The sequence below is a fragment of the Nuphar pumila genome, chromosome 15 (assembly GCF_984573655.1).
Source record: "Nuphar pumila chromosome 15, dmNupPumi1.hap1.1, whole genome shotgun sequence".
Taxonomy (NCBI): Eukaryota; Viridiplantae; Streptophyta; class Magnoliopsida; order Nymphaeales; family Nymphaeaceae; genus Nuphar; species Nuphar pumila.
Window position 1 is genome coordinate 440,189 of NC_143263.1, and position 134,607 is coordinate 574,795.

At 38.4% G+C, this 134,607-nt stretch overlaps 5 protein-coding genes and 2 pseudogenes across 11 annotated transcripts in view; 5 read left to right on the forward strand and 2 right to left on the reverse strand.

Annotated features, from left to right (window-relative positions):
* LOC149814024 (putative complex I intermediate-associated protein 30) overlaps positions 1-55 on the reverse strand; it is an 11,955-nt pseudogene extending 11,900 nt beyond the window's left edge. Inside the window, exon 1 of the transcript XR_016427901.1 lies at positions 1-55. This exon is cut by the window's left edge and continues 67 nt beyond it. The product of XR_016427901.1 is annotated as a putative complex I intermediate-associated protein 30 (transcript).
* Positions 56-13,245: 13,190 nt separating this feature from the next.
* LOC149814025 (uncharacterized) lies at positions 13,246-36,988 on the forward strand. 2 transcript variants are annotated; one of them, XM_089988360.1, is made up of 11 exons: positions 13,246-13,692; positions 13,827-14,020; positions 14,262-14,580; positions 25,048-25,146; positions 33,433-33,499; positions 33,643-33,720; positions 34,230-34,282; positions 35,792-35,928; positions 36,015-36,090; positions 36,194-36,252; positions 36,623-36,988. In XM_089988360.1, exons 1-10 carry the CDS (start codon positions 13,597-13,599, stop codon positions 36,236-36,238), a joined length of 1,164 nt encoding a protein of 387 aa, XP_089844486.1. In that variant the 5' UTR covers positions 13,246-13,596; the 3' UTR covers positions 36,239-36,252; positions 36,623-36,988. The 2 variants fall into 2 exon arrangements, with proteins under 2 accessions (XP_089844486.1, XP_089844485.1); XM_089988359.1 differs by having other exon boundaries at positions 36,026-36,090.
* Positions 36,989-46,163: 9,175 nt separating this feature from the next.
* On the forward strand, positions 46,164-51,815 carry LOC149814026 (small RNA degrading nuclease 5-like). Of its 3 annotated transcripts, XM_089989311.1 has the most exons (10): positions 46,164-46,495; positions 46,918-46,978; positions 47,106-47,373; positions 47,659-47,840; positions 47,942-48,237; positions 48,442-48,629; positions 49,570-49,650; positions 50,050-50,175; positions 50,720-50,878; positions 51,398-51,815. In XM_089989311.1, the coding sequence occupies exons 5-9, from the start codon at positions 48,147-48,149 to the stop codon at positions 50,783-50,785; spliced, it is 552 nt and encodes a 183-aa protein (XP_089845437.1). In that variant the 5' UTR covers positions 46,164-46,495; positions 46,918-46,978; positions 47,106-47,373; positions 47,659-47,840; positions 47,942-48,146; the 3' UTR covers positions 50,786-50,878; positions 51,398-51,815. The 3 variants fall into 3 exon arrangements, with proteins under 3 accessions (XP_089845437.1, XP_089845438.1, XP_089845436.1); XM_089989312.1 differs by lacking the exon at positions 47,659-47,840; XM_089989310.1 differs by lacking the exons at positions 49,570-49,650; positions 50,050-50,175; positions 50,720-50,878; positions 51,398-51,815 and having other exon boundaries at positions 48,442-48,568.
* Positions 51,816-60,991: 9,176 nt separating this feature from the next.
* LOC149814027 (glutathione transferase GST 23-like) lies at positions 60,992-62,390 on the forward strand. The gene is made up of 2 exons (XM_089989313.1): positions 60,992-61,699; positions 61,888-62,390. Exons 1-2 carry the CDS (start codon positions 61,385-61,387, stop codon positions 62,293-62,295), a joined length of 723 nt encoding a protein of 240 aa, XP_089845439.1. The 5' UTR covers positions 60,992-61,384; the 3' UTR covers positions 62,296-62,390.
* A 14,223-nt stretch (positions 62,391-76,613) lies between these two features.
* Positions 76,614-86,759, forward strand: LOC149814028 (pentatricopeptide repeat-containing protein At3g03580-like; annotated as a pseudogene).
* A 2,187-nt stretch (positions 86,760-88,946) lies between these two features.
* Positions 88,947-93,334, reverse strand: LOC149814029 (putative arabinosyltransferase ARAD1). Of its 2 annotated transcripts, XM_089988649.1 has the most exons (4): positions 93,275-93,334; positions 91,512-93,122; positions 89,293-89,840; positions 88,947-89,125 (listed from the first exon to the last, which is right to left on the reverse strand). In XM_089988649.1, exons 2-3 carry the CDS (start codon positions 92,433-92,435, stop codon positions 89,325-89,327), a joined length of 1,440 nt encoding a protein of 479 aa, XP_089844775.1. In that variant the 5' UTR covers positions 92,436-93,122; positions 93,275-93,334; the 3' UTR covers positions 88,947-89,125; positions 89,293-89,324. The 2 variants fall into 2 exon arrangements, with proteins under 2 accessions (XP_089844775.1, XP_089844776.1); XM_089988650.1 differs by having other exon boundaries at positions 88,947-89,840; positions 93,275-93,333.
* Positions 93,335-110,991: 17,657 nt separating this feature from the next.
* On the forward strand, positions 110,992-113,227 carry LOC149814030 (gibberellin-regulated protein 4-like). Of its 2 annotated transcripts, none has more exons than XM_089989614.1 (4): positions 110,992-111,116; positions 111,235-111,285; positions 111,438-111,471; positions 112,764-113,227. In XM_089989614.1, exons 1-4 carry the CDS (start codon positions 111,054-111,056, stop codon positions 112,943-112,945), a joined length of 330 nt encoding a protein of 109 aa, XP_089845740.1. In that variant the 5' UTR covers positions 110,992-111,053; the 3' UTR covers positions 112,946-113,227. The 2 variants fall into 2 exon arrangements, with proteins under 2 accessions (XP_089845740.1, XP_089845739.1); XM_089989613.1 differs by having other exon boundaries at positions 111,003-111,116; positions 111,232-111,285.
* The last annotated feature ends 21,380 nt before the right edge of the window (positions 113,228-134,607 follow it).

Consider the following 134,607-nt stretch of genomic DNA (forward strand, 5'->3'; position numbering starts at 1 on the left):
CGCTAGGAATCTCAAAAAAAAGTATATCGCAGCTAAGAACCCTCACCGAGTGACCAACGACCAAACTGGGTCTATCTTCTTAACGATGAACTAACGAGATGCTGTCAAACAGTTGGAAAATGGATGAAGCCGTTTATGTTAGGGTTTTTTAGAGGAAGGACGGGACTGGGATCAGGTCATGTGGCATATGACGGCAACCATCATATATCGATCCTAACCGTTGAAACAAAAGCTAAGATCGTGTACATATGAATGTGCGAAATTGATACGTGTTAAATGAAGTGCTAAATGGGTTTTTTCTGTTCTTTCGGTATTATTTTGTAGTTTCAACCTCATAACCTGATAAATGTGTTGGACATGATCGATTTACTCAGAATTCACACCCATATCATGTATTTTTTATGAAAAGTAATATTTAGAGCCTCAAAATTTATAAATTTTAGAACCTTATAAAATCTCATTCATGTGTTGGAATCGAACAAGAGTTGATCCTAAATCACATCTTTACCATCAGAATTTACAAATAAAATGAAAAATCTTAAAAAACTCATTTAACACCTACTTTTACTATATATATATATATATATATATATATATATATATATATATATATATGAAGAAGTTGGTAACTGCTCAATCGTTACTTACTAAATGTAAACTCGATTATAGCGGGCCGGGCTCTCCCCTCTCTTTCTCCTCTCTCCCTTTCCCTCTCGTTCCGTCGACGATTAAGTCTCCTCGGCGATGAGAGAGGGACTAAATGAGGTAGGGTGAGTCTCTCTCTCGTCTCTTTCTCTCTCCCTGCAACCCTCTCTTTCCCTCTCTCAAAACCTTTCTCTAGTTGTTGCTGCCATTATCTTCCTTCGGCGAGTTTGCCACCATCACCTTCCTCCGGCGAGTCTGCTGCCATCAACATCCCCCGACGAGTCTGCTGTGCCATTACCTTTATTTGGCGAGTCTGCTACTGCCATTACCTTCCTACAGCGGGAAAGGCTGCACTATTACTGTCTCTCTGGTGACTACTCGGGCCATCTGCCTTGTCCGGCGTCAAAGGTAATGGCTACAAACGGGTGTCCTCTCTCTCTCTCTCTCTCTCTCTCTCTCTCTCTCTTTAGCCCCAAATTTTTGGGGTTGCTTGGGGTAATATCTATTTTTTTGTTGATTTTTCCTTGTGTTCAAATTGGAACTACCCCCGAAAATGCTTCACGGGATTCCTAATTTTTCCTGTTTAAATTTTTCTATTTTCCTAGCCTTGTTTTCAATTTTTCTGTTATGCATTTGGTACAGGTGTTTTCTGCCTTAGGTCGAACCTTATGTGGTATATGGGGTAGGCTAATTGCTATGAATCTTTTATCATTTTTATGGTAGCCACTTCCACCCACTAACTCTCTAATTACTTAGCTGACTAAGTGGCCTACTAATGGTGTCAAATTGGGTCATCCAATGGGTTAGACCCAAATCTGTTAGGTCTAACATTCTCTCACTTGACTCATTGACATCAAAAGTTCACTAAATCGAGGTTTATACCATTATCTCGATTTAATTCTTTATGTGGGTTCAGATGCTACCCTTTATCACAAGAATGAATCATATGAGTCATGAATATAAACACTTCTTTATGAAATGTTATTTTTCATGTACTACACTATAATTTATCTTCAGTGCTTTAGCATTTTGAAATTACTTTTATGAATAAGTTGGTCTCTTACCTATTTTATTGGTCTTTTAAATATTGTTATTCTGCTATTCTTTCTAACTCATATGAGATCTTTTATGTAAAATCAACAATTTACAAAATCATAAAGAATCAAATTCATATAAATAAATGTGATCACTTAATGTATTATCATACATCAGAAAGAATAAAAGACTCATCCCCTTTACAAGTTGAGAATACAATCTCGGTGTTAGCCCTTTATTAAGGGGATTCATAGTCATTTTCTTCGTTTTAATTGTATCAATATATACTAGATGATTCTTAGTCATTTCTTTAACAACAAAGTATTTTAACTCCATGTGTCGACACGAGATTGAGCTCTTGTTGTTATTTGAAAAGGACACAACTGCTTCATTATTACAAAAGATCTTTAATGGTCTTTTAATAGAGTCCACAATACCAATACCTATAATGAAGTTTTTTATCCAACTGGCCTGTGACAAATTCTCGTATAAAGCAATAAATTTTATCTTCATGGCATAAGCATTAGTGGTAGACTGCTTTCCACTTTTTCATGAGATAGCACCGCTCGCTAGTAGGAAAATGTATCCAGTAGTGAATTTTCTACTGTCAATACACCCTCCTAAGTCTGCATTAGAGTATTCAACAACCTCTAGGTGGTCAACTTTCTCGTAGGTCAACATATAGTCTTTCGTTCCTTGTAAATAGCGCATGACCTTTTTCGTTTCCTTTCAGTGCGCAATGCCTAGATTTGACTAATATCTACCAATCATTCTCACAACAAACGCTATATCATGTCGAGTGCAGGTCTGCGCGTATTGCAAACTCCCAACTGCCGAAGCATATGGGACAACTGACATCTAAGCCTTCGCAATATCATCCTGAGGACAGTTCTTTAGGCTCAATTTATCCTCTTTCACTATAGGTGTCGAACTAAGAGAACAATTCTTCATCCCATATCTTTTAAGAACCTTAAGAATATAGGATTTCTGAGAGAGGCCAAGGACACCCTTAGTTCTGTCACGACGAATCTCGATTTCAAGGATATAAGTGGTCTCACCCATGTCCTTCATATCGAAATGAGAGGAAAGAAAATATTTTGTCTCATGTAATAGACTCAAATCATTAGTCGCAAGAAGAATATCATCAACATATAAAACCAAAATTATGAACTTACTCTTACTAGTCTTTATGTAAATGCACTGATCAACTATGTTTTCAGTGAATCCAAAGTTCATTATTACCTGATTGAACTTTTTATACGACTGGCGGGAGGCCTGTTTAAGTCCATAAATTAACTTCTTCAATTTGCAAACTAAATTATTCGAGTCATCTATACTGAAACCAGGAGGTTGTTTCATGTATACCTCATCGTCCAGATCCCCAATGAAGAAAGACAGTTCATCCATCTGATGTAGCTCTAAATCAAAATAAGCTACGAGAGCCATGATTATCCTCAACGATTCCTTAGTTGAGACAGGAGAAAAAGTCTCATTATAATCAATGCTCTCTATGTGTGAAACTTTTTGTAATATGCCTAGCTTTGTACATTTTCACATGACCTTTAGAATCTGTTTTGGTCTTGTAGACCCATTTACAACCAACAGGTCTGACTCCATCAGGTCGAGGTACAAGATCTCATACTTGGTTCTTTGCCATAGAGTCAAGGTCTTCTTTCATGGCATTAATCCAATGTGTTGATCTTTCACTTTCAATGGCTTCTGCAAATATGAAGGGATTTTCATCAATGTCTATGAAATCATTAGACTCTTGTAAATACACCACATAGTCTTGATGGGTAACAAATTTTCTGATTCTCGTGGACCTCCATACAGGTGCTATAAGTAGTTCAAAATGAGACTATGTATCCTATTGTTATTGTATATCATCATCAACAACCAATTCTAGTTGGGATTGATGTTCATTGACCAGACTTTCTCTTATATTATCCAAAGAGACATTAATAGAAAAAATCAGGTCTTTATCCTTAGCAGGTGTGAAACCTAAATCCTGCATTTTCTCAAAATCAATATTTTGAGACGCATCTATTCCAATAAAACCATTTTCAAGAAATCTTGCCCGTAGCACCAGAAGCGTGGTGGGCCCATAACCCAATGTTGGCATTTTCTGCAAAATCAAATACAAAAAGCATACCTGAAGACGCCATGATATGCGAGTGCGGGTGTTCGATGTTTTCCTCAATCGGTCGACGCCCACGATGAGCCCAGGCCTTAGGTCGACGGTGAGCAGAACTCTGTACCACGTAAACCTTATGTGGTATATGGGGTAGGCTAATTGCTATGAATCTCTTATCATTTTCATGGCAGCCTACTCCTTATATAATGGGAGAAAGCGACAGTTACATGAATGTAGGCTCTCCACATTCACGTAACTCCCACCCACTAACTCTCCATTATGTGGCTCACTAAGTGGCCCACTAATGGTGTCAAACCGGGTCACCCAATGGGTTGGACCCAAATTCGTTATGTCCAACATTTGGATCATGGAAATAGAAAGATACAGAAATTTCAAGCATAAAGTCACTTTGAACTTTTATGCTTGAGGTTTTAAGAGAACGAACAGGGTATCTATAAGGCCTTAGGTGATTTTTGTTTCTTCAGTTTGAGATTTTAATTTCTTTAATGTTATACTTCCATCTACTGATTTATATAAAGATGCTATTTTTTTATGTATTATTTACATTTAATATTATAGAATATTAAATTATGAAGAGATGGACCATTAAATCGTGAAAATCCGGTTTAGACCGAATCTGATTTGATATAAGAGGAAAATCTTAATAAAGGATCTTCCTGAAATTTTCAAAAATCATGGAGGCTTAATTTGGCAAGGGATAAATTAGGTAATTGATTAAAGGAATTTGGTTTTATTGAAAAATGACACCATTGTAAATAAATTGACCAAACGAGGCAAAATGGGTATAGTAAATGCATAAAGGCCATTTGGTAGTTTGGCCGGGGCAACTGTCCCCACTATTTTATTTGGTTTTAACAGGTATTATTCTATTCTAAGATGGGTTAAAGAAAGGAGTTTTATTTAAATCTAAACTCACTCTCACTTTCTCTCATCTTCTTTCTTTTCTCACTCTCCTTCGTCTCCCTCACCTGCACTATACTCTCACTCTAATCCCACCTCATTCTCTCGCACTCATCTCATTTGAGTTGTGGTTCGAACTTAGGGTGTTGATCGCTCATAGTTGGCAAATTTTCTAGTTTCTTACATCAACAAGGTGTGATTCTTCTAGTCCATTAACTCTAGGGCAAGCAAACATGTAGATGATGTTTGTTTGAAAAACATGTTAGATTAGGTTAAATCTTGGCATGTTGGGAAGTGTTTAATTGTGTATCATGCATGTTTTCTATTAATAAGCTCATTGAAATGCTATAGAGTTACTCAATCATGTTTTAGTTCGAGTTTTTCGTAATTTCACATACCCATGATGGTTGTATACTTAGGAAAGGGTGTTTTAAAATCATGCATGTGTTTTTTAGTGGGTATAAAGTTTAATGTCATTTTAATTAGGTTTTCTTATTGAAAATCCTGTTGGCAATATTCATCTTGTATTTTAACAGGAGAATTTATGAATTTCCATTGAAAAAATCTAGGTTGAAGTTTGGATTTTAGTTTGAGGGTTGACTCCTACTGTCAGGAGCCAACTCCTTCGTGTATGTGCTTGTTGCTCTGTTTGCAAGGGCCGAACCCCTGTAGATAAAGGGTCAACACTTCATTTTCAGAATTTTGTTGGACGTTTTTTGGAACAGAGAGTCGACCCTTGTATTCTGAGTCAACTTTTTTTTATAAAGAGACGACTCCTGCAGGTAAAGAGTTGACCCTTGAGATAAAAGAGTCAACTCCTGTAGGTAGAGAATCGACATTTGAATAAAAGAGTCGACTCTTGAGACACCTGAATGTGTTTTTCTTGAAATTTTGACTTCGGATATGGGTTGTTAAGCCTGGGGTTTGATGTATCAGCCAAAGAATTGTTGTGTATGGATTGCAATACCTATATTTAGTGTTTTTAGAGTCACTTTTGTACGATGAGGCACTTATGTGAGTATGGGTGGTCCAAGATGAACTTATTTAGTGCATTGATGCATATTGTATGTTGTGTGATGCATTTGGGATATGAAATCCTGTATATTCTAGTTATGGGCATTTTCAAACTAAAATTTTTAAGGTAACTGAAAGGGATGTGTGTACGTGCTCTTTGCATTCTAGGGTAATGACCCTAAGGGTATCTTGTTACAAAGCATGCTTGGATGTTGACCCAGAATACCAAGAGAGTATTGTATGATAGATAATGAATTAATATTTAATAACAAGCTATACTAAATGGTTGTTTATGTTTACTAGGTTTTCTTGTGGCTTGAGCTAACTTGTCAGATATGAAAAAGCTTGCACCAACCTCGTGGGAGAATTTTTAGGACAGTTGAGCGAGATCCTGTCATGTAGATCTAAGATATTTGTTTCTCACCACGAGGCTTAGGGAACACTTGAGGCGGAGGTGAAGCTGCTGCAATATATATATATATATATATATATATATATATATATATATATATATATATATATATATAGTAGTGTACACTACGTTAACTATAGGGAGAGGGATAAGGTCTCGGACTCTAGATCTTAGAGAAATGAATGCCTTGACGAAGGGTTCTGGACTCAGGTGCAAGCTTAAGGTAACTATGTGGGTTTTATAAATGAAATTGATGAATGAACACCCATTGAATGGTTTGGTGATGCCCAAGTGGTCAAGGGAGTGGTGACCCTTTGGATAAGCAAGATTAAATTAATAAATATGTATGGAGCATGACATGTAATGCAGTAGTAATTAAATAAAAATATTCATGCATACAGGTAGACATGGCATGAGTTTGTGTGTTCGATGCATGGCACACCTGAGAATCGAACTCTGAGTTGGGCGAGTCGACTTGTATTGGCTTAAATTGGTGTTGTGTTCTGCATTAAGGGTCGACTCCTAGGAATAAAGAGTCGACTATTCTCTTGTTATATATTATGTCATACTTTGAGAGTCGACTCTCAGATGTACTAGAGTTGACTCCTTAGTCGTTTATGATGGATGGTTTTGTTGAGCTGAGAGTCGACTTCTCTTCTAGTTTTGAATATTAGATTATATTTTTTAGAGTCGACTCTCGATCGGATGTATTTGAGTCGACTCCTCCTCGTTAGTTAAGGGTCAACCCTTGAGTTGAAAGAGTCAACTCCTCTTAAGATCTTCCTTGTATATGTTCTTTTAGTCCCCGAGTCGGTCCCAAGGTGTGGTGAGTCCTCCTTCGAGTTTATTTTCTTGAATGATAATTCTTTTGAAGGTAGACTTTTGGATGAGTAATAGATCGATTTTTCCTACTTAAAAAATGATTTTTAAGCATAATGACTTTTTCGAACGGACTTGATCTCGTGCTACTACCTCGTGACGTTTGTATGAGTAGTTGGTTGACACTGAGACTGATTTGTCTCACCACACAATTATTACTATTTTACATGTACTCAGCAGTAGGTTTGAATAACATTTTGTACAAGTTAAATTTTGTGAAATAAAATGATTTTATGTTTTGCAAAAGTATGCAATTGTCTTGTGAAATTTGAATGCTGCTTTGAAACTTGAATTTGAAAAGGGATTTTAAAGTAAGAACAGTCTTTGGGCTGTGTATTTAAAAAAAAAATTATTATAAAAAAAAAAATTGGTAAAATTTGGGGTGTTACCGTAAGTAACAGGTATAATACGTTGGAAAAGGTTCAAATGAACTTTGATTGAGCTTTCGCTGAAGGATTGTGGGCCTGCCGTCCTTGCTTTCTCCAAGACCTATGAGCATTATTATGTACGGAGAGAAAATCCGATGATTCCATCTTTCACTATTAAAAGGAAACTGTGTAGTCCATGGTCCATCTGTGGACCCATGATATTTTACAGCTACTAATCAAATCTGTAAGGCTATAAAATGTTTTATATACTAAGCATGAATTAATCTCTTCCATTTCTGATCATTGTTGTGGAGAATCAATTGTGCAGTTGCCTTGTTTATCTTTGAAAAACAAGCCACCATCAATTTCCTTGCTGCCACTCCTAACTTATATTTTCTCAAATTCCTAAAGCACCACCAACTTTTTAGACATGCCAGATTGAATTTTAGACTTCACATCTGCTCTATGTTGCTGTTCAAACAATTGACTTGTTGCTATGCATTAAGAATTCTTTGATCTTTGTCCAGAAGCAGGTGAAACCATTTTACGTCATTTTCAGGGACTTGGTTATCAAACTTTGACTTAGAACAGCTGAGAAACGCAAGTTCGACAATGTCCATGGGTAAATATGAGGGTGAATTGACCAGTTTTTGTGGATCCTTCTCCTGTGTTATTGCCAGTTGAATTCTGTTTGTCACTCAACATTTGTTCATAATGGGGATTGATTAGGTTGTAATCGATTCCATTTTGGAATGTATACTGGTAAAAGTAAACAATTTTTGCATTTTGCTGTGTCGCTGTAAGTTTGTGGCTCCATGTTAATCAAACCAAAAAAAAATAATGTGGCTTCATTGCCGCTGCAACATAGTCGTTTTTTGAACACTAAATATGCCTAAAACGCCGTAACATCATTTGAATTTCAGAATGAAAATAAAGGTATTTTGTTTATCTTTTTCTGATATTTGTCTTCTTCGGCCTACCTCCATCTCTTTTGACTAATATATTTTTCCATTTGTCCCTCATTCTAACTGGAGCATCATTAGGCCCGCTTTATTATATGGTACGGCATGTTGGGCGGCCAAGAGACATCATATTCAAAAAATGAATGTAGCTGAGATGCGTATGCTTCGATGGATGGATGAAAATACAATAAAAGATAAGATTCGAAACGAAGAGTTACGTAAGAAGGTAGGCATTGCATCCATTGAAAATAAGATGAGAGAAAATCGTTTACGGTGGTTTGAACATATTCGGCGAAGGCCTAATGATGCTCCAGTTAGAAGGATGGACAAATGAAAAAATATATTAGTCAAAAGAGGTCGAGGTAGGCCGAAGAAGACTTGGATGGAGATGATAGGAAAGGATATGAATGCTTTGAACCTCACCGAGGACATGGCATTGGATAAAAACGATTGGAGGAGAAGAATTCATGTGGAGGACCCATAATGATTTTCTTTTTTGGTTCATATCGCCGACCCCAATTGTTTTGGGTTGAAGGTTGTTTTGGGTTGAAGGCGTAGGTGTTGCTGTTTCTCTGATATTTGTCGAGGGGAAGCTTGGTATGGTGGTGAGGCCTGGGAGACGCTCTGTCGTATGGCCCACTTCCAAGTGGTTAAAACCCTTGGGTCGGCCGCCCACTTGCATTCTCTTCATCTTTTGAAACAAGCTTGTCAGCATAATTCGTGTCTATGGGTTGCTTAGCCAATGACATTATGCATTCGTCCCCATGCATGGAAATGGAAAAACAACATTCATCCCATTCAACAACTTCTCATTCAGAGCCACAGTTGAAATTGTATTTCTTATAGAGGATTGTCCCCATGCATGGAAAGGAAAGGAAAAAAAAAGCAGCACATTCTCACTTGGCTGAGTGGGGTTTTTGCTTAAAGGCGTTTAAGTTAAAGGGCCCCAAGAGTTGGACACATGGGTGCACAAGGCTGAAGCAAACAAGAAGCTATCCTAGGGGCAGGGGGAGTACTCGATAACTTCTACACTGCAGACACCAAAACAGAGTCATAGTCAATGTGACACCTATTTTTGAAATATCTCTATGTTTTTATATATGATGCAAAGACCTATCAGAACATCAATAATAAAGTTTGACGCGATGCAAATAGAATGAAATTTCAAGAAAAGTAAATAGAAAAATTGAAAAAATCAGTAGTTTCCCGCGAACTTTACAAAACTAGGAAAATAGAAAACTTGAAACAGTGGGTACGACCTAACTACATATGGCATAATCATGGCGGAAATAAAAGTAGTGATTTATCAAAGCATTCAAACTTGACCAACAAGGATTGAAAACAATGTAAAGTAAAAAGAGTCTGCAAAACATCCAAATCAATCCGAGCTCTCCAACCACTTTGGTCATCCACAACCAAGTTGAAACTAATAAACATGATAAATAAATAAACAAACAAAAAGATAATTTATTACCTGTCTATGGCTTGCAAGAATAGCATTCATGCTGAGCGATGTTGCCGGCGAAGAAGAAGACGACGACTATGATAATGAATTACCGGATATTTGCCTTTTTCCAATAGAATTATACAAAACAAAATGACATCGTACTTCGAATGACCAAACTCAAGGAAATAGTAGACACCCACAAAAAATATCGCACTGGAAAATGAAACAAAAGCGAAGGATGGCACTGGAATCGCTCTTACCAGTTTGTAGCCATTACCTTTGACGTCGGACAGGGACAATGGCCAGAGTAGTCACTGGAGGGACAGTAATAGTACAGCCTTTCCTGCTGATGGAAGGTAAAGGAGGTTTGCTGTAGAAAGGTAATGAGCCAAAGAATGGCAATGACACAGCAAACTTGTGGAAAAAGTTGATGGCAACTAACTCACCCGAGTATGATGAACTTTATCCATCACGGGCTGAAAGTGACTCACATGTGAGTGCGGGTGCGGTGGAGCCTATGGTGACGCACATGTTGCTAAGTAGAAAACTCATGCCTTGGCTATGGCATGCGGCGTCAGCACGAGATAACAACATACTGCTCATAAGCAACTCAACAAGCAAGCCTAAGTGTGCATGCTACTTCTCATGTGTATATGCTCAGCTCTTTGCTACAAGCTACGGGGGTCTCTCTGGCCACCCGCGATCATGTGCTATGCCACTCGCAGCACGTCTAAACTTCAAGCCCGCAAATGAAAGCTTTTCATACATAATTCATGTGCTACAATCGAGTCTTTTTCTGCACAATCATACGTGAGGAATGCATTCGTAAAGTCAAATCATAGAAAGAAGCTACTTCATCCGAAGGTTTCATGTCACTGCCCACACGAGCCTGCCTAAACTTTAGAGCCACACATCTTCTTTCACATTGAGAATTATTGAGCCAAAATTGAAATCTCATTGACACATTCATACATGACGAAGACCCTGGTGCAATCGTGTCGGTGAAATATAAAGTCTACGTTCGAGAACTCTATTAGAAACAAAAGTGATATTTTTCAAAGGATATTAAGGTTCCTCTTATTGGCAAAGGTCAATGCCCATAACACCTATATATGTGAGTATTCTCTTGACTTGCATTGGTGCACCATCGTCTGTAACACATCGGAATGCACGGGGGTGCTCATGAATATGTAGATTTCATATGAGCATCAGTATGCATACGCAGAGCCCACTCTTGTCGCTCAACCTCGCATCCTTACGAGGGGTTCGATGAGTACATATCAAGCGACGATGATTCACCTTGGTTAAGGAGTTTCACTACGTCAAACTACCAACTGACTTAGGTTGATGGCCGAAAGGTTTTCTCCATCACAATAGAGGCTTACTTGTGGGATGCACGTTGCGTTCTACGGGGCCTGCAGGTGCCAAAATGCAATATGTCTCTCGTTCAGTATAACTCAAAAACTCGATGATCACTCTAAAGTCTATGATGTTTATTTGGACAAGTAGTTGGGCTATATCGACCATCAACTGTTCGTGCGCTTGTCATAGGAAAGCAACATACATGTGCCTCATAAGCTTAAACGCTCATGTGCCAAAGACTTTGGCATCGTCCAATTCTATCATCTCTATGCTTCAGATATTTCGTTGTGTTAAATGTGCATGAGATATGCACCACCTCGAATCCGTTTCCACTAAACTTATATAGCTTCTCGCCTAAGGCAAGTTGTGCAGCTCAGACAACCCATCAATCTTCCTCTCTACACGAGTCAGGAAGGTGTAAAGAAAAAACTCTTGATAAGAGAAAAATGACGGTAGCAAACTCACCTAAGGAAGATAAAAGTAGTGACAGCTAGAGAGAGGTTTTAGAGAAAGAAAGAGAGGGTTAAAGAGAGAAAAAGAGAGGGCTCAAGAGTTTTGAGAGAGAGAGAGAGAGAGGCATAAACCATACGGCGATGAGAGAGAGAGACTCGCCCTACCTCATTTAGTTTCTCTCCGAGCAGCCTCAATAGTGGACGGAACTATAGGGAGAAGAGAAAGAGAGGGGAGAGCCCGTCGTTTAGGGTTAAAGGCCATTTTAAATACCACCGATGCTTACTCCAGTTTTCAATTAGTAAGTAACGATTGAGAGAAACGAAAAAAAATTATTTAATCTTTACTCTCCACACGTCCCATAACATGTGAATTATTAGTTTTTTCTAAATTTGGAGAAATGGTTGAGTGGACTAAAGCGGCAGATTGCTCGCAGGAGAGGCGATCAAAGGTATGACAAGCATAGTCCAGTGCAACCAAGTTTTTCATATGGTTTCTCTATTTTATATAAAAATATTTACAAGTATTATAATTTTCAAATTTTTATTTTTAATTTTTAAGTATATGTGTGTGAGAAATATATGGAAAAGGAGAGATTACAAGACTCTTTAAACCACCAAGAGAGGGTAAAAAGAACATCATATTATGCAATGGTAGCTGATCCTCAAAATAGAGAAATTGAGAATAAAGTTTTTTTTAGAATAAAAACTGACATATAAACAGAGTATCAATGACAGGATTCGAACACCAGACTTCTAGAGAATAACACAGTGTTGTAACTTTTTTTTTTTCACATGGTGGATTGTGTTCCTCTTTTTTTTTTTTTCTGAAGTACTTTTTACATAAATTGGGTGTATTCTTTGCTTACATTATTTGGATTATGTGTTTGGGATAGTGGAGGTGGTTGCATAAGATTTATGATGTGTTCAACTACTTCAGTTGTTAAATTCAAGGATCTGATGTGACATGGGCTTGGCGTTCCTATCTTTGGCAATCAGAAAACGTATTTCATCATTTATGAAGAAAAAATCACAAATATTCATATTTATGAGCAAAAAAATCCAAATACACCTTATTGTTTTCGGGTTTTATTGCATATGTCTGCCATGCGTTTGTTGAATTTCATAAGATGTTCACAAAGAAGAGAAGCTTTTTACCTCTTTCTTGGTTTCTTATCAAACATGTGAACTTTGTACACACACTTCTAAAAAAACTGGTTGGTTTGGAGCATTCTATCGTCTATTGATCTTTCTCTAAATTTCTTGCATGGTGAATGTATTTATTGGTTGCTTAAGTCTTGTTCAAATTATTTAGAAAATTTCTCAATTTATAGACCATTGATTTTATTTTTGTCGGTAATCCAAACCACCACCCAACTGAAAGAAGTTCCCATGAGATACCATGTGCCACTGAGTTTTAATTTTTTTCGTAAAAAGCAGAGAATTCAAAAAAAAAAGAAAAAAAGGCCTTCAAAATTGATAAAAAAAAAACGGTTAGTCAGGAGTCCCACTTTCACCTTCAGTTTCACAAGCAAAGCAGAGTCGAGGGTGCTGTTGCGAGTCAGACTGACTTATGATGAAGCAAGCAAAGCCGACTCTCAACTGGACAAAGGCCTCTCAGTCCCAGTCCCGGGCGCCCACTGGCGACGACGTTTGGTGTCATCGAGCAGAGCACCACGTGTAACGGGCGATGGACGGTTTGCCTTCTCCCGCTTCCTGTCGTCGCCTCTTCCCTTCCCTTTCGAAACAACAAAGCATATGCTTTCCCTCTTCCCTTCTTCTTCTTCTTCTTCACACGAGCCAGTTGGTTCCTTCACACCTCTAATTCCCGAGTCAAAAACCCTAATCTCTCTCTCTCTCTCTCTCTCTCTCTTCTTCGATGCATTTTAACACGCGATCCCCTCTTTCTCCGAATTCCCAAAGATCGAAAACCCGATATAAATTCTACCTCCTTCCAGGGGATCAATAATGCTCTGTTCTTCACCAGCATGGTCGACAGTTCGGTCATGGCTTCGCGACTACGATAGGATCCAATCCGTCGCTGTCTTCCTCATTTACATTCAGGTAAGCCCGATCGCCCTCACTCCGTTTTTTCAGGCTTGTGAATTTTGATTCCTTCTTTTTTCTCGTTTGAATTCGTGCATGGATACGATTGAATCTTTCTTCTTTCTGAGACATGTGGTGTTTTCGATGTACAGATCGGCTGTGCTCTGGTCGGATCCATCGGAGCTTTCTACAATGGAGTGTTGCTGATTAACCTGGTGGTATCGCTGTTCGCGCTCGTTGCAATCGAGAGCAGCATCCAGAGCCTCGGACGAACCTACGCCGTTCTTTTGGTCTGTGAGATTGTGCTCGACATTTATTGGTTCGTCCTCTTCTTCCGGGAAATATGGTACCGACGATATCTCGAATTCTCCCGCTACTTCTGTTTTCACATTGATCCAATTGTTTCGATTGCCATATTTTCCCCAAATTGTGTCCACCATTGGATTCTTTTATCTTCTCTTTTTTCCCTGTTGATCTTTCGCCGATTTGGAGGCTCTTGAATGCATGTGGAACCCACGTTTTAGGGTTCAAGCACGTAAGATTTTGACTTTGCTCTCAATTTGTAATTGATTCTGTGGTCTCTGCAGGAATGTCCCTTCGGAGAAGTATGGAGGCGTTATTATTTTTTCGCTTAGAGTCGCCTTGTGGATGGAAATTATCGGGTTCTCAGTGAGGTTGTTGTCGTCGTTTGCATGGATTCAAATGTACAGATTGGGGGCTTCGTGTGTGGATATGGTTTGCCGCGATGCGAATTTTGACTTGAGAACTAGTTTCCTGAATTCTGCAAACTATCCGATTGTTAGGCAGAACTCTGATAACTGCGATGCTGTTGGAGGTTCTATTTACGATCCTGCTTATTACTCCTCTCTCTTTGAAGATGTTCAAGATGGAGGACATGCACGCCGGGTAAAATTTCCTTTTGTAGTTTCACCTTGATAAATGTTGCATCATTCATATGAGTGTCATTCGCTGTATTGGTTGCTTCCAAGTTTTCTATACAACCCATTCACACTTTTGGTGAAGTTGCATATTTGACTTCGTTTGCCTCTTGTTTTCATCACTGCAACCATCTGGAGACCGAATTGGTTGTCTTGAACTGTTCCTTTTTTCTGATGTTTCTCTGCCTAGTGTTAGTCCACATCATTTTTGTAATAGGCAGGCATAATGGGAGCCATTTGAGATTCTTGATTCTCATCATGCTGATGAACTGTATGGTTGTGTCAATTTTCTGATTCACCATGCAAAGACCATCTCTCTCTTATGGCTAATACAATCAAGTCTTCGGACTGCCCTACCATTTAATACATAATTGTAACAAATAAACTACATGAATGACTTTTGTCTGACCTCCTTAGGAATCAACAATTTTAGAAACAAATAGCCTATCTGGTTGCTTGATTTTCTGTTTTCGACTATCATGTTCCTTTTTTTTTGAGGTGCTCATTGAGAACAGATGTGGTTCTCACACCCTGTTGGATCTCCTTCTGTTACCAATGTAACCATGGTCAACTTCATTTTTAAGCCTTTCACAAAGAGAATCTCCCATATAAAGTTCTCTTTCAGACAAATATTGAGAATCGACTCAGCTAAGCTGTAACACCCCGATCTGGGACCTCAGGAGTCCGAGTTCGGTTGGTATTACTTCCCAGAGGGAAGAGTGCAAAGCTTATACAGAGAAAACGTGGCTAAAAAACAACTTTTCATTTCATTCTCATAAATAAACTTTTTATTACAATGTTCATCATTCATAACAGAATAAAAGCAATTACAATTTATTTTCAATGACAAGGAAAGTAAAAATACCAATGCTCTACTGTAGACTGAAAAAACTGCTCCCAAGCGACTGACCTAATGCCTGGAACTTACAGTTGTAATTAAACAAAAATGGGGGTGAGTCTACAACCCAGTAAGAAATAATCATAAGTAAATAAACAACAATTTACAACTGTAGTGAGCTCTAAGCCCTTAGTCTTATTTTAATTCTCCATACACCACACATGTTTGTATATTTTAATTTTCTCCCATTATCATTCTCAAATACTCTCTTTCACACAACTATTTCTAGGTTGGCTATACCGGTAATAGTCATCTATGGGCGTAGCAACCCTGTAGAACACCCCAATTCTACGTGTTGGCCAAACAATGAACCATACACTCCTAGTGGTCCCCAGACCACCAGACACTGCAGTGAACCACCACGGGGACCCCACCGGTAGCTAGCCGAGAGGTCAAGCTCTCAATCTCGGCATGGTTCATGCTACATCCTAAACATGATGGTTGTCAACCATCCATGATCCTCTAGAGTCCCAAACCAGTGTGAGTGAAATCCTAAGTCATAACTAAGTTCACACATTGAACAATATTCTCACATGCAAAGTTCACTCGTTCTCTCACGAGTGGTGTCTTGACTAATCACAACAATCTCATTCTTAATCTCATAGTGACATTAGGACTCACACCTCTCTCACTTAGCATGCATGGCTGCACTCTAGCCGCGAACCAGGTAGCCCTTGCCACAGGTCGCCACTTCCGGGATTTAAGGGGTCATGCATGCTGATCTCAAAGTATCTATTCACACGTGAATAGATTAAATGAGACTCTAAACTAAACATGGTCTCATCACAATGCATGATATTTAACAATCATATAAATATGCAATCACAATTCGATTTTCTTTTCATCATGCATGACATATCAAAACTAACTTGCATATCACATCAACAAGTATATAAATCAACTCTAAACGCCAAGCATGAAATTTATGTATGTCATGGTCTCTCAAAACTATCATGCTAATCAATAACAATATAATAACAACCAACGTAAAAATGTTTATTTACATCTAAGATTACTTATAATATCCCTTACCTCAAGTGCTGACTCTGTGCTCTCTCCGAAATCGAGTCTCACGAAGCTCTAACACTAGGATCTGGTCATTAAGGTAATATACTTTAATCAGTTCACAAACTTCTTACTAAAATTACCAAAATACCCCTCTCAAATCTTATTAAAGAAACCACAGTTTCTGTAATTCAAGTTTGACTGAATTTCATAGACTATTGGATTCCCCTCTTCAATACGAATCCAACGCACCAAACCTCACTCGATTCCGAGTTCGGAGTGCGAAGATATGCCCGTTTTACTGAAATGGATCTCACAGATCCAAATGGATCTCTTGGTACATTTCAGATTTCGGGCCAATCCGAGACTATCTTATGATCCAACTCTTATCTGGATCCAAACCCTGTCTGTTTGGATTCAGATCCATTTCATAACTGGATCCAAAACTGCTTGAGTGGATCCAGAAAGTCTAAATGGGTCTGAACTGGATCCATTCCATTCTGACTGGATCCAGAATAGCCTGACTGGATCCAAGACAGATTGATTGGATCTGGGCCTGTTGGGCTGGATCTTGGACAGTCTGATTGGATCCAGATCTGCCTGACTGGATCCAGGATCATCAGACTGGGTCCAAACCTGTCTGACTGGGTCAAGATCCGAGACTGATCCAGTCAGATCTAGACCTGATTAATCTGGATCTGAGACAGGTCCAGACTGAACTGGGTCCGAACTGGAAACCTAGATCCAGACCCGAATGGTTCGGTTTTGATTTTTTTTTTCAACCGGATCGGTTCAGACCCGATCTGGTCTACTTAAACCCACAATTAACTGAATCGGTTTGGCTTGAACCGGTTCGACCCAAACCGTTTCGGCTTGAACAAGTTCGGCCTGAACCGGTTCGACTTGAACCGGTTCGGCATGAACCGGTTCGACTTGAACCGGTTTGGCTTGAACCGGTTCAACTTGAACCGGTTTGGCTTGAACTGGTTCGACCCGAACCGGTTCGCCCAATCCACGTGACCCGGCTTGGTCTGGGTGCGACCCGGACCAACCCGGTTCGGTCTGGGTCGCACCCAGACCGAACCATTTTTTTTTTTAAACACTCGGTCTGGGCGCGACCCAGACCGGTGGGCTCGGTCTGGGTCGCACCCAGACCGAACCGGTCTCCCCAATTAAAAAAGGCGGAAGGGGTTGCGCCCCTTCCGATCTGATGCAGAGGGTCTGCCTCTGCCGACCCTCTCTCTCCACCCACCTATCTGAGTCGGCCTCCGGGACTGGCCAAAGACGTCGGCCAGTCGCCGGGGTCGGCCGTCGGAGTCGGCCGCCATAGGGGCCGGCCGACCCCTCCCTCTTTCTCTGACTGTTTGATTTTTTTTCCCTTTAACTGTAACTCGCCGGCAGCCATGGCTGCCGGCCCTCTGATCTCTTAATAGGAAGGAAGAACGAAGAAGAAGATGGGGAGGTCGGACTTACCTCACTGCCGCCGCTGTCGCCGCTACTGCCGCCGTCGTCGGTAAGTCTCCTTCTCTCTCTCTCTGATTTCTCTCGATGCGGGGTGCGTAAAGAGGACCTGCGTGAGGGTTTTTATAACCCTCACGCAGGGTGAGGGGATAACCTCGCCCCCCCCCCCCCCTCTTTCCGCGGATTTTGGGGGGTGAGGTTTATCCTCACCCCTCTCGTTACGCGGTTTCCCTTTTGGGGAAACCGCAGTTTCTATTTTTTTTTTTTTAAAAAAAACTTAATGTTTATCCCCTCCGACGACTATGCCGGAGGGGGTTTTACAATTCTACCCCCCTTAAAAGAAGATTCGTCCCGAATCTTACCTGAAAACAAATGTGGAAATTGCTCTCGGATATCAGATTCACGCTCCCAAGTAGCCTCCTTATTATTGTGATGACTCCACTTAACCAAAACCAGAGATAACTCCTTGTTTCTGAGTTTTTGCACTTTCGTGTCCAGGATTTCGATGGGTTTTTCTCTCATACTCAAATCATCTTGTAAATTTAATACAGTCTCGACTATATCCAATATGTGAGAGGGATCTGACACGTACTTTCGTAACATGGAACACATTGTGAATTCGAGATAAGGAAGGAGGTAGAGCTAACCGGTATGCTGCCTGACCAACCTTCGCAAGTATCTCAAAAGGTCCAATATATCTGGGATTCAACTTTCCTCTTCGACCAAAACGCATTACTCCCTTAAACGGAGATATCTTTAAAAACACGTGATCACCTTGCTCAAATTCTAACTCACGACGTCTTTTATCCGCATAACTCTTCTGACGACTTTGTGCTGTGAGAAGACGCTCTCGAATGAATCTCACTTGATCTGTCATTCGCTGAACCATCTCTGGTCCTAACAAACTCCTTTCTCTGACTTCATCCCAACACAATGGAGTTCGACATCGTCGACCATACAATGCCTCAAATGGAGCCATGCCTATACTTGTTTGAAAGTTGTTGTTGTAGGCAAACTCCATTAATGGCAAAATATCATTCCACGAGTCGCTATACTCCAAACTACATGCCCGGAGCATGTCCTCAAGGGTCTGAATGGTTCGCTCTGACTGACCATCTGACTGAGGGTGAAAAGCTGTACTCATTTTTAATTGTGTCCCCATAGCTTCTTGAAAGCTTTGCCAAAATCGTGATGTGAACTTCGATTCTCTATCTGAGACAATTGAATCAGGTACTCCATGAAGTCTTACAATTTCTCTAATAAACAATTGAGTCAGTTGGTCACACGAGTGAGTTGTCTTACAAACTAAAAAGTGAGCTTACTTAGTTAGCCTGTCGACAATCACCCACACTGAATCCATCCCATTCTTCGTCTTTGGAAGCCCCGAAACGAAGTCCATTGATATGTCCGCCCACTTCCACTCGGGAATGGGGAGTGGTTGCAAAAGACCACCTGGTCTTTGGTGCTCAATCTTCACCTGCTGACATACTAGACATTTGCTAACAAATTCATCAATGTCTCTCTTCATACCATTCCACCAAAACGTATCTTTCAGATCTCGGTACATTTTGGTGCTACCGGGATAGATGGCATATCTAGAATGATGTGCTTCTTCTATCAACAGATTTCTAAGTTGATCATCTTTGGGAATGCAAACTCTCTAACGATATCTAAGAAGTCCTTCATCATCAATATTGAATTCTGATTCTACACTTTCTGAGATCTTCTTCCTTAATTGCATAAATTCTGGGTCTAAGAGATGCTTTTCCTTAATTTGATCCCACAATTCTGACTTCAATGTGGTTTGCACAAATAATAATCGACCTGGTAAGCATTGAGTTTTTGCCTTCTGATGAGCCATCGAGGAAAATAACTCTCAATCTGCAAGTTTAGCTAGAGCTCCTGCCTTTCTGCTAAGAGCATCAACGACTATATTTGCCTTAGCCGGATGGTATTTTAGCTCGAAATCATAATCTTTCAGAAATTTCAACCATCTCCTTTGCCTCAAATTCAAATCTTTCTGAGAAATTAAATACTTAAGGCTTTGATGGTCGGTAAAGACCTCAAATTGCTCGCCATAGAGATAGTGCCTCCATATCTTAAGGGCAAAAACCACCGCTGCTAACTCCAGATAATGCGTCGGATAGTTGACTTCATGAGTTTTGAGCTGACGAGATGCATAAGTTATCACATTTTCGTGTTGCATCAGAACACAACCCAATCCTTTGTGAGAGGCATCACTATAAATAGTGAAACCTTTAGATCCAGAAGGTAAGACCAACACTGGAGCAGTGGTCAAACGCTTCTTTATCTCCTGAAAGCTTTGCTCACATTTTTCATTGCACTCGAACTTTACATCTTTCTTTGTGAGCTTCGTCATAGGAGCCGCCAACAACGAAAATCCTTCAACGAATCTCCGATAGTACCCAGCTAACCCCAAAAAGCTGCGAATCTCAGTAGCATTCTTGGGTCTTGACCAATTGGTGACTGCTTCAATCTTTGCAGGGTTCACCATAATCCCGTCTTTAGAACCAATGTGTCCAAGAAAGGACACTTGTTCTAACCAAAAAGTACACTTAGAGAATTTGGCATAGAGCTTATGTTCTCTAAGTGTCTGCAGAACTACCCTCAGATGCCCTTCATGTTGCTCTTTTAAGGTAGAGTATATGAGGATGTCATCGACAAATACCACGACGAACTTGTCCAAATAAGGTCTGAACACTCTATTTATCATGTCCATGAAGGCAGCTGGTGCGTTGGTCAGACCAAAAGGCATGACCATAAATTTATAATGGCCATATCTTGATCTGAATGCTGTCTTGGCCACATCTTCCTTCTTAATTCTCAATTGATGATAACCTGATCTCAAATCCAACTTTGAGAAGCATGCCGCTCCTTGCAGTTGATCAAATAAATCGTCAATTCTCGGCAACGGGTATTTATTCTTTATGGTTACTGCATTCAATTGACGATAGTTTATACACATACACAGTGATCCGTCCTTCTTCTTCACGAACAAAATTGGAGCACCCCAAGGAGATACTGAAGGTCGAATAAATCCTTTCTCCAATAACTCCTGTATTTGCTCCTTGAGTTCCGCAGGGCCCATCCGATAGGGAGCCTTCGAAATGGGTGTTGTTCCCGGAACTAGATCGATTTGGAACTCAGTCTCCCGATCAGGAGGGAGACCTGAAAGATCTTATGGAAAGACATCATCATATTCTCGAACTATGTCTACATCTGATATGGTGAGATCTTCTTTCTCTTCGGTTTTCATGTACGTCAGGAATCTCATGCATCCTTTTTCAATATATATATTGGCCTTTAAACACGATATGATAGCCGACTTATGTAACTTTCTAACACTCTGGTATGTGAAAGTTGGAGTATGGGGTATTTGAAAGCTGACACACTTTCTTCTACAATCTATAGTGACATGATGGTCTGACAATCAATCCATGCTAGAACAATATCTAGATTTTTGAAGTCGAGTTGCAACAAGTTCACAGGCAACTCGTGATCTTCGATTTTTACAATGCAATTAGGATACACAGTATTCACAATGGTGGTTGCTCATATGGGTGTCTCTATTAAGTAAGAAACATTCAATCGTGAAGGTGCCACTGACAACCGTTTTCCAAAAGTTGAAATGGTAAAACTATGTGTAGCTATAGAGTCAAACAATTCATATGCTACATTAAATTAATCGCGTAATAGGCTTCTTATTTGATTCATTTATACTCGTATAAAAACTCTATCACATATTAACGATTACGCCACTCAGTTACTTAAAAATGTCTTATTTCATTGCTCATCCAAGTACACATAAATAAAATATTACTAAGCAACCAAGAAGAACACAAAGCAAAATAATAGATAATCGAACTAGACTAAATAAAGCTAAGTATTCCTGAATTCATCGTCATGTTACTCTTTGACTACTCAACAGCTTGGTTCTCTCTTTAAACCAATTCGCGTCTGCTAAGGGTGGGTCATAGAAGGAGCATTCAAGTTATATAGGAGTAAAGTATGATCAATCGTGAGATCGTCAGGCATAAAAATGATACTCATATTATATAAGAGTAAAGTGAGAGGTTGGGTAGGTGAGGCAAGATCAACAGTGAGATCTTCATCTTTGCCTCTCTCCCACAAATTTCTCGATGTTGCTCATCCCTAAACTAGTCTTGGGATGTTTCTATTTGCTTATACAGCAAGTCATATTGTGTCTATGGCCTGAATTATTCATCTCCTAGTTTCTTCAGCAATAAACTCCTCGATCAGATTTACAATTTCTCAATTGGTTGCACTCATGACAGTTACCTAAATGGCTCAGAACATATGTTGTGCCCTTACAAAACCCTCCCTGAAACGCAATGTTTGCGCTAAGGGATGCTTTCCTTGAGCCGCCATCTGATTTCCCCCCATCCTCCCACGTGCCGACCTTGCTCTCTAACAGTTGCATTGTCGATTCCTCCTTCCGTAAGGTGGAGGATGTGGCCCCTGAGTAGTATAGGGGTAGTTCTGATGATAACCGTCTCGGTCTCCGAGAATGATGTAGATCGGAGGGGGCTGAGGCGTTAACTCTCTAACTACTTGAGTCATGCTTGTGATGACTTCAGTAACCATCGCCATTGCGGCGAAGAATTCCTCTCTCCCTACCATGGGAGACTCAGTTGGGTCTTGAGCCCGTGGGACTTCGTTGTTTCCTTGATTGTTAGTCATTCCTAAATATGTAATTATTTAATCACTAACATGTATTATACAAGCAGAGACTTACATCTTGTCATTGAGTCTTATTACGAATAATGAACAGTTTTTCTGTGTAAACCTGACTTTGATACCACTTTGTAACACCCCGATCTGGGACCTCAGGAGTCCGAGTTCGGTTGGTATTACTTCCCAGAGGGAAGAGTGCAAAGCTTACATAGAGAAAACGTGGCTAAAAAAAAACTTTTCATTTCATTCTCATAAATAAATTTTTTCTTACAATGTTCATCATTCATAACAGAATAAAAGCCATTACAATTTATTCTCAATGACAAGGAAAGTAAAAATACCAATGCTCTACTGTAGACCGAAAAAGATGCTCCCAAGCGACTGACCTAATGCGTGGAACCTACAGTTGTAATTAAACAAAAATGGGGGTGAGTCTACAACCCAGTAAGAAATAATCATAAGTAAATAAACAACAATTTACAACTGTAGTGGGCTCTAAGCCCTTAGTCTTATTTTAATTCTCGATACACCACACATGTTTGTATATTTTAATTTTCCCTCATTATCATTCTCAAATACTCTCTTTCACACAACTATTTCTAGGTTGGCTATACCAGTAATAGCCATCTATGGGCGTAGCAACCCTGTAGAACACCCCAATTCTACGTGTTGGCCAAACAATGAACCATACACTCCCAGTGGTCCCCAGACCACCAGACACTGCAGTGAACCACCACGGGGACCCCACCGGTAGCTAGCCGAGAGATCAAGCTCTCAATCTCGGCATGGTTCATGCTACATCCTAAACATGATGGTTGTCAACCATCCATGATCCTCTAGAGTCCCAAACCAGTGTGAGTGAAATCCTAAGTCATAACTAAGTTCACACATTGAACAATATTCTCACATTCAAAGTTCACTCGTTCTCTCACGAGTGGTGTCATGACTAATCACAACAATCTCATTCTTAATCTCATAGTGACATTAGGACTCACACCTCTCTCACTTAGCATGCATGGCTGCACTCTAGCCGCGAACCAGGTAGCCCTTGCCACAGGTCGCCACTTTCGAGATTTAAGGGGTCATGCATGCTGATCTCAAAGTATCTATTCACACGTGAATAGATTAAATGAGACTCTAAACTAAACATGGTCTCATCACAATGCATGATATTTAGCAATCATGTAAATATGCAATCACAATTCGATTTTCTTTTCATCATGCATGACATATCAAAACTAACTTGCATATCACATCAACAAGTATATAAATCAACTCTAAACGCCAAGCATGAAATTTATGCATGTCATGGTCTCTCAAAACTATCATGCTAATCAATAACAATATAATAACAACCAACGTAAAAATGTTTATTTTTTTTTTTTTTAAACTTAATGTTTATCCCCTCCGGCGACTATGCCGGAGGGGGTTTTACATAAGCTGACCAAGCCTTATACTTTAGTGTGTATTAAAGGTTGTGATTGCCAATAATGCACAAGAGATTTTTTTTTTTCAATTCCTGTCCATTGTTTCCACTTCAAATGTTGCATAAGAATTTTGATGGGGAGCTCACCAAGCACTATGGCCTGTCAATTTGACTGTTCATAGTGCTTGGGTTTTACATAAGCTGACCAAGCCTTATACTTTAGTATGTATTAAAGGTTGTGATTGCCAATAATGCACAAGAGATTTTTTTTTTTCAATTCCTGTCCATTGTTTCCACTTCAAATGTTGCATAAGAATTTTGATGGGGAGCTCACCAAGCACTATGGCCTGTCAATTTGACTGTTCGAAAGCTTTCAGAAGAAAAATTCACTGAATTTCCAGTTTGTGGTGGTACTCAAACCTGAATGCACCTAAAGTGTTTCAAATATAAAGTTACAAGCACATGCTTGTATGCCTGAATTGAGCAGGTCTCTCTCGGCATCCAGTTCTTGAATAAGTGCTTGTTTTTGAATCATGGTGCCCTTATCTTTCAGACTCTGTTCTGGAGGAACCTTCTCGCCTATGTCACATGGGTGCAGGTGCGGGTGCGACACTTTAAAAAAACTTGGGTGCGGGGGTGCTGCAAAAATATAAAAAATTATATATATATATATATATATAAAGTCCAAAAGTTGGACATAAATGACTCTGGGTGTGTTGACTGCACCCAGGGTCAGGTTGACCACATCGGGTGCGGGTGCGGGTGCGGCACCTAGTTGAAGAGTCCCTGTGACATAGCTTCTCGCCTATCTATTGTATGGCCACCTCTACCTGGGGAACTCCATGTCTTCAATCTCAAAAACACATAGATTAGGCCATTTCTTTTCCACTTGCATGGGAGAGGACCATACTAACAGTTCGTCTTTGCAGGATCCAAAGCAAAGCACTGGTGATGATGGTGAGTCTACATCTACTGGTGAATCTCCACAATTGAAGTCCTGTATTAGTAGATCTATTCAAGTTAGCAGTGTAAGTAACAAGTCCAAAACAAGGCTCAATTATTTTTCCTGTTCATAGTGATGCATGGAATCAAATTTTTTTATTTGTAAGATAATCTCACCATTTTTATTATCTTGTGGAACTTTGGAAAGATTTTTAAGCAAAACCATCTATGTCACACGGACTCTTCTAACAGGGCACCGCACCCGCGTCGCACCCGCACCCGCACCCAGGCGGGTGCAACACTTGGACACAACTTCCTGTGTTAGGTGAAGTCAACCACACTGAGGTCCATTTCTATTCAAAAGTAGATTCAGTTAACCTTAATCAAGTCCATTTTTATCTATATTATATATATAAATACATAAATGCACATAGTGTTAACTTAAAACTGTTAAAAATTATATATATATATATATATATATATATATCCTCCCTGCACCCCCGCACCCAAGTTTTTTTAAAGTGCCGCATCGCCGCACCCGTACCCATACCCGCACCCGCACCTGCATCCACACCCGCACCTATGTGACATAGAAAACCATTTATAAAACAAACTTTGGCTTGCTAAAACTATTTGATGATTTGTTTTGATACATCATATATAGGCGGTATCCACACCAGCAATGAGTTTTTGTCATTTCCTTTTTCAATTCTTCCAGACTGACATTGCCACACACTGATTTGTATCTAAGAACCTTATTTCAGGTCTCTACCACTGTGTTACTAAATCTACGAAGTATGCTTCTTTGATTTAAAGTAGCAAGAACAAACGGGAAATACTGGTCTTGTGTGTTGTTTGAGCTGAATAATGGATGGAGAAATAGATGAGAAGCCTAGAATTGGTGCATGAGAAAATGCATGGTATAGATGAATGGAGAAATCTGGGAAATTCAAAGTGGTCAAAACCTATTATGACAAGTGCAACATTCTGGGTAATATCTCTAACAATACTATAACACACATGAATGGTACATTCTTCTCTTATGCTGCTAGGATTTATTCAACTACGTGACAACTTTCTTTGTTCCCTTCAGTGCATGATTGTGTCTTTTCTCTTGAACCTGATTGTTATGATAGGTTACCTTAATGTATTATATTAGCCATGCATGATTAGTTATTTGTGGTTGAAATTCTTTTAATCATGCAACCTTTCTTGGTGTTTATTTGGAGTACCAAATATGTCGGTAAACATTTTGCGATGTTTGGATTATGGAAAGTGATAATTGTTCTGGAAGAATTATTTTGGCAATAACATCAAGAGGAAAAATAAAGGCAACAAGATACCAAGGCTATGAAATGACATGTAAATGGCTATTTGGGAAGCACCAATAAGAGGAGGCAGCACTCTGTAGAGAGAGGCGGTTCACTAGATTAAGAGGCTTACCCTCCCATATTCCTAAACTTAGGTTTGTTGGTCTTTAACAGTCACTGTGGCTATCCATTGGTAATCCTACAGCTTACCTGAGCTGATTGTTGCAAGGAGAAGCTTTCTTCAGTGAGGATAGGTATTTGTCCTTGAGTGATATTTATCCTTCTCCATAATTTATTCTGGTGCTCCCGAGTCATCTCTGTTTATCATATATTCTTGTTTTCATTGTGAATAGAAGGTATGGATGAAATTTAGGAGCCTTAGACCCTAAGATTCCAAATAAAATAGTGAATGAAAACCCTGGTCCTTCTTTCCTTTGGATTAGAGCATCCGGTCATGAATCGTATAGTTTTTATGATGTTGATCAAGGGTTTGTCGTATTTATTTAGGCTTCGATTGTTTCACCCATTTTACACACGAAAATGGGTGGTTTACCTATGAAACCCCTCATTTTGGTATGCAGGTGAAACTAACATGCCAACTCCATTTTCCTTTGGGACCCACAGTTATCAAGGGTTTCTTTTGACGTTGACCATGCATTTAATAGGTACCACACCCATTACGAATAGATTTACATATATGAATTTTTTCACACATGGGATGGCCTTCCCATGATGGGATGCCTTTCCCATGGTAGTCTTTTCTTATTGATGGGAATGAAACAAACCAAACCTTAATCTCACAGACTTTATTTTTTATTATGATGCATGATTTGAAGGATTTAATTCTTTTTTTTCCTTTTTTTTTATAATTTTCTTATGTGTCCACCATCTTGATAAAAGGACATGATTTACTCGCAAGGTCATCATGCTAAACGATGTTTACATGTTCAGGCCAGTTGAGGAATCCGCTTGTCATCAGCATGTTTGGACCATGTAAACACTCATACAACTGAATTCAGGTCTACGCTGTTTCTCTCACCCAGTCTTCTCGCGGACACTTTTTACTGAACTTTGATGATAAGTTGAGCAATTGCCATGGACATGGAGCTGGCTGTGCATACAGAATTTTTAGAAGGCCTTTTTGTTTTCTAACATCAGCCAGATGTGCATGCAATCTTGTATTGTTGAAGCTTGTATGGAAGGATGCCTGAAAAAAAAAGTTTTTTTTTTAAGGTATTCTGTGATCCGACATAGGGGAATGAATTATGTGCATCATCTTACTCTGGTGCAAAAACCTTGGTTCAAACAGGTGGCATTATTTATTTATTTTAAGGAAAGCGAAACAAACATCTTCACAAGAAGTATGTGGTTGGTACTCACATGGTAAACATCTTTCCTATCAAAATGGGCTCACATCTCCACCATGGGCCATGGGGAATCACTTTCCCTCTTGAGCATCTCTTCCAAGGGAAAGTGGCTTCCTTTAGGTTGGGGTGTAACAAAAGCCCTAGAAGCGACTCCTCAGCAAGATGAGAGAAATTCTGCGGAACATTATCACATCAACCAAAGCCCAAATTTTATTCTTGCTGCGTAACTTCAATGGACCGAGGCTTGGGCCGACTGAGCCCTGGATTGACTGCGAGCTGAGCCTATGACCTGAATAATTCATGTTGTCGTCATTCGTTACTCCCCTAGCTCACTAACAAATTATTCATTCCAGCATTTGGACTGGAAACCATTGCGTGAAAGGATTTTGGGGTCACAAACCTTGAGGTGAACATATGCCCCGAGATGGGCTGGGTTTGAAAGGAATCTGATCGTTTAGGCACCCACTTCTAAAAGCTTTTGGTAATTGTGGGTTTAATTCATGCTCAGTTAAGTAGACTTGACAAAGTCCATAGTCAAGCCTAATGACTGAACCTCAAAGTAGAGCCGAGACTAAAGGATGCCTAGGCTCAAGCTCACATGGGCTTACTTATGTCAGACGACTCAAACTGGACAAGGCTCGTAGCGTAGCCAAAGAATATGGCTATACCACAAACTATAGACGCTTGACCTGGGAATGTCAGAAGTTAGGTCACACCTCAAGTATGTTTCAGAACGTATAGGAACTCTAAAAGGGTATTATAACCAGAGGTGGAATTGGACATCAGATCAAGCAAGGTTGTGCTCAAGTTGGACCATTAGGCCTTGTTTGATGGTACGTCTCATGCATCCACCCCAAAAAAAAGTTGGGGTTGAGGGGTATTCTCTCTCTCTTGTAGCAGCAACCGGGCGGTGAGGCCACCGGTGACACACCCTAGTCTCTCTCTCTCCCCTTCTTCTCTCTGGTTAGGGCTGTAGGGCTCTGATTAGAGATTTGATTAGTTTTTTTTTTTTATTTGATTAAGATTTTTCTTTGATTTTCTAGTTAATTTGATTAGGAATTTTCTTTGATTTCATTAGGTTTTTTTTATTGATTTTATTTTATTAGGGATTTGAATTAAATTTTTTAAATTATGACCTTTTGGAGTTAATTTGATTAGGACTTTTTATTTGAATTTCTTTTATTAGAGCTTTGAATCAAAAATTTTAAATTAGTGCTTTTTATAGTTAATTTGATTAGAGTTTTCTTTGATTTGATTAGAGTTTTTTTTATTAGGGTTTTGAATCAAATTTCTTAAATTAGGGATTTTTTTAGTTAATTTGGTTAGGATTTTTTATTTAATTTTTTTTATAAGTGCTTTAAATCAAAAAATTTAAATTAGAGATTTTTATAGTTAATTTTATTATAATTTGCTTTGATTTGATTAGAGTTTATTTATTTATTTTCTTTGATTAGGGATTTGAATCAACTTTTTCAATTAAGGCTTTTTATAGCTAATTTGATTAGGGCTTTTCTTGTATTTGATTAGAGCTATTTTTTATTAGGGTTTGAATTAGTATTTTTTTATTTAATTTTATGGTTTATTTTTCTTTAAAGCATTTATATAAAAAATTAATTCTTATTTTTTCTCAAAATACTCAAATTTTAAATATTTTTTAGTTTTTAGATCCAATCTGAGATTCATATCCAGAGCTAAAATCTATAATAAACATATTAAAACACTCATATAGTTGGACGGATCGAGTAGCATGATCCAAAATGAAGTTATGTGACCCATTATCCATATGTGTGCATGTTGTTCACACAACCCATCTAATGAACATTGGACATAAGAAACATGGCTTATGTAAACAAGCCATCAAACGTCGGACTGAGTACAGCTGTGACAGAACATCTGTTTTGTTCTTTAGTTATCTTTAATCTTGGACAAGTCATTAAACAAGCCTTTATGGTGCCTTTGAATCAACATGGGATAATATTAAATAAAATTTATATATATATATATATATATATATATATATACATATAAGACGGCTTGGGATTATGTTGTTTGTGCTAGACATATGTTTTGTTCATGCTTAGACAAGCAATCAAATAAGCCCTTAGGGCATCTTTGATGGCTTGCCTATGAAATCAGGGAACAAAAAAATAAATTAGGCTGTGCGCTGACAACATGGACACGAGAGAGAGAGAGAGGACTCTGGAGTATGGATTGCTTATGAATCCCTCTGGATTGCCTTACATTTGTAAAACAACAGCAGATCGTTCGACGCACAAAGATCAAATTTTCAAACCAAGCCAAATAAGAAATTTCACCTCACTATGAATTCAACAATATAAAAAATAATACAAACTTCACAGCCACATTATATTTCATCACGTTTGGTTTAAGAAGTCTAGAGCATCCAGATTCCATGAAACATACCAATAAAATATCCATTTTTTTTCAATTATATTTTCCCTTCCTTTTTCTCCTAGAATGCTGATTTTTACACTACATGAAATTCACAAAGCAAAACTCCATATTAGACAGGACAGACTTTCAATTCAGTGAAATAAAATATACAGTTACTCTTTTACAGATAAGAAAATCACAATTCGAGAAAAGATTTCACCGAGTCCTGCCCTAGCAGGAGGCCGTCGGCCATCCATCCGACGGCCAACTCCTCTCTCCACCCTTCTGTCGTCTCCTTCCCTTCCTTCGATAGCAGAGGGCTCCCTTCCCCTCATCTGATCATTGCCAGTTTTGCCTTTTCCTTGTTGTTCCTCTTCTTTCTCTTTTACAAAAGAAGGCATAGCGCAATCAGCGGCATCGAGGAACATGGATTCGTCAAGAAACCCCCCAAATGTTCTCTCGCGTTGCCCTGATCTCCGACGGAGAGGGAGCGGATGACGGCGTCGATGCGACCAAGATTGGCAGAGATGGACTGGGAGGAGGATGGAGTTAGCGGAGTGGATGAGGTCGTGGCAGCTCCGGCCGTGGGAGAGAGAGAGAGATGGAAGGGAAGGGCGCCCCCATCGAGGCATATTTTTTTCTTTTTTTTTTGTTAACTGTGTTTCCCGTCCTTGTTCATTTCGTAACGGGGAGGGTGGAACGCTGTTTACCCCCAAAGCTGGATGCGGCGGACGGTGTTTCGTGCGTCCGCCGCGTCTCACGTTTGTTAAAATATGTGATCCAATCGGCCGCGGTGTCCCGCGCAGTGGGATCAAACAACTCCTTAGGGTATAATGAGCTGAGAAAATGGTCAATCCATGGTTAGCTCCTAGAGTTGTCCATCTTATAGGACTCAGGCTAGAGCAGGACCTTCTCAGGCCCAGGACCCAGGACCCGAGCTCTAGCATCTAGCCCAAACGAAACAACGACCAGGATTTGGAATTCCCCAGGAACATCAAAATTCTGTCTCCCTTTAAACCCCCACGTATCCAAACAGATCTAGGAACATCAAAATTCTGTTATGCTCTAGGGAATGAAAAAGAGAAGGCAAAAGAGGAAGACCGTGACGTTCATTTTCACCTGAAGAAGAGAGAGAGAGAGAGAGAGAGAGAGAGAGAGTTGGTGGCTCCCCTTCGTCGTCTCCTTTTTTCTGGGCGACGGCTAAGCCGGGAATTCCATCCGAACGCCCCGGAATCGCAGCGGTTGGGAATCAGAAATCCGGAATCTCCCTCTTTCCGGCGTGCAGACACTAATGACAGACACTGTGAAGCTTAACGAAACATCCCCACCGAATAAGTCGAAGGGAAAGAAGGCAGGGCGCGTCTATACAGCACAGCAAGCGCAAGACCCGAACCGAAGCGTCTTCGACTCCACCACATCTGCCATCCGCTCCGCTCTCTCCATTGGGGAGTCCTCCTCTCTGCATCTTCAATCTATTCAAGTATGACCCGAACCCCCAAAAAATGCGAAACGCATCATGTGTAAATGTCTCTTTATGTGGTTTAGTCAGATTGTCACCAAAAATTGTTTAATCGAATGAGATTTCAAACGTGGTTGTCCATCAAAGGGATGTTTTTCATTTTCCCATTGAATTGGGAACGATGTTGGGACATTATACTATGCTCAATGATGCAACACCCAACTCATCCCATTCCTCTGGATGGGTTGGTTCATTCAAGCACCTCTTCCAATGAAATGTACATTGTAAGGGCTTTCGAGTTCATCTTTGACTCTGTGGTGGATTATTTCAATGAAAGTTCTCAAATAAATCTTTGGTCACTTCATAAGTTTAACCTTTGAACTTCATTTCGGGCACACTAGTTCCTACTTATTATGATTGTGTTTTTCACAGTATATAGTGATGATCACATAACTAGGTCTTGCTCGTGGATGCCATGTGTGTACTAGTAACATATCCTACATTAGTGATCTAACTTCTAACATAAGATTTATGAAGTATATTTCATCATGTATTAACATGATTCCCACCATAAGATAACCCACGTTAATATTTTACTAACCCTCACAAATATCTTCTGACTTTTCTTTGTAGCTCCCCTTAAGATGCACCAATTTTCACATATTCATTTTTTTGGGTATCAAATATTGTAAGTCTCTAGAGCCATTAGATAGGTTTCACACTAATATGATATCTGAGGTCATACAATTGGGCGTCTCTAGAAATTGATTGATATGAATGTTCTATCAGTGTTTAACTCAATGCTACAGTTCATGCCAGTAATAGATCCCAATTCCCATTCACTTCAGAGTTGTAACCTCATATGATATCTGTTATTAATTTGAAGGTAAAACAGAGTTAAAACTTTTGTCTCTCCCTGATATGTCAGTAGAAGTGGTATCTTTCTATTCTATGTAAGTCCTAAAGTTAAGAATTCATAATTTGTTATAGACATATATTGAAAATCATTTTTTTTTTATATTTACATGGAGAGACTGCCCACAGGATCAGAGACCTAGCCGCACTGGATCTGCCTGCCGTACTTACGATCACTGTCGTGGCAGCGTAAAACTCCGTGGGCTTACCCCTTGCCCCATGGGAGTCACCATGCTTTGGCTTGCGCAAGGGATGACACCCATGGGATTTGAACCTAAATCGACTGCCTAGCAGCCTAGGCCCCATCCCACTATGCCAAACCCCTTTGGAACACTGAAAATCATATTGGCAAAACTCATATGCCATTACTTAAAATTAGGGATTTTAAACCAATGATGGGGTCCTAATCCGATGTGACCAACTATGCATCACAGTCACCTGTATGGTTCAAGGTAATTTCTCGGCAAGGGTTTTCTTCAAAGATATTTTCAAAAAGTGATTTTCTCAGGAAAATCTCATAAGCTGTGAACAATAAAAAAGACAAGAAATAATAGGTTTTATAGTATTTTTCTTGCAAGAAAAAAAAAGGTTTTAAAATATAAAATAAACAAAAAGAGACACTTAAAATATATAAAAAGATCTTTTTTGTCTCAAAAATATCTTGGGATAATATGTCGATATTTTATGTTTTGTTGATATTTTGAAAATCTCGGAAAATATCGGCTGACCTTGAAATACTGATAATATTGCAAATTTTCCAAAATAACGGTGATATCGGTAACTATGCTCTGCATCAACCTCAGCTTGGATGAACTGCAGATTTTGCTCTATTTGTTGTACGATTCAGTATCAGAGGTGACATGGAAAACTATGAGTCCCCAATTCTAAACAGATGATGGATTGATTTATTTGTCACATTTGCTGCAGGATCTGATTCCAGAAGTGAAATCCGAATACAAAGCTTATGAAGATGTTGTTTTTCTGAAAATTAGAGGTGATTCTTGTCACTGTCTGTCAAAGGACCTGGCCTTTGTTTTGATTGCTCTTTTAGTTTTTTACATAATTAATTTTCTTACATTTTCTTATTTTTAATTGAACTATGGAATTTGCAATAAAACAAGATAATTTTCTTTACAGAGGAATTGATGAGTGCACGGGAACACCCAGCTGCAACAGCTGGAGTAGCTGTAATAGCAGGTCTCCTTCTTTTGCGAGGTATTTTTCATAAGTTTGTCTCTATCATAGTCACCTGTATCGTTAAAGGTAAATTCTCGGCAAAGGTATTTCTCGGAGAGATTTTCAAAAGTTGATAAATCTTGGGAATATCTCAGTAAAATCTCGGGAGTTTAAAAAATTGAAAAAAAATATAAATAACAACAAAAAGGATAAGAAAATAATAAGTTTTCTTTCAAAAATATAAAAAACGTGTTTTAAAGGTTTTAAAATATAAAAGAAACAAAAAAATAGGAAATGCGAACTTAAAATAAAAAATGAAATTTTATCAAAAAGTTTCATGATATTTTGTTTCTGGCGATATTTTGAAAATATCACGATATATTCCCGATATTATCGACTACTTTGAAATAGCCGATAATATCGTGATATTTTCAAAATATCAGCGATATCTGTGACAATGGTCTCTATCATATGGAAACAAGTATGTTCTCACCATTATCTCTCTTTTTTTTTATTGTTTTAACCATCCTTTCACTTTATATCCATAGGTCCAAGGAGGTTCTTGTTCCGCCAAACATTTGGCCGTCTCCAAAGCGAAGAGGTAGGTAAATGTTTTACATCTTGATAAAGGCAAATTGTGTTGCACATTTCAAATAAAGCTTGGGAAACATGCTTGTGTTGATGCTGTATTAGTTGCTTGATCCAATCTTAAGTTATTTGCTTGATTTCTCTCATGTGTATCGGACAAAAAATATCCTAAAACTGAAAAAGAGTATCTCTTGATTCACTTCAAATGAGGGGAAAAGGGCAATCTAATGGTGGTGGACCATGAAAATTTGCAGCAGATTAAATAGTCAAGATGCATAAGCAGTTGTAATTGTTATCAACCAAGAACATATAAGATAGTGGGTCTGAAAAAGTATATGCTGGGGGTGGCGCCCCTCTCATTACCAAAAAATTATGTACAAATATTACAAAATTCTAGTGGTTAGTTAAATGGAATAGTGCACGCTTGTGTCTAATGGGTTTGGTCTTGCTTGCTTAGTTGGTAGGCCAACAGAAGCTATGAACTTTTGTGATGGCTCAGCTTCTAGACTAAATTCTGTTAGGATCTTTTGTAGGGGAACAAAGATGTGTATTGCTGTCTAAGTCCTTGGCCCCCAAGTTGACTTAGAGATGGGCCACGTATTTTTTTTTCCTCCAGTGTTTTTGGTTTTGTGTTGGGGTGGGAGGGGCCCGCACCATGCTGGTAGATAGCCTGCTGTGGGGTTCAAACCAAAGACCCCTCAGTTAAGATCGTGCAATTCTACATAGGCAAACTCTTATTCAACAGCAATTTTACTTTAGGCTCGATCAATCATTTTGTGACTCAACTGCAATGCTGAGAGAAAGTGAGCAACTAGCTGATGGTACGTGTATCCTTGTAACTTTGTGGCTGTCATATACAACAGAGTAAATGAGAGCCACAACTAACCCAGCTTTAAAATTGGAATTTGACACAGGTTTCCTTAGAAGCACATTAAGATGATTCATAGTTAGGCTTTAGATGGTGGAAGATCCAGTTCAAGAGAAAAATACTTTAACAAGCTTTTCCTTGAAATATGATTAAAAACTCATCAGCAAATCATACTTGGTTGTATGTGAGATCAAAAGCTATGAAATCAAGAGTTTTTTCCTTTTCCCTAATAATGTAAGTTCTACTGTTAATAGGAGTATGACAATTACTTCAATTCCATTGACGAACAAGCAGTGTGTAGTTTGTCCCTTATGTTTGGAAACTAATTGCATGCACCCTACAATTTCGTAAAAAGCCAAAAACATACGATAAGGGAAAAAACTCAGCACTAATAGAAAAATTGAAGTGTTGAACCAGATCTTAATCACTCCCAGATTAAAGTGGCATTTCTTTTGAAATTTCGCTAATATATTAGGATCCTTACCACATGCTCTCCATTAACTAGTAGGAAAGTTACAAATGAACTTAGGGAAATGTTCGAGATCTGAGACCTGCTTCAGATGAAATTGTCTGCAACATAGCTAGTTAGCTACTATACTTCCAGGACTTTCAAATTACAATCATAGAACTTTTGGATCATAAATCTTGGTGCAGGCATGGTTTCTTAAAGCTGAAAGGAATGTGACAGAGCTTGGCCAATCAGTTGATCTTATAAAGAAAGAGAGCAAAAAGCTACTGGAGAGGGCTTCTTTTGCCCAAGAGGAGATGAATAGTGGTCATACTAAGCTCAAGTAACAAGCGCAGATTTCAGTTATCATTGTGCATTTCTTAGAATACTTATTCCTTTTCACAGTTTCTATTGATAAGTTTAACACAGGTCTTTTCCAGGAATGCTGGGCATGAAATTCAAAGGCTTGCACATTCTGTCTACAAAATGGAGTCACAAGCATTGGGTAAATATTTTCCTATTTTCTTTCCAAAATCGTTGTCTTTCTGGTTTATAGACCCTTTTCTTGAGTTCTAAAGGATAGTAAACTAATATAAGTTATCATCTAGATTTGGTGGATGGGTTGCGGGAAGTTCCTGGAAGAGAGGCTTTAAGGCTTCGAGCAGAGGCAAGTCACGCACCTCCCATGCTCTACACTTGTCTGTTTTTTGCTTCTTATCTTCGGATCTGGCTTTGGCTTCATTCATATAGGACGAATCACACAACATACACACAGACCAGTTCACGGTACAAATTGACCACCGGTAGGTCATGCTCATGCATGGAATTAATGCATTGCTTTCATGATTGGTTCTAAAGCAACAGCTACTTTATTAAGATTCATGCAGTGCAGTTCTTTACATCATAACTGGGATTTCCTCAGAACCAGTCTAGAATTCCATGCTCTTATGGAGATGCCTGGTTAGCTTGCACAGAGTTAACACCAACAGGGTGTGGTATTTTGATGCATGTTACTTATGAAAGTGTCTGGTTTGCAGGTGGCTTCCATGGCATCACAATTGAAGCATCGGAGAACTGCCCTTGACAAACAAATCTTAAAGATTTCGGACCATGGAATCCCTGTTTAAGGTCATACGTCACACTATTCAGAACTAGAATGTTATCTGGCGTTTCATTGGCGATTAGCCAAAATTTATGTATCGGATAATCTGGTGTATGCACCAGCTGTCGGTAGTTTTATTCTAAGCTTCATGAAGACATGTTTCTAGCCTTCTAACTTGCAATTTCAGTGTACGAGTTTTCTTGGTAAAAGATAAGGTACCATGTAAGATCTGTTCGAGATTGTTTCATGTTTTGGACACAACCAACTGCATAATAAAAAAATTTGATGTTTTGAGATTGAACAATCTTGCCAAATCATGAATTAATAACTGCATTGGATCTTTTTAACTCTTTGTAACAGAAAACATGTCTCTGCCTGGCCTACCATTTGTTTGACATGATTTATGGTCGTCTCTCTGCCTGCCTCTCTCATCACCAGCACCAGATTTGACTAAGATGTATAGTCATTCTCCTCACATACCGAGATATAGGACCTTTTTGGTAGTTGCTCAGAGAAAAATTTGAAAGTGACGAGTTGATGAAATCTGTTGAGAGATGGTAGCGATGATGTAGGTATTGTTGCAAATCGATCTGAATCGGTCCATTTTCAATATTTTAATTTTAAAAAATAAAATTGGCCAATTCAGTTCGAGTCTGAATCTATTCGAAAATCTACTCTGGCCCAATATCGATTTTTTGACAACATTAAATGGTACACAAGCATCTCCAAGAATTCACATTATATGTAGCGTTCGCTGGATGGTGGGCATGCAGCAACCTACCTGATAACCATCCATCTTGGTGTTTATCGGGATGGGTGCATTGTCCATCTCGAGAAATGTTGAGATGGATCGTTAGCACTACTGGAGCTGCATAAAGAAATGGCCTCATCCAAGAAAAGTTAAAATATCGATAGCATCATCCCTCTGTGCAAGCCGACACCCAGCATAGGCCCTAGGGAGGGGTTCCTAGCCTCAGTTTTACGCCACCGGCGCAACGACCGTAGATATAGCTGGTTAATCCAGTGTGACGAGGTCTTCATGCTGGGTGTGGTTTCTTGGGGTTATAAATAAATAAAAAACCACCGTTTTTGTCATGCAATGCCCATATTTTAAGGGGCTGTTTTAGGAAATAATATTTAAAAGAGGAGAATGAAAAAGAAGATTCTGGATAAAATTACATATTGCAACAAAGTTTCACTGGGGAGCTGGCTTTCAAACACAGCCGTGGGGCCAATAATGAGTTCCAGGGAATACAACTAGCAAAAATTTGAGCACAAAAATATGGGATGCTTGTTTGGGACTTCTATGTAGAACAACAACATTTATGCATAAAAAATCAAAGTACACAGTTAAATTGAGTGTAAGAGGACGTGGGAGCAATGAGCCCCAACCCTCTATCGTCCCAATGATCAGATCAAAGCGTTAACCTGTTATTCTTTCAACTAGGTATCTGACACAAAAAGAGTATTACGGACCTTCGATACAAAGTGTCATCTCATGAAATTGGATTAGCTTCTAAAATTTAAAGAGATTCCTATGGACCTTCAAGACCAAACGACAAGTTAATGAGACTCGGCTCCTGGTCCCCAGGTCCTGTATATACTCTTCCTGTCAGCATCATTTCCTGCTTCTGCCATCGTCTGAGAGCTCAAGACCGAGTGTTGTCCAAGATCTTTCAAAGTATCATGAAGGTTAACAGCCAGATCCCAAAGAAAGAAAAACGATTTAGGGTCAGAAACATGTACACACAGAGAGAGAGAGAGCACCAAGTATGATGCATAATTACGTACTACTAGCGAACTAAACTGCATGTTGAGTACACATGGAAAAATATCATGCTTGATCCTTTCCATGATCTCAACACATTCTCATTATGCTTAGCTATTTGTCATGTCATGCTACAGCTCATGTGTATCCCTGAAGCTAAGCAAGGGGTATCCTCAACATAAGCAGATATGATCACGACCCCAGCCAAGCACTCGTGCTGATTGCTTATTGCAGGATCCTCGGCACAATCTGATTTTGTTTCTCTATTTTACATGGCAAGTCTCGACTGTGTGGATCATTGATCAGTAACTTAGCAATTCAAGTGGTACCATTCATAAGAATTATATCATAGATGACAGCCCAAACGCTTTTACCTTGTCTATTCTGTGGATGTTCGAATAGTCTATGCCATGCAAGTAGTCTGAAAACCAAAAAGCAATTCAGTACTAAAACAATGCAAATAAGAACCACACAACTAACAATAACAATCCAACCACCTGAATATGCATTATCTTTGAAAATCAACAAACTACGGGGCATCAAAATCACAGTTGAATCCAAAAGTTGTAAAAGGAAAAAATCTTTTACTAACTGTCCTATGTCACCCCATAAAATTTGGGAAACTTCTATGGTAGGTTAGTACCCCAAATTTGATTTTCATTAGGTTAGGTTTAGAGTTTTAGGCAAAAATCTTAATTTTTAGGGTTTTTAATTAATTTCTACATTAAAAAATGTCAAAAAAATATATTTTCGAGTTCTATTATGTTTTTAGGGTTAGTATAGGTGTCCATACCAAATTTGAGCTAATTTCAAGCACATTTGCCTTTTGTGTTAGTTCATTTTTAAAATCAAAGGTGAAAAATAGGCGAAATTTAGTGTTTTGTAATATCTTTGCATTCTTAGGGTTTTAAATATGTTTATCATCATCTTACATCATATTATAGTTGATTTTCATATCATTTGCATTTATTGAAAATTCAAAGTTTGCATTTTTACAAAAATTATTTCAGAAAACCTTGATTTCAAGGCCATAGTCTTGCTATCAAGGGCATTTTGGTCATTTGACCTTAATTTTGAATTTTTAAACTTTGATTTTCGTATTTTCAATCATATCATATTATGTATGATTTATTTTCATTTGGATTTCAAAATCCCATTTTTACAAAATATCTTTCTGAAAAAACCCGATTTCAAGGCCATAGTCTTGCTATAAGGAGTATTTTGGTCATTTTTACCCCAATTTTGAATTTTCAAGTTTTATTCTTTAAATTTTTATTATATGTTTATCATGTTTATATCAAAGAGGTATGAATTGGGTTTACATCTGAATAATATTCGATAATTTTCAATATTGTTGGATAAATCCAGATAAACCTACATTTCTGTGTTAACATATTTTCTAGTTTTGCAGAAATATTTTAGAATAAGACTTTCATTTATTTACTTTATTCAATTCAATGTAATATCAAATTTGTAATATTTGGAATAAGATTTACATCTTCTGCTTAGAATAGGACGGCATTGCACATAGTTTAATTCTGCAAATTTCAATATCTGATGTATGATTCATGTGCATTTATTTCAAATCCACTATGGTTGACACGAATGGCACGTGCTCAAGCTCTTAGGAAGTTGACAAACTCGGTGGAATTCGTATTTATGGCCATAGTCAGAATACAAAGGAAACCCAGCTTTGTGATCTTCGTATTAGCCACATCCAGCCTACACTCTTAGGCTAACTTCAAAATGCATTGTATTTATCAAAATACAAAAGGATTTTCTCAATTCCCAAATTCATATTCATTCATTCAATTTGCATCATTTTCAAACTCATTTTTCAATTCCATTTCAGAGAAATCGATTTTCTTAAAACTTTCTAAGTCTTTCTTAGGATTTTATTTTCTCAAAAACTCTGAGTTTTCAAATGGTATTTCAAAGTATTTTCCAAGTTCATATCATGATTTTCCAAGGTTTCCACATTCTCAATTTCATTTTCAAATCCCAAAATCGATTTTTCCAAAGTCCTTGAATTACTTATGAAATTGATTTTTCTCAGAATTCTCAAATCCATTTTAGACATCGATTTCCTCAGAAAAGCAATTCAAATCCCAAAATCGATTTTATCAAATTTCAAGTTTTCCTGAGAATCCATTTTCCATCCAAAAGTCATTTTCCAATACAGTTCCTGATTTCTAATGAAATTCGTGATTTTTCCAGGAACTCCTTTTTCAAGCATTTTCTAAGCACATCTTATTTTTAAAGCAAACATCATATTTCTCTCAAATGTGCATATTTTCAAAATTTCATAGCATATGCCTGATTCTTTGTGTATTTTAGGAAAATAGAGCATAATTTAGATAATTGAACTTAGTCAAAGCACACGTTGATCCTTGGTTCAATTACCCCTGGTAAAGGCGCCAGGAACGGTTGAACCTCGTATCGACAGGCGGATCCCATTCCATGGAATTTTTTCATAAATTTTTAAAACGTAGGTGAGTAATTTTCAAAACTATTTTTAAAACTTTGGTCGAGTTTGACTCGCAGAATCGTTTCTCTCTCCCGCAGATGGAGGGAAAATTTTTACGTTGATAAAAGTGTGTCAGACTGAGAAGACCCAACATCCGGCATTGTCTCGTGATGTGTATGAGTAGCTGGTGTAGGTGGATCATATGAAGACGAAACGTCATCTATAAAACAATTAGTTAGAAATTCACACAATGCATATTTAAACTAATCAAGTATATAATTATTTAAATGATATACATATCAAAGCATTACGTGAAGACGAAGGCTGAGACTGTGTATCACTGAGCTGGAATCCTATAAAGACGATTAACAAGTAACAGTTTTTATATCAACATATAAGCAAAAACATATAGAATGCCTATATTTAAATATAACACAAAGACATCTACCTAATGTTGTCCCACGGCATCCACTTGGTCCTCGACCACTGAGTGCTCGACCACTATGACCTCGGTCCTACATGAATCAGTTTTATAACTATACATGAACTGTGCATGTACATGCTAAGTATGCATGAAATGTAACATGATATGTAAGATATAATGTTAAAATAGATGATGCATATGAGAAAGTGATGTGGTATGTATTACAAGATATATTTCACTAGCTCGAGTATGCTTCCTCATCACTGGCATTGCCCTTTGTCTTTGGCTTGAACCGAGGATGCCACATGATGGACATGATCTGCTATTTTCTTGATCTTTGAAATACAACATGCAGTGATTTGGACAAACATCTATCTTTTGATACCCCATACCTAGAGTGTTGACTATAACCTTCGCACGGTAGAAATTTTGTGGTAATTTCAAATATTTAGGTAACATACTCTTCACAATAGAGCACAAATGGTCAAAACATGATTGACTCAAATTATACTCTGACTTCAAATTCGGTAATTGAAGAACTGCAGACAAGATAGTGTGACTCCCACAATCATTCTACAGTGGCTCATCAACATCTCTAAGTAAGTCATAAAATCTACTAACTGCATCGTTTGTTGCTTCTTATTCTACCCTAGTTGGTATATCACTAGGATCCATAGCAGAACCCAGTTCTGGTCCTACAACATCAAATATCAAATTCACATATGGATTATCGTACACCATATTCACCCGTGCATCAAAATTATTCTAAAATTCTTCACAATGAAGCATCCAATTCTGATAACCACTTACAAAACTCTTTTTGTATAGATCATGTCTAACGCCATGCAGTTCTATAAATCGATTGTTCTTACACATCATGCAGGGGCATCTGATCCGACCGGTGAGATCCACTGTACTGACACTTGCCATTGCAAATTCAATAAAATTGTCAACACCATCAATATATTCAAGCGACACCTCAGTATCAACTATCCTACGGTACATCCATTCATGATTTGCAATCATTTTGTCCTATGATGTTACAGATATTATCTTAACTAGTTAAAAGAGAATCATAATAATCCTACGATGAAGAAAATATTTAATTTATCATGCATTGATGATGGATGTAATGATTTGATATATATATATATATATGATGTCATTCTCCTTCAAGAAAACTATTGTCAAGCAAAAGTAGTTTTTCACACATTTAGATAAAATTACAAAGTAGGTTTCATTTTTTCAAGTTAATGAAAATGTAATTATTGATTTCTCCTTGTTTGTTTGCTATAATTTGCATATTATAGGTCATAAAGTCTCCATTTTGCTTGTTGCTTGTGTTGAGTTGGTTAACACTTTATTGTGGTTTACAAATCTGTTAGAAATTCTTGTTTGGTGATTGTTGGTGAGCAATTTTTTTGTTTGAGTTAATGCGTAAATTTTCTTCTCCTCTCTACCATAAACATACTTAATATAAAATGATATTTTCTATGAACTATTATGCATGCATTAATAATTTAATATTTTTATGTGTAACACCATCACATCATATTTACACACATCACAAATATATTTAGAAAGATGAAATCACATTCATAAACATGATACATTCATTTTAAGCATGTTTTCATGATACAATTTCACATGAAATGCATAATCAAATAAAAAATACCTTCATACAAGCATGGATAATCATGTCAAACATTGCAATACATTCAATCATTTATATCACAACAATGTCAAATATGTACCTACAGTAAATACACTCTAATATACCGCCAACTACAACCATAACTAGCATAGAATTCAAACTACAAAAACAAGAACATTTCTATTCTCATATATTAAAATCATGCTCAGCATGATCTCCAAACTCCAACAAAACAGTCTTAGATATCCACAACTAAGTGAGTGTGTGAGCTGAAAAGTGTTGCATCCAAGAAAGTAAATAACATGTGATATGCTTGCATCACTTACTCACCACGGGTATTTACCTGATTTGCATGCTTTTGCATTTTTCTTGTTTCTTTTCGCATGACATTTTAAGCCGCATACGATGTTTAGCATTAAACATCACATATTTTGCTCTGCTACGCACCTGCAATGCACATTTATATAGACAATACAATGTAATTTCTAACATTTAGATTCCTATCATACAACATAAAAAAATCTAAAACTTTAGTTTAGGAATCCTACCTTTTCGATGCGACGAAAAGTAAAATGAAGCTCGAAGTCCTGAAAATCCAATGCAAGTGCTACACAACGCAATCTATTTGTCCCTCTCACAAGGAGAGAGTGTTACAACTGCATACACAACGACCAACTTATCTAGATATGATGTCACACATGAGCAATATAAACAAAAATGAACTTCGGTAACCCGATTTGCAAAACCCTAAAGCGATACCCTAACAAGTCCAAAACAGATTGAACAACCGTGTGGTGCAGCTCTATGAGTTGCACGCTGCCCCATGCATCACCCTAGTGATGACACAACCATCAAGATAATCAATTTCAACTAAATTTATACTTATTGAAACCAAAACCAACCCAAAGGAACAAAACAGGAACTGACAATGCAAAGGATACCCCCTGTTGTCCCACAACAATAGCTCTGCACGATTCCCAATGTTGGAAATCAACACACTAACGAGGCATTCACCAAAACATAGAAGCAAAAACAAACTCAAAAGAGGTTTAAAGCAGTTAAACAATAAACAATAATTCAAAACTAGCGCATATATATATACAATTCAACTCGAAAAGAAAATGATCTTGATCAATTAGGGACTTGGGTTTTCCAAGTGGGTAACATGAAAACATTTGAGAAAACCCTGAATAGGGTCAGGCAGCTAAATACAGAAGGACAATCTAAATGACATTTTATGAAGTAATGAAATCTCTGGTTGGGGCCATTCTTTAGGCAAAAACAAAGGTCAAACCACCTACGGTGGCTCGGGTTCTACCCAGGTGAGTGAAATCTTCCCCAGAAAATGAAAATTACGATTATCTGGTCTGCTTACAATCACAGATGGAATGAACAACAAGATGGATTTCATAAGTTGCTTATAGAGAACCACCTTGGTTCTCAGAAATTGAAAGGAAAAAAGGGCTCAGTATCCCCAATGCGTAAACCCTATCAGAAGTTTAAGGAACTCCATCTGCAATGCATAGAGAGAGGACGAGTTACCTGACAAAAGTTGGGCCTCCTGATGGTGTGGCACTGATGTTCGGCAAGCAGAGGAATTGATGGCGAGGGTGGTCAGCGACGACACAAAAACGTCACCACGCACCAAAAGTAGGGAAGGCAGTAAGGGTTACGGCGGTGGCGCAGAGAGAAATGAGGGAAGAGGGAAGGAGAAAGAAAGGAAAGGTCGGTGACGGCCCACAATGGTGGTGCCCTTCAGCAAGCAGGGGTGTCAGCGATGATGTGACTCCAGCGATGGTTGACAGTGATGGCATCTGGCTACGGACGGGGAAGGGGAGAAGGTGTCACGGTGGGTCACGATGATGGTGGCCTCCAGTCGACGCTCGAACGGAAGGGAGACACCGAAACAACACACGAAAGAAAAGAGAAGAAGAAGAAAAGGGAAAATGGAAATAGAGGAGGAGACAGTAGTGGTCACGACAACACTGTGGCTTCGGCCGATCGACAAACGAAGAAGGAAGGAGGAGGAGGTCATGGCGGTGACAACCGCGCTGGTCTCCGACAGATGCCCAAACTGACACTTCACAGTGGTGGCTCACCCTACTTTCGGTGTCAGCGGTGGGGGGCTCTTAGTGACAAGAGAAATGGAATGAGGGAAGAAGGAGGAGGTGAAGGAGAGAACTCGAGCGGCGGGCGGTGACTGCGTGCGAGGGATAAAACAGAAAGGGAAAGAAAGGGGCTTGTATTAGGGTTTTACGAGGAAAAAAGTAGCGATGGATTAGCGACAAAAACATTCCATCTCAAACACCACCGCAATTTAGCGACAGAAAAATTCTGTCGCTTATCCATCACAAAGTTACAATGGAGTTTAAGACGGAATATTTCCGTTGCTAATTAGCGCTGGATTTTGAGACAAAAATTTTCATCGCTAATTCAGCAACTAATTTCAATTTTATGGATGACTAGTTTTCTCTAGCTAAGCCGTCACAAATTTGTGACGGATTATTTCGATTGCTAATTAACATTTTTCTTGTAGTGTAATAGGGACGAGGGGAATAAATATTTCTCGACGGGTGCGCCACTCTCGCCCGATGCTCTCTCACTGTGACTCATTGGACATGAGCTAGCGTGCTCCAGAAGAAAATTGGACCGGCCTCTGAGTAATGGTGGATAGTGCTTCGTTGACCAGCAAGGAGGCTACGGTGGACGACAGGCCATCCACAATCACGCTCTCGACTAGCGGCCGGATCGAGTGGCGGGGGAAGGCCAGCGGCTGCCTGACGGTCGACACCAATGTGTTGGGATTCATGGTGGAGGAATTAGTACACTATAAGAAAAACGTTAATTAGCGACAAAAATTTATGACAAAATTTTTTTGTCGCAAATTTGCAATGGGTTAGCTAGAGAAAACTAGTCGTCGCCAAAATTGAAATTAGCGACATAATTTTTTCGTCGCAAAGTTCATCACTAATTAGCGACAAATTCATGAAAAAAATTTTCGTCTCAAAATCAGTCGCAAAATAAGCACAGATTAGCGATAAAAGTTTTTTTCACTAATATGTCCTAAATTAGCAACGGATTTTGCGATGAAACTTTTTCGTTGCTAATTTGCGATATAAAACGCCCCATTTAGGGCACGATCTCTCTCTTCCCTCCTCCCCTTCCTTTCTCCTTGCAGCCTCCACACCATCCGCTTGCTACAGTTCCTCGGCCTCCGCAACCAGCACGACCTGTGGTCCGAATTCGATCTTTCTGGCCAGAGCGCCGATCTTTCTCTGACCTCAACCTTTCTCCGGTGCCGACGCGATGGCGCGGTGCCTGCGAGGAGGGCCAAGCGTTCACGGCCGCGAACTGCAACCGGAAGATCGTCGGCACGCAGTTCTTCTCCAAGGGGTACGAGGCTACCACCGAAGCCCTCAACGAGATTGCCGAGTTGCACTCGCCCCGCGACTCCCACGGCCACGGATCTCACACAGCGTCGACGGCCGCAGGCAGGTATGTTTTTCAGGCAAACTTGTCCGGCTACACGGCCAGGATCGCGAAAGGCGTCGCTCCTAAGGCCCGCCTCGCTATCTACAAGGTCTGCTGGAAGTCCGGCTGCTTCGACTCCGATATCCTCGCGGCCTTCGACCAGGCCATCGCCGACGGTGTTGACGTGATCTCTGTCTCGATCGGTGGGGGATTTGTCCCTTACTACCTCGACTGCATTGCCCTCGGCGTCTTCCCCACACCCCCTTCCTAAAACATGAATGGAACTCATGTGTCCGAGATGATATCGATTATTTGTCAAGCTGATTCCCGACACCCCCTTCCCAAGAACACAAATAGATGTTTTGTTTGTAAAGAAGATGACTGAATAAGGGGCATTGACGTGACACAGGGTAAAAGATAAGTTGATTTTCTCCCAAATTGTGCAGGTTTAGTGGAATTACTTATGAAATGCTCAATGCTGTAATCACCACTCTACAAGATATTCAGGTTAATTCAAGTCACTTGAATATTTTTTATTCTGTCAATCTTATGATAGTTTTTGTCTGATATGGTGGCATCACATGAGAAGTATCTCAGCTAATGTGTGTTATTTCCTTTGCTTGCCCATTATCAGGAAGAGTTTCTAAAACTTGTTTACAACGAAACCATCCTCGTTGGACACTCATTGGAGAATGACCTTTTGGCATTGAAGATCTCACATAAGCTTGTGATTGATACAGCCATCCTATACAAGCATCCTCATGGTGCCCATTTTAAACCTGCTTTGCGAGTTCTTGCAAGGAAGTTTCTTTCTCGAGAGATTCAAAATTCTACAACCGGGCATGATAGTGCGGAGGATGCGTGAGCTGCAATGAACTTGGTGTTACTGAAGATTAAACATGGTAGCTTCTTTGTTTTGACTTGTGTTATAATTCTATTATTTCCTAAATTGGATTGAATTATTCTAAAATAAGCATTCATAAATAATGAACATTTGGTGTTGATAATGCAATTAATTTTACACGTCATGCTCTTTTTAAATAAAAACTGTAGGCAGCCTAAAGAAACAACTTAACTTGTTCAAACTTGATTGCTATTCTGGACCATAAATTCTTCCATGTGTGTTTCAGCAAAAACCTTTCTTTTCAATATATAACATAATAAGCTCTGATCTTCATTCATGATAGGTCCCGAATTGGGTTCTCGAACCCTGTTCTTGAGGAAGAATTTGGTCTCACTTTTTAGTGAAAATGGCCGGACTTGTTCTCTAGTTGACAACATTTCTGTATTGAAACGCTATGCGATTGGACCATGCCATGCGATCCCAGTGTCTTCTGATGAGGATACTCTTGGAAAACTAAAAAAAGAGGTTCACACTATTATTATTATTAATTTTTAAAACTTTGGTTATACATACATTCTCATTTTCTATTACCGCAATCACCATGTATATTTCATCTTGCATTGCAGGTAAAGAGTGAGAAAGTTAATTTTGTTTGGGCCCAATTCTCAGAGTTGAATTCATATTTTGTAATGCAAGCAAGGGATAGAGAAAAGCTAGGTGCTCAAATTGCAGAGATGATCTCTTTGCTGACCTGCAATGGCAACTCTGGAAAAAGAAACTCAGTCAAAAGTTGCATAACACCTGAACTGGAGGGCATACTAACTCGCTTGGATGCCAGGATACAAAGTCTTTATGAGGCATTACCTACTAATTCTATGTTTATTCTGTCAACTGGACATGGCAATATTGCCATTGTCCAAAGGTAATTCATGCCATCAAGTCAGGTTTGATGTGATTCTTGTTTTTTCTGTTTTAACTTTGTGCCATATGGTTTATTAGTCTTCTTGCAAAGGTATCCGATTGTGGCTTACAGTAGTGGCTCATATTTCCATGCTGTGGTCTCATCAAGCAATTATTTCTCTGCATCTTCCATTTTGATGGTTACCAATTTAGTGCAGTATTGCAGACCATTTGAAGAAGTTTCCAGATGTTCTCTCTCTTGCACAGTATGATGAGGATGATGATGATGGTAACATTGCTAATAGCTATGTGACACTACATTCATCACTTAGATCACCAGAGGATAGGACAGAGGCTGTGGGTGACACCATCAAATGTTTAGGTGAAGGAATCGTTCCAGGTATACGCAATGAGGTATCTTCTGCTTCCCACCATGGTTTGTTCTGTATACCATATTTCTTCAAGTTCCATGAAGTTATTTGAATTCTGCTTGGTTGTTGGACTGTAACTTCTATGTTTGTTTGTATCAAATATCATCAGCACGAATGGTTGGCATTAGTGCAGCTAGATTTGACATGATTAGCCTGGTACTTGTTGCTTGCATTGATTGTCTCAATGATCGGGGATTTGAGACCAAAAATTTCTTCAAGAAACTGGATGCATAAAAGTCCTATAGAAAATGCCATGCATCCTTGTCAATATGATACAATGAAAGTATCAATATGGTTATAATTGATGTTACTTTTCCTGGTATATGAAGGGGACATGTTTTGCAGGTCTTGTTGCATTGCTCGTCATCCATTTTGTCGGCCTAAATGATTTTGTTTTCTTTAAAGAAAAAAAATGTTTAAGATGTTTAAACATGATTTGAAGAATTGGCTAGTTAACTTGTGACTGTGGGTCCTTATTCTTAACTTATTCAGGTTGCAAGTTGACTGTCATAATGATTCATTTTACCCAGGCCTCTTGATTGTTTGATCAATTGCAGCGGGTGGCCAAACAATTGCACACTGTATCTCCAGTTTTGAAGTGGACTCTGTCTACCTGAAATCATGATTCCCAATTTCCATATGGGAGCAATATTTTCTGAGATCATTTGGATTTGTGAGCTTGTTTAGATAAGGTTTTGAATGTGTGAAATTTCTTAACAGTTTTTTTTCATGCCATTATCACATATTTTGACTAGTGATTAAGGTCTTAAGCGAATCTATGTGCCTTAAACTTAATCATCATTATTCATTACTGTATAATAGATACAAAATGTGGCATTTATGTTGATATTCTGAAAATATATCATGTGTCCGATTTGGATTCTCCATGTAGTGCTTATTGTGTTGTCACTATTGCCACTCAGTTATACCCTGTAACTTCAGCATTTGGGATGCCAATCTTCTTCTCTCTGGAGCGCGCTGCTGCCCCTTTATTTGGCGTTAAGGTTTGTAATTTCAAATTTTGATAGTGCCATTGGCTTACAGAAGAAAAGGGAAATTATGGTTGGTTATTCATCATCTTTTTGTTTCTTATGGAAATTAGCAACTATTTCTGGGATATCCTTTTAAACACTAATGCTGGGACATCGCTCAAAGAAAATTGTTGTTTCTGGACATAGATAGAGTTGAACAAGATACATGTTACCCATTAGTGTTTGTGACGGATCATTGAATAAGATATGTGCGTTGCCACAGATACATGTCACACTTGTAAATATTTCTTAACTATACACCATTTTTCCTGTCCAGTTTTTTATTTAGTTCTACGTCACTTTTGGATTATTCTCTAGTGCAACTTGTACTCAGTTGTAATGCTGGTTGCTTCAATTTTTGCGCTTCTGAAGGCCTATGGTGTCCATATGAATGGCTATGTAGAGAAGGAAGGAGAAAAGTTCCTTTGGATTGGAAAAAGAAGCAACCTGAAGCCCACTTTTCCTGGCATGCTCGATCATCTTGTTGCTGGTGGACTGGTTAGTCATTTTGTTTTTTGGTGTTAACTGTCACATAGCAACTGGGAGAAGCACACAATTTATGATGCATTCATGTTACGTGCCATTAGCCTGATTCAGAGTTTTTGCCCATGCAGTAAGGGGGGTTCGGGGGCTCTCCCCCCGGCGTGGGTCCCGCCTCAAGGCATATGAGGCGCACGCCTCGGGGCTCTTTTTTTTATTTTTATTTTTTTAAAATTTTGCAATGGATTAGCGATGGATAATATCCGACGCTAATATTCAACGATGAATTTTCGATGTTTTGCGATGGATTATAATCCATCGCTAATATCGTTGCTATTTTAGCAACAGATTAGCGACAGAATATAATCTATCGCAAAACTGAATCCGTGACAGATCATGTCTATCTCTAATCCATCGCAAATTAGCGATGGAAGTAGCGACAAATCAGTTCTGTCGCTAATTAGCGATGAGAAATATACGATGGACGCTATCCATCGCTAATCCATTGCTAAACTGTTTAGCGATGGATAGTGTCTGTCGCTAATCCACATTTTTCTTGTAGTGGTACTCAAGGTTCGGGCTTTCACGAGGAAGGGCAGTGGGTCGTGCTACGGTGACAAGGAAGTAGTCAAGGAGTGGAGGGACATCCTTCTAGAACCTTCCAACCATGCGTCACTCAAACTCCGGTGCGAGATGCTCCGAGAATGCATCGATTCTCTTGGTATGGTTTTTGATGTGATTTTCTAAAAGTTTTTGTGTTAGATTTTTTTGCGAAGAATTTGGCTTTTTTGGGGGGAAATTTGGGGAATTGGAGTTCTGGATTGAAGGAGTAGCGAAACATCTTTTTTTTCTTTCCCATCACTTTGGATTTTTAATGGATATTTGTTTGTTTTCTTGAGATTTTGATGATGTTTGTCCGGTGGATGAATCTAGATCTTTATTTTTTTTCTTGTTTTTTAGTAGAGATTTCCTTCGTGATGACTATATCTTTAGGTTGCTAGCTTTCTTTGGATGATGTTGAGTTTTCATTTTATTTTGTATATAGTTAAATGATCGTCTGGTTCTCCATATATTTTTCGGAATTGATTACATATAATTTTATTTGTTTATGAAAGGTAATAGCTAAAAATTTTCATTTTACATATAATTTTCATTTTACATATAATTGATTACATACAATTAATATATTTTTCTGAATCGATTATATATAATTTTATGAAAAAATTGTCTTCTTTAGCAGGGGTTGTCATCAGTCCATCGACCAGTGAATGATCGGCGGTTTTCGAAGAACGCATGGGAGTCACGATGAATCCATCCTGCAGCGCCGACAAACTATCCCCTTTGTCAGATTCCGATGAATTTGGGGGTTTCTTGGTAACGAACATCAAACAATGAACATTTGGAACATAGCATTTGAGTACGGTCCAAACAAATGTTGGACTTGGAACAGTTGTTATGGAACGAACAAAACCAATGTTTTGTTCTGTGTTTTTTGTTCATTTCGTCCAACCCAGGACAAACTATCAAACATACCCTTAAGGAGCCATAAGGTCAATGCAGTATATATATTTTCATCCAGATTGCTCTAGAAAAGGGGGTCGACCCTTATAAATCCTTTGTATCTATTTATTTTTTAATGGACTTTGGCTTTTGCTCTCTCATTGCTCATCTTCCTCATTGATGCAAAGCACCATCATGTCTTGAAGAAATAAGAAGCAAGATGTCATATCTATGTCAAGTGTAGAATTCAAGTACAAGCCTATGAGTTTTAAGAAAACAAGTAAATGGAGAACACGAATTTGTATGCACTATGTCTGAATCATTGATCGCATATAGTGATCTCCTAGGGTGATGGATTGATTAAGGGCAACACGACATGTGTCTAAGACAAATGAAGGACTTGTGGAGATGAAGGAATTGAAACCTAGAGATCATAAGGTATATATGAAAAATAACACCTATACTGATGTGGTCGGGATAGGGACCTACAGGCTTCAGGTAGAAGGGACCAATCTCTTACTAACAAATATACTTTATGTATCTCCTATAAAAAAATCTTTTAGCGGTAGGAGATTTTGCTAAAAAGGGCTTCGAAATTTGCTTCCAGGGCGACAAGGTCACTATCAGGAAAGATAAAAAAATGAAACTCAGGGGTCACTGTGATGCTGACCATGTTCTCTTTCATCTTAATGTAACTCCTATAAATAATACAATGAATATTTCTGGTTATATTGATTGTGCATTTAATGTCAATGCATATTTATGACATTTAAGGTTAGGGCATATAAATGTTAACAAAATAAAAAAAAAATTCGCATGAGATTATTACGTTCTCTTAAAAATATAGAATTTGAAAAATGTGAACCATGCATATCAGATAAAATTACTAGAATACCTTTTCTTAAGGATAATAGGTCATGTGACTTACTAGTTTTGGTACATAGATATTTGTAGACCTTTAATAGTAGAAATCACACGAAAGAAAATCATATTTCATCACATTTATAGATAACTACTCAAGGTATGCTTACATATACCTAATCTCTAAGAAATTTGAAGTTCTAGAAAAGTTCAAGTCATATAAACATGAAGTTGAAGGATTCTAGAAAGAAAAATCCAAGTTATTAGATCTGATAAAGGAGGTGAATATAATTCTGATGAGTTTAAAACCTTCTGCATTGATAATAATATAACTCTTCATACAACTATGCCTTATACACCATAACAAAATGGTGTAGCTGAACGAAGGAATATAACCTTAATAGATATGACAATGTCCATGTGGCACATGCAAATCTTTCCAAGAAATTCCGGGGAAAAACAATTTGCACTGTCATGTATATCCTAAACAAGGTTCCTTCTAAGGCTGCAGAGCTTACACCCCATGAATTATGGATTGGTAGAAAGCCAAACTTGAGTCATTTGCGAAAGTGAGGGTCACCTGATCATGTGTTGATTCTTAGTCAAATGAGAGACATGTTAGATATCAAAACTATCAAATGCATTTTCATGAGATACCCAAAAGGATCAAAGAGATATCGATTATATAATCATAAAAAAGGATTTATAGAGTAGAGAGATAACTTTCTTGGAAACTCAAGAAAACAATTTTGATCCTGAAGATGATAGTGTCTTTCTTGATATCATAAATGATCATGGGGTACTAAGTCAAGAGTTTGAGCATAACAATTCAGTTATGAATAATGGGCAAAATTCATAATCAGTAATTGAAAAGAACAAGAACAAGAACTTATCCATCTTATTTGAATGATTATTATACATTCTTGAGTGATGAATTATGCTATTTCATGAATTTGGATGAAACTCTTGACAACTTGAGTTTTGAAGATTTAGTTGCTTCTAATGAGTCTGAATTATAGAGTGAAGTAATGAAAGATGAGTTTGACTCCATAAAAAAGAATGAAGTTTGAGAACTAGCTACTTTGCCTAGTGGATATGGGGCAATTGGTAGTAAATAGGTTTTCAAGAAAAACTCAAGGCAAATGGATCTATTGATAGATTTAAGCCAAGATTAGTAGCAAAAGGCTATTCTCAACGAGAAGAGATTGATTATGAAGAAACTTACTCTCCTCTAGCCAAATCGGCATTTATTCGTATTATTTTGGCATTGGTAGCTTATTTTGATATTGACCTATATAAAATAGATGTGAAAACGACATTTTTAAATGGTGAATTAAATGAAATTATTTTCATGCAGCAAGTAGAAGTTTTTAAAATTAAGGGTCAAGAGGATAAGGTATACAAATTAAATAAATCCTTGTATAGACTTAAGTAGTCACTAAGATAGTGGTATTTGACTTTTCATAATGTTATAACTAAATTGGGTTATGAGACAAATAGTCTAGACTACTGTGTATATGCCTAGAATAGTGGGAAAAAGTTTTTTATGTTATCCCTCTATGTTGATAATATATTAATTATAGAAAATGACATAGACATGATAAATATGACTAAATCATGGTTAAGTTCTCGATTTGAAAGGAATGATATGGGTGAAGATTCATATATCCTTGAAATTAAGATAAAGAGAGATATAAAATCGAGATTTCTATGTCTGAGTCAAGAAAAATATCTTAACCACATTATAAAAAAATTTAGAATGAAAAGTATAAAGGCAAAGGGTACTGTAGTAAAAGGCCAAAAGTTAAGTAAGAATGACTGTCTAAAAGATGAACAAGAAAAGTTAAATGTTCCTTATGCTCAGGCAATTGGAAGCCAAGTATATGCAATGCTTTGTAATAGACCTGATTTGAGTTTTGTTGTAAGTCTAGTGAGCAGATATCAAATTAATCTTGGACTCTCTCGTTAGGAAGCGGTTAAGAGAATTTTTTGATATCTAAAGGGAACTAAGGAACTCAAGCTATGCTATCCGTCAGATAGTTTAAAGCTTGTAGGCTATTCAGATGCTGACTTTGCTGGTGATAGAGATGAAACAAAGTCTACCTCGGTTATGTATTTATGTTAGGAGGTGGGGCAATTACATGATCATGCAAGAAACAAGGGTGTGTGACACAGAATACCCAAGAAACTGAGTATATTGCCTATAACATGGCAATCATATTTTGTGTGGATAAATCGTTCCCTAAATGAGTTGAAATTGGATATTCCAAAAGATCCAGTTCAACTTATTTGTGACAATAAAGCTGCTATAATACTAATACTAATACAAATATGAGCTGATAACTCTAAGAGTAAGTATATTGAAGTTAAATGTCAATATATTCATGATATATTTATGAAAAATAAAACAGCAGTGGACTATATTTCTTCAAGTGACATGGTAGTAGATCCGTTAACCAAGGCAGTTACTGAAGATGTTTCACTAGACATGTGAGTCAGATGAGACTCATATATGTCTAAGTGGTGAGTTAGTAAAGATCACTTAGAAAGTGTGTATGCAAGGTTCCAATTGAGAACAAGCATATAAACCCAGGAAATCCCTTATGGCCAAGTGAGAGATGTAAGGCTATGTGGTCATAAGGTGACTGTTGGGAGCCATTCCAATAGTCACACTACTTAATGCAAGAGATGTGTCTCTTGGGAGATGAAGGGATTTTCCTCAAGGGTGTGTCTCAAAAACTTGAACTATTCACAGCTATTATATGCAGTGAAAAGGGTATGATACAGAGATGATGAATCATTCAAGGAATCATACAAACATTTATAGAAAGTAACAATTTCAATTACTAAAGGCATTCAAACTTGTGAAAGGGTTGAGTGTGTGAATTCCTTGGCGATTTCGAGCGTAACAACATCTTCACCCCCACTGCAATTCTGCATCCGTGCATAAAGATCCCAACAACCATCACTATGTCATCATCACTATCATCCACTACCACCACTGCCACTGCCACAACTACCATTACCACCACCACCATCATCATCTACCTCCACCATCTGCCATTGCCACCATCCATCATCACCACTACTGACTAGGCTTCTTTTCTTGTTCATTAAAATTTAAATAGTTGGTGATCCAAACATTCACTTAATTAAAAATAAGGGCAAGTATCTTTATTGTAAAATGTGCTTTAATTTATTATCTTAAGCAATAAACAAAAAATCCAAACAGGGTGATTCGTGAATGTCTTTATTGAGCAAGCTTGTCCGAGTGGAAATGCTTAGGTGTTGTACCTAGCAGCAACATGTTACTGTTCTACTTATAAAATTACAGGGTCCTTGCGCTGCATGGCTGATAGACGTACATTGTAGAACCTGTCACTTTCTAAACGAAAATAGTAGAGCTACTCTTCTCATCCACTTTTGTTATAAAAGCATGGCTAGTCTTTTTCAACATCTCTGTTAGGGAATCCTGTGACCACTGACCACCTTTCTTGCTGCGGGGAACTATTTGTCAAATCATGCTCCCTATGGGAAAGCCTTTCTCAACTTAAGACCAACCAAAGAAGAATGAAGGAAAGAGTAATTTATTGCCAGCCTATGCTTTGCTCATGTATCATGGGTGCTTTCCACTGTACATCATTATAACTGTTATGACCCCAACAACTATTACTCCACCAGGTTGTCACTTTGTTATGATGATCGATCGTCAACAGTTTATTCTTCGTAGTAATGTTCCACTACATGACAAACGGCTGGGGCTAATATACCACTCATGCTGAAAGTGTCCTTCAATCTAAAACTTATGTACCTTGTGAGAGACCATGATGTAAAATGAGACTCACAAGCCTCCTGAGAGCCTGTCTTTTTTCTTAGTGGTCCAGCCTATGAGCCTCTGCGTTTTTGACCGAACATGAGTTAATTCGAGTTCTTCACTGCCGAATATCTGTGTACGCTTATGTTTAGTAGGTTACGCAATGCTCCCATAAGACATAAGCATGCTGCTCGAGTCCCTACTGTCACGTGAGTTCTGTTGTCTTATCTGTCTTTTGCTCCTGTTGGTGATGTTGGTTGGTATATGTCAATTCTTTTCTACTGTTCGTCACAGTCTTAGAACGAATTATATATGGGATGGAACCATGAATGAATCTTTGAAGCAGGTATAGTAGGAATATCGGTTAGGACCTCATCAAATCCTGAAGCTGGAAAAGTGGGTTCTTGAACTATTTGACAGTGTTGCTTGTGTTGGGTGCGAGCTATGTGGCTGAGTTTGAATCTTTTGATCAAGGATGGACCCTTAAACCACTCTAGTCACCTTGTACAATGCATGGCTAGTCACTGGAATCAATAACCATGTTAGCCAAGGACTGCTGGGCTTGGTTGACTGAGCTGCAGGTTGCTTTGGTCGACCAATTCAGCTTTAATGGATGGTAGTTGAAGTAGAAATATTGCTTTAATAGTGTCGATAAGACCCCGGCCGAATTTGGGGTTCAAGCCAGTGCTGGGTCAACTTCCCAACCCAGTCGATTGCTTTTATTACAAACTGTGGCTGCCCGCAAGGACTGTGCTCCTTCGGTAGGGGTTCACTCCACTTCACTTCACTTGTGAACGTCACAAGTTGATGGGTTGGTGCTACTCCTATCAATGTCTCAGGCTTAATGAATGTGAGGTTTAGGATACTGCCTTCATGACCATGGGGTTGGAGTAACTGTTGTCTGTTTTCCCTTTTACCCCCACTTCACTTTAGGGTTGCTTTTGGCCAATGACCTATGTGGTGTTGTCATCCACGTGTAAAGTTTTTACCAACTTTTACGTTTTAACGTGTGGCTTGTTACACCGTGCCAATTTACAAGTAACCGTGAGTGGAACAGCGCTCTGGTCTGGTCTGCTTGCGTTGATGAGGTGAGTACAGCAAAATGACCAAACCAAGAAAATGCATGCATGCGTTTTTTATGTTAGCCAAACTGAAAAGAAGTAATAATAGTGGTCAGTGTGACTCAGTGATATCGTGTAGGACACGAGCGATGCGGATTATTGCAGGTTTTGTCTCCTTCTCTGTGGGAGTACGTACGCTGCTTGGATTAGGAATTATTGTCTAACTCTTTGCTTTGCTTTGCTCGAGGGGTTAATTAGGGCTCTATCTTTACTAACCAGCTGTCGAATCGGACTCTCTGCTGGTTCTGGTCTGTCTTTAGTCTCCCTAGCCGTTAGTGACCGAGGTTTATCCGTTCTTGAACAACCACCTTACTAAATCACAGTTTTGTTCCATGCAGCATGGTTCTAAGTGCATTAATTAACCTTTTTTATTTATTTATTTTTAATGATGAAGCTGGGGGATTTAGGCCCCCATCCTTTTCGGTAGACAAGCCGTGCTGGCGGCTATACAACCAGGCAGTTATTCAACTAGCTACTTATACCAGTCGGGCTTGAACTTGCAAGTTCCCATCACATGGTGACTTGCACAAACTGCTCCTACCAAACAGTAATTGGTAAGTGCATAAACTGAAATGTGCATTTTATGTTAATCCATTTTAGCTCTCGTTCCATATCTTCTTACATTTTAATCACATTGAAAACTTCATAAAAATCGCTGTATCTCGTAATTTGCAGTGGTTAATCCATGTGATATAGTGCATTGCCTGCACGAGGCTCTGATTGATTGTATAGGTTCTCAGCCAAAATCTTTTCATGCGAACCTAGTTAACATGGTCTCTGTTTGCATTCAAAATGCAAGATCTTTATAGTATCAAGATTGTTTAAAATTACAATCTGGCTTTAAGTTCATTGAACTTAGTTCAGCCACCCGGGTCAGCTCATGCATAACTTGATTACTTGCATACAAACCTATTCTGCGTCGATTCAGAATCAGGTGCAATCACATTTCAAAAAAGAAATGTCGGTCATCTTTTTGAAAATATTGCGATTTTATTGAGAGATATACTTAAAAAAAGACCACACTGTGATTCATGATATTTTCAAAACATTCCCTATTTGTATCACAAAAGTAAAAGCATTTTCAATTTTTGTTATGTTTTTATATATTTTATTGTTTTTTTAAAATTTATAGACACTCGCATTTCCTCATGATGTCCCTTCTTTACTACATAAATTGGGGAGGGTGTTGTGTGTTCTGCCCCGAAGATGCACTGTTTACTATAGTGCGTGTTCGGGGGTCTCATTGAGTGCCACGTATATAAGCATGTTGGGCTCGTATTTCTATGTGTGTCGACATCACTTAGCAGCAGAGTGTAGTGCAGTTGCAAAGACTTAAGTACCCTTTCATGCTATTCTTGCCATGAAACAACGGTTCGAGAAAATGATAAAAATGCTCTCCATTAAAAAAAAGTGAAACGATGGTTTGAGAAAAGGACAAAAATATCCTCCATCCAGAAAGTCGAGGATGTTGTTAACTCTTTAAAGTCCAAACAACGAAACAAACCTGAAGTGCTCTGTCTTTTTTTTTGTTTGAACTTTTCATCGTCATCTTCTTCTTCTTCTCCGAGAATCACTGTAAACCTCTCTCTCTCTAGAGAGAGAGAGAGAAAAGAAATTAAGGGAGGCAAAGAGTTTGCGATCGACGTCCTCTTCTTGCTAGCAGTGACCAAAATATTGCCCTCGTCCAGCAGGCAATCGACTGCGGCGGCCCCTTTGCCACCTTCGAGGGACACCTACAACAGAATCTTCCTCCAGTACACCTACAACGAAGTCTTTAAAAATACAATTTGTCTACCCCTACATCGACAATACTTCCGATTAGGGTTATGCCTTTCAGGCCATCCTGATACTCAACATGGGCGTTCGCACCCTCAAGTCCTGGCGGGCACTTGTCAGGTTCTGGCACTGCGAGGTCCTCATCTCGACCTTCGGCATCATGCTCTTCGACAGGACCCACCTCCCCGCCAACGTCGAGAATGGCACATTCTTCTTCTGCTTTTTCGTCACGGACCTCAAGACTGCCATCAGGACCGCTGGCGACTACAGCCTAATCACGGCAAAGATCGTGCTCAAGAGGGCGGAGTTTGGCATCGCGATTTACGATTTACATATAGTAGTGATTTACGAAAATTGTGTAGTGAAAAAAAATGGCAAATCGCTATCGAGTAGCGATTTACGAAAATCGCGTAGCAAAAAAAAATGACAAATCGCTAATTCGAGTAGCAATTTATGAAAATCGCGTAGCGAAAAAATAAATAAATGGCAAATCGCTACGCAATTTTTTTATATCGAGTAGCGATTTACGAAAATCTCGTAGCGAAAAAAAATTTGGCAAATCACTATCGAGTAGCTATTTACAAAAATCGCATAACGAAAAAAAATAAAAAATCGCTAAATCGAGTAGCGATTTATGAAAATCACGTAGCAAAAAAAAATGAAAAATAGCTAAATTGAGTAGCGATTTATGAAAATCGCGTAGCAAAAAAAAACCCGCAAATCGCTACGAGATATTCTTAAATCGCTAAATTGCATTGCGAAAAAGGCAAATTGCAACGCGATTTTTGTAAATCGCGTAGCGAAAAAAAGAAAGAAAGAAATTTTGTCCTTGTCTAGAATTATCTTTTCATGACACCAATGGTGGGAAAGGGTGTTGCGGAAACCGCGAGTAAGAAACAATTGAAAAAAACAATAAACAAGAACGATCAAACAAAACACAACACAACAACACACAGATTTACATAGAAAAACCTCCCCTCAAATCTGAGAGGGAGTAAAAAACCATGGCCGCCCAGAGAAAAAACTTTATTATTCTTTTTTTATAGTTACAAGAGGGAAAGAAAAAAAAGAATTTATACAAGGCCTAAAAAAAATTTTCTAGGACCCATGTCGGGGCGAGCCTTCGGACCCCCCCTCCTCTTAAGGGCAAAAACTCTGAATCAGGCTCCACATCTCATCAAGTTGAACCATGCTATAGTCAGTGTGTAGGTGAGTCGATGCTTGATGGAGCAGTGTAGGAATGTCTGCTGAATGTGCATAAAGGCAGAAAGAGAAAGGAGAGGGTTGATGTTCATGGCCTTCTTCAGGAGAGATTTCTTTTTTGAACAATTCTGCATTGCAGGAACTGGGTTACTTAAGTCTTTACAATAGTTTTTTTTTTAAAATCATCGTTTTATGGTACCAATGACGAAAAGGGTACTTAAGTCTTTGCAATCGCATCATACTTCAATGCTAATTGATGCTGACAAACAGGAGGACGTGCCACACATGCTTACATTCGTGGCGCTCATTGGGACCCCGAACACGCATTGTACCAAACAGTGCGTCTTAAGGGAGGGTGCATATAAGTTGCTTCGCATAAATTGCAATAATTAAAAACATTTAGCTTGCCAAGAAAATCTGGAGAGAGATTTTTCACATCGATCGCGAGGTGAGCAGATAAAGGTAAAGCGTCATATGTAAAACGATTGATTCCGGTCTGGCACCTGTCCCATCTAGCGGGACCCACTGACTGACTGGTTTTTATGTGCAAAGTAAAACAGGTTTCATGCCGTCTCTGTTAGTCTTGTACATAGCTTTGTGAAACACAGATTTATATGATCTGGTCTCCATTATGAGATTAGATATCTTGCCCTGTTCCGTCCTAACCGATACGAGGTGAACCGATTCGATAGAGCCATTTTATTACCAAATAAAGTAATAAAACGGAAGGGTCATGACCTCACCAGAAAAACTCAGTCGCGGGGCTCCTCTGCCAAAGTAGATCGGTTCGGTGAATCTCTGACGGTGAAGCGGTGCCTTACCGGTACGACCTAGGGTGGAGCTCTATAAAGAAGGGCAACCTTTGCTCAAACCCCGCCATCCAACCCTTCTAACCCTCTCAACTCGAACACAGAAAGAAAGTGGGAGAAGAAAGAAAACCGAGCCGAGGCAAATGGGTAACGCACGTGTGAAGCTCTTTGGCACGTGGGCGAGCTCCTACTGCCACAGAGTGCAGCTGGCTCTGAAACTGAAGGGCGTCGAGTTCGAATACGTGGAGGAGGACTTGGCCAACAAGAGCCCTCTCCTGCTGCAGCACAACCCGGTTCACAAGAAAGTTCCGGTTCTCTTGCATGACGAGAAACCGGTGGCCGAGTCGGTGGTGATCCTCGAATACATCGAGGAGACGTGGAAGGAAAACTCCATCCTGCCAGAAGCCCCCTACGATCGAGCCATTGCTCGTTTTTGGGTTCACTTCGCAGAAGAGAAGGTATGTAATTAAGCTTGTTAGTGTCGTCAGGTATGCCCGGCTCGCTCGCTTAAACTTTGTCGAAGTTGGTGTATATGGGCTTGCTGATCTACTACGCCGTGAAGCCTTAGTTGTATTTGTTTTGCTTTTAGAGCATTGTTAGTTTTGAAGTAATAACTGGAACTAAACCAAAGTTTTGTACATCTTAGCTCGGGCCAGCAGTCGGAAAGGTCTTCCAGACCACCGGAGAGGAGCAAAAAGAGGCCATCGAGCAAGTCTCCGAGTACCTGAAACTGGTGGAGTTGGAGCTGAAGGAAGGGAGCTTCAAGGGGAGGAGGTTCTTCGGTGGGGACGAGATCGGGATTCTGGACATCGTTCTGGGTTGTGGGTCCTACTGGCTCAGCGTGTTCGAGGATGTGGCGGGTGTGAGCCTGGCTGACGTGGCAGCGTTCCCTTGCTTCAACGCCTGGTTGAGGGATTTCGAGGAACTGCCGGAGGTGAAGGCGGCGATCCCTGCGCAGGAGAAGCTGTTGGAGTACGCCAGAAGCGTGCGCCACATAATGGCCATTCCGACGGTCACCACCACCACCAATGACTCAACCACCACCGCCGCTTAGGATTTTATATATTAGATGGCATCCTTTTTTTTTTTTTTCTTTCTTTTTTCCCTACTGAATGAATGAGTCTGCAATTTACTTTCTCTGCATGCATCTATGCTGATCTTGGGTGGGTTAAGAATTAATTTAGACATGCATCCCTTTGTAAGTTACCTTCCTGTTTCTAGTCAAATCGTCTACCTTATGATATCAATATTTTATATTTTGTAACGTTGGTACGTCCTAACCACTTTATCCTCTTAACGTATGCTACAAAGACACGTCGACACGAAGGCGTTTGACTCGTAAGTTGGATTTTTTTTTGGAAAATAGGCCTCGAGAAGGCAAAATTTTGTAAACAATAAAAATCTATTTTTTTATACTTTTATTGAAACAAAGCCTTAAAATATTTAAAAATAATAAAATATTATCCATACGTGTCAGTGTTCGTGTCTACGTGTTCAAGCGTGCCATTAGGGACATTCCACCAAAATGGCGACTCCCTGTGACACAGCTCCTAACCATCCTTCAATAGCTAAACGATATTGCCGATATTATGAGAATATAGCAGTTTAACATGATATTTTCATTGACCACTATTTGCCGTTAAAAAAGTTTATTTTTATTATCATGTATTTTTTTTTTTTGACATAGAAAGTTGGGGTTAGGCAGACCCGTACCAGTTGTACAACCATACCATTTGTGGTTGTCCCAGGTGACGTGCACTGACTGCTCCTACCCGTTGGTATTTTTTTTTATTATGTTAACATAATGTAAATGTGTGTGTGTGCATTATTTGTATGTTTATTATGGTTTTAGCGATGGCTGCGGGGCATCCTCCATGGCAGATTTAGCGCATGATCAAATTGTGTGGAGAGAGGTCAACACTTTGGGTAGGGACCAGATTCTGGTGAAGATCTTGAGCTGGAATGTATGCGGAGTTGGTAGGACGAGATGGGCTCTCCAGCACATCGCCGATGGACATGCTCCTGTTAATTACACCAGCCTAAAGTAGTATTTTTTTTCAAGAGACCAAGAGTACTAAGGATGGACTCAAGTCCAATATGTATTGATATTGATAGGTCGCCTTCTAGAGCCACATTCTTTGTCTATGGCAGCATAATCAGGTTCGAGTTGAGGTGATGTGGTGCTCGTATGAGTGTGATGGTGGAATAAGGATCCGATATACTTCTCATATTCGGAGTATACGTTCATTGTAACACCGATGTCCGAAACCACATATATAGTTGACGTTCCTTGGATCACTGTTGGTGACTGGAATGTCCCTCGCAAAGGAGCAGAGGAGTTCAAACACTTTCTGGACACATCAGGATTCATGGAGATAGACCGAGGAGGCCCCGTCACACTTCACATGTTGGTCCTAATTTTCGGTGCTTCGTGAATGATTACTTGGATGTTTGGCTGTCCCACGACTTTGCTTCCTAAGTCTGTGTCCGATCGTAATGCTTTGCGGGTTGCCACAAATCACCGTCCTAAGGTTCTATCACGTGACATCCAAACTGGCGACAGTTGGCCGCCTTCATCTTAGAGTTTGAAAGAAGACTGCAGTGGGCGAGGAAGGAAAGACCAGATTGGCATCCGCCAAGATGAGCTTTCAGACATTCTAAATTTGAGACAGATTTCCAGATGTAGATGGATCAAGGAAGTGGATCAGAACACATTATTTTCCATTTAATGCCCACCAGAAATATGCAGAGGAAACAAATCCATTGGCTTTAGAGGGAGGATGGATCCAATGTTGGACATTTTCAAGGAAGCATCCGTTTTTTTCTCCAAGCTAGTAGATCACAATTCCTTTGATCCCTTGTTTCCATAACAAAGAATGAGAGTCTTCTATTGAACCTGCCCATAAAAGAGAGTTGGAGGTGTACCTGAAGTGGCCATTCCAGTCTGGCAATGGCTGACGGTGTTCCGCAGAGCAAAAGAAACATGGGAAGTTTTCTCCTCAGCCGATCGCAGCCCTCCAATGAGCGCAGGCACCTTCAGCGATGGTGAGCAGGATCCTATCCCTCTTTTTGTGAAATCTCAAAAAACAGGATATTTGCTTAATCTTTTTCTTGATATGGGTTTCTCATTGACACCCGATTTTATAACTTTAATTGGGGAACAGTTAAGATAACTGTTCCCTCTAAAAATAGAGTTTATCGGAAGGGACACCTTTAGAGGAGTCCTGGACGTGGATAACTTCCACTTAACGTAGGTTACTCCGACATTCTCGCTTGTCCCAATGATAAACCCTTAACTAAAAACCTTATAGGAATGACTTGATGAATAGATTGACCTTTATAAATCTATTCTGCAGATTCTTAGTTAAATCTTTGATCCTTATGAGATTAACAACAAGCAACCATAATGAGAATCAATAAACTGTATGTGGTCACTTTATTCATATGCATATATCAAAAAGAGTTTAACAAACCCATTCTCAATATATGTTTAGAATATAATCTCAGTACTAACCCTTTAGTAAGAGGATCAACAATCATATATTTGGTACCAATATTAACAATATGCACTAGATGATTTTTTGTCCTTTCTTTAACAACAAAGTACTTTAGTTCCATATGCTTACATGACGTATTACTTTTATTGTTATTCGAAAAGGACACTGCAACTTCATTATCACAGTAGACATTCAATGACTTCTCAATGGAATCAACCACCTTTAACTGTGATATAAAGTTTTTCAACCATATGGCCTGCGAAGTAATCTCGTATAATGCTATAAACTCTACCTCTATGGTGTGAGCAACAGTGGTCATCTACTTCCCACTCCTCCAAGAGATCGAGCCCCCAGCAAGTAAGAAGAGATACCCAATAGTAGACTTTCTACTATCAAGGCATCATCCTAAGTCTGCATTTGAGTAGCCAATGACCTCGAGGTAATTAACCTTACGATATGTCAACATATAGTCTTTTATTCCTTGCAAATACTGCAAGACTTTCTTAGAAGCCTTCCAATGAGATATGTCTGGGTTAGACTGAAATCTACCAAGTACCCCAACTGCAAAAGATATATCTGAACGTGAACAAGTCTACGCGTACTGCAAGCTGCCAACAACTGATGCATAGGGATAAACATTCATTTGTGCTTTGTCAATATCGTTCTGTGGACAATCCTTTAGGCTCAATTTGTCACCTTTTGATATGGGTATTGTATTAGGAGAACAGTTCTCAATCCCATATCGCTTTAATACCTTATTTATGTAGGATCTTTGGAAGAGGCCTAGAAAATCTTTTGCTCTATCTCGACGGATCTCTATGTCAAGTACATAAGCAGCCTCACTCATATCTTTCATATCAAAATATGATGTAAGAAATTGTTTTGTCTCTGCAAGTAACTTTATATCGTTGGTTGCAAGTAGTATATCATCTACATACAACATCAATATAATGAACTTAATCACACTTTCCTAAAGGTATAAGCATTGATCAATAATATTTTTTGTAAACCCGAAAATCATAATAACTTGGAAAAATTTAATATACCATTATCGGAAGGCCTGTTTAAGTCCATATATTGGTTTGTTAAGCTTGCAAACCAAATAATCATCTTCAGAGAAACCAAGAAGTTGATCCATGTATACCTCTTCATTCAGATCTCCCTTGAGGAACATTGTTTTTATATCCATCTGATGTAACTCCAAGTCATACTGAGCTACGAGGGATAAAATTATCCTCATTGACTCCTTAGTTGAGACAGGAGATAATGTCTCATTATTGTCAATGCCCTCCATCTGGGTGAACCCTTTTGCAACCAATCTTGTCTTATGTCTCTCTATGTTACCTTTGAAGTCTCTTTTGGTCTTAAAGACCCATTTACACCCTATGGGTTTTACTCTTTTAGGTAACTCGACAAGATCCCACACTTGATTCTTAGCCATAGAGTCCAATTCTTCTTTCATGGCTTCTATCCAGTGTGAAGAATGTTTGCTTTCAACAACTTTCATAAAGGTCAACGGGTCATCGTCTATATCTATGAAATCATCAGGCTCCTGAAGATATACTACATAATCAAGATGTATGACAGATTTTCTAACTCTTATGGATCTCCAAACAGGTCGTTCTATAGGTTCAGATTGAATTTGTTCATCATGTTCATGCTCTTCTGCATTATCTATAATGAGTTCATTTTAGATTTGTGCATCAACAACCAGGTGATCAACCACATCATCATTAGGGACAATAATGTGATATCTCTCGGTGTTTTTCTTAACATGTAGTAAAACTAGATCTTGTACTTCCTCAAAACCAAGGTTTTGAAGTGTACTTAATCGTACTGAACCATCTTCAAGAAATTTTACCTCATCCATTTCAACAATCTGTGGTGAATGAGATGGATAATAAAATATGTATTTTTTATCTCTCTGGATAACCAATGAAATATCCATTGGTTGTTCTTGGATCAAAGGCTTTAATATGAGGGTTATACAATTTAGCCTCCGCATGATATCCTCAAATGTGCATATAAGACAATTATGGTTTTCTACTTGTCCACAACTCGTAATGAGTTTTAGGCATAGATTTTGTAGGCACCTTATTTAAAATATGCACAGCTATCCTTAAAGCTTCACCCCACAACTTAATGGGAAGAGTTGAATAATTCAACATAGCCCTAATCATCTCTTTAAGCGTATGATTTCTTCTTTCAGCTACATCATTCTATTAAGCACTACCAGACATGATATATTGAGGCACAATGCCTTCCTATTTAAGAAATCGTGCTAATGGTCATTCCCTTTGCTCCATCTCAGTAAACCTACCATAATATTCACTACCTCTATCAGATCTGACTATTTTAATTACTTTATCGGTTTGTTTCTTTACTTATTTTTTAAATTTTAAACATCTGAAAAATATTAGATTTTTCATAAATCAAGTAGAGATATATATACTGTGAATAGTCATCAATAAATGTGACAAAATATTTTTTGCCTGTGTAACATGGGGTAAAAGGTCCACATACATCCGTATGGACTATCTCCAATATCTCACTACTACGTTTGACACCCTCTTTATATGTGTTTGTATGCTTAGCCTTTATGCAATCAACACACGGGTCATTATCAGTAAAACCTAAAGATTTCAAGATTCCTTCGTTTACAAGTCTCTTTATTATCTTTTCAGAGATATGACCCAACCTTCGATGCTAAAGCATGTAGGATTTATTATTTATCATGCTACGTTTATTCTCAACCAATGCGTATTCAGAAGTCAAAGACTCCTGAATTTGGATCTTCACGTTTAATTTATACAAACCATCATAAACTAATGCAGAACCAATTTCAATAGAATTTTTGTAAATGAATAACTTAGAATTTTCAAATTTAAAGCAATATCCAAATTTATCCAGTCTTGAAATTGGAATTAAGTTTCTACTATATGATGAAACATAAAAGATATCATAAATATCCAAACCTATGACTGTATCTAAAGTGATCTTGTAGGTCCCATACCTTTCACTTGCAAACACATCTTGTTCCCCGAATAAATGCTCTTCTCATGCATTGTTGGTTCTCTTTTATTCAGGAATGACTGCAGACAGTTGAAAATAAGAACAGTAGCATCAGAGTCAATCGACCAACTATTTTCAGGAATTTGTAATAAATTACATTCATAAGAAATAAATAACAAATTACCTTTATTTTCTAACCATTTTTTGTACTTTGTGCAATCTGTTTTCTTGTGTCCCTTCTTCTTGCAAAAGAAGCACTTTATGGGAGCAGAACCGGGTTACTTGCCTTAAGATGTCTTATCTTCTGCTGACTTCTTCCTAGCATTTTTCTTAAATGCATTCTTCTTTGGTCCTACCTTAAATCCATAAGAAGCCATATGTGCACTTTGCACCTTCTCTCCTTTTAATCTATCTTCTTCTTCAACACACTTGAACATAAATTCATTGAATGTCCATTCATTATTATGTGTGTTGTACGAGATTTTGAAAGGTTTATACTCCAAAGATAAGGACGCCAGAATCAAATGCACTAGGAATGAGTCAGAATTGGTCATCTTCATGTCATTCAGCTGAGATGTTATGTTCTTCATTTCCAAAATATGCTGGTGAATATTACCCCCGCCAGAATACTTCATAGATATAAGTCTTGACATTAGGGTACTGGCCTGGGCTTTATTCAAACTGATAAACTGTGCCTCAATGGCACTCAGAAATTTTTTCACTGAACTGCATTGCGGGATAGCACTACGAATATTTTTAGCCACCTTAGATTGCAAAAGAAACATGCTAAGTCTATTCGAGCGCTCTCACTTCTCAAAAACACTCTTTTATTCAACAGTGCTTTGATCTGTCAGGGCAATAGGCTCATCCATTCTTAAGGCCAAATCCATATACCGTAATGTAAAAAGGACAGTTTCTTTCCAATAAGTAAAATTAGATCCATCAAGAAAAGGAATAGTATTCGAGGCATCTAAAATTACAGAACCAGAAACTGTATGAAAAATGACATGTATCAAAAGAAAATATATACGAGACAGACCTGATGGGAAAAATAATAAATAAAAGTCCTTGAATATGCTTATTTTCGGGCGAGTGTAGGGGGTCATCGGAGCCCTACTTTGGTAAGAGCTCTGATACGCATAATCATTGCGCCTACCGACAATAACTGGTAAAACTTAAACTCATGTGAAGCTAGACCATCAACATATGACACCTTTGGGTACCAAAAACCCCCAAAACGATTCTTAAACCTCACGAACCGGTGACAAAACCCTTGAACCGATCCTAAAATTGTATGAACCGATTAAAATAAACCTCTGAATTGGTTCAAAAATCACTGAACTGGGTCTGTAATAGTCCGAACCGGTCTCGGTAACACTGAACCGGTCTCAGATGACTGAGAATCGATTCCAGAGAGACCCGAATCAGTTTAGGACTAATCAGAACTGACTGAAAAGGTTATCTGGCACTGTTACAGTGCGGTGGATTCGGTCTTGTCATGCTGTCAGGTCCAGAACCATGCAATCCGGTTTTAACCGAATTTTGGATCTGACATAGAAAAAACCTTATCCATCTTACCCGGATCCGATCCAGAGATACAAAAATATTTGGATTTGGGTCCTGAGACCCGTAACCCTGTATCTGGATCCAACCCAGTAATCCTTATGAGTTGGTATAGGTCAACAGATTCAGATCCGAACAATAACCCGATCCAAAAGAACTCAATTGACCGGATATGGACCCAGAACCCAGATCGGGTTTCACAAACCCATCCCGAATCCAAAATAAAAATAGATATGGGTCGCAAGATCCTTGGAAGTGTTATCTGAAAACTCGAATCCGATCCGTAAAACTTTATGGATCCCAAAAGAACTCAATGGACCGGGTATGGATCCATAACCCAGATCGAGTTTCACAAACCCAACCCGAATCCAAAATAAAAATGGATATGGGTCGCAAGATCCTTGGAAGTCTTATCCAAAAACCCGAATCCGATCCGTAAAACTTTATGGATCGGTATCGAGTAATTTAAGTTTGGATCTAGATAAGGACCCGATCCAGATCCAGAACTCATTGGATTGGGTTCTGGAGTTACCAGATCCTACTCCCAAAACTTGGACCTGATCCATTTTTAATGGATCGATACGAACGGGGCAGGGTCGGGTCTAGACATGGACCCGACCTAAGAGTATAAAAACTCTTTTCCGACTTTCTCTCTCCCTCTCTCAGAGAGCACTGTCGCCGACGGTCCGGCAACCGGTTAGGGTTAGCATCTCTATCGAAAAAAGAAACATCAGCCTCCACCACCTTTGTTGTAGCCGATGACCCTGACCGACGATGGAGGGGAGGCGATACCTACAACAATCTGATATGTAGTAGATGTGTCGGTAACTTCCATGGCCGGTGACATCATCAACAAGACGATGTGGCCTATCAATAGCGCCCTGCAAGGGAGAAAAAACAGGAAAAGCCCTGGCCGGCGGATAACAACTCTGATCAACACCCAACTGGAGGTAAAAGTTTTTTTTGGGCATTTTTGGGAAACAACCGGCTTAACATCCAGCATTCCTGAAACTGGCATGTGATTGCCCGTCTGAAACCCGAATGTGGCGTTTGCGCCTCCCTTCTTTAAGAAACTGACATGGTTGAGGACTTGAAGGGGGTGCGTTGTCACTCAAACGACAGTTAGACCGAAAAACCTTAATCGGTAAAGGCATAAACTCAGCATGCAGAGGAAGCGTGGGCCCATAACCCATTATTGAGCCTGCACATAAAAAGAGTTGGAGGTGTATGATGATGCATTAATTACTCATAAATATAATATATTTTTATTGCATAAATGTATCATTTATAGGTTTAGAACCCGCACTTAGATGCATTTAGATGCCATTGAGCTATGGTTCAAATTTCGTTTGAATCGGACTTAAAACGAGAGAGATATCACATTTTTAGTGAAATGGGTTAGACCTCGGGGCGAAATGGGTCAAAGTGGATCCAAATGACCATTTGGGCCTTGGATCTAGGCCAAAACCTCACAATCCAACCCACTCAAACCTCAAATTCGATTTTTGAAAACATTTGCTAAATACCCCCTTACAAAGTGGCGCCTAGCTATATTTTCTTTTTTAATTCTCTTTTTGGAAATACCAAAAAGAGGAGCTCTTTGTATAAAAACAAAGAGACGCTCTAATGAGGGCGTCATTGCCTTGGAATCTATGCCCAAGCAGCCCGACTGCTTCTCCTCCCTCTCCTCTCTCATCCACCCTACATTCACCTTCTTCCTCCTCCTTTAGGGTTTGCTGAAAATCACAAACTCCATTGGAGCCGCCGCCCCTTTTCTTCCATTTCCCTCTTGCATAACTACCATGCTTCTCCCCTTGCTGCAGCTGAAGTCTCATGTTGTTCTTGCAGGTTGAAGCTCAGCGTGGAGTACACCAGTTGTGAAGGGTGTTGTCTGCCCTTCCACAACCAGCCGACTCTTCCTCTCCGGCCCTCTACACCACCATCCAACACGCCACGCTTCGAGGTATCTCCATCCGGCGACTTCCAGCACTCAGCAGCAAAGAGAACAACCCAACACCACCGAGGGCTCTTTTGGGCATGTATTCAAGGCAGATTCTGCTCCCCGTCTACCCCTCCATTCGTCGGACGTCTGGATTTAGGTGCGTCTTCCTCCCTTCTTTTCTTATAGTGTAAAAACCTATTTGTGTGTGGTTCATTTTTCTATTTTTATTTGCCTACATTTTTAATTTTGTTACAACCATATTATAGTTGTGTTGGTGTGTCGAACAACAACTAGATCGAGTCTAGGAATGTGTTTTTGTTTCCATTTATGCGTTTTGATGTTTTTTAACCAATTAGATTCGTTTTTTTCCTTTTGCGCTCATGGCCGGCGAGATTATTTCTAGCTGGCTGTAGTATTCTACTTTAGGCCCTTAGTTTAGTAATTAGTTTTAGTTAATTTCTATTTCTGTAGTGTAGGAAGTGATTTTGATTCCGTAGAAGTGTTGCTTGAGTTTTAATTATTGTTTTGCTTTAGGTAGATTCAAAATGCAAAAATCGGGTAGGATTTCCTAACCGATTTGGGCATTTGGCAAGTAAGCGTATTCGTTGTTCATATTTTTCTTGTCAGCATGTTCTGAATTAGCATTTAGTACTCTACAGTGAACTATAAAGCATAGATAATGTAGGTTGGTAGTTCCTTGTCTTTGATTCATTTTTTTTATTGTAATCGAATTGCCCTCATGCTATCCGATTTGGGCGATTTCAAAGAGGATATATTTAGTTCTTTTCTAGTTTAGCAGTAGGGTGTTATTAGTACATCTTTTAAATCAGCATTAGTTAATTATTAGGCTAGTTTTACTTGCTGGGGTTGCGTGTGTGTTGGATTAAATCTTGAATTAGCTTTGTCTAGTTGTAGTTTTCCTGTTAGGTGTTTTTAGATGCTATTTGAATTAAGTGTCATATTAGGATGCTAATTTATGTTTTAGCATTGTTATAATATTCAGTTAATTGTTGTTAGTAAGGTAGTTTAGATTATATTAATATTCCTTTACTGGTTTTTATTGGGGGAAATTAGTTTAAGGAGGTATTAGAAATAATTCGTCTCATTTCCATATTAGCCGATTTGGGTGTTTTGCAAAGAATGAGAAAGATTGATTACTTGTTGTTTGAATGTTGTTTTAGTATTAGTCTTCAGTAGCTTTTTCCTGTTAAGTAGTGTCTGGAGTAGGTACTATTTTAGATTGATTCAATGCATGTTATATACGAATTAGTTGATTGTTACATTAGCACTAGTTAGGGTTAGGGTTAGGTTAGTATTTGACTTGAATTTGTAGTTAGTGTTATACTTAATTTTCCTTTTTCAAGGTTAATGAATTAGTTACATGTAGTAATGACAGCAAGTTAGTTAATGTCAACAAGTTAACTTAGTGTAATTCATATTTGAAGGTTAGTTTAACTTAGCTTAACCTAGCATTTTACTCTAGCATTAATGTATATTTCTCACAGGTAATGTAGGTAGTTAATTTAGATTTTATTTTCTTAGTGTAATTAGTTGTATTTTCTGTTAGTAGTTAGTATTAGGCTGTATATGACTGCAATTACATAAAATTCTAATAGATAGTGCATAAATTGGGTTTTGACAAATGAATAGTGTATTGAATTCAAATCCAGAATTTTACATTGATTTTCACTCGTTATATTAGGTGAAGATTTTATGAGTTTTTTCGAAACTACTGTACTATTCTATTCATTAGTAGGTTAACTATTTGCAAACCAAATTTCAACTCGTTTCGAGTTGATTTGATTTGTTTTTTAAGCATATTTCAAAAATAGGTTTTTCACGATTTAAAATTTTGGGACAAACAATTTCCAGATTTTCTACGAACTTGAAACGCTTATATCCGGAGCTTCCGAATGAGTTTTTCAGATCCGTAAAGTCTGACAGATTTGTGAATCTGCCAGAAAGAGAACAAAAGAAAAATCTTCAAAAAATTGGATTTTGTCTGCCCCGTCAAACTCCATGTTTGTAGAAACCTATCAAATCCATGTTGCACTATAACAAGGTCAAAGCAGTCATTTAGCTAGTTTATTGATTTTCTATAGTTTTTAGTATTTTCTAGCATGTAGTTAATATACTAACAATAGTTAGACTAGTTAGAGTTTATTTAATTAGTTAATTTAGTTAGAAATTACAGTTTTAGTTATCCTTCTTTTTAATTATAGTTTAATTTAGTAATTAGTTCAGAAGTGGTTGTAGATGTAATTTAGAAGTAATTATTGACTACATATTGACTTTTTACTTTCGTTGTGTTAGGTTGATAAGTCAGAAACACATCAACAGGTGTATTCAGAATGTGAGTGCAAATGCACGTGTGGCAAAAAGACAAAATTACCCCTGACGATCCGGAGAAGACTTAACAATCTATTTCAGTTCATTTCCATTTTTAGTTTGTAGTTCAATTAGAATTGTATTGTTAACCTAGTTGTAAACATTTGCGATATTAATAAATTGAAGTTTTAGATTTAATTTGAATGTATCCCGTTCCCTGAGGATTCAACCCGTACTCACTACGAAAGTGAAAAGTCGGTTTTTATTACTTGATTGGTGATTTTTCAAAACACTTTCAACGATAAAATAAGGTTTTAAAATAACGATTACAAAAATCCCATCAGTGTACCTGAAGAGGCCATTCCAGTCAGGCAATGGCTGACGGTGTTTCACAGAGCAAAAGAAACATGGGAAGTTTTCTCCTCAGCCGTTTGCAGCCTTCCAATGAGCGCAGGCACCTTCAGCAATGCTGAGCAGGATCCTATTCCTCTTTTTGTGAAATCTCAGAAAAAGGATATTTGCCTAATCTTTTTCTTGATACGGGTTTCTCATTGACACCCGATTTTATAGCTTTAATTGGGGAACATTTAAGATAATTGTTCCCTCTAACCACATAGTTTATCAGAAGGGACACCTTTAGAGGAATCCTGGACGTGGGTAACTTCCACTTAAAGTGGGTTACTCCAACATCTTCTACAACCCATCACAGAAGAGAAAATATCTTCAACGGTATTCATTCTTGATGGAGACTTCCCAGGTAGCTTTTTCACCTCCTTTTAGTCCTTAAGGATGTTTGTGAGGCCATTCAGGACTTCTTTTCCATAGGCAAAATCCTCGCTAGCATCAACACCACCCACATGGTTCTCTTCGATAAGGAAGTTGGGGCCCAAAATCCGTCCCATTAGCCCGTGCAATTTTTTTTGTACAAAATCATTACCAAGATAGTGGTAACTGCTGGTATGACCCCATTCTTTCAACACATAATTTCTCAAAATCAAAGACTTTTTAAGGGGTTGAAATATTCATGAGAGCATTCTCATTGACCACGAACTTGTGGCTTCTATGGTGTCCTGTTCAAAACAGACCTTGCTAAAGCCTATAACTATAAGAATTGACACTTTTTTAGAAGACACCCTTTGTCGTTTCTAGTTTGCACAAGGCTGGATACACCACATTATGCGATGTGTATCTAATCCTAAATTTGTTGTGGTTGTTAATGGAGAGCCTGACCATGAATTCCCCAATAATAGAGGCATGGGGATCTATTATCCCCGTTCCTCTTTTTCCTTGTTATGAGTTTGGCTCAATCACCGATTGAACCTAGTAGAGGGAGTAGGCCTTTTTCATCCAGTGAATATTCAGGGCTTTTGTTGGAGTAATTCTTTTTTTTTGCGGATGATGCCCTGTTTATCATTCGGGACAAGACACAACTTTCTAGATATTATTCATGAATTCGAAGCGAAGTTTGGGCTCTCCGTTAAAATTGAAAAATCCGTGCAACTTTCTTCTAACATTTCTCCAAGTTGGCTACATAATATTGATTTTCTTAGCGGGTGACAATGATCTCAGCTCTCCATCAAATATCCCTATTTAAATGTCATCTCAGCTTAGCCCTATGCAAACCTTCATTAAAAAAGTTTTGTAGTGGACTTGAAAACTGGTGCAACAGAGATCTCTCTATGACCGAAATGTTGGTACTCATAAAGTCTATCCTTTCATCTTTGCCCATCTATTAGACGTCCAGATTCCTTCTTTCAAGTTCAGTGATTTTCTAAAAATGATGAACCAATATCTTTTAGTTTCATCTCCAACTGCCACTTTCATTTGATTGCTTGGGACAAGGTATGCAAGTCAAAAGATAAAGATGGTTTGAGGATCAAACTTTTACGAGATCACAACTTAGCCTTCTTGGCTAAGCTGGGACGGGTGGTTTTGGAAGAGGCTTCATCTCCTTGGGCCCCCCTTACTCAATGCAAGTACCTTCCTTCCTTCCTCTTGGTTCCCTCAGGGCTTGTTTGATGGCTTGTCCAGAATTGGATGAAATGAACGAGCAAAAAATGTTTGTTTCGATTGTATAATTAACCGTGCTTCTTGTGTCCAATGTTTGTTTTACGTTGTGTGCGGACAACATGAAGACACATGAATAATGATGTAGATAACTTCGTTTTGGATCGTACCACTCGATCCGCCCAACCATATGAGTGTTTTAACATGTTTATTATAGTTTTTTTCCACAGATATAGATCTCGGATTGGATCTAAAAATTAAAAAATGTTTACAATTTGAGAAAAAATAAAAAATTATATTTTTTATATAAAGGATTTAATCAATGTCATATCACATTTAATTATGAAAGTTATCATAAAAATATGAAACCCTACAAGCAAATTAACTATAAAAAATTAAATTATCAAACCATATTAAACCATAAAACCTCAAAATATAATAAAATAAAACAAAAAACCCTAAACTATAAGAAAAAATTATAAAATTAAATAAAAGGCCCTAATTCAAACCCTTACCAAAAAAAACAAAATCCCTAATCAAATACAAGAAAAGCTCTAATCTAATTTACTATAAAAAACCTTAAATAAAAAAATTTTAATTCAAAGCCCAAATCAATGAAAAAAAATCCTAATCAAATTAACTATAAAAAGCCCTAATTTAATAAATTTGATTCAAAGACCCAATAAATGAGAATCAAAGAAAAAATCCTAATTAAATTAACTACAAAAAAACTAATCTAAGAAATTTGATTCAAAGCCCCAATCAGTGAGAAACAAAGAAAAAATCCTAATCAAATTAATTACCGAAAAAACCTAATTTAAGAAATTTGATTTAAAACCCCAATCAATAAAAATCAAAGAAAACACTCTAATCAAATTAACTAAAAAAAGCGCTAATTTTAAAAATGTGATTCAAAGCTTTAATCATTGAAAATTAAAGAAACCCTGCAATGAAAAAAATCCTAAATAATGAAAATCAAAGAAACAAAAAAGAAGAAGAAGAAAAACCATACTGAGTTTCATATATTAATTGGGCCTTCTTATTTATCACCAAACCCTGACCCATAGGGTTTGGTATAGATCGGGTCTGATCAAACCCGATCCATTGACACCCCTACATAAAATTTCATGACTCATGAGACGTGGTTGGTTAGTTGATGAGGCGCCTGATACTAATAGGGAGGCGTTTCTGTTGTAGCTTCTCATCCTCTGTTCACCACCTTCCCCACAGCGTACTCGCGGCGATCACCAAGGAAATCTCTTCCTCAAAATATCTAAGAGCGACTGATCATATCCATGCACGCATCGTCGTCCTCGGTCTCCACCAGCTTGCCTTCTTCTCCAGAGAGCTCATTGCCAGTTACGCCAAACACGGCCCACACCTCTCCAGCCTGGTTTTATGGCAAATCTCTCCTACCACCAACGTCTTCTTGTGGAATTCCATCACTAGAGCCTATACCCACAATGGGTATTTCTTTGATGCTCTGGAGACCTACTCTCATATGCAGAATTTGGGTCTAATTCCAGATAGATTCACGTTTCCTTCTCTGGTAAGCATGTGCGCCAGACTAATCGATTGGGAAACGGGCAAGAAGTTGCACGAACGGGCGATCGAGTTGGGTTTCAAATTCGATGCTTATGTCTCAAATTCTCTGATCGATATGTATGCTAAATATGGCAGTCTCCGCGATGTGCACCAGTTGTTTGTTAGAATGCCACAACGAGATCTGGTATCATGGAATGCTCATATTGCTGGTTATGGGGCAAACAAACAATGGGAGGAGGCATTGCGTCTCTATTGCGAGTTTAGATTGTTTAGCTTGAAGCCTAATTTATTTACATTGGGGAGTGTTTAGTTGGACATATGGATCGGGTCCAACCCATTGGGTGACTCGGTTTTGACACTAATGTAGTTAGTGGGCTAGTGGGCATGATAGTGGAGGACAATTAATGCCATAAGGGAGGAGGTTACGTGAATGTGGAATGTCCACATTGATTGTACCTCCTCTCCCGCCTCCACTATATAAAGGAGTGGTTGGTTGCAATGAATGATGAGTGAGCATTGCTATTCAGTAACAACCTTAGCCTAGCCTACATTCAGTTTATTGGGTTCAGGGTTCTACTCACCGTCGACTTAAGGCCTGGGCTTATCGTGGGCGTCGATCGACTGAAGAGAATGTCGAGCACCTACACTCCCATAATGGCATCTATAGGTATATTTTTTGTGTTTGTTTCTACAAAAATGCCAATATTGGGATATGGACCCACATCACGCATTTTCGTTGTGCAGGCCTGCTAGTGTTTGTTGCGACTGTCATCGTGGGGTGAGGTAAGTCATAGGTTGAAAACGTATGCCGCTGTGGGGCGACCGTATCATATTGAACCTGTTGCCGTGGGGCGAGGTGGCTCATCTGTATTCAGCAAACAATCGCCTAAACTTCGGCGACTGTCGCCATGGGGTGACAGCGTTTCCCGGCTAACCTGATCCAATTTATGTTGTTTGTTTGTCATCGAAATGGGTTTTCTGAGAAACTAGTGGCCGCCGACGATTTCGCTGGTGGCACTAGATGCTGATAGTCGATAGCAGGTCGCCGGTTGAAGGCAATAACCCATCGTCGTGGTGCGACGTAGCTCGATTATCGGCCGACCATCACCAACATCAAACAGGAGATAAAAAAAATAGTTGGCTTAAGGGTTTTACCTATGGTCGTCGGGCTGCAGGGGGTTTTGTCGATGCTAGGGTCATCGCTGGAGAGGAGGAGTTGTTTTCGCCAAATCGCCGGCATCCGTCCAGCGACATGTGGCAATAAGAGTTTTAAAACACCCCTTTCCCCCCATTCTCTGTGTTTCCCTCTACCGTTGGGCAAGGTGGGAGTAGACGTCGTCAAAGACTGTCAGGGGGCTGCTGTCGGTAGCCTTTCGACTGGCCGTCGGTGCTGGTGACCTCTGGCTGCCGCTCAAACGACGTAGGTAGCCGGTTATTGTTGTCGGGCGACGTGGGTCACCGTGAAACCTAGAAGAGAGAAACCTTTTCAGTTTCTCAGACATTGTAAATAGAAACCCTCGGGTTTCTGTTTTAATAATGGAATTGGATCGGGTCCGACATTCTGACCTGATGATAGGCCCGATCCAAGACCATTTTGGGTGGATCAGATCTGCTAGTTCAATTGGATCGGACATGGACCCATAATGATTTTGGGTCTGACCCGGGTAGACCGAATCAAGTTCGGTTCGGGCTTGGTCCGGGTCAGACCCGGGTTCGATCCAGGTCCAGTTTGGACCAGGTTTGACCCAGGTTTCGTTCAGACCGGGTCAGACTCGGGTCCAGTTTGAATCGGGTCAAACCTGTGCTTCAACAAGGTCTGGATCTTGTTTGGACCAGATTGGATCCATAACAGGATCCAGTCACTATTTGGACATAATCAGATCTGTAACTGATACGGCCATTTTTTAGACCAGTTCAGAGCCATTTTTGACTGGTTCCTTTCAGTTTTTCACCGGTTCTGAGATATAGAGACCCTATTTTCATGAATCTATGAAGATACAGGAATTTTGGCAGTCGGTTATAGGGTTTTATGAACTTTTGTTTATACTTGGTATCGATTCATAAGGTTCAAAACCGGTTCAGACCCTTGGATGACCGGTTCACGGCTGTTTCAGACTGGTTAGGGGTATTTTTAGATCGGTTTCAACTTGAGGACCCGGGTGTTACCCATATGAGCATGATTTTGTTATTTTTCATGCTTTATAAAGTGTTTATTATTAAGAAAGTATGACTTATGCATACTAATTTATGTGTTATATATTGGTTAAGTTATGCATGAAATTTTTAAGCATGAATTATGACTAAATTCATGATAATTAGTTTATGCATATTAGTTGAAGCATGAACTTGTATTTTGTCATGCATTTACATGTGTGCATGGGCATGCTCCATAATACGAATATATTTTTTGTAAAAGATCTTAATTGACCAATTCATGTAATCACCAAAGAGATTTGAGTTGTGTTGATTGCGATTTCTTTGGACCGTATTAAGATTCATAATTATGATTGTGTGTGAGTTTATGAAACAACGATTCTACCCAAATATAGGTTGTTGTATTCCAAATTCACACAGGTTGTTATAGTATATGTGTATTCCAGCCCATGAAGCATGTTCGTACCTAAAGGTACAATGCTGATTTGCCTCTGGTTACATGATCTGTTAGTTTCACCAACTAAAGTTAATTCCTTATGAATTGCAGAGATAGAGTAACTATGAGTATTGTCGTTTTCACCAAAGTAGAACGATAATGACTCAATTGTGCTTGTCTCAGAAAAGGTAAAAATAAAGAGTCTCACTTTTAGCTTTTCATCACAAGTCTCATTTGAGTAATAATAATAATATCTTTTTGTTTTCATTCCTTGTTGTATCAGGTTCCTTTCTTATCGGCGGTTCTAGTAATATCTCATTTTTAAACGAAACAAATTTTTCTGATTAAAAAAATTTTATGTTATTCACTTTGGGCTATATGGATCTAGATCTATCCCTTAAAATTAACAAACCTCCCGCTCTTACAGAGCAGAGCACAACCGATTAGAAGGTTGCCTATAAGAAGTGAGAGCGCTCAAACAGACTTAGCTTATTGCTTTTGCAATTTCGAGTGACTAAGAATATTCAAGACACTATTCCTCACTGCAGAACAGTAAATGAATTTTTGAGAGCCATTGAAGCCCAATTCATCACTTCTAATAAGGCAAGGGCTAGTACGTTCATGTCCAAATTAGTGTCTATAAATATTCTGATGACAGTCACATCCGACAACATATTTTGGAAATGAAAAATATTACGACTCAACTGAATGACATGAAGTCTGTCATTTCTGACTCCTTGGTCCATCTGATCTTAACCTTGTTACCTATTGAGTATGAACCCTTCAAAATCTCCTATAATACACATAATGATGAATGGTCTTTTAATAACCTCTTGGCCAAGTGTGTTGAAGTAGAAGAGAGATTGAAGGGTGAGAGGGTGCCAAGTGCACATATGGCCTCTCATAAGAATAAACTGAGGTCAGGGCTAAAGAAGAGCTCCTTTAAGAGGAAGAATCAGAAGAAAGCCTCTAAGGAGAGTTCCAACTCTTGGGCGAAAGACAAATCCCAGTGAGGAGGCTTTTCTATGAAGTGTTTCTTCTGCAAAAAGAAGGAGCATAAGAAGATGGACAGTTTGAAGTATAAGAAGTGACTCAAAAATAAAAGTAATGAGTCATTTGTTTCTTATGAGTGCAATTTAATTCATATTCCATTGCGTATTTGGTGGATTGATTTTGGTGCCATGGTACACATTGCTAACTCTTTGCAGGCATTTTTGAATAAGAGTGAACCAACAGAGCATGAAAGAAGCATCTTTTTAGAAAATAGGATGCGTTCGCATGCCAATAACATTGGAACCTGCAAAATTATGTTAGAGTCGGGATTCATATTGGATTTGGTCAATACATTTTATGTTTTATCTTATAGTCGAAACCTGATTTCAATTTCAAAACTTGATAAGTTTGGCTTTATATTTAAATTTAAAAATTCTAAGCTTATTATTATGAAAAATTCAATGAATATAGGTTCTACATACATGTGTGATGGTTTGCATCGATTAAGAACCAAATTCCAAATTTGAGAATCTCACTCCATTGAGAACACAATGATTGACAACAAACATGACCTAAAGGATGATCAATCCTATCTGCTTTGACATCGAAGGTTATGACATATCTTGAAAGAAAAAGTTCAAAGACTCGTGAAAGAGAGAATCCTTGGATCCCTTGATTTCATGAATATAGAGCCATATGTTGACTGTATAAAGGCTAAACAGTCTAATACATATAAGAAAGATGTCAAATACAACAATGGAAAGTTGAAGATAGTGCATACGGATGTGTGCAACCCTTTTTCACCATGTTATACAAGTGAAAAATATTTTATCACTTTTATAGACGATTACTCATGGTATATATATATATACTTATTATTTGGAAGATCAGAAGTTTTTCAGGTTTTTAAGGACTTCAAAAAAGAAGTAAAGAAACAAATCGATAAAGTTATTAAGGTTGTCAGGTCTGATAGAGGTGGCAAATATTTTGGTCACTTTATTGAGATTGGACAAAAGGAAGGGCCATTAACACGATTTCTAAAAGAGGAAGGCATTGTACCTCAGTGTATCATACCTGATAGTGCTTACCAGAATAATATAGTTGAAAGAAGAAACCATATGCTTAAAGAAATGGTTCAAGCGATGTTGAATCACTCAAACCTTCTTTTGACCTTGTGGGGTGAAGCTCTTAGAACAACAGTGCATATTTTATAGAAGATTCCTACGAAGGTTGTTCAAAAGACTCTTTACAAGTTATGGACAGGTCGAAAACCTTCTTTGTCATATATGCGCATATGGGGATATTTGACAAAAGCTAAATTGTATAACCCACATATAAAAGCCTTTGATTCTAGGATGACTAGTAAAATTTTCATTGGTTATCTATAAAGGTCAAAGGGCTTTGAATTTTATTGTCCATCTCATACACTACAGATAGTGGAAACATATAAAATAAGATTTCTGAAAATGGTTTTCTTGGGATAAATGTATCTCAAAATATTGATTTTGAGAAATTACAAGATTCAGGTTTCATACCTACGAAGCATAAAGGTTCAGTTTTTTCTATCATTGTCCCTTTGTATAATGTAAGAGAAAGTCTGGACAATGAACATCAATCTCAACTAGATCCGGTTGTTAATGAGGATATACAACAACAACTACAAGATACAAAGGCTCATTTCGAACCACCTGTAGCACCTATATGGAGGTCCACGAGAATCAAGAAATCTGTTATATATCTAGATTATGTGGTATATTTGCAAGAGTCTAATGATCTTATAGACATTGATGATGATTCCTTCACATTTGTAGATGTCATTGAAAGTGAAGGATCAACATATTGAATCAATGCCATAAAAGAAGAGCTTTACTCTATGGCAAAGAACCAAGTGTGGGATCTTGTACCTCGTCCTGATGGAGTCAGACCTGTTGGATGTAAATGGGTCTATAAAATCAAAACAGATTCTAAAGGTCATATGAAGAGGTACAAGGTTAGGCTTGTTGCAAAAGGTTTCACACAGATAGAGGAAATTGATTATAATGAGACTTTTTCTCTTGTCCCAGCTAGAAAAATGTTGAGGATAATCATGGCCCTCGTAGCTTATTTTGATTTAGAGCTACATTAGATGGATGTGAAAACTACTATCCTGAATGAGGATCTAGACGAAGATGTATACATGCAATAACCTCCTGGTTTCAGTATAGATGACTCAAATAATTTAGTTTGCAAATTGAAGAAGTCAATTTATGAACTTAAACAAGCCTCTCCACCAGTGGTATAAAAAGTTCAATCAGGTAATTATGAACTTTGGATTCACTGAAAACATTGTTGATTAATGCATTTACATAAAGACTAGTGGGAGTAAGTTCATAATTTTGATTTTATATGTTGACGATATTCTTCTTACAACTAATGATTTGAGTCTATTATATAAAATAAAAGATTTTCTTTCCTTTCATTTTGATATGAAGGACATGGGTGAGGCCACATATGTCCTTCGAATCGAGATCCATCGTGAAAGAACTAAGGGTGTCCTTGGCCTCTCTCAAAAAATCTATATCCTTAAGGTTCTTAAAAGATATGGGATGAAGAATTATTCTCCTGGTTCAGCACCCATAGTGAAATGGGATAAATTAAGCTTAAAGGATTGTCCTCGGGATGATATTGTGAAGGCTGAGATGGTAGTTGTCCCATATGCATCGACAGTTGGGAGTTTGCAGACCTACACTCGACCTGACATAGTGTTTGTTGTAGAAATGTTTGGTAGATATCAATTAAATTCAGGCGTTGCGTATTGAAAGACAGTGAAGAAGGTCATGCACTATTTACAAGGAACAGAAGATTATATGTTAACATACAGGAAAGCTGACCACCTAGAGGTCGTTAGATACTCTGATACAAACTTTAGAAGGTGTATTGACAGTAGAAAATTCACTACTGGATACATTTTTCTACTAACGGGTGATGTTGTCTCATGGAGAAGTGGAAAGCAGTCTACCAGTGTTGCTTATACCATGAAGGCAGAATTTATTGCTTTATACGAGACTTCATCACAGACTATTTAGATAAGAAACTTCATTATAGGTTTTGGTATTGTGGACTCTATTAAGAGATCACTAAAGATCTTTCGTGATAATGAAACAGTCGTGTCCTTTTCAAATAACAACAAGAGCTCAACCTCGTGTCGACACATGGAGTTAAAATACTTTATTGTTAAAGAAATGATTGAGAATCATCTGGTATGTATTGATACAATTGGGATGAAGGAAATGACTGTGGATCCCCTTACTAAAGGGCTAGCACCGGGATTACATTCCCAACATGTAAAGGGGATGAGTCTTTTTTATTCGTTCTGATGTATGACAATACCATTATATGTGATCATATTTGTGAAAAATTATTGATTCTCTATGACTTTGTATATTGCTGATTTTGCATAAAGGATCTCTCATATGGGTTAGAGAGAATAACAGAATAACAATATTAAAGGACCAATAGAATAGGTAAGAGACCAACCTATTCATAAAGGTAATTTCAACATGCTAAGACACTGAAGGTGAATTGTAGTGTAGTTCATGAAAATATGATATTTCATAAATGAGTGTTCATCTCCATGACTCATATGATTCATTCTTGTGATCAAGGGTAGCATGTGAACCCACATGAAGAATTAAATTGAGATAATGGTATAAACCTCGATTTAGTGCACTTTTAGTGTCAATGGGTCAAGTGGGAGAATGTTGGACATATGGATCAGGTTCAATCCATTGTGTGACCCGGTTTTGACATTAATGCAGTTAGTGAGCTAGTGGGCATGATAATAGAGGGCAGTTAATGCCATAAGGAAGGAGGTTACGTGAGTGTGGAATGTCCACATTCACTGTATCTCCTCTCCCTCCTCCACTATATAAAGGGGTGGCTGGTTGCAATGGATGATGAGTGAACATTGTCATTCAGTAACAGCCTTAGCCTAGCCTATATTCGGTTTATTGGGTTCAGGGTTCTGCTCACTGTCGACTTAATGCCTGGGCTCATGATGGGCGTCGACCTGCTAAGGAGAACGCCGAACATCCGTACTTGCACAATGGCATCTACAGGTACGCTTTTTGTGTTTGTTTCTGCAGATACGCCAACATGTTTTGCTTGCTTGTGGTGGTGTGTGTGATTTGGTGGAGGGGCAGGTGACTCACGACATTGCTCATGAGATTGGAATCGGGAGTAGTGTTTCAGTGGGGAACGCTCTTCTCTCTCTCTAGTCAAAATGCGACAGTTTGGACGATGTTTGCCGTGTTTTCTACGGGATGCCTTGAGAGATACACTTACTTGGAATACGATGACTAGTGTATATACCCAATTCGGATTGTACCATGAAGCTATAGGACTCTTTCGTAGAATGATGTTGGGATTCAAACCAGATTTATTGACTGTGACGGCCGCTCTTCATACGTGCGGTCATCTCGAAGATTTGGAGCAAGGGAGAGCTGTGCATGGGTATTTGGTCAAGAATGGGTATGAGTTTGATGCTACGTTAACATTCTTATTACAATGTATGGGAGATGTGGGTGTTTGAAGACATGTGAGGAAGTATTTGAGCAAATGAGTCAGTGGGATTTGGTGACATGGAATGCTCTGATCGGTGCATATATTCATGGTGGATGTTACCATGAAGGGCTGCAGGTTTTCAAGAGGATGAAGAGTTATGCCGGATTCTGTCACATTTGTGACAATCCTGCCAGTGTGTAGCCACACAGTAGACTTGTTTATGGGAAAGAGTATTCATAATGATATCATAAAGGCCGGATTTGAAAATGATTTGCTCATTGGCAATTTGATCATTGATTCATATGCAAAATGTGGCAGCGTACAAGACGCAATGAGAATGTTTGAAACCATCAAAATAAAAGATGTGATGACTTGGAGTGCCATAATCGCAGGCAGCATTCAAAGTGGGCCTTGCAGCTTGGGCTTGAAGATGTTCAGGAAAATGAACACAAGGGGTGCTACTGGATAGAGCGACAATATTAGGTGTCTTTCCTGCATGTTCTTTCTTGGGCTCGAAACGACATGGGAAAGAAGTTCACGGGTTCATTTTCAAAATTGGTCTTGAAGGATGTATTCAAAGTGTGGTGATTTGAAGAATTCGTGCCAATTTTTGTTTGGATGAAAGAGAAAGATGTTGTGACATGGACATCAATGACTTATGCATATGGGATGCATGATTTTGGGATGAAGGCTCTAGAGGTTTTCACGGAGATGGAGGAGATAGGTGTGGAACCCGACGGTGTTGCATTTGTTGCTGTTATGTATGCGTGCAGCCATGCTGGCCTGGTAGATGATGGAGCATTATGCATGTGTGGTTGATCTTCTGTCCCGATCAGGGAAACTAGCAGAGGCAGAAAAATTCATATGTTCCATGCCCATGGAACCTGATGTTAGTATTTGGGGTGCTTTTGCTGAGTGCTTGTCGAACAACCGGTGAAAATCAAATTGCTGAACGTATCTCAAAAAAGATTGTTAACTCCAATGATTTGTATGATGCTGGGTACCATGTTTTGGTGTCAAACTTTTACGCGTCTAGGAGAAAGTGGGATGTCGACGTTTCAAAAGTTAGGAAAGCAATGAGAGCAAGAGGATGGAGAAAGAATCCGGGATATAGCTGGATAAGTGGATAAAAAAATAAGATTTATGTTTTTGGAATTGGTGATCGATTTGGTGAACAATCAAGGGAGATTTATCTCTTGTTAGAAAGACTGGGAGAAAGGATGGTTATATTGCAGACAAAAGCTTCGTTCTGCATGATGTGGAGGAAGATGAAAAGGGAGATGTGCTATGTGGGCACAGTGAAAGATTGGCAATAGCATGTGGTTTACTGAACACCGAGCCAGGCACTCCATTGTTGATAATGAAGAACCTCCGTGTGTGTGGAGATTGCCACACAATACATTTCAAAGATTGTCCAAAGGGAGTTGACTGTTAGAGACGCAAATCGGTTTCACTGTTTCAAGGAGGGGACCTGCAGTTGTGGTGATAGTCTCGGGTAATAATAAAAAGTACAGGAGAAATGAGAAGATGAAAGAAAAAGGACCATTAAATGCTATTGTGACTATAAATGACGACTGTCGTGGTGTATACAAATGAGGGTCGTGTTAGTATGTGAGGATGGGGAAGAAGGGTTGAAAGTAGCGAAGTAAAAAACAAAAGGGGTGGATAAAAGTTATACAAAACAAAATGATTAATTAAAAGTTGGATCAGGTGAAAGCGGAAGGCAAAATTTAAGCATGGTGAAATAAGAAGATGAACCATTAAATGCGATGGTGAAATAAGAAGATGAACCATTAAATTGCTTGCCTTTGGTCCTTGCTGCAAACCGACTTCTCCACTTAGGAGTTTCAACATCCATCTTCGTATGACCAGATAGATAGAGCTCCATCTAGTTGTGCTCAGCGACCAAATGCAACGTTGACATGGTTGATTTATATGAACATTGCATACCGGGATGCTGTCGAGGATAGACCTGAGAATTTGATCGTGTCAACAATCAGAAATTTCAGTTTAGCAGTCTACTTACTGTTTTTATAATGCCTAATGAAGGTTTCGCATGTATGCTTCCTATTTTAGAGTTTTCATTTCTTGCTCACCCGGTTTGAGGTTAAGATATAGGGTAATTTCCTGGTTCAGACACACCTTTTACCTGAAATCTCACGTCGAGTACTATATTTTCTAAAAATTCCTGATATAGTCCTCATTTTTTTTTATATTGGTCAAGTATACCTTACTCACACCCAATGAAGGAAAACGTTTTGAAGTGTTCTCAAATTCCTATCTTACCCTTAGTCATGATTGTACTTCTTACGCTTATGAACTTACCTCCACCCACCTTTAAATATTAAGAATTTGCAAGTAACCGAAATGGATCACAGTTTTGACCCGGATCAGAAATAAATCTTACCTATACTTTGAGTTTTCCGTATTTTGGGGTCGGATCTAGGATAAATATATTTAATTAAAGCATTGAAAAATATTTGGCTCAAGTTAAATGGTTGAAGATAAAGTAGAAGGGTATTTTTTCGTATTTTAAATTACTTAACTCAGGTTAGATAGGTGAGGGTGGCATAGATTAAAGTAATTCCTTATTTGACCAATGTCAAGAAAATCTAGGATTATATGGGGAATTTCAGAAAAGGTAGTTCTAAAATGAAATAGCTAAAAGGTAGATCCGTATCTACCCTAAGATATATGATATGAGCATCCAAAACTGCCAAACGGACTCAAGGTCCATAAATACAACTGTGGGTGTGAACTGTGAATAAGCTTGCTATAATGGTTTCTATATTGAACCATATAGTCACTCATGGGGATGTGCACAGGTTGAAGGCATTAATTTCCAAACACGAGACAAGCGAGGAACAATCATCACGATGCACCCACCAAAGAGGACCATAATCAAACCGTGTTACCATCCGCATGGGATCAGCTTTCTTGAACCAATTAACAAAACATCTGCTAATTTCCATGTTGGGCACCTTCCATGGACTGGGCAGTACTGGTGTGCTTAACTTTAGTGGTTGAGATTTGAGACCAACAAAATTCCTTCCATGTTGCAACTTGCGAGGCATGCAGTAAAACAGGTTGGACACTAGCTCTATCATGAGTTCCATTAGTTGGTCTCTGAAAAGAGCTTTCTTCTATCAAGCCAGTGCAACAAAATTTCACACAATGTTTCCCCATAATCATGAAATATGTAAAACAGCAATGAAGAAGTGATGAAGTGAAACCTCCCTAAACAAAACAAAAAAAAAAAAAATCGTTGGAACAAAACAAGATCCCAACATGGGTTGCAGAAAATCTAGACGGGTCATTTTATAGACAATTGTACCTTGAGGTCCCCTCTATTCTTATCATACATAAGATAAAGAATTGCCCTATTGTAATTCGGAGTCTCGACACACAAACCCCATTACTCGCTCTTCCAACTTTATACAACTAGTTTTCCTTGGCAACATTGGATTTTTGTCGCATCAAACAAAATTAAGTTAGGCTAGCCTGAGACACGTTTAAGTCTTTAAAAACTGGACTAGAGATGAAGATTAAAAAAAATTCTCATCCTTGGGCTTTATCAAGTTTAGTGATAAATTACATTCACTGGTATTTTGTTCTGTTATTAATATGCCCACTTTAAAATCATAGAAAATTGCTCTCAAAATCAATAGGAAGCTGTCTTCATGTCATTGAGACGGTAGTTTTTTTTATTAAATGGAAAATAGTAACAAAGGCCTTCATGCTGAGGACACAGTCTAGTGTCCTTGAAGTTTTTGTTCTCAAGATACTCTTCTAGATAAAACATCCAGTATATGAAGCTTCATGGACGCCTAGGGACATTCTCTCCCCCCTTGCCCCTCACTTTTTCCTGTTACAGCAAAACAAAGAAATAAAAGTGTCTTATTGTGTTCTTTTACCTACAAACAAGTTGCCACTTCATGCTATTCTTATTGATGCAGCACTTCAATGTATACATCGACCGGAGTTACTATTCCTGGAAGAGAGCAAAACCAGATGATGAAACATAAATATCACCTCTATCCGGAGTGCTCATGTATAACCAACTTTCAGGTAACTTGAACCATAGATCTTTTAAACCGTTTGCTCCTGTTGAGCTTCATTCGAATTGACGGAACTTTACGTGATATTGCTTTCCAAATCATCTGAACAGCATCATCCTTTTGGGACGGATATTGAAATTCAAAGTGGTGCTCGATTTCCTTCAACCTTTGCCACATTTTAGTCCATTCTTCTTTCGTGATGCCTCTAATTAGTTTAATGAGAAAGCCATCTTTAAGAGCATCGGAGGTACGCACAAATATGCTGAATTCTGAGTAGTCAAGGTTGTCTTCATAAGGGAGCTCGATGTCATCACTGATTATGACTGGAACACAGTGGCTAGCAATAGCATCAAACAAGCGATTGGAGGAAGGGGTGTCACCAGCAATATTCAAGCAAAATTTTGAAGAGTGCATCCCCTGACTAGCTTGATTAATCCCGCCTCCATGTATGCTGCCAAAAGCAAAGTGCACATCCTTCTCATCTCTGAGAATATAATAAAGTTCTTGTCGGATATATCCACCCTGAGAGGATAAACACAAAACAACTTTTCATTTTCTAATGCAAAAAAATAATCAAAATAACCAAGAAGCACTAAAAGAAAGCTAAAAGGAAAACTCTACACTAGCAACAATTCATATTGATAAAATAACCAAGCTATTATTTAAGTAACTGGAAATTCTGATGTACAATGATACATTCTATTCAGACTCAATTGTCAATAGTTTGATCATGCTTTTCCTGTAAACTTGCTGAAAAAGTAGAAGCAACACAATAAAAACAAGCATGCTACTCAAGCCTGCCCAAAACCTTCATACATAACCAGGAAAAAAAATTGTCATCCCTGTCATGTATTATTGAAGGGACAGTAGTTTTGTAGTAGTTGAACGGATCAACCAGAAATCCTATCATTGGGTTTATGTGGCTTATAACCATTCCACCAACTTGTAGAGCATCCTTGGAAGTAAAGGTGGAGATACCTCTGGCACCTGGAGTTTGACAACAGAGGATTGTCAAACCTGAAGCATCCCCCATGCCTCTATCAGCAATGAGAAATTTTCAGATATGAAAGAACAAAACTAGTAAAGAAAGCTAAATAGAAGTTTCATTTGATTAGTGAGATGAATAAATATGCAAGGTTGTGGGGATGAATTATTTCCTTCACAGGCACATAAAAGAATACCAGCTAGCAAATTTTGTTTCAATTATGTTCGTGAACAGGGCACTCTAATTAGAACAAACAAATTCTTGAAAATCCTCATCAATAAGAATGGATTGGACAGATCTTCCCTTATCAAGAACCACATGAATCTGTTTTGATGCAATAATAAGAGGAACAACACAAGGCCCTTTTTTTCTTTTCTTTCATTTTCTCTTTTAAATCTTTTGGATGAAAAAACTGAAATAGAGAAAAGGGCTTTATCTCTTGTTGCATCAAAATAGATTCATGTTGTTCTTGATAAGGGATTTTTCTGACCAATCCATGCTTATTGATGAGGACTTTCTAGAAAATTTTTATTCTAATTAGAAAGGGAGAAGAAAGGGTGCACGTCTATCATCAGATCAGAAGTCTGTTAGAAGATATATCAGAATTTTGTATAGTGGAATGCAACAATCAAATGATTCAAATTCAGTTGCATCTACTGAAATGTCAACATGAAGATCATTTTGACAAACCAAACATGGATCATTCACAGAAGAGGAGCCAGGGGAATTTAAAGGTGCCAACTTAAGAAAACAGAGACTAGAAATACATAGGATGTAAATATTGTTTGTCCCCAACAAGCAGATGAAACACACTATCTTCTGAGATATGTATGAATTCAGCAACTGTTTAATTGTTTGTGAGTTCAAATCTCACATTTTGAATAAAGCAGGATAGCTCTAAGCAGTCATTATAACTTCAAGAAATAGTGCACCAGCTCTTGGGAATCAGAGGCTAATAATGCAGTCCCGATTTTAAAAAAGCATAACAAAATGAAACTGCACATAACAACTTTTACTGAATATCAAGAGCATCTCAGCTCATTTTGAGATAATCAAATGTTAATGTGCAGTTAAAAATTTGAACAATCATATTGCCAATTTCCTTGAATGTACCAAGATCTGCTGAAGAGAGATACATTTAAGTTGTTAAATATAAATTACATCACACATTCAGGAATAAAGGGAAAGACAAAACGGTTGTTACTCACATCTTTGCGATAAATTGCTCCTTGAAAATATAGCAAAGTTGGCCGGCTATCAAAGGTCGATGAATCATTATTATAGTTTCTAATGACATGCTTGTAAGGAGCGATGACGTCCTTGTCTACATTTGCTACGTTCGGAGGATACCTTCCAAAATCTGAAAGTATGAACATACATGGCCATAACTGCATCCTTGCATCTAACATGCTATTTGGGTGATGTGCAAGTATTACATGATCTCGTCCACCTGATCTCTTCCACTCGTCTTGCACCCTTAAAAACAAAACCAATTTATCCTGTAACACCTTGTTCAAACTCACTTTTTCTGTCGAGTTCACCTTTGAATTCCGATTATAACTCAATGAAGAGAAAAATGGAACAAAGACAACATCAGCCTGACTAGAATTATTAACTCTTACAGCAGTACAAGGACCTCTTCTATTGGGAAGTGTAGAAGACAAAAGATCTAAAGTAAGCCAATACTCTATACTATGTTGAAGATTTAATCCTCCAGGATAATCTGGAATGCCATTAACTATGTCAGGCCAAACTCTACCCTCCCTTTCGTTCCAGCCCAGCAAACCAAAATGAAACTCAGAAGGTAGGTCATACATAAAAACTTTGAGAATTGAATTTTCAGGATCACAAACATCAGGTTCTTGAGCATTTTTCTCCTGGATAGATGGTGATAGAGGCAACGATCGAGGTCGCTCCTTGTTTTGGATTCTGGGTTGAGATTTAAAGCTGTCAACCATAGAGAGGAGCTTTGAATCAGGCAAAAAACCATGTTCGATGAAATGCGGGCGACCTGCTGATTGGAGAAAAAAGAACCAGGAAAAGAAGAAGACAAACACGGATATTGTGAAGAGGCAGAACAAATATCTCCTTCTTTCAGACACAGAGGAATGTGGAATCCTACTATCACCCATTGTAATATCATACTCATAAAAAGAAACACTTTCTATTAATACAAAACGAAGAATAAGTGTGCCCAATTGGTGTTAATGCAATAAAGGGGATCTCCGCAGGAAAAAAAAGGAGAGCAGTGCAAACTGTCCAAGACGGTGAGAATCAATTTTATCTTCAATACACCAAATCGTACCCACAGAAATCACGTGGGCACATCAAAACCATGCAGAACCAACAATTTCGCCTCCAAGGCCACCCGGCTATTCTCCACTACCAATCTTGTCCAACTCCAAATCAAGAAAAAGAGAAAATCCGATTATATTCTTTTCCAATCATCCTTCATTGGGAAAAATCTAATGGGCACACGCTAGATGATCCAAAGGAAGCAATGTCAAGCAGGAAGGAATAATATTGCCAAAGCATAAACACTTACAATGTAGCTTCGTCAAGATGGTAGCGTCTTTTCAAGAAGGAGGGAGGGGCGGCGGGAAGAGAAGACCATATTTTTCTTCTTTAAACCATCATCTTACCCTCACAAGAATGAAATGGGCACTCGAGAAACAACACAGAGACATTATTTTCTCCTGCAAAAATAAATGGGTGGGAAGCTAAAGCCACGAAAACACGGTGACCGAACCAACAGAAGTTTCCCCACTCTGTCGGCGAGATCCAAATCTGAACTTGGCAACGAGAATGAGAAATTTACGCTGCAACAAAGAAAGCCCAACGCAAGAACAATAATAAGTTAGATCATGGGGAGAAGGAGAAAAAGATCCAGACATTTAATCTCATTGAATAGAAAAAGAGTCAGAAGGGAGATAAGAAAATCAATAGAACGCGTAAGGAGGGAAAACTGCACCGCAAACAGAAGAGTTGTTATTTCCGTGGGACTCTGAGATCAGAACGCCCGGAATGAACGGGCCAATCCGTGGAAGTGGGTTCTTATTTATTCGAACAAATTAACAAAAGCAGCCTTACTTTTAGTGTAATTGCAAATACTCATATTTTGAAATATTACAATTGCCCGCTTGATTTAACATGGTTTTGCTCAAATCACGGCCTGAATAACGGTAGGTGAAAAAAGAGTATTAAACAAAGTAAAAATGAATGCGACATGACTGAGAAATTAAGGAAATGTTCGGTTGCATCCTCTAGAATCACTCTCTCAGGGCCCTGAGCTGAGAGAGTGATTCTAAAAGAAAACATGAGATTTCAGGCAGAAGTGATTTTCTAATCATTCTGATTCGAAACCCAATTGGCTTTCCTATTATTATTTTCTTTGGATTATGGTTTTCCTCAACTTTTTTTTTTTTATGACGAAGGAAAACCTTATTGAGATTAGGGATACTTAATGGGCCTACCTCCTTGTGAAGCAAAACGATGGGTTGAGGACAAGATCACCCAGCCTTACGTACCCCAATCATGATAAAGCAATGGTAGCCCCCTATATGTCAATAGGATTCGATCCTGAGCGACGGTGCTGACCACATAGGTAACCACATCTGTTTTCTTGATACCAAGAGTGTACATTTTTATTATACGTAAGGCTTAAAGTTTGAATTGATCATATTATTTTTACATATTTAAACGAAGAAACCACCCCCACCCCTATGATGAGAGACCTAGCCGCGCTGGCTCTGCCAATAATTGTGTTGGCAGTTCAGGCATTTGAGTTGATCATATGACTTTATTAAAAAGGTTACTATTTTCTTCATTCCTGAATTTTCTTTGAACACTTCACAAATAGCAGCCTAACTTTTGGTGTATTTACAAACACACAGCCATTTCTAGAGAACCGCCTAAGATTTGCATTTATGTCCATTCAACCTTGGTTGAACAAGGCTAATGAGATTAAAGGATGATTTTTACCCAAAAGGGCTCTGTTCATTTTGGTAGTGGCAACTTGTGAATGTCATCTAGTTGTCCCGACGTCATATGTTTGAAACGTGCAGGTAGGGGTGGGCAAGCCGTGCGGCCCACCCTGGGCTGGGTTGGGGGCCATGATTTTAGGCTCAGGTCCGTGTAGTTTCAGGTTTGTGTGGTTCAGAAAATGGTAGCCCATACCGGACTCGATTAACATAACAAATGCTTAAAACAATCTTTTAACTCAAGGGTCGAGCAGGATATCTGACAAAATTACAGTCCAAAACTGACCCAGATATTACTCTGTTCTGGTTCCACTTGACCTGAATCACAGATGAGTCTTTATTTCATGCCCATTTATATCTGAAAATTTCGACTGTGGCCGAATCATTACTGGACGCAGATCCGACCAATTGAGAACCCCTACATCTAAAAAGTACGGGCCCTCTTTGAATGAGCATTAGTGCAGAACCGTTCCATAAAAGGTATGGTGGTTTCCTGGTTTGTGTTACTGGCATGTAGGGGTGGGCAACGGGCAGGGCGGCCCGATAGGCCAATCTGACCCGGCCCACCATGGGCTGCTCTTCAAACCTGAGCCTGTTAAGAATGGGACCAAAGCCTGACCTGTTAGTAAATAGGCTGGGTTATCTCTGGGCCGGGCTGCATTTAAAGTCCGTTTGGCCGAGTTCTAAAGGGACCCTGGCCGGCCCAATGCCCACCCCTGCTCGCATGTGTTTCTCTTTGATGGTAGTGCCTCAGATTTTGGATAATTTATATATCTGGTTCATACTCAAACTTGTAGAATTAGTGGTCAAGAACCTTCTTTAGGTGCCATTTTACTATGTACTTGGACCTTGATCCAGGTTCATGTAAAGATGGTGAAAGATTGTGACTAGACTCAATAACTACCTGCTTTGTCTACTTTGCTTTTAAGTATTAAAATTGAAAACGAAAAACAAAAAGAAAATATCGTTTCATGCATGCACGAGAACGAAATGTGTAGAGTTCCAGTATAATATTATTTTTTTATGATGAAATGAAGAACCCTCACCGAGAACCAGGTTATTTAATGGGCCCGGCCCTTCGGGTAAACTCTGGGTGAGGTTACCATACCCAAGCCTTACATAACCCAGCAGTTAAAGGCAATACTTGAGTACGTAAAAGTTTCACTATATGATCCAATTAGGGCATGTCACAAATAGCTAGACAGTAGGCATCCAATATAGTTGGTAGGTGTGTAGGGATGGCAGTGGACCTGGGTGGGGGACAAGGTCTGCACCCTCGCCCCGTCTCAAAATCCTACCGTCCATTTTTCTCTATTTTCGTACGGATTTTGGTTTTAACCTTCATCCCAGCATCTAACTTCGTATAAAAAAATGGGGAATATCCACCCTGGGCTGGGTTGGGGAACAATTCACAAATATCATATAGCATGATACAAAAATGCTTTTATATTATTTTGAATTTTATGTTTTTTTTTTTTGTATTCTAAAAATCAATGTATTAATTTTATTAAAAAACAACCTATAAATGGGTTTGGACCAGGCCGGGGCCAATGGGCTGGGCCATGAGTTTCTCTTCAAACCGGATCACGTTAAAAACCAGGCGAAAACACAGCCCATTAGTAAACGGCCGGGGGCCGTTGATCGGGTCAGCCAGGCCCGATGCCCACCCCTAGGTGCAGGTGGCACTCCTCCAAGCTGGGTGTAGTCCCGGACGGTCAGGGGGACCTCAATGTGGGTGTTTCTCTTAAATTGTTTAAAACAAAAGAGATTAAAGGATGGTTTTTCCCCTTCACAATGTAAGTTAGGGTACGTCTGATTTGGAATCAGAATGAAATCCCAGGGCATTTGAAATCACAGGGTTTGGCCAAATTAGTTGACAAATGTAGGTTCCTTGGTTGGGTAAGACTTTCTTTGCCAAGCTTTTGACCTTGAGTCTGGAGTGCTACTGCTAGTCCCTCGGGCAGAGTGTCTGGCTAACTACAGCAACGCCAATATACTGTTGGGAACGGCATAATACTATCGACGAATCGTCAAACAAATTTTTTTTTTTTTTTTTTTAAAAAAAAGAAAAGGAATCAAAATTTTTGTGTAACTAGGCAAGAGTTGCCTATGTCCATTGTCACACTTTATTTATTTTTTTTATTCTATTCAATTGAGATACCGCATATGTACAGAAGATAAATTTGTCTTATTTAAATAGGACTCTGAGTGTTACAAGGAGCCCACCAGAGTTGTAGTTCGATTCTACAAAGTGTGTAAGACAAAATTATAAAATTACCTTACAAACTTATCCAAAAAAATTGTCTCATAAACTAACTCTTACTGCTAAGTTGGATCCACGAAATTAAGAATTTATATTCAGGTAAGAAACAACAAATACATACATATATAAATCTGACATTTTAGTGCCATTGAGTTAAAAAGAAAGGGAAAAACAGATTGGTAAAATATGAGCTGGTTATCAATTGCACTCCAGTTATTTCATAGAGAGGTTATGGGACAAAATTGACAGATAATTATGATCATCTTTAAAGCAACGTGGTGTGGGCCAGGTATCTTGTTTGGTGTATTTCGTGTAAATCATTCCAAGACAAACTGGTGGGCTCAGCAGATCCATGGCTGATCTACCCATTGTTGTCTTTCAACAGTGGTAACTCTTTTAACTAATTCAGCTATTTAATTCAAACTTACCACAGTAAATAAAACATGTTAGGTCTGTAAATTATACCAAGTTGGCTACCTTCATCTCTTTATGAGAAATAACAATCATCATCATCATATTGACAAGTATAAACGAGAAAATCGCTAGTGAGAAACGAAAGGACCATTCTAACTCCATTTATCTTTAGGTTATTAGAAACACTGAAGCTACAAAAACTGCCTCATTTTATCAGCAATTTTACGAAAATCTGTCGGTTATTACATTTAGCCGACTAAGTTTTGTTATGAATATATTCCTGTTCCCTAAATCAATTGGCTGATCAATGTTTTGGTCAAGTGAAAGGACTCAACCTTTATATGCCGTTAACAGAAGACGCGTTTTTCCATAATCAAGTAAAAAGTTAATTTTGTTCTTTTAAGATAAAAAAGAGATGAAAAAGGAGAGGTAAAAAGTAACAAAAAAGAATTCAGAGGATTTCTATACACCACTGCAACGTCCCAACAAAAGGTGCTCCTACCAGACAAGCTAGGGGGGTTAGGCTAGGCACTAACTGCTCCTACCAGATGAGCAGAGCCCGGTTGGTATGCCACCTTTTCTGCCTAAAAGCTTTCTTGCTTCTTTTTAATTCTAAGTAAATTTCCAACATTTTAGGTAAGTCCGTTTGATAATATTTTGGTTTTAATCTGTCATAACCCTGGCTCTCATGCTTAGGTAGAACCGGTAAACAACAAGGAACCGAACAGGACATATTCAGGCAACAGTTGACCCAGCTTGTGACTTGGCTCATGCTTGAACGAGATGGGGAACACCAGCTTGCTCCTGTAAAATAATTCATGTTAATTATTACATACAATATATATAATTCACTTAAAATTATATATGTATTTCATATATTACACATAATAGTTCATATTCCATATCTATTTTTCATGTATCTTTCTCTTTCTATTCATATTTTATGCATTTTTCTCTTCATATATTTTATGTTAATTGTATGAGAAAGTTAATATCATGTGATCCAACCAAACATGCCCCAATATTTTCTTCTCGTGTCCAGTGATTTTTGGCAACGGTTTGTCGCAACTTTCTTATTTATTTTATTTGACCAATTTTTTGATAGCTTGCTTTGCTTTAAGTTTAAGGTCAAAGTAGAATAATAGGTTAAACAAATTAAAACATAGTTTCATATCCCATACAAAAGTTCTTTGGTAGAAATATTATATGCATGTTGACTTCGTTATGGGTATAAAACTAACTTCTGATAGCTGTTTGCCACCAATGTCGATGTTACTTAATTATTATTCTTTAAATATTCTATATTTTCTTTGTCATACCCACACACACAAAAAAAAATCACTAGTATGAAATTATTGTACTTAAAATCATATTCACTTTCTTAATTTGTTAAGACCCAGAAAATGACCATTACCCAAATTGCCTATTGCATTAAACAATGCTGATGATATTTCCATTAGGTTCATCAACTCTTCTTTGGTAACATTAAAGATTCAGGAGTCATGCGAGATGACAATGTCACAGATCTTTTTTTTTTTTTTTATAATAGGCAAGCTGGGGTTAGGCAGACCCCTACCAGATATCTCTTAAGCCTCATGTGGCAGAGGGATTGGAACCTGGGGCTTCAGCTTGGCACAGGACCCCCGCTTACCACATGGGATACCACCTCGGTGGTAAATGTCACAGATCTTGTTCTTAGGGAAATCCTTGAGAGAAAACCCCCACGATAAATTTAAAAAGTATTCTTTTTCTTAAGAAAATTGTGAGAATGATAGCATAAAAATATTAAAGTACATATAGAAATACTAAGAAGTATAAAGAATAAAAATAAAAGTTCTTTTTAATGGCGTTAGTTTCATGATAAAAACATGGTATTTTTAAAATACCACATTTTTAAATGATTATATTGGATTTTTATAAATATCACGATAAAATTGTGATATTTTTAAAATATTGTTGATATTTGAAAATTGGGGTGGGGATACACCACCAGTCTGGCCATTGTCATTTTCCAAGGTGACAAAAGAGCGCTGGGCCATCCTTCGCCGTTATGATTGGTCCGAAAACATTAGGTGTTTTTGTCGTTATAGTTCGATATATAATACAAGCGGGGCAACCTGATCAAACATTTTATACTTGTAATTTAACAATATGAAACTGATTATTATTGACCAGAATGCACTCTTCAAAGAGCAAAAAAAATGAAAATAAGGATTGGAGAAGGATTTCAAGTATATCTTAAAAACCTCCTACTAAGAATTCTTGTTCTTGAAACATGCACAAGAAAAGGTATTAAAGCTTTTTGCACCGATCCATGATTCAAGATCCAAACGAATCTCAAAACGCGGAGAAGCTTTTCACTAAAATGAGTCTGAACATGACTCTAGGAAATAGGTTTTTAAGATCCGTGCGCTCTGTTTCGACAAAGGCGGTTCAAAAAAAATTTGTGCGTGACTCGTACACCTTTTCAACGGATCTAAAATCACTAGATTCAGATCAGAAATGTCTGCTCCACAGACTGAAAACCGGGATTGATAGTCAAATCTGTGACAAGCTCTCCAAGTTTGTTGGACAGCCTGTTGAAAGAGGGTTTTGACTAGGGATGGCAGTGGACCGGGGGAAAGCGGGGCCCCGCCCCGCCTCGCCCCGTTTGGACCGGGGATGAAGGGTATGAAACAGGGATGGAGGCAGGGACGAAGGTTAAAATCCATCCCCGTCCGGGGGTGGAGGCAGGGATGGACGTGCACTTTTCCCCGCCCCGCCCCGTCCCCGCCCCGACCACTTTTCCCCGTAAGATCCCCGCCCCGCCTCATCCCCGTTTGAACCGGGGATGGAGGACATGAAACGGGGGTGGAGGATAAAATCCATCCCCGCTAGGGAGGCGGGGCGGGGGTGGAGGATAAAATCTTGAGGCGGGGCGGGGGTGGAGACCTTGTCCCCCGCCCCGACCACTTTTCCCCGTAATAGCCCCGCCCTGCCCTGCCTCATCCCCGTTTGAACCGGGGATAGAGGACATGAAACGGGGATGAAGGCGGGGGTGGAGGATAAAATCCATCCCCGCCAGGGAGGCGGGGCGGGGGTGGAGGATAAAATCTTGAGGTGGGGTGCGGGTGGAGACCTTGTCCCCCGCCCCGCCCCACTGCCATCCCTAGTTTTGACTCCTCAGACGATGGAGTTTGCAAAAACTTTCAACAGATGAACTGAAGGTCTAATTCAGACCTTTCCAGAAAGCTATGAATCATATTTTTCTTGCAATCTTACGCGCCTCTATTGAATTTTAAAGATCTCTAATGAACTAATTGTTAACTAGCCTAACCTGATAAAGGGGAACAATTGGCCACGCAAATCACCTCAGATTCGAGCATACAGATGAGGGTTTCAGAAGAAACCCTGAACTTAACTATGGTGTGGATGAATGTTAGCTAACAGACTAACTTTCATATTTCGATTTCACACCATACATAGTCAGATATTAAAAAATTAAGCAGTCATACACAAAATGCTATAACAGTGAATATTATATTCAAACCAAAGACAAGTACAGAAAGATAGATTTTTCAAGCTATTTGCTGGCTGAATCGATTAAAATTGAAAACATAAAAAATTTAGATCTTTGTCTCAGCTTTCTACAGAATCAAACGAATCAGATTTTCATGGAGGAAATCGTGAGAAATCTTCAAAATACTTAATACTATTCACAGTGTTCTGGACGGGACAGGGTCTGACAAATTCTGTTTGACTGACTATTTGACAGAAAATTTCTGAGACCCTGCCAGCCGAATCAAACCACAACTTCAACAGAAATATTGTAGGCTCGTGACTTAGCTTTCCAGGAAGTTCAAGAACACCAGAATCGGACTAGTATCTTAGCAGATACAGTGGATTCTTTGGAATTGTCTCTCACAACTCCAGAACCAAGAATCTAATTTTTGTAACAAAAAAATGAAATGAACAAATCCCAATGTTCAGAATCACAAGAGGATTGGAAATCAATTTTAGAACATAAAAATGCTTCTAATATTCATGCAATCACTCAGGAACAAGTTGTAGCTTTAAACAATATTAGAAATATTATGATCTAACAAGTTACGCTAATAAAACACCAAATAAAACTTGTTATCTTTGTATACACCACGTTGGGATGTTGCGGTGTAGCAGCAAACTCCAGCCGAATCATATGAGCAGCAGGATGTTGCAAACCTTCCCATACTTTATCATCCATGAACGATTGCAGCCACAACCAGCCACTAGATGAATTCACAACAATGAGGGATTTAACCTCGAATCGAGTTTTACTCTTCCTTCACCAAAATCCTTCACAAAAATCATTGATGTCATCAATAGGCAACTTGTCACGGACTTTATCGACTTAACCTAGCCAAATCAGGCAACGAGCTAAAGATCATGCAATTTGCACCAGTATCTAGGGAGATACGACCAAAATACAAGGACTGTGTTCAGCCTTTCTTCTCTACTCTATTTTCGATTTTTTTTCTTTTCTCAAAACAACAATCACCTGCTCATGGTCGACTCCCATGAGGGTCTTAAACTCTCAAGAGGGTGCAATGATGATGCCACCCACTTTTTCCAATCACACACAAGGGAGGTATTCTTTCAAGGTTGTCACCCACTTGCCCAATGCATGTGTGGGGTTTGAAAAAGAGCAATCATTATGTCTTCCAACAACCTTTTTGACTTACTATGGTCAAACCACATTCAAATGAAGGCTATTAATGTCCAACCAAGGTGGTTTCATCTATGGCTTGCGTTAAAGTGGATCTTGGATAAGATCCAAGATCCAAATTATGCTTTTGATCTAAAAATCCTTCACGACATTGGGTTTCTAAATTTAAAAAAAAAAACTATCATGAGTACCCCATACACCATCTAGTGTCGCAAAATAATTCTATAGAGCATTAGAACTATCCAGATTCGTAGAATCTGACACCTAAAAAAAACATATTTAATACAATTCCTTAATATGACAAAATGGAATTGAAAAGCAAAATTAAAATCTCTGAGAAAATAAACGCAACATAAATCAGAATTTGAAATATGATATTCAATATGGATTTGGGTTGGCAGAGATCCAATTGGACCCTGATAGTCCTGCACGATTGGATCTGCTATGGATCACATCCTAGATCAGATCTTGGGAATTTGATTTGGATCCAATTCATCTTCAAAGCTTGGATCTTCAGGATGCTCTGCATCATTCCCCTCTAGGTCAAAAGGCTTCGTCCTCGGAGTCTGGTTCTTCTCAAGTGCAACTCCATGATTCCTGTACCAATTCAAAATATAATCAGCGCAATATCTATCCAAAGTAAATAAAAGAGAACTAAACAGGGCAGGGAATTCTTTATAAGAATGACAAGAATATTTGATATAATGCAATGCAATGTGATAAGCAAAAAGAAATTCAGATAAATGCGATGCAGAACTATGGAATTGAAGCTCAAAATCATGTAAAACATTATATTTAATGATCTTACCTTGCATTAATGCTTTATAGATAGTTTAAAAGTCTGGATCAACCATAAATAAAATTTGCCTATGAATCATGTTTTTCAATAATTCAAAATTTTCACTAAAAAGTTGGCAATTATAAGGCAATTCACAAGCAAGAGAATATAGCAATAATTCAAACTTACTATGAAGATTTATTAAGGATGCAGAATAAACATTATCGACTAAATCCTGATGTTTTCAAAATAAATTTGGGGTATACACGATTGTCATTTCAGCTTTACCCGAATCACATTCTGGGCTCACATGAGGCTCAAAATTTTCTAATGGTGCACTATAAGAAAGTTCAATATCGAAGTGCTCATTGAATTGCATTTCCTTGGATTCTCTAATAGATGTTTCAATTTTGTCATTTTCTTCAAAAATGGGTTCACAAATGACATGTGTGAAGTCATCGACGACATCCTCGTGCACAAATGCCTCTTCACCTTTGATGTCTTTATCAACATCGCCATAGAGCAGATTATCAAAGATAAAATTGTCCTTAAACCAACTTGGACAACCTTCAGGATTCTCCATGAATAAAGGGTTGTCAAAAATGTTGTGAGACAATTCTTCATAATCTTCTATATTAGAAAGCGAAGAAAGATCGGACAACTCGTTGGTCTCTCTAACGAGGGTGGGTTATGCATTCATTTCTTCAAAGACTGGATCAGAAATGAACGCACTCATAGGAACATCCTCAATTTTAGGTGAGGGTTCCTTCATAATTTTCTCATTAACTTCAATGATAGGATCACTACCGAATTTAGAAGAAGGGTCTGCTAGGGAATCCTTCATGACAGAATGGGATTTTGGTTGATCCTGAAGTTCATGCCTCACGATGAACACACTAAGTCGATTGATTTGAGATGCAGCGATCTTAAGAGACTCATGAGGAGAAATGGGGATGACAGAAGAAAATGGAGGAACGACAATAAGAATAGTGGATTGGACACGAGATGATGGAACAGAAGACAAAGGAGACAGAACTTTTAAAGGAAGCAACTTGATCTTTCTGCCTTTAAAAGCGAAAAAATAGATATTGGTCTTACCATTTTGCATGACATTTCTGTCATATTGCCAAGGTCTTCCTAAAATTAAGTCACTAGCGTCCATAAGAAGCACATCACACCAAACTTAATCAAAGTAGGTGTTGCCTATCGAGAAATTGACCAAACACTACTATTCAACACGAACATCAATGCTCTTCTGGAGCCACAACATCTGATATGGATGGGGATGAGTTTTACAACTCAAGTTTAACTTGGTCATGGCTTCAACCGATATTACATTTTCATAGCAACTAGAGTCAATGATGAATAAACATACTTTCTCATTAATGGTACAGGCAGACTCAAATATGTGAGTTCGAAGTCAACGGTCATTCGCTTCTTGGCGTGGAGCTAAATAAATCCTCCTAGAAATGAGTGCTTCGCTTTTATCAAGCAACAACACTTCTCCCACTTGCTCATCTTCAGAGTTTTCCTCAAAATCATCTTGATCTTGATCATACATAGGATTGAATTTGAGATCCAATCTAGAATCATCTTCTACATGTGATCCTTCAATGAGCAAGGCCTTGCCACGACACTTAGTGGACTTGTGTCCCGGCTTCCCACAAGTGTAACACTTGATGGGGGTATTGAGAACTAGAAGTTCGAGCTTGGGTCCCTACCTAGTCATTTTGGCTCGTAACTCTAGATGAGTTATTCACATTGGGGTGTCGATAGGGAGGGTCAACTTTTTCACTCAGAACTATCGAAGCCCGCACTGGGGGTTTAGTAGCCTGACTTGCTTTCGACAAAGTCCTTCGTTGTGTATACCTTTATTATTGACACCCTTTTTTATGAGCCTCGGACACGGTCCAACACTCAGCAAAATTTAACATATTTTGTAATTGAAAGTTCAAACATCTAATATATTTTGATACTAATTGTTCTTCACTTTCACAGATGTCGTTTCGTGCAACGAGTTCATAAAAATCTTTGGTGTATTGATCCACTGACCGGGTTCCTTGCTTCAGACTCTGATATTTGTGATATAATTCACGATGATAGTTCAGAGGCAGAAATTGAGCATGTAACTTCTACTCCATGTGCTCCCAACGTTCAATTAGAGTACGACCCTGATGTCGGTGCGTCTGTTTGAGCTGACGCCCCCAGGCTGCAGCTCGACTCTTCAATTTGAGGGATATTAATCCCACACGACGAACTTATGGAACTTTTTTGAACTCTAAGATTCCACGAATTTCGCTAATCCAATCTAAGAACTCTTCGGGAGTTTCAGTTCCCTTAAATTCTGGGAATTTGAAACGGAGACCGAAATCCCAATGTGATCTCGGTGGTTGGAACTGATCTCTTCTTTCTGGGCTATGATGATTTGACTCAAAGTCATCGTCAAAATCAAAAGATTGGGTCTCACGTGTTCCTTGGGAATCACGTAAACTTTGCTTTGCTCATCGTTCTTGTGTTCTTATGCTTTTGGCCAGTTGATGAGTTAATTCTTCAATTTGGCACCTAACTTTGGCATGTTGCCTTTGAAGATTTTAAACTTCATAACGGTGGTCACCATCATCTCTACCCCTATTAAGGTCATTTTGACCCAAACCGCTCATTCGACCCCCCATGGTGAATGGTACCTAATTTTTTTTTTACTTCCCCCTACACTGGGAATCATGTCGGATTGAGAAATCCGACAACCTGGCTTTGATACCAAAAATGATGTGGATTCGATACGCACCGATCCACAATCCAAACGGATCTCAAAATGCGCAGAAGCTTTTCACTAAAATGAGTCCAAATAGGACTATAGGAAATAGGGTTTCTGGGACCTGTGTGCTCTGTTTCGACAGAGGCGATTCAAAGGAAAATTGTGCGTGACTCATACACCTTTCCAAAAAAACTAAAATCACTAGATTCAGATTATGAATGTCTGCTCCACGGATGCAAAACCGAGACTGATAGTCAAATCTGTGACAGGTTCTTTGGGTTCGGTGGACAGCATATTCAAAGAGGGTTTTGACTCCTCAGAGGATAGAGTTTGCAAAAACTTCTAATAGATGAACTAAAGGTTTGATTTAGACCTTTTCAGAAAGCTATGAATCGTAATTTTTGAGCAATTTTACGTGCTTCTAATGAATTTTAAAGATCCTTGATGATCTAATTGTTAACTAGCCTAACCTGATAAAGGAGAACAGTTGGCCACGTTAATCACCTCAGATTCGGGTATGCAAATGAGTGTTTCAGAAGAAACCCCAAACTTAACTATGGTGCGGACGGATTTTAGCTAACCAGACTAAATTTCAGATTTTGATTTCACATAAATTTCAGAACTTAACTAAGCAGTCATACACAAAATGTTGTAACAGTGAATATTATATTCAAACCTAAGACAAGTACAAAAAGATAAATTTTTTATGCTACTTGCAGGCTGAATCGATTAAAATTGAAAACATGAAAAATTTAGATCTTTGTCTTAGCTTTCTATAAAATAAAACAGATCAGATTTTCATGAAGGAAATCGCAAGAATATCCTCAAAATATGGAACATTGTTCACAGTGTTCTGAACGGGATATGGTCTGACAGATTCTGTCCGACTGACTATTTGATAGGGAACTTCTGAGACCCTGCCGGCCGAATCAGGCCACAACCTCAATAAAAATATTGTAGGCATGTATCTTAGCTTTCTAGGAAGCCCAAGAATATCAGAATCAGACCAGCATCTTAGCAGATATAGTTGATTCTTTGGAGTTATCTCTGACAACTTCAGAACCGAAAATCCGATTTTTGTAACAAAAAAATAAAATAGACAAATCCCAATGTTTAGAATCACAAGAGGATTGGAAATCAATTTTAGAACATAAAAATGCTTCTAATATTCATGCAATCACTCAGGAACAAGTTATAGCTTTGAACAGTATCAGAAATATTAAGATCTAACAACTTACGTTAATAAAACTCAAAACACAACTTGTTATCTTTGTGTAGAACACGTTGGGATGTAGCAGCAAACTCCAGTCGAATCACTTGAGCATCAGGATGTTGCAAACCTTCTCAGACTCTATCATCCACGAATGATTTTAGCCACAGCCAGCCACTAGACGAATTCACACCAACAAAGGATTCAACCTCGAGTCGAGTTTCACTCTTCCTTCACCAAAAGCCTTCACAAAAATCCTTGATGTCTTCAATAGGCAACTTGTCATAGACTTTGTCGACTTAACCGAGCTGAATCAGGCCAAGTGGTTAAAAGTAAACTTACAAAACAGGATCTTAACTTTTTAACGAGCTAAAGATCATGCAATTTGGACCAATATCTAGGGAGATACGACCAAAATACTGAGACTGTTTTCAACCTTCAAACATTTCTTCTCCACTCCATTTTCGAATTTTATTCTTTTCTCAAAACAACAATCACCAGTTCATGGCCGACCCCCATGAGGGTCTTAAACTCTCAAGAGGGTGCAATGATGATGCCACTCACTTTCTCCAATCACACACAAAGGAGGTCTTCTTCCAAGGTTGTCACCCACTTGCCCAATGCATGTGTGGGGTTTGAAAAAGAGCAATCATTATGTCTTCCATCAACCCTTTTGACTTACTACAGTTAAACCATATTCAAATGAAGGCTATTAATGTCCAACCAAGGTGGCTCCATCTATGACTTGGGTTGAAGTAGATCTTGGATAAGATTCAAGATCCAAATGATGCTTTTGATCTAAAAATCCTTCACGACATTGGGTTTCTAAATTGAAAAAAAAAAAAAAACTATTGTGAGTACCTTATACACCCTCTAGTGCCGCAAAACAATCCTACAGGGCAGTAGAACTATCCAGATCCGTAGAATTCGATACCTAAAAAAAAACATATTTATATGATTCTTTAATATAACAAAATAGAATCGAAAAACAAAATTATAATCTTTGAGAAAATAAACGCAACATAAATCAGAATTTGAAATGTGATATTCAATATGGATTTGGGTTGGCAGAGATCCAATTGGACTCAGATAGTTCTGCATGATTGAATCTACCAAGAATCGCATCCTAGATCGGATCTTGAGAATTGGATTTGAATCCAATTCATCTTCAAAGCTTGAATCTTCAGGATGCTCTGCATCAGATAGTTTGAGGGAAAACACCTCCATCATAAACCTATGTCACATGGATTCTTCAACTTGCCCTCATGTCGTGTTAGAAAATCATATTTTTCATGAAAAATATATGATTTAACAATTGATTCCTATCAAATGACCATACCGAATGCATCTACATGGTTGGATTTGCAAAACAAGGGTCGAAAATGCCTAGTTCACACTCTCCATCACATATTTCCAGTTAGCACACACACACACACACATATATATATATATATATATATATATATATATATATATATGCCGTTGCAATTGAGGGATAAGCCATTGTCACGAGTCAATTTAGTCAGTAGTGGGTCAGGAGACTAGTAACAAATTGGGGCGGGCACAATCATGGATTCAATTCATTTAACATGTAAAATGGATCAGAATCAGTCCAATCTATGATCCAGAACCAATAATTTTACTGGGAAAGTAAGATCAGAATGTGCCAGAATTTGGGCTTATAAGGTCAGACTCTTCGTATATCCGGATGTTTGTTTGGTTGAATTTGTAGTTTTTATTTTTTACATGTAAAAATCTTGTTTCCTGATTAACCATCTTTTAAGATACATAGTATTGCCATATGGAGTTCAGAACCAGATTCAACTCCTCTAGATCTGATTGAGTTTGTACTGGAACCAAAATGTCAACTTGTCGCTTAATTAGAATTCAGATTCAGATTTTGATGTACTATGATCCGATGACATCTGATCCGTTTGCAACCTTACTTGAGAGGTTGGGCTAATGCGATCCGAGATTTCCACACAAGTATTGCCTCTTCTTTTTTGTGGGCATAGTGAAAGGTTAACGGCCTAGCAAAGAGGAAAAAGTTGGAAATGCCTGTGTTTTGAGTGGTGCCATTGGAGGCACATTTCTTGCCTTTGAAAGTGCTCAACCTTTCACTTTATGCAACCAAACGACTGTGTATTAAATGCACTGACTAGATCAATAGCTTTTGCATTATCAACAATAGAAAAAGTGTCACCCATCTTCACGAATTTTGGTCCAAACATAGTCAGTAAATTAAAAAAGGGGATATGTAGCCCTTTGAAAATGCTTGATATCAACAGTGGATATGCAGGGACATTGCCTAATTCTTATCCCCGAGTATCCCAGGCCTAATTTTATTTCTTTCTCTCTCTCTCTCTCTCCCCGTCTCTGAATATTTGCTATTAAACGGCGCATTACACTGCAATTTTGCTTCATAATATATCATGGGCACTACCATCAAGGCTATATTTGGGAGCCTTGCAATGGGATGAAAACAGGGGTTTGATTGTGATGCCAAAACATAGTTTTGCCAATGTGTGATGTTGCCAAAAACATCCACTTTTGAAATGTGGTGTTGGGGGCTGCTAACACATGCATTGTTTCAGCAATGCCACTGCTCCCAAACAGCGAGAGAGAGTGTATAAGAAGAGCATGGGGGAAACCACATAAGAACCTCCACTTCAAGTATAGCCTTATATTATAGTTATCCATTTCTCACGAAATCCAAAGATTATTTCCCTCGTCCAAGTGGGCAAGCTGCTCACTATTCTAAAAAATCGACATTGGTATGTCCCAAAAGATAAGATGGTTAAAAATAACCCAGAAATTGCTTAATTTACTGAACTTCAAGTGGAGTTTATGCGTAGGGTAGTTTTTTTTGCATCAGTTTCTGAATTCGGCTATTTTTGGAGACTGCAGCCAAGTAATGGAGTTCACGAACTAGGCCATGTGAGTAATAATTAATAGCAGGGTTTCACCAGCTTCTTGAGGGGTTTCCTTAATGCGAGAGCAACAAGCCCAAGCACTGCGTGGAGGTCATGTGTTGAGCTCAATTGGCCAGAGATATAGCTCTTTAGTTATATTTATAAGGTGGCTCCAATGGAGCCCACAAGGATTTAGCGACCAGCTTTGAAACTTAGGCCGATGACGATCCACCGGCCTCCTTTATCAGGCCCACTCCCTTCATTCATTCACATATCCGGACGAGTACGGCTTGACTAGACTACCGAATTGACTTAAATTGGGGGTAGGAACGGTGCCCCCAATGATCTCGACTTGGGCTAGCCCAGTCTGTGTGTGTACGCCCACTTGTTGCTTCGCATTTAATGCAAGCTATGCCTCTGGCTGAATTAAATGTTTATAACTGGAAAGCAGTTGCAACAATAATTGCAAGTCGCCCAACCCAAATGTAGCTTACCTCTTAAATTGAAGTTGGCTTGACCATAGAACCCAATCGCCTCCCTAGTCTTGGAGTTCTGGTAGAGTTTAAGTAATTTTTTTTTTTTTTTTGGATTGAAACCACACCCAGCATGAAGACCTAATCGCACTGAGGCAAGGACCCTTATGCAGAGAGGAGATAGATGCCCATGGGAATACCCATCTAGTGGCCAGGGCCCCACCCCCCCATTGGGGCCATAATTAAATTCTAAACCATAATTATCAGAAGCTTTTGAAAACCTCACAAGTGCGCTCTGTGAGGAGGTAGGTTGGTGAAGAACCCATACACTTTTTTCTTTTTCTTTTTTCACACTTTCAAAACTCTATGAAAAGCTTGCTTGTTGCGAATGTAAAATTGCTTTCTTACTGTGAACTTCCTTGGACAACACTCTTTATGTTTCTTGAACACATCATTTTTGTTGGGTTTTGGGTGTTCCATCATCTTCATGATGGACGGCATCCAATGCGCTTGAACACTTCTCTCTCCAAATGTCCAAATATCCTCAGACCTAATCCTCCTTTCAGTTCACTGTAAGCTTGAGTTCAGACAAGAATTGAACAATAGGAACAAAAATTGTACGTAAATTCAAAAGCTAAATAATTGTAAGACTACCATGTCCCAAATTAAAAGACCGGACCCAGCGTGCAAACTCACTCTCTTTAGAATAGGGCTGTCAACGGGTCCGGTATGTATGGGGTACCTGACCGATCCAAACCCATTTTTTTGACTATGGGCATAGAAAGTGCCAACCCGATTAACATTCAGGTCGACCTGAACCCAACCCGATCAATATGAAGGCGAGGTTTGGGTCATGATTTTGGCTGGATTCCTGACATGATCCAGTTTTTTTGGGGACGGGTACCCGACTCAACCCAAGTATTATATACATAGTTTTAATAAAAATAAAATTTTATTTTTATTAAATGTGAGCATGGCCGAGTCAGAGATGTAGTGTGAAAGGTGACACCCTTTAGTTTAGCCAATTGTGGGGAGCGAGGCACGAGGAGCCATTGAATGTCTGGGCGAAGCGCGCCAGAGGGAATGGGGCCGTCCTCCTCGTTTACTGCGTTTGCTCCCACCACATGCCTCTGTCTGCTCATCTTTTTCAACCCATCTTTATTACCAACAATTACAAAAGGAAAAAAACCTCCATCTCTTCTCCTTTCCTCTTTAAATCTCCCACCCTAACTCCTCATCCCCCTCCCACCTCTCTCTCTCTCTCTCTCTCTCTGCAGCCCCATGGCAAAGGTTGTTGGTCTCATCTTCCTGAAGCTTCTCTTATTCTGCATTGTGGGGTCTCAGGTGAGTTTCTGTTTTGTGATATAGTTTCTGTTTAAATAGTTTTAAGATCTAAGAGGGTGGCTTGGCATTTTGATTTTTTTTTAATGTGGTGTTGATATTTAAGATATTTTTTAAGCAGTTTGTGGCTGCGTTGGGAGAGGGGGGCCAACTCAATGTGCAATTTCAAAAGGTATCTTCTTCTTCTTCTTCTTCTTCTTCTTCTTGGGTAACCCTGCTTTTGTTCTTGACTTGCTCACTTGTTCTTTTCTTCATTTATTCTTTTGTTATATTTAATATCAACTGGCTTCAATAATGATTGCTGTCTTATTGTTTACTTGTTAGGGGAGATATGGTCCTGGAAGCTTGAGGAGCTATCGTAAGCTCTCTCTCTCTCTCTCTCTCCACACATTGCGACTCTATAACTGTATAAATATTGCCTAGCATATGCTTCATCAAGAGTTTTTGGTGGTTTTAACACCAACACGCTCGTTACTGCAAGTCTGGAACTGACCTCCCCTTTCCATTGGTTTTAATTCCTTAAACCCTGCCCCATCTTTGAGTTTATGCCGCAAGGCCAGCAGTGACATGACACATTTTTACAGGATAGATTTTCACACAAGTTAAATTCACAACCTGAAAACAAACATGAGAAAGTTAATGCTCAAGAATGTGGGTATAAAACTTTTACATCTGAATAACCTGCAAAACAAACGTGCCCTATCTTTCTTTTGTCAAACATATGTAATGAGTAAGCGTTGGCAACTATTTGCTGCAACTTGTAAAACTAAAAACGCGTAATTTTAGTTTTGAAAATGATGGTCTAGGGAAGACTGAAATGTATGTAATGCTTTTTTAGCTCATACAGTCTTGATTTTTTTTTCATGATTATTTAAAAGTGGGATAAGAGAGTAGTGCTTAGGTCTAGGCTCTGTTTGGGAACCTTGACTTGGAGGTGTGTTGCCGGTTTCCCAGTTTTCTCATGCTTTCTGATTGTTTAGGAGACTCTTTGGGGGTCGTATTGTTGCCAAAAGACTGCGATTGAAATGGAGTGGGTATCCTCAATACCACATTTCAACACCATTTACAAGCGGATGTTTTTGGCAACCCCATCCTCAACACCACATTTTGGCAACACATGAAAAATAGTGTTTCAATCTCAATGTAAGGCTTCCAAACGGATGATTGAAACTTGTAAGGGAATCGTTTTTTCATCTTGAAAAGATTACTGGCGTACACAAAACTGTTCCAAGTCGAAAAAACTGCAGGACGAGATGATCAAGGCTCATGTATAACTGCCAAGTAGCGACCTAGACATACTTTCTGCTGTTAGCATGTTAGCATAGACTCGGATTAGCTCGTTTCTCGAAGTGGTCAAAAGTGCATTCAGAAAATGAGTCAAATGTCATGGCTTAGCCGAATCATGTCAAAACCACTTGTCTCTGTAATGTTGGCCCACCAAATCTGGGTCAGATTCAGCTCGTCGGAAGTCTTTTGAAAAATGGTTCGGATATGTGGGAAAGTAGCCATCATTCCAAGGATTTTTCCTTAGGACTTCAGTGATTAGCGAATAAAAAATAAAAAAGTAGGAATCTACCTGGTCATATGCTCGCTTTGTTGGGTCTCTTTGCTTCTGCAATTAATAAGCTTTGTGAATTTTGTTGGTTGCAGAGTGCCCCAATGCATGCATAAGGAGGTGCTCCAAGACACAGTATCACAAGGCTTGCATGTTCTTCTGCCAAAAATGCTGTAGGAAGTGTCTCTGCGTCCCACCTGGCTACTATGGCAACAAGCAGACGTGTGCATGCTATAACAATTGGAAGACCAAGAGGGGTGGCCCCAAATGCCCTTGAACGACTTAATGCACCTCTTACCTTCACCCTTCCACTCTTGCCGTGGTGGTCTATTATGAGCCTAATTAGTCCTTGCCATACTATTACTATCGTGTATGGATTGCGATCCATTTCTATCCCTATCTAGACGTGCTAATTTGAGTACAATATAGCCAGTTTGGCAATTATAAACTCAGGAGTGTAAGCTTAATGCTTTTAGATTTAGCTTAATTTGACTTCAAATCTTTCGTTTCCTTATATGTCTCTAGAAGATTTTAAATTAAAGAAGGCTAAGTTTGTTGATTAGAACTTTATTGATTGTATTTATGCATCATTCACTGTTAGCTTGAAGTTAATCAAATTCTTTACAGTTGTTTCCCAGACCACTAGATGGAATGTTTGCTCCAAGGACGGCGTTCTGAGTTTCTGTTTAACCCACCATTGGAGTTCCCAGTTCATTTGTAGATGTGGAAACCCATTTCTTCCAAATCTTCCCACCAATCAGCACCACTCATTCGCTATACAACTCATACCATTGGGTTTTGAACTTGCAACGTCCCGTCCCAATACAAGGTGATGTACACTAACTGCTCCTACCAAACAAGTGGAGCCCCCGTTGGTAATCATCACCACACATACATTCGCTGCCATGGAACAGTCAAAAAACATGTGACAAATGGTTTCCTCATTCCTCCCACACAGGTGGCATCTGTTTGGTATTAGAATACCAAACCTTTGAATCCTTTCTTGTGTCAGCAGCCTTTGCGTACATCCCAGGAATACAGTCCATGATGCTCTAGGGACATGGTTTCTAGTCCCGATGTGTCTGCACCAGTCCTCTTTTTGAAGGGCCTGTGCCGTTCCGTAAGAAGTTTTTACATAATTCTTTCCAGGTCCTTTATGCAGTCTCTTCTGATACGGAAAGCTATAAACCCAAAGGTTGCTATGCTTGCCATAACATACTTATTCAAACATGCCCGCTTGCAAAAGTCGATGGGCTTTTCAAACCTCTTCTTCTGCTCACAATTAGCTCCTCACAATGCTCACTTATATCCTTGGCCCACTGAAAACTGGCAGCCCTAAGTGCGCGTTTGCTTTGCCTAGAAGGGGAACTATTGACCTTATCTCCACCATGCTGGCAGTTACCACCTTAAATAATCTTGTGCATATCATGGAGATGCCATACTGACAGAAAACGAAGATCACCATGCAAACGGGTCAAGATCAAAATGGATGAGTTTGACGAAACGGAAGCCGTGTTTGTTTTTATCATGTGAAGGATGACTCAATCTTTTGAAACTGTCTAGGCATGATGAGTGTTAAAAAAAATGAGATGATAAAGGCCATCACATAGTCTATTCGCTCCTATCACCGTCCTCTTCAAAGAGTCCTGAAAAAGACGAAAAGAGCTTCTCCCGTTTGCACGGTGATCTTCATCTGCACGGAAGAAGGTTCTCCCGCTTGCGTCGCCATGGTGGGCCTTGCAAAAATGCATGGAATACCGTGCATTTTCGCAGAAATCTCCAGCTTTCTGTGCTATGCAAACTGACCCTCAGTATTTTGTTGCTAGTGTACCATGTTCCCAACCCAGAATGCGCCTTAATTGATTTGCAAATTGATTTGTGATTTTAAAGAGAATTTCAAGTTGTTAACATGCACACCTGAATGGCTTTCAAAGTCTGTGAGGACAGCTTTCAGATTCACCACCGACTTAATGTTAGCTTTAGACAAGATAATTGCATCATCAGCATACAGCAACACCGGAGGGGCTAGGCCATATTTGGATAAGTGTGGAACTTGGATTTCTCCTTTTTCTTGCTGCTCCTTCAAGTCTCTTTGTTAGGCACTCCATTATAATAAAAAATCAGTAGGGTGAGATAGCCCCCCCTTGTCTCAAACCCTGGAGCTGTGAAAGAACATTCTAGGAGAGCCATTCACCAACACCAAGTATGGTGCTGGCAAGCATCACCAACTTAATCCACTCAGTGTAGAAATTCCCAATCTACATGGTCGTAGGATTTTGGGAGATCGACTTTTAGGCATATCACAAGGGTGTTGTAATGAATCAATGAGTTCTTAAGCTCATATTGGTTCCTTGGTTCATCCAAATGATCCTTGAAAGAGTGCCCTCTCATATGTTGCATTAGATGATTTTATAAAGCACATTATCATTGTTCTTTTGCAACTTACATTGTACAATTGCGCTTAGAGTTTATTTTGCTTTTGTTGAGTCTGATGTAAGTTGCACAGTTCAGGTGAATCAATATCCTGAAGGAAGTAAATGCGTTGAGCTTTCTTTTGTTTACCCTCATTGTGATTGCTTATTATGATTTCAATTTCTCTCCCTCTATTCTTTCTTTCTCTCTTACACTCTGATTACAAGCTTTCGCGATCGATAAGCGAGCTGACAAGTAGGTTTGCGGCAGTGAGGAAGGACCATCGAGCCACGCTGGCCCATTGAAGGGAATAGGCTCGTAACAACAATGGTCTAGGATGAAACTTTGACAAAATGTTAGCGCCCTCCACTTTGAGAATCAAAGCTATATGTGAAGCATTTAACCGTCTTAATACCTTTCTTTCGATAAAATAGTCCTGAATTGCTCAGGTGACACCTTTGATAAAATAGTGTATGGATTTTTATTAAAATATATTTTTTAGTGCCAAGATAAACATAATCATGTACTAAAATGGATAGGTGCTATACGCTGAAATTGGATTCAGAACCTAGTGCTTCGTGTCATGTGCTATAAGACCCTAAGGGCCCGTTTGCATGTCACGGAAAGTGGGCTATTTTTTCTGCGGGTCCCACAGTGACAAAACAAACACGGCAAACCTTTGCTCCGTGAAAAAGGTGGCCATTTTTTCAATGCTTGACCCCTCTTTTCCGGGGAAAGGAAGAAGGTGCCACGGCTTCCTCTCCCGTGACATGGAAACTTATACTTATTGAATGTTGGGCTGGTCCATATCTTCCTCGTTTTGGTGGCCTATATGAGGTTTGATTTATGAAGGTGGATTTTTTTGTTCATGTTTTAAGAAGTAGATATTTGTACCATTATTATAGGGAATAAAGATAAAATGAGATTCCTCCACATGTTTAAGAGAGAGAGAGAGAGAGAGATCACTCTTTAAAAAAAAAGAACTCCTTCAAGAAATCATTAAGAACGTACAAACATGATATTCTTGTATTAAATGAGTGTGGATCTTTAAGTATTTGAGAGCTTGAGAAGAAAAAAAAACATTATAACCCAGATTCCGTCATGTTTTTTTTTCTTTGTCTTTGAAGAGGGTTTTCTATGTAAAATTGGTGTGTTCTTGCCATGTCTTGACATAATATGTATTTCTCTTTTGTTATTAATTTTTTAATTGCATATTTGTTATGATGGGCATGATCGTATAAGATTTGGTGTTTTGGAGGTTTATTCGAATATTCATATAAAATGTTTGTTAATTTTTTGAAAGACTTACATAGAGGGATCTTTTGGTTTCTCCCCCAACATTAAGCACATTTGTTTTGGTTTTATTGTAGATGTTACTAGGGCATAAAACTTTCTTTTGAATACAAGAAATTTTTTAAATACGAAATAACGTGTCTGTAGTCAATAGTCAAGTTCATGAATCCCATTATTGGATGAACATGACCTAGTTCTTGAGCTCTCAACTTTATCTTGGTAAAACTGTGAAGCTTAACTTATTTCATGGACTATAGCCCCCGCAAATGTACCTTTTAGCCTTTGGCATAGGCTTCTTGAGGATCAGTAATTTGAAGCGGTTAAATAAGGAATGCTAATGGAACTGCTTTGTATCTTAAATAAGGGTGTTCCTTGCAAACATATATATGATGGAATCCATTATGTTACGATCTTGGCCGGCCAGATGCATTGTTTGCACGGCTAAGATTGACATATGTATGTAGTATGATATGAACTTGAATGATCGTATTTATCTACAAATTTAAACAAAAATGAATGTTGACTAGTCATATGACAAAAACTTGTGGGAAACTGTAGTGGCTGAATTTTGCATTGAAATGAAAATTGCTTACCTTTTTATGCTCTGTTTGGGATCCTTGAATTCGAGATTCACTTTGGTTTCCCCAACGCCCTTTGCTGTTTGGGAGCCATTGCATTGCCGTTTTGTAAACTCACCTTCCGACAAAAACGACGAAGGGCATAAAGTTAAAAAAAAAACGAGAAAGACAGTTTCCCATTTGGTGGAATCGCCTTCCCCATAACGAATTGAGGGGATGAGGATAAACCTCACCCCCACGATCGACAGGGGGATGAGGTTATCCTCACCTCACCGTGAAGGATATAAATAGCTCTCACTGTGCGCTCTTTACCACCGTCGAGGAAGAATGAGCAATAGAAATCAAAAGAGAAAAAAATAAATGAGAAAGTTGCATAGAGGGGAGGGACTTATCGGATGACAACGACTACATGTATGTTCTTCTTTTTCTTCTTGCTTTTTCAGACCAAGCAGAGGGCCGACAACCATGGTTGCCGAGTTACAAATAAACGAAGAACAAAATGGGGAAACACGAGAGAAAGAGAGAGAGGGTCGATTGGCCGGCACCGGCGGCCGACCCTTCTGTCTTAGGGAGGAAGGAGGGATAGGGTCGGCAGGGTTCAACTCCTCTGCATATGAGAAAACGGAAGGGACTCTACTCCTTTCACTTGGGGGTTTTCTATTTTAAAAGGAATAGACCAATCGGTCTGGGTCGCATCTAAACCGAACAAGATATATAAAAAAAATCGGGTCGAACCGATTCCTACCGAACTGGTTCAGACCAAACCGATCTGAATTGAACCGGTTTGAACCGAACTAGTTTAGGCCAAACTGGTTTAGATCGATTCAGACAAACTGAACCCGTTTGGGTGTGAAGCAGACCGATTTGGGTCTGACTGAGTCTTGGTTCTTAGATTGGATTCGTTTTGATCTGGATAAGACCGATTCTGGATCCAGTCAGTTTGGATCAATTCAAATAGAACTAGATCTAAAGAGATCGGGGTCTGGATCCTATCTGATTGTTCTGGATCCAGAACAAAACTAGATCTGGTTAAGATTAGTACTAGATCTAGATCAGAACTGGATTTGGATCCAACTGAATAGATTAGTTTTGGATCCAGATCAGAACTAGGTCTGGATCCATTCTGAAAGTTCTGGATCCAGATGAAAAATGGGTCTGGATTCAATCAGATAGTTTTAGATCAAGACCATAAATGGATCTAGTATGTGATTAAATTTTGAGAATAGTTACCAAAATGATCAAAGTACCCTCATATATACCTAAGATCCGTTTTGGTAAAATAGACATAACTTTGCACTCCGAACTCAAAATTGAGTGAGGTTTGGTGCGTTTGACTCATATCATAGAGAAAAATCTTTGTGTCTTTTTATTTTAGTTCAAACTGGAGCACAAAAATCAAGGTCTGACGAGTCAACTCAAGAGGGGTATTTTGGTAATTTTATTAAAATATGCGAAGTTATGTATGTTAATACGAATATGCTTGTATGATGATCAGAGCCTACTGTTAAAGCATCTTGAGACACTATTTTGATCAGATATCAATATTTATATTCAAGGTAAGAGATATTATAAGTAATTTTAGCTCTGAATAAACTTTTTTGCGTTGCATGTTATTGTAATGTTGTGAATTAGCATGATTAGAAAGATAACATTTGAGTATGAACATGATATGCATAAAATAACTATACATGAAATTATGAGATGATTACATAAACATGTTAGTCGTGATATGTTATACATATTAGAAAGAGATTATTTTGTGATAGCATATATATGTGATAAATTGCTAATAACATAAATTATGATGAGATTATAATTAGACTTGAGTTCATTTATTCTATTTATGTTATGTGAATGAATATATTAAGATTAGCATGCATAAGTTCTTAAATCTCAGAAGTGGTGACCTGTGGTAAGGGCTACCTGGTTTGCGGTAAGAGTGCAACCACTATGGAGAGTGGGTCACCAGTGATTTAATGATATGGAAACTCTACATCGTTGTGTGCTTAGTATGAGATAAGTGTGAACCCTAATGACATCCTGAGATTTAAGAGTGAGATCCACCGTGATCATTTCACGATATTACTCATGAGGGAACGAGTGAAATATAACTTTGAGAATATGGTTCAATATGTTGAACTTAGCTTATGACTTAAGGTTATACTCATACAGTGTTTGAGACTCTAGACGACCATGGATAGTTGATAACTATCATAGTTAGGATGTAACATGAACCATATTGAGATTGAGATTGAGCTTGACCGCCCGGCTAGCTACCGGTGAGGTCCTCTTTTGTTTCACTGCAGTGCCTGGTAGTCTGGGGATCACTAAAAGTATATGATTCATTATCTAACCAATATGTAGAATTGAGGTGTTCTACGTGGGTTGCTACGCCTATAGATGATTATGATCAGTATAACCGACCTAGTGTTAGTTTGGTGTGACAGAGTATTTGATAGAGTTAAAGGAGGATAATTAAAACATACAAACTTATGTAGTATGTCGATAACTAAGCTCAGACTAAGGGCTTAAAGCCTACTACAGTCATAAGTTAAAGAATTTATTTACTTTACTAGGTTGTAGACTCACTCCCTATATAATTACAACTGTAGGTTCATGGCTAACTAACATAGGTATGATATGACCAGCTACTTCTACTTCAGGAGAGCACTTGGAAGTTTTTATTTTTCTTGTTGTTAACATTTATGTATTTGTTATTTTTTTTGTTATGAATGATGAACATTGTGAAAGAAAGTGAGTTATTTAAAAAAGAATGAATTTTTTTTCACCATGTTTTATTTGTGTGAACTCTGTATGCTTTTTCTTTGAGAAGTAATATCAACTGGACTCAGACTTTCGAGGCCCCAGATTGAGGTGTTACAAGTTTTTGCACCCTCTATTGTGTGGAAGCAATAATGTGTACAAAATATTTCAACATATTTTGTACACTATTGATAAGAGGATATGATGTTTCTGGCATGTGCATCCCAATACCACATTTCAGCAACACCACATTATGGCAACAACTTTTGTTGAACTTAACATTTTCCATCCATCAATTAAAACAACAATAAAATGGTATACAATATTAATTAGATTAAAGGCCATAAAGCACATATATTGGATGGACCCAACAAGAAGGGTGATCATGAGTAGGTGTCTTGTTGATTCCTATGTTTAGTGCTTCTTTTCTTATGCCATCTATTGTGCTTTCTGTGTCAGAAAACAAGAATGATATGCAAACTAAGGATATGTTTGGGAGCCTTGCAATGGGATGGAAACACATTTTCAGTGTTGTCAAAATAACATTTTGCCAATGTGTGATGTTGAGAGATGGAGTTGCCAAAAAATCCTGATGTGAAAGGTGTTGAAATGTGGTGTCCTGCCAACACCAGTCCCAGCACATTGTTTCAGCAACTCCATTGCTCCCAAACAGCAAGAGAGTATGGAAGCATGGGATAAACCACAACATAACCTCCAATTCAAGGCTCCTAAACATGGCCTAAAACTCATTCAATTGGTTGCAATTGACCAATAAGAAGGAAAGGATAACAGCTACCATGAAAACATGTTTTCACGGGAAACAGAACTAGAACATCAATTATTGGCCTGTTTGACACCAGCTTGTTATATGAAGACTAGACTTAGAACAGTTTCTCATTAAGCCATGTTGTGTATTCGCTAGGTGATTTGAAGTTGTCAAGTTGGAAATAAGTTTCACTTTCTCATTCAGAAGTTATTGCTTGTTTACCACTCCAGTTTCAGTGGCTAGAGTTGTGCTAATCTTCTTAACAAGGCTGATAAGGAATGTTTCCTGCAACTTCCAAATATCTGGACATCTTTTAGACCCTGAAAATTTTCAGGGATGGCCATTTCTTGAAAAGTGATTAATCACTAATCACTTTATGGTCAAGCTGGGGACCTGAGAATGTACTCTGTTAGTTCGGGAAATAACATTCAAAATTTGTCGCTAACATTACATCATGGACACATCTACTCCATTTTCATAATTAAAAATTTTGTTTATTTTCCAAGATTCTTGCATTTATTAACTTCCATTTACCACATTTTATCCCTTGGAAAATGAAAAGCCTGATGTTCAGTATGTTTCTTAATTCACTTTTGCAGCAATGCCCAGTGATTCTTAGATCTTGTGATTGTAAATCACAATACTTTGTCAAGGTTAGTGAAACATGAAAAACTACAAGTTGTGATTGTGAATGCCAGCTGAGATTGTTTTTGCCTGTTTTGCCCAAAAGAATTATGATTTGTAGTGTGATCTGTTGGAAGACATTGTAGAGATCTTGTACACAAGGGGAAATCAAGGTGCTCTCTAACTTGAAAATGCAAGCTTTGGGGTCCAATGAAATAGCTGGATGGTTAAGGCCACACTATCATAACAAAAAGGGTCTCTGGTTCGAATCCCACAGGGGTTATCCCCAGTTTGCCTATCAAAAACATATAAATGCAAGCTTTGCTCTCAGGGAGGCATTTCACTCATTAAATATCTGATGTTAGCAGTTAGATGCCTCCAACATATCCAACAATTAGGATGGACATGCACTTTGTATCTGTGTAGATGGTATCAACATGAGTTAAGGGTTGAGCCATCTTTAAAATTCGATCAAGAAACAAGAAATGTATAAAAAACTAAGGTCACCTTGAGCTTCAACTAGGGTCACATTGGTTTTTCTTTGTGCTATCAAATTGAAATGTCTTTTTGCATTACTTATCTACTTGTGCTAAGGGTTCTTTATCCACAAATGAAGTAAACCGAAGCTTAAGTTGCCTGAACCACTGACCATGTAAATGCATTGTTGGCATCTGCAAATTAGTTAAATATTACTGCATTATGCGTGTGTTCGCCCATCTTAAGGAAGGATTCTAGTTAGGATACTAGCATAATAATACTATAGCTGATCAATATGTAATCATGGTTCTTCTATAGCACGAAACCTTGACAATAGCATATATACCATAATGTTGGAGAGATTAACTTATTTCCCCGAGATGCTCGTGCCAAATAATAAAAGCAAAAGCCAAGGATATCATTTATACTTGCATAAGTCAACATAATTGACAATATTCGGTTGGATACTATTCTTGCACGTAGGCTAAAATAAAGGAAGAGAAAGATAAGAAGCCAAAGCAGAGCTGATATATATATATATATATATATATATATATATATATATATATATAACTCAAAAGTTTGCTTCTTTTCCTTCTTTTTCTCTCCCTCCTTTAGGTGAGGATATGATGAATATGCCAACAAGTTCATACCAATTCATGAACGAACAATTAAAGGCCTATAAAATTTATCTGTAGTAGTTGTGTTTGATGCCATTGGGTGTCCACGCAGTTCACTGTTCTTGGACTTTAGCGATGACAGTAGATATCATGAATTCATCGTAGCTATGCGAAAGATTTGTTGGGGTCCTCCTATTGCAATAAAAAAAGGTGTATATATAGGTGCATCATTAACTTCCATTACTTTGAGCACAATAGGCCTATTGCTGCATGGTCCCAACTTATAATCATTCCTTTCGTTTTAGCTAAATAAACAATTTAAAAGTAGCTTCTTGGCCATCAAATCATGTTCTTCTTTGTCCTCCAATCAATTCAGTGTGCACACGCTTACGCAAGACTTTGAACTTGTCCCGACTATGTCGAGGAGAGGGTGGTGTATGTTCTCCCTGGAACACGGGGCAGCGTGTTCAGGGGTCCGAATGAGTGCCACGTGGCACTCATTCGGCTGGTTGTGTACGGAGGAAGGAATACAACCTGCTCGGGTCGCTGAGGGACTAACAATGTTCACATAGTGACTACGAGTTTTTTTTTTTTAAGAAAAGCAGTGAATTTTATTGCTTGGTGACTAGGAGTTGGGTAAGCCGAAATGACATGAGACATAAAAAATGTACTATTTTTTAAAATTCCTAGACATAAAGTCCTTGTTTCATGGAGAAGTACAAAGACTGTTCAATGAAGAAGCTTAATTAGAGGACCGGTTTTTATTTCTTCCATCTTGCCAACTTGTTCTGCATAGTTGTATAGTAGAATCATGCACGTTAAGGCTATTGCAAGTAGGTAACCGAATGTGCAGTTTCAATTCCAATGTTTCTGTCTACTCATTAGTTGGATGATCCAATATTACGGTAGAGTTAAAGCCAGCATTGTCTTTCTGCCAACTGCAACAATGACAGATTTCTTTGGTAAGTTAAAAAAGAAAAAACAAAAAAGTGAAGAAACTCCCGTAATAAAAGGAAAACTATCTCACTTACTGTTGTAGGTCTCTCTCTCTCTCTCTCTCTCTCTCTCTCTCTCTCTCTCTCTCTCTGAGCTTCTCTGTGTGTGCTGTAAATATTGGTAAAAGAGGCAAGATCATACACAAGCACATAGGAAAACACGTTTTTATGTCGGCTTAAGGTGCCTACATCCACGGTGGAAGAACTTTCTTCTTCCCTTATTTCTTTTTCTTTCTCTCACTCACACGTTTTTGAAGAGTCATGAACATCCTAATATACATCATTCTTTACATCTTTATGAGACTCATGTTAAGGAAGTTAAACAAAGTTACCAACATTTACAAGATCATGTAAGGATTTCCATAAGAGAATTTTTTCTCACAAGGTAAGCTGAATATTCTTTCTATTTTGTTTTTTATTTTTTTTTCCTCATTCTTTTGCCTTGCCAAGATCAACGTTCCACCTTGACGAGGTTTCCTTATTGAGCATCACATTACCTTCTTCAAGGTTTCTATTCAGCATCACATTGTTTTATTGATGTACATAGCTATCTTCAATACATGCCTTACTTGGCTGCCCACCTTCACCACCTTAAAACGCCCCTCAAGTCCAGCTCCAGCTCTTGGATATTGGGCTTGTCCTTGTCAACACATATCTTAGCGCGCCCCTAAGCCAATCTCCAAGTCTTGGAGATTGAGTTTATCTCTCAACATACAGAACCTGGTCGTGCAATGACTTTAGTAAAAATATCTACAGGTTAATCTTAAGAAAGAATGGACTTCACATTGATTTCTTGTTTTGCAACTTTTCTTGGACAAAGCAGTAATCAATTTCAATGTGTTTTGTCCTAGCGTGAAAAACATGAATAACAATAATTTAGGTAACGCCTAGATTGTCACACCACATTTGAGAACAACACTTTGATTTATTCCCAAATCAATTAGGATATTTTGTAACCACATTAACTCAAATATGGCTCATGCCAAAGCATTGTATGCAACTTCGCTACTTGATCTGACTACATTATGCTGCTTACTGGAGCTCCATGATATAACGTTAGTCCCTAAGCAAGTAAGATACCCACACATGAATTTTTGATCATCAAGGCAACCAACCCAAACAGCTGGATTTGATAAATTTGAAGCCAAAATTAATTGTCCTTTTCAAGTACCGTAAAATTTTTTTCACATGATTCCAATGGCCCTGCATTGGCTCATGTATGAATTGACATGCATTCGGTCTAGTGAGTGTAACATACTGAAGGACCCCAACTACACTTCGGTAATTTGTAGCATCAAGCATAGGTTCTGAATTTGGATAGAGTGACCATAGGTTTAGACTCTGTCATTTACAACCTTATGAACTTTAGTTCCTAAGAAAAAATGCAATTCCCCAAGATCTTTTATGAAAAACTCACAACCAAAATTATTAATGACGTTTTGAACTTCTCTTTAAGAACTCTCAGTAACAATAATATCATCCACATATACAAGAACATAGATCTTTTGATAAGCATAGATGAATCGGCTATAGATTCAAAAAACCCAAGACCAATCAAGTAATTGTGAAGCCTTTCGAACCAAGCTCGAGAAACTTGCTTTATCCCATAAAGGTCTTTATTAAGTTTGTATATGTGATGCAAGAACTCTTTATTCTCAAAACTAGGAGGTTGAACCATATAAACTTTCTCATTCAAAAACTATGCAAAAAAAGCAGTATTGGCATCCAATTGACGAATTTTCCATGTGCTAATAGTGGTTGGCTTAATCACATAACTGAATGTTTCAAAATAGTGAACTCCCTCTTGTTAACTGTAGCCTTTGGCCACAAGTTTGGCCTTTTAGCAAGCAACTCTACCATCTGCATGGCGCTTTACTCGATATATCCATTTGCATTCAATGATACTATGATGGTTATTTGGGGAAACCAATACCCAGGTATGATTTTTTTTTCAGGGTCTCCGTAACCTACTTAGGGTCTTGGAGGGCATGATTGAGGTTACAAGGTGCTATGTCTTCTTGAGTTAACTCACTAATGAGGACTTCAGGAATGGGATAAAGACTAACAACAAAGGACTTGGGTTTTCTCATGCCATCCTGAGATTGATTGATTATGTGATGGGTTTGAATAGAAAACTGGGAGGAAAGGTTGACCTCAATGTTTATGCCGTTATTTGGGTTTTGAGCATCCAACTCAAGTTGTGTAGGAGATTCACAAGAATCAATCTGAGTGATAGGTTTAGTTGATTCAGTTTCAATAGGTGGCTCATGAGATTCGATTGGGAAAGACTTGGGTCTGATTTTCAGATTCACATGCTTGACGTTGGAGTAGCACAAGTTGAGATTTGTAAGTCACATAGGGGTTTGCAACACAAGAGACACCATTTCAGGAGCCTTGATTACGTAACCATTCATTCACCTCTATGTCAGTACTGGGTGATTTGGTACCCATATAAAAAAAAGTGTTCATTAAAAGTAACATGTCGGGAAATAAAAACCTTTTTAGATACAGAATCATAGCATATGAATCCCTTATGACATGTCCCATGTCCATTAATGCATGAACTAGATTTAGGGAACAATTTTGTTTGATTGTAAGGGATGAGATGAGGGTAGCAGGTGCACCTGAACACCTTAAAGTAATCATAGTGAGAAGGCATTTTGAAAATCAACTTAAATGGTAGATTGACACTTGGGATAATATGAACAATCATTCAAAAGCATCAACCCAAAATATCATTTTCATAGAAGCATATATCATTAGGCTTGTACCTGTCTCTATCACGTATCATTGCTTTCTTTCAACAACCCCATTTTGTTGTGGTGTATGAGGACATGACAACCATATTTCATAAAAAAAAACAAAAAAGCTTGAACTTAAGAACTCACCACAATGAAATATCTTAGTTTCATGCCCAAGTTGTTTTTCAATTATATATATTTTTAAGGTTTTCAAAGCATCTTTGAGTCTCAAATTTTTTAGAAAAAACCAAGAAAATCTCGAATATTTATCCACTAAAAGTAGGTAATATCTAAAGCTCTCTCTAGATAAACAAGGGGAAGGACCCCACAAATATGCATGAATTAATTCTAGGGGGCGTGATGTATGAAATTTAACATGATCAAAAGGTAATCTATGCATTTTAACAACCAAATATTTAGAGAAAAACTAGATAATTGGTGATTATCAAAAGATAAAATATTATTTTCCCAAGAATTTCAAAGACCTTATTTCCCGAATGGCCTAACCGACAGTGCCAAGTGTCAATTGTCACTCCTTTGACAAAAAAAGTGAGCATTTTCTCCCTTGCTACTGATATTCCGAGGAGCTCCAGACCATAAGTATAAACTACCCTACCTTGTCCTCTTTTGAAGATGATTCCTTTCTATAAATCCTTCACAATGAACCCATGAAAAAAGAATTTAAAAATGTAGTTGTTATCACGAGTAAACTTGGTCACAAATAACATGTCATTTTTAATGTTGAGAACTTGTAGGACATTCTTTAAAACAAAAGTGTTCGAGTTTGAGTTGAGAATGATGTTGCATGTGTTAGAGATAAACAAACTTGCTCCATTTTCAACAGTGATGGTGGCATTTCCTTGATACTATTTCTTATCAACCATGCCTTGATCTTTAGAAGTCATATGATTTGTTACTCCAGTGGGTACCAAACATCATCTCGTGAGGAATTTAAGGCCACAACAACAAAGGCTCTGGGTATGTCATAACATTAACGAATAGTTGTGGTTTTTATGACCAGAGAATTAACACACCACGTGCCCATCATAGGACGAGTTGGAAGCTTGATTGAATTCATTCTTTTGAGCTTGAAAGTTGTTTTAAAATTTTGTCACAAAACCTCAACCTCTCCCTCCATGGACTTGGAAATTATTTCTATGACCCCGACCTATTTGAGATAAGAAGGTAGTTGAAGAAGATAAAACTTGATGAAGTTGTTTTGGCATAAACATTTTCACCATCTTTTCTTCAGTGAGAAGCATGTCATATACTTCAACAAATTATGGTAATTTCTCTTGATAAGCAAAGATAGTAATAATAAAACTCTCATACTCAGAGGGAAGACCATTGAGAATGTACAAGACCAAATATTCATCCTTAATTTTCTCACTAATAACACTTAACGTATCAACAATGAACTTTATACAATTGAGATATTTAACCATGATTTTTTTTATCTTTCTTAACACTTTGAAGTTCTTTTTTCAACGGGAGGATTCTTAGTTTTGAATGAGATGAGTAGGAATGCTATAGGGCGACCCAAGCCTCACGAGCAGTGGATAACCTTATTATTTGTCCAAGGACAGGTTCAAACACAATAGCCTTTATCTAATTGAGAGCTAATTGGTTGGCTCTTTTCCACATAAAATAGTCTGGATTGGGAGAAAACAACTCACCTTGATTAATGTGCTAATTCAAAGGTAAGAATGAGTCATCAACATATTTAGTCAAAATCCTAGCTATACATAATTGATTCTATTTGCAAATGACACAACAGATAGTTGGTATGATCCATTTTGATAGAGACAAGGCTTGAGAAGGCATTTCACTGCACAACAGGATTGAAAGATAGCAAAAGACTGGAGGACAAACTTGAACTAGCTATGAAAACACAATTAGAGACTCACAGACAAACTTCAACTATTGTGATCATGCCTGCTTTGATACGAAGTAAATATTGGTAAAGAGGCAAGATCATACACATGCACACAAAAAAACACATTTTATGTGGTTCAGCTTAAGGTGCCTACATCCACAGTGGAAGAGCTTTCTTCTTCCTTGCTTCTATTTCTTTTTCTTTTTCTCTCACTCACACATTTTTGAAAAGTCACGAACATCCTAATATACATCAAGCTTGATGAGACCCGTTAAGGAAGGTAAACAAAATTACCAACATTTACAAGATTGAGGTATGCAAGGATTTCCATAAGAGAATTTTCTCTCACAAGTTGAATATTCTTTCTATTTTGATTTTTGTTTTTGTTTCCTCATTCTTTTGCCTTGCCAAGCTCAACATGCCACCTTGATGAGGTTTCCTTTCTTCATTGATGTCTTCTTCAATATTTCTATTCAGCATCACATTACCTTCTTCATGGTTTCTGTTCAACATCACATTGCTTTCTTGATGTACATCACTATCTTCAACACATGCCTTACTTGTTCCCCATCTTCAGCACCTTTCTTAAGACTTACCCTTAAGTCCAACTCCGGCTCTTAGAGATTGGGCTTGTTCTTGTCAACACTTACCTTAACATGTGAGAGAGCGAGAGATTAGGAATTTTTTATATTCAAATAAGCTTTTGAAAAGAATCTAAAAATCAAGGCCTATATTTAACAACAAAATTTATAACAAGAAAATTGAGTTGTTTCAAAGAAACAACTCAATCTAGAACATATTTTCTACTCAGAAAGCAATGACAAATGAGTCTACATAAACAAAATCTAAAACATGTTTCCTACTGAACAAGCAATAACATGCACATTTGCATAATCAAATCATGACAAAAACGCCTATAACTATGACATTTTGAAGTGGTCCACACTCACTTGGATAGGACAGACCAATTATTGTATCTATATATATATATATATGGGTAAAAATTGTCTACTAATGAAGGTACAAAACTAATGAGCTAGAAATCATAGGTGCAAGTGTTATCAACTTATTCTAATCACATATATGTGTTCAGCATGGTTTGTTTGCTAATTAAAGATCAAGCCTGGATCATGTTTTTCTGATGTAAAAATGTGATCTTTTGAATTATAAAATTTTGGCACTTTGTGGGCAGTTGATTTTTGGACCCCTTTAAAAACATGATTGCTTGTCATAATCACATGATTCAAAACAAGTTTTCTACTAAACAAACCATATAGATCACATACACATTTGATCTAAGAAAAAACAAAAAAATTTGAATTAAAAAATGATTTTTACTCATTAGTTCCCTACCTTCATTAGTAGCCAATATTTACCTTATATATGTATGGAGAGAGAGAGAGAGAGGGAGAGAGAGAGAGAGAGAGAGAGAGAGAGAGAGAGAGAGAGAGAGAGAGAGAGAGAGAGCATACGCATACAAACACACATGCGTCTGTGCTCAACTGAATATGCTCTACCTCTCAGGAATTACCAAATTTTACAAATACCCTAAAAAACATGCTATTTCCATTGCCACACCTGCTTGTGCCCTCCATTATGCTTTGACCCAAGAGTGACATGTCTAATTTCTTTAGCAATTTGTCATGAGTGAAAAGCCATATTTTAATCAATGGAGACATAAAAGGATTATGATTTAGTCAACTTGTGGACCTCTCGATAAATACAATTGTACCTGTTTATGTTACAAGCCATAAGGCTGGCTGGCTCTCTCATCCCAAGGGTAAAAGCGAACACGAGGAATCGACATCTCTTCCTTCCCCATACACGTGGCTTTATAATAATTTTTAAGTTCTGTAGAGCTACTTCTCTATGTGTTTATCTGCATATCATATTTCCTCAACATTTCTTAGCGTGCCTGTCTTTTCTTCATATTCTTTTATTCCAACTAGTGCTCCTCTTCATCGCATTAGTGGAAAAAAAATTCATTTACAAGGCTCCATTTACTCATTGATAACGAGCCATCAACAGTTAATTTATCATACTTCCTCAAAATTTCATTTACAAGGCTCCATTAACTCATTGTAGTATCCCTATTTGATGGATATCCGAATCTGATTACATGTAAAAAACCAGATATGGCATGAGCTTTTCACCATCCGAGTTCAAATACGTTTAGCCAACATCCGATTAGTCGAATATGGTATCGGCCACATCCAATCGAACCGTTTACATTCCTACTTGTTCGGCTTGGTCTCGTCACAAACCTCCATTCATTTGGTTTCTATTACTAAATTGGAAACAATTTAGTGAAAACTAGTCTGGGCGGATGTGTGAACACCCCAAATTTTCCAAAAAATCAAAAAAATGACCCTTTTGCCCCTGACCTCCGTCCTCTGAATAATCGGGTAAATTTTTAACCAAAGATTTCATTCATCCCTTGGATTCGTTAGAATTCGGACCCAAATTCTTAGCTCTGACCCAATTTTGATCCAAATCGGATCCGATCCCCTCTTTGAGAAAAATTTCAGAAATAAGAACCCGAATTCTCAAAAGACTCTCTTTTGTAAATATTTTTTGCAAAACTACAAAAAATCAGTTTTAAATCTTTATTTCTCACAAACTTTAGGATTTTATTCTAAAAATACAAAAAAAATTGAGAAACAAAACAAAAACCAAAAAAATGGAAAATTTCAAAGAAAAATGAATGAGTTTAAACTTTTTAAAGTCGATTTTGCTAAAAGAATCATTTTTAAACCATTTTTTTTATGAAAATTTTGTTAAGGGAGCCTCTTTTTGGAAAAACCAAAAAAAGTGTTTACAAATCAACCCTAAAGTCGGGCCCCCTCACTCTCGCCTCTCTCCCCTTTTCGGCTCGGCCTTCACAAAGCTTCTCTCATGGCCATGTGCAATCTCCAACAACCAACCTCCATCGCCCTCCATCTCCAACCCCTTTCCTTTTCCCCGCCATCGATGCCTAACGGCACCTCCCTTCTCGAACCTCCTCTTCCCCTATTTAACAAACCGCAGGAAAAACCCTAGGCACCGCGTTTTCACCCCTCCACTTTCTCCTCCTTCACGGATCCGTCTTCACTCCCGCATCCGCCTTCACTTTTAGACATCCACTAGCACCCTTCTCTCTTTTTCCTCTTTCTTCTTCCCCTTTCCTCTTCTTCTCCTCCTTATTTGCCCCTTTTCTCCTCCCCTTTTTGGTCGATTGAGGAAGCTGCACCATAAGAGCCAAAGCCCCTCTCCTACCTCGATCAGTCCTCCGGTAAGCATCTCCTTTCCTGTATTTTCCCTTTGATTTCTTTTTGTTAGTTTTCTTGTTTCGACACCATCTATGCACTCCTAGTGGTGTTGACTTGCCTGTGCAACGCCAGCCACCCCTATACAAAAATAAAAGGTGTATACCGACACCGACATTTTCTTTTAATTTTTTTTCTTTCTTTTCTGATTCTGTTCATACTATCAGATTTAATGAAGTTATATATTTTTTTTCTTTATCTTAACCTGATTTTCCTGTTATTTTTCAATTTTATCTGCGTTTTGATCTTCTGTTCATGTTATAATCCGTAGAAGATAAACATTTTCTCTTTATTTTCTTTACAATTCATTTCAATTTTCCCCAGTTTGTATGAGTCTAGATATGTGTTGATGTTATTTAGATGTAATCCTATTTGTTCCTTACGATTTATGCTTCTTCCCCACTATCGATTCATTTTTTTTTTCCTCTTCCATCCATAGGTATTTCACTTTATGCATTTTACTTTTCCATGTTTATTTTGATTTCTGAAGTATGTTAGCTTACCCTGCACCTTCTAGTTTAGGTATCGATGCTTCCTGATCTAATTATCAGTCTTATATTATTATTATTATTATTTCTTTTTTTTTATTATTATTTTTATGCTGATTTTAACTATCTATTTCTGTCTTGACTTATTGTTCATATTTGATTCATTGTTTCATAATGGTAGTTTATTCTCACCTTCTTCTTTTATTCTCGACTTAACACTGTCCATTTGCATTACTAATCTCCTGCGTCAACTTTGTTTTTTTTTTTTTTTTTACTTAATATTTTGTTTTCCATGGCATCATCATCATTCTACCCATTTGTATTTGGTCCAACCCTGATTAAATCAGTATCATCCCATTCATTGCAACACATGTCTTTGCTATGTTGGGAATTCCTTTGGGGGTGTTTTTGAAAAGCCGAATGCCTGCGATTGATCAACATCCTGTATGCTACAGCTTCTAAAGTAAGTATATCATTGAAGGGATTCTGTCTCGTTAGTAGTAATCCTCTTGCAGGAACCTAGCTTACAGTAATGAAGTGATTAACAATTTGTCATGAACCACATCTGCAACCATAATGTAAAGATAGTATCGATGGATACTAGTTGCGACAGGAAGTGTTGGTAGAACAGGAATATTTTGAATTGACAGCGCCATGTGTAAGTCGGCTCCAGCAAAGCATATTCTTCAAGAATAAAAATTGCAAAGTTTTAGATGGGAGAGCAGACCAAGAGATGTGTCTGAGTCAGATGATCAATCGGGTGTCGAATTTCATTTAAGCCAAAGTTTTAATTAAAACTCTCTGCCAGCTTTACCTTCAGCACAAATTGCCATTGAAAGTAGGCTGCTCAACCATATGGCCTCCTGATATATGTAGGTTTATGGCTCTCTAATAACCAGAATTGATCTTCAAGCCGTCATAGATGTTGTTCATGATGCATCGTCGGAGCTAATTCATTCAAGAGTAGAAGGGCTCCGGAGTTTAGCAGAGAACTTCACTCAAATTTCTAAAGAAGTCCTGCAGAACTAGTCTGTACATAGTGTCAGCTCTCTTTGTGATGGAATGTTGTTAAAAAAAAGAAAGAAAGAGAAATCTCTCTTGCTTATGGAATCATTACATCCAGATGGAAAGTTTGAGAGCTTCAACTCAGATGAGATAAGACATAGAGGAAAGTTCAAAGGTCTGTTTGACTGAGGCGTGACCACCAACAAGTACCCTGTTTAGCAGTCCAGCAGCTTCCATCCCCTCCCATCTTTTAGTTTCTTTTCTTTCTTTATTATTAGTTGCTTTTCATGTTTTCCTTCAAAACATAATTCATGATTACACCTGTGTGTCATCAGCTTGTTTCCTTTTCTCTTTATTTTTTACTGTTTATATTCAGCGTGCCATATACATCTGTAGCCTAACATTACCTAGTTTCAGTGCATTTCTACCACATTGTTCTAATTTTCTTTTTTGCCTTCTCTTATTTATGGAAGGCATAAGAGGCGGCACCAACCTATTTATAGGCAGTATCTATTCACACAGAGCAACAAGCTACAAACTTTTTTTTACTCTTTTCACATTTAGTCATCACCTGTGCATACACTGTATAAGTTTTAGTCTGCATGTTTGCATTTTGTTACAATAAATAATGATTTGTTCACACACAATATGTCATTTCATTAGCATTCCCAGCATCTTTTACGTTAACATTTGTTGCATCATATATCAAACTTTGCTGTATGTAATCCTCTATCAACCTGTTTCATTACCATCATTTACTAATTTAACTACCATGCATTTATATCTCATGAGGGCTGTAGACATCATTCCCACATTTATTAGTACATGTCATACCAACCATTGTGCCTTCACATGGATTTACTTCACTGAAGATTCTTTTTTTTTTCTCTTGTTGTTAAGTATTGCTGAAAACTCAAAGAGCAGAGAGTAACTATTTGATCAAGGCTCTCATTTCTGAGAATTAATCTTCAATAAGTTTGAAGACTAACAAAAAAATAATAATAAAGACTCCTGATTGTCTGCTAAATGCTGAAAGGAACACCCAAGGCAACTTGTAAGCACATCAATTTTGGGAGCCAAGGTTCAAGTTCATGACCAATCTGGATGTTCATTTTGGACATTACAATGTTGAGATGTTTCAACTGCTATGACTTTTAAAAAGTCATCCCTAGCAACCTGCAGAGGCTGCACTTTTTTTTTCCCCTTTAGCAAATTAATTATTATTTTTTTTTTTTTGTGAATTCCAACTGTTGAAGACTGGATTCATCTCTCACCTGTATCTTGACTTAATAAACATTCTTTATGACACTTGCTGTAAATGTCATACAAAGACCTCTCCACCTTTCCTTATTTATCATTTCATTACTATCCCATCATAGTCATGACATCTAGGTACTCATGGTCATCAGATTTGCTATATTTGCCATTTTTCCATTGAATCCATGTCAGTATAGTTCATGATATTGCACACTTGCTACATTTCAAAACCATAGTATGTGTCACATACAAGGCATCACCACTCCCCTGGATATCATCCTTGCTTTTAAATCCCTGGAAGTTAGTCCCCTTGATCAGAATGACTCCTTTTGCTGAGAAAACCAGTCATCCAATCCTCTACACCCATAGCCCTTAATAAACCTTATAAAACTCCAGGAAGGGACCCAACCTCACTTGATTCCATAAATCTCTGGAACCCGAGTCACCTAGTTTCAACTGTAGAAGACCTCCTTTAGCTGAAGTAGGAATCTCACTTACAGCTAATCCTTCTTCCTCTTCTGATCGTCTCACACTTGCTGAATGTGAACTCAAAAGTGTCCATTTTAGAGACAGTCTTTCTTGTTCTCTCAGGCATAGTACCCTGAAGAACCTCTTTGATATCCTAATACCTGTTATACATTATCACCATCAGACCTTGCTGTCATTCTCTACAGCAACTCCCTTATAGCTGCAACCATATCATTGCTATACCAACCTGTCCAACATATTGCCTAAATCC

Coding starts and splice junctions, on each gene's coding strand:
- LOC149814025 (XM_089988359.1), top strand. CDS start 13,597: ATGCTCTGTTCTTCACCAGCATGGTCGACAGTTCGGTCATGGCTTCGC. Junction 25,147..33,432: donor GATCTATTCAAGTTAGCAGT/GTAAGTAACAAG, acceptor CATTTGCTGCAG/GATCTGATTCCAGAAGTGAA. Junction 33,721..34,229: donor AGGTCTCCTTCTTTTGCGAG/GTATTTTTCATA, acceptor TTATATCCATAG/GTCCAAGGAGGTTCTTGTTC.
- LOC149814027 (XM_089989313.1), top strand. CDS start 61,385: ATGGGTAACGCACGTGTGAAGCTCTTTGGCACGTGGGCGAGCTCCTAC. Junction 61,700..61,887: donor TTCACTTCGCAGAAGAGAAG/GTATGTAATTAA, acceptor TGTACATCTTAG/CTCGGGCCAGCAGTCGGAAA.
- LOC149814030 (XM_089989613.1), top strand. CDS start 111,054: ATGGCAAAGGTTGTTGGTCTCATCTTCCTGAAGCTTCTCTTATTCTGC. Junction 111,117..111,231: donor TCTGCATTGTGGGGTCTCAG/GTGAGTTTCTGT, acceptor ATATTTTTTAAG/CAGTTTGTGGCTGCGTTGGG. Junction 111,472..112,763: donor TGGAAGCTTGAGGAGCTATC/GTAAGCTCTCTC, acceptor TGTTGGTTGCAG/AGTGCCCCAATGCATGCATA.
- LOC149814026 (XM_089989310.1), top strand. CDS start 47,343: ATGAACTTGGTGTTACTGAAGATTAAACATG. Junction 47,374..47,658: donor GTTACTGAAGATTAAACATG/GTAGCTTCTTTG, acceptor CATTCATGATAG/GTCCCGAATTGGGTTCTCGA. Junction 48,238..48,441: donor AATATTGCCATTGTCCAAAG/GTAATTCATGCC, acceptor GCAGTATTGCAG/ACCATTTGAAGAAGTTTCCA.
- LOC149814029 (XM_089988649.1), bottom strand. CDS start 92,435: ATGGGTGATAGTAGGATTCCACATTCCTCTGTGTCTGAAAGAAGGAGA. Junction 89,841..91,511: donor GAGCAATTTATCGCAAAGAT/GTGAGTAACAAC, acceptor TTATCCTCTCAG/GGTGGATATATCCGACAAGA.